Source organism: Coptis chinensis, chromosome 2 (genome assembly GCF_015680905.1).
Source record: "Coptis chinensis isolate HL-2020 chromosome 2, ASM1568090v1, whole genome shotgun sequence".
In the NCBI taxonomy this organism is placed as follows: domain Eukaryota; kingdom Viridiplantae; phylum Streptophyta; class Magnoliopsida; order Ranunculales; family Ranunculaceae; genus Coptis; species Coptis chinensis.
In genome coordinates this window covers 79,923,355-80,053,212 of record NC_141457.1, presented here as the reverse complement: position 1 = coordinate 80,053,212, position 129,858 = coordinate 79,923,355, and the positions used below count along the sequence as shown (strand labels likewise).

The following is a 129,858-nucleotide window of genomic DNA, read 5'->3' as shown; positions in this document are numbered from 1 at the left end:
TCGCATAACATTTCTTTCTAGTGTATGCCCCGTCGTTCCATTCATCGTCTGGTAAGAATACAATAATGGACAAGGTCTAATAACTGACTCACAAGAATACTAGACATTGTTGATACAATGGCCACAAACGAAGATGGAGGTATTTTGAATCTGAACAATGGTGAAGTTATCCCACCCGTGTAAGCAAATCAGAAGAAGAAGCTGAGCGATTTCTATTCGCCAATCATTGGAGACCCACCCAACAGTATTGTTTTTCCAAAAATAGAAGCTAACCAGTTTGAACTTAGAGCATCAATAATCTCTATGCTTCCCAAGTTCAATGGTTCAGACAATGTTCAGCCGTATGTTCACATGAACAAATTTCTATCAGTCTTAAGAACCTTCAAGAACCAGAATTTCAAATATGAGAGCATCAAAGTGATTCTTTTTCCACTCTCACTTGAAGGTAAGGCATCTGAATGGTTAACTGCACAGCTGATCGATTCAATTAACAACTGGGAGACGTTGAGAATGAAGTTTATGAACAAGTTCTACCCACCCTAGAAGATAAATGTCATGCGGCAAGCCATCAACAATTTCAAAGGGAAAGTGACTAAGGAATATCATCAGAGTTGGGAAAAGTTCAATAATCTGTTAGTCTCATGTCCACATCATGGTTATGATAAGAGCACACTGGCTTATTTTTTCTTTTGAGGACTTTCTACTATGAACAAGCAGATGATACAGTCAATGCATCAAGGCAAGTTTACATCACTAGATGGGGAAGAAGCCTACAACTTTCCCAAGAATTTAGCTGAAGAAATTCAACAATGGAGTACAAGCAACGAGGACGTAGCTAGAGTGGAGGGGGTGCCGAAGCTATTTTGTAACCAAGTTCATGAAGATCCAGATGAAACAATGCAATCAATTATGGCAATTTTATCAATAAGTCTTGAAACTCTGATCAAGTAGTTTCTTAAGTTCTCTATGAATCCTCCAAAAGTGAATACTTCCCAAGCTAAATCTTAGCCCCATGCCTTGTAATGCCATTTGTGAGCTATGTTCTGATGAAAGCCACACCACTGAAGAGTGTTCATACTATCTTGATACTAGTGCAGAGGCATGCAGTGTCAACTCTTTTGGAAGAAATAACCAGTTCAATAGGAGATAGAATTATCAGAAGCCACAGAACACAATTCAGAGGAACTTTCCTCCTAGTTTCTAGAATCAGTATAATCAATTCCAGAATAACCAGTATATGTTCCAAGACTGGCAACAACCTTAAAAAAATCAACAGTCTTACCAAAACCAGCAATACCTAGCCAACACAAACAAAGAGTTAGTATCAGATCTTATGAGTGGATACACTGCCCCTACGCCTCAGTCGAGCAAAGCAATTATCCCACATATTGAAGAAGCTATCACCACCATTGTCAATGAGCTGAAACAAACAAATCAAAGAACCTAGAAGCTGGAGAATAACTTTAGTGTCATTCAAAGCCAGATAGGGAAAATTGTTGCTGCCTTGATAGAGAAATCAAGGGAGCATGCATTACAAAGACAACCAAAGCCAAATCCGAAAGGAAGAGGTCCTCCTTGCAAGTTAACAACATGGAGATTACTCAGTCGAATGACCAAGTTAATGATGTCAAACAAGTCCCTCGTATGCCAAATTTGTGAAAGATCTAGTGAAGAAGAAGACCAACATTCCGAAAGAAGCTTTTATCACTCAAAGATGTTCATCGTACCTACATAATCTAGCGGTTGTGGAACTGAAAGATCCTAGAAGTCCCACTATTGCTTGTAGAATTAGAGATTCTTTAGAGGAGCAAACTTTATTAGATTTGGATGAAAATGTGAATCTTCTACCGTATTTCATATACGAGAAGTTGGGATTGAAGGATCTTAAACCGGCTGATGTTACTTTACAGTTGGTAGATCGATCAGTTAAGATACCTAGAGGAATCATTAAAGACATCATAGTCAATATCGAAGATTTCTATTACTCGGTTGATTTCATAGTAATCGACATAGAACCTACATCTGGTCACTGCCAATCATTCTAGGCAGACCATTCTTGGCCACTGCCAATGCACTCATCAACTGTCGAAATGGTAATATGACTTTATCCTTTGGTAATATGAGAGTCGAGACCAATGTTTTCCACATGTTACAGCAACCACAGGAGATTTGTGTTGTGAACGAGGTATACATGATTGAAGTGGTAGCATAGGATCACCTGACTCATTCGTATCCTCCTGATGAATTATTGAAAGCTCTGATAGACTCAGACTGTGAGGAGCTTAGTGTCTAGGCAATCAATGCGATTTTGGATTCATCACCTACCATTGATGAGAGTACATTCAAAGCAAAGTTTGAATCACTTATGCCAGATGGACCATCCTAAGCTAGAATTGAGTCCTTTACCGACTACACTCAAGTATGTTTTCTTGGGAGATTTGGGAACCTACCCAGTAGTCATTGCATCAGATTTGACTGAGAAGCAAGAATCCAGGTTAGTAGCACTTTTAAAGGAATATGGGAAAGCAATAGGTTGGACAATTGATTATATCAAGGGGGTTAGCCCTATCATAGTTCAACACCGAATTCATTTGGAAGAGGATTCCAAGATTTCTAAGCAACTGTAGGGAAGACTTAATCTAAAGATGAAGGAAGTAGTCTGAGAAAAGATTGTCAAGCTTCTTGACACCGGCATTATCTACTCTATTTTTGATAGTCCAGTTCAGGTTGTCTTGAAGAAATCAGGAACCACACTGATTGAAAACAAAGACAATGAGTTAATTCCAACCAGGATCTAGACTGGATGGAGAGTTTGCATCAATTATAGGAAGCTGAATAGTGCATTGAGGAAAAATCATTTTCCATTACCTTTTACCGATCAGATGTTAGAGAGATTAGCTAGACAAGCCTACTACTACTTTCTTGATGGTTACTTAGGATATTTTTAGATCCATATTCACCTTGAGGACTAAAAGAATACCATATTCACATGTTTTTTTGGAACATTCGCCTATCGTCGTATGCCTTTTAGTGTATGCAATGCACCGACCACTTTTCAGTGATGCATGATGAGTATTTTTAACGACATGCATGGTAGAGAAATACATGCAAGTTTTTATGGATGATTTTTCAATTTTTGGATCATCTTTTGAGGATTGCCTACACCATCTCTCCTTAGTCCTTAAATGTTGTTGCGATACCAACTTAGTTACAAATTGTCACTTCATGGTAAAGGAAGGGATAATGCTTGGTCATGAAGATTTGAAAGAAGGTATTCTAGTAGATCAAGCGAAGATTGATATTATAAAGGATCTACCCAAATCGTAAATTGTCAAAGATATCCGTGCCTTCCTAGGTCACGCGGGATTCTACCATCTATTTATCAAGGATTTCAGTCAGAATAGCAAGACCACTGTCACATCTGTTAGGGAAAGATGTTATTTTTTATTTTTATGAATCATGTGCCGAAGCTTTTATGAAGTTGAAGGAATCATTCATTTCAGCGCCAATCATTCGTGCACCAAATTGGAACCAACCGTTTGAAATTATGTGTGATGCATCTGACTATGCTATAGGAGTCGTTCTAGGACAAAAAGATAAGAAACTGCCGTATGCAATCTACTAAGCCAACAAGACTTTAAATGGAGCTGAGATTAATTATTCCACCACAGAGAAGGAGCTCTTGGCCATCGTATATTCTCTTGATAAATTCCATCAATATTTGATAGGTTCAAAGGTAATAGTCTATACTAACCATGCTGCCTTTCGTCATTTACTCTCTAAGCAGGATGCCAAGCCAAGACTGATCTGATGGATACTGCTTTTACAAGAATTTGATTTGGAAATACATGATAAAAAAGGAACAAAGAATGTTGTTGTTGATCATCCTTTAAGATTGCTAGTGGAGAGTGCGGAAGACAACTTACAAATTTGTGAGACTTTTCCTGATGAACAGTTGTTAATTTTATTTCATGTACCATGGTACGACCACATCGCATACTATCTTGTGATCGACAAGGTACCATTGCATTGGAATAAGCAAGAAAAAGAGGTATTCTTTTCAAAGGCCAGATAGTATTTTTGGGATGATCCATATTTATTCAAGAAGTTTTCAAATCAGATCATTTGAAGATGCATCCCACAATCAGAACAGGAATCCATTCTATCATTCTGTCACGATCGGCCTTGTGGAGGACACTTAATTTGGTCCCCAACTTGCTGCAGCAAGGTATTACAAGCTAAATTCTATTAGCCTACTCTTTTTAAAGATGCAATTGTTTATTGCAAAGCATGTCGGAGATGCCAATTTTTTGGTAAGACCTCGAAAAGGTTTGAATGTCCTCAACAATCGATCCTTATCGCAAAAATCTTTGATGTATGCGGAATAGATTTTATTTGACTATTTCCACCTTCTTTAAGTAGTTCCTATAAAGACTACCGATCATAAAGTTGTCGTGGAATTTTTGAAGAAATTTATTCTAACAAGGTTTGGAGCACCAAGGGCCATCATCAGTGATAACGGTTCTCACTTCTGTAATCGTATATTTGGGAATCGTATGGCAAAGTATGGGGCAATCAACAAGCTAGCTTTGCCATACCATCCTCAGTCAAATGGTCAAGAAGAAGTTTCGAATAAGGAAATCAAGAGTACTCTAGAGAAGATAGTCAATCCCTTAAGGAAAGACTGGTCTCTTAGACTCCAAGATACACTATGGGCGTACATAACAACATTCAAAACACCCATAGGAATGTCATCCTATCGTTCGGTATATGGAAAGGCGTGTCATCTACCTATTGAGTTAGAACATAAAGCTTATTGGGCCATCAAAGAGATGAATTTTAGCCTAGATCAAGCAGGAGAAAGAACAGCTGAAATCTTGATCAAAGTTTGGTGCTTGCTCACTCATACTCCTCGCAGAGACATTTTATCATTGAAATTTTCTCTCTTCTTTTAGCAAAGTTGAGGTTTCTTTCATTTATAAACTGTCCTTGTTAGGCAAGGAATGAGATTTCTATAAGTGAGTAATTGCACATCTTATCTTCTCTTATCTTCTCCATCCTTCTTTTTCTGTTCCTTTTCTGGTAAAATCCTCCACTGCTAACAGTGACGAGTTCAGAAAAGCAACAACCAAGCATGGATCTTTACGAATTCGAAAATCCTTCCAATGATAATAACCCCAATCAACCCCCCCCCCCCCCATAAGTTGTGCCTCTAGGGTTTGAAATGGACCGTCATCATGTCTGTAAAGGGGATTTCCCGTCAGTAACTAAATGACACATGGGTGGAAATGGCCTAGATTTATAGATACCCAGAATGAGACAAGAACCATCGGATTGGTTCTTGGAATAAATAATCTCATGTTTATCATGAGTGTTTCGTAAGCATGTGCTAGTCACGTGATGAACCGCCTCTGAACACAACAGTTCTCCAAGTCGTTAGGAATTGATATAGACAGTTCCTGAACAGAAGGAAACAGAAGAGGGCTGTCCTTGATGATAAGGAAGGAATTAGAATGACATATCTTTAAGAGTTACCTTTTGGACCTAATCTTCCCATATGCGATGGGTTATTATGACCTACAAGGAAACTTACCTCTGATAATATATGGTCTAGATTCAGACTTCCAAGAAAAGAGGATTCCTAATAGGAAGGCAGAGTCCAAAGATGGAAGGGAACTCATAAGCGGTGAGGCTAACCCTAACCCTAGGACTCCCAAGGCTCCTCCTATATAAGCAATAGGAATTCACTCTTAGGAACTACGTGAAATAGGGTTTGATTCTTCTAAACAGACAACAAGATACATAGGTAGCCGCAAAGTGGTTCAACCCTGAACATTAAATCATCTCATCCATTCTCCGTCCCCACCCGAAGAGTTCTACATCACAAGGCACAGAGGAGGATCAGAGGATACTCAGAAAATCTCCTACAATGTCAGTTTTTCAAATCGAAATGGAGCGGAGACATCCAGACAAGGAAACCTCAGAAACAGTTCTGCTATCCCTACAATTTCAGAGTCATATACAGACAAAGCTCGAGGTAGAAAGAAACAAACTGTAGATATCTTTTCTCTCCTGATACCTACATCGAAAGGTGATAAACCAGCTACCAAAATTCCACGATAATCAGTTGAAAAAGGCATAGAAGCTTGTAAATTTTGGTTGATTGCATGACTGGACCACAAAACTGTGAGTATGGATACAACCAGATCGGTAGTCAACAATGAGTGGGGTATAACTGGAACAACAAAGCTATCGCCTTTGGGGAAAAGATATATTCTTTTTCAGTTTGATAATAAGGTCGATTTCAATAAGATTTTCTATGAAGGACCTTGTCACATTCAAAACCAAATGGTGAGATTCACATGATAGACACCTAATTTCAACATTGAAACCCATAGACAAACTACTGGATTTGTTTGGGTTAAGTTCCCTGGGCTCCTTTTCGAATACAGGGAAGTCGATATCTTAATTAGCATGGGTAGAGGTTTGGGTTACCCAATTCTTGTTACTACGAATTCTCTGGAGCGAGATAAAGGTTATTAAGCTAGTTCTTTGGTTGAAATAGACTTATCTATGCCAATTCCTGATCAAATCTCTGTGGAAGTGCCAGAACTTGGAATTGAATTTTGGCAAAAAATTCTATTAGGAACAATACCAAAATTTTGCAATCATTGCAATATTATTGGTCACATTGTGTCGGAGTGTAGCCAAGTGACAAGAAACAGAGATAAGGAACCATCTACTTAACAGAGTTTAGAGGAAGCCAGTCGAGTTAATGACAAAGGGAAGGCCCCAATGACTCAAGATTCACAGGATATTCCAGCGGATATCATCAGACTTTCAAAGAGTCAAAATATGGGACTTAAAAGAAAAAACAAAGAAGCATAATAGAGGCCTAAACCATTTTAGTTAACAATGGATAACGATATTGGAATTAATGTTCAAAGCCAACAGACCACTGAACATCAGGAGGAATAGGAAGGGAGGACTACACAGATATGATTCAAGAAATCCTTGAAGAGAACATACAAGCTATAGTCATACATGACTCACTTGACCTTGCACATGCTCCCTTAACTCTATGATGATTAGGGAAAATGAAATGAATTTCAACATGGAACCAGGTAGATTCCATTTACTGACTGGCATAGATGAAGAAGGATAAGTAGCTGACACCGACACTGAGGTTTATGATATTGAGATGGAACACTTTCATGACTGTTGCAAGGAAGTAGAAATTGATGTTAATGTAGCAATACCTCATACTACAGAACCTAGGATAATGTTTGGGATTGTAACTCGATCTGGTAAGAGATGTGGAGAGAGAAGCAATTCCACTAGTAACAAGCATCAGGAACCTAGCAATAAGAATAAAAGCAGTGGTAAGAAGGGATGGGGTCGACCTAAAGGTTCCAAAAACAAATCCCATAGACGATAACATCCATGTGCTCCTGGAATGTCCGAGGGACAAATGAAGCAGAGAAAGCTAGATAAATTAACAAGGTGAGAGTGGATAAGAAACTGAGTGTATTTGGTCTTCTCGAAAACAAAGTCAGGCAGAACAAATATGATTACATCATAAATATTTGTTGCCCAACATGGGAACATATAAATAACTATGTCAAGGATCTTGCTGGTAGAATATAGATTTGATGGGACCCTTACAAGATAAAATTAAGCAAGATACAAGAATCAGACCAATTTATACACTGTAAGATCAGTTCAAGCCTACTAACGAGGAGATTCTTCTCACTGTAGTCTATGCTCGAAATGCTAAAGCACTTAGACTCAATCTATGGAGAGACATCCTAGCTATACATAGTTCAATCAATATGACTTGGGCATTAGTTGGGGATTTCAATAACATCACAAAAGCAAAAGAAAGAGTGGGTGGCAGTCCTATGCACCAAAGAGAAGCAGAAGAGTTTGCAGAATGTTTACAAAGGTCAGGATTATCTGATATGAGTTACAATAGTTTCTTCTACACATGGAATAACAAGGTGGAAGGTAAAGGTAGAATCATGTCCAAGATTGATCGGTGCGTTGTAAAAAGTCTTTGGAACGATGAACACCCAAATGCTAAGGTTGAATTCTTACCGCAAGGGGTATTTGAACATTAACCAGCTCACTTTCTCTTGAACAAACTTGCAAGTAAGGCTCGACCCTTTAGATTCAAGAACTATTAGGTAGAACATAAGGAATTCCAGAGTATACTAAAAGAAGTTTGGCAGGTTAAGATCTCTTCAAATCCCATGTATATTCTTATGCAGAAATTGAAGCTGCTGAAAGATAGATTAAAACCATGGGTCAGACACAATTTCTCGAACTTACATGCAAGAGTCGAACAAGCTAGAGAATAGCTATATGATGTTCAATGGCAATTTCAGGCAAATACTTGGGACCAATTTCTGGGACAAAAGGAGAAATAAGCGCTACAAAGATACAGTGAACTAGTAAGACTCAAAGCTCCTGAAATCCTTAGTAAGCAAGAAGGTGAATAGATGCGAGAAAGTGATAAATGTACGCTTTCTTCTTCAAATCACTAGAAGAAAAGAAAGCTAGGAGTGGAATTTGGGTGATACAAAATTTTCAAGGGGCTAATGTTTCTGGACAAGCAGAAGTTACCAAGACAATTGTTAGCTATTACTTTGACATTCTAGGCACCGCAGTAGCTGGCATATGTGGAGAAGATTTCTTTAATAACATACAAATCAAAGCCAGAATCTCTCATAATATGAAAAATGTTCTTGAAGCTGATGTCACGCCTGAAGAAGTAAAGCTTGCTCTATTTGGCATGAAGGAGAACTCAGCTCTAGGACCAGACGGTTTCACTCCCTTTTTCTTCACGAGTTGATGGTCCATAGTTGGTTATGACTTCACTACTTCCATTATAAATGCTTTTAAATTCTATAAATTCCCTAGAGGTGTCAATTCTACATTCATATGACTTATTCCTAAAGTCACCAACCCCTCAAAGGTTGTGGATTTTAGACCTATAACATTGTGTAACACCATTTAAAAATATATATCTTAAAGTCATCTCTAATAGAATTAAATTGGTCATCAATGACATAGTGCAAGCTAACCAATCAACTTTCATCCCTGGCAGATCGATTCAGGACAACATTCTCTTATCTCATGAACTTCTTCGAGGTTATGACAGAAAGCATGGAACTCCTAGATGCTCTATCAAGCTGGTTATTAGGAAGGCGTTCCATATGGTTTGTTGGGAGTTGATTAAAGCTATGATCAAGCTGTTCAATTTCCCAACCAACATGTGTAAATAGATTGAAGTGTGCATCTCAACACCAAACTACTCTATCTTAATCAACGAAGCTCCAGAAGGGTACTTTGAGGGAAGAAGAGTATTAAGACAAGGAGATCCTTTATCTCCTTACCTTTTTGTCTTAGTCATAGAAATCCTAGGTTGTGTCCTCACAAAGAGCATCAATAATAGGGTTATCTCTTATCACTCAAAATGTAGGAAGGTGAAATTATCTCATTTAGCTTTTGCTGACGATGTGCTTATGTTCTGTAAAAGAGAGAGAGATTCAGTACAAGCTATCAAGGAGTGCTTAGATGATTTTGGAAGTGCTACTAGGTTACAAATCAACAAGCATAAGACAACCCTACTAGATGGAGGCCTAATTGCTCAAGATGCTCAAGCTTTAACTGCAATCTTAGCTGTGAAATTGATCAAACAACCGGTAAGATATCTCAGACTTCCCCTCGTCTCTACACGATTGGGAATAAGGGAATGTCAACCATTAGTGAAGAAATTCACAAGAAATATAACCAACTGGAAATCGAGGCTTCTTTCTCATGTCGGAAGGTTACAAGTTATTATCTCAGTTCTTTTATCTCTTCACACTTATTGGGCAAGAACTTTCATTTTGCCCAAGACAGTGTTGGAATAAATTGAAAAGATATGTGCCCAATTTCTATAGACTGGAACCATCATGAAGAAAAGCATCACAAAGCCAGCTGGAGCACTGTGTGTTGACTTAAAGATGAAGGTGGACTAGGAGTTATGAATCCACAGCAATGGAATACTAGAACCTATTGCGTCCTGATTTTCAAACTCATTAATAGGGAAGATACAATATGGGTTGATTGTACATCAAAGCATCACATCAAAAATAATTTTTTTTGGTCGATGTCTATTCCCCATGACTGCTCGTGGACATGGCAAAGCATTTTGAGCCCTAGGAAAGAAGCAAAAAAAATCATTAGATACACCATTTCTAATGGGGAAGATACTTTATTATGGCATGATATATGTTGCTCTAGATCACCATTGATAGAAGATGTTGAAGCCAAGTTAGAATGGAACTTTCCACTGATCTCAAAAGTGAGTGTACTTATCAATCAAGGAGTATGGAATGCTGTAGTGACCAGATTACGTTCTCAATCTTTAAAGGAAGAAATCAACGCAGTGGAAATCAGCAAGCACCTTAACGAGGATAAGATAATCTGGACTCCCCACCAAAGCGGCCAATACACCTCTAATAGTGCTTACCTTGCACTGTCACAAACAAGGGCAACGAAAAAAAGGCATCGTGTGGTATGAGGAAGATGGGTTTTACCTCGGCATGCATTCACCACTAGGCAACTTTTTTCGAATAGAAATCTCCCAACATCTATTTTTTGAGTGCAGTTACTCAAAAGAAATCTTCTTAAGAGTTAAAATTCTGCTGGGAATAAACATCAACAACATCAATGCAAATAGAGAAAGGTCAACCATTATTCGACTATGTAACAGAGATGATCTGGGAGAGATTTACAAGGTTTTTGTTTGTGCATTAGTGGATTACATTTGGAAAGAACTAAATGCTCGTAAATTCCAGAAAACTTAAAGATCGGAATTGGTAGTCTTCAACAAGATGCTCAGAGACATAAGAATATATTTGCAAGTCTTAAAGTCTCAGGTAAAAGACACGGCCTCAATTAGAAGTTTGTTTCACAGATTGAATATTGAGGTTCAATACAAGCAACATCTCAATGTGGATTGTTGTTGGACACCACCACTAGGAGACAAAATTGAGGCCAACACTGACGGTGCATTAAGTAACAAGGACCCGGGTCATGGGGGCGTTATGAGAGATGGAAATGGTCGGGTACTTACTAGTTTCACTGGAAGTCGGGATTTACACTCGGTGATATACCAAGAGCTCAAGGTCATTAAAGTGTGTATATGCAGATGCATTGAGGAAGGCTACAAAGAAGTAGAAGTGGAATCGGACTCATTAAGAACTATCAATGCAATCAACAAACTCAGGAAACCTCCTTGGTACTGCCTAGATGTGCTTGCTACCATTGAGTTAAAAAAGCAAGAATTCAACTTCATATCCTTCTCACATGTTTTTAGAGAAGTGAATAGAGTAGCAGACTATCTTGCCGGCTTAGATCAGTCTATTAGCTTCAACACTTTACATTTTGGTCCACCTATAGATCATGTCCTTCAAAATATTATAAATGAAGATGCAAGGGGAAACATTTATGTAAGAAGAGGTTAAAAATCAATACAAGTGAGGGTCCGCCTAACCCTAGCTTATCTTAAAAAAAAAAACAGGAGAAAGAAGGAAGCTTTAGATCAGTAAATTAGAAGAATTGAGAAGTGATGCGTATGATAAGTCAAAGATTTACAAGGATAAGACTAAAGCATCACATTATAGAAGAATTCTGAAAAGAGAATTTAAACCTGGACAGATGGTTCTGGTCTACAACTTTTGTCTATAACTTTTTCCTGGAAAGCTGAGATCTAGATGGACGAGACCATTCATAGTGAGACATGTGACACATTTTTGAGCAATTGAAGTAGAAAATGTAAAGAAAAGGACTCATTTCAAAGTTAATGCTCATTGACTAAAGCATTTTCTGGAGTTTCCTATTTGAGATGTGGAAGTAATTTTTCTCAATGATTTGGTGTATCAAACCAATATTGAAGCGGAGAATTGGGGTAAGTTACCTACACATCTGAAAGATTACAATCTATGTCTTGCTAAACCTATTACTATGTCTAGTTTAAGTTTCTTGTATTAGGAAGCCAAGCGCCGTAAGTTTGACTCCTTAGGATCTCATTAGTATAATCACCACCGATAGCCGTGCTCTCAGATATAATTATAACTTTATCCTTTATTGAGAAGAGCTGCAAGCGCCAGAGTCAAAGTTTCATTACTCTAGTAGACTGAGTAGAAAATGTCTACAGGAAGTAATCGTGTTATTGAGAAAATAGTTTTAAGATGGAGACGTAAGTGTTCACCACCTGTTAGTTTGTGGGATTTACTCCCCGTTGAACTTCAAAGGAAGGTTATTTCTATTGCTCGTGTAGGGTTAAGTAAAAATTCATTTACATGTAAAAGGAAGTGCGTAAGTTAGGATGGTGTAAGAATTGTCATTCTGAAACTTACCCTGGATTACAGCCATTAAGAGACAATTGTTTGTATACGGTTTACTTTTGTCAATCACCTACTAAGAGAGATCAGAAGAATTGCTACAAAGTGAAACCTAGTTGATAGGAATAAATAGTCTTCGGGATCTGACTATAAAGGACTCAAAAGTCTCAAGGATTTGACTTTAAAATACTCATATTATATATGTCTTGGGGATCTAACGTAAAAAGACCTAACTCCTGATAATTATTTTGAAAAACTTTTGCTTTCGTAATTCCAGTCACTTTATTTTGTGTCTCATCTATTTCAAAAAAAAAAAAAAAAAATTGTCACCTCGTGTCAGAAATTTCGAAATAGCCCGAAATTTTGATTTGGAAGTCATGCTTTAGGGTCAGATACTTTTCAAAATGAATTTCAAAATTCTACTTTAGCCATTGGTTTTGGAATGATATGTTTAGTATTGAGTAAAAATTTCATCAAAACCGAGTGTTTTACAACAAGGTTATTTTTCTCTTTCCAAACTAAGGTTTGTGGTAAAAGTTGATTAGGAAATTTCCTTTTCCTTTATATTCTATTTTTATAGGTTTCTAAACTCTAAAAACTCTCTCTAAATCATCTAGATTCATTTTTGGGAGCACATTGCTATTTTGTTTGGTCAAAAATTCAAAGACAATCAAAATATGATGTATTTCTAAAATCAATTGGGAAGCTGCTAGAAAGTCGTGCATCCAGATGCATGAGCCGCTGCCTATATATGCATGGCGCTTCATTCTTCACAATTCAATCCATATTGTGTGAGAGGAAGAACCAAACTTAGCAAACATGTATCAAGTCCAAAATAACGGTTGTGAAACTTCTTTTCGCGCCATCTTTTCCAAACCATCATTCGCGAAGTTTTTCATGAAGGAATTTGAAAGAATGAGATGGGGCAAACTTCTATGTGTTGGAGTAGAATTTATTCCCACTTTCGTGAGTAAGTTCTATAGTTTTTTTAGGAAGCAAGACATCTATCTAAAGACAAAGACCATCTATGCGAGAACTATAAGAAAGTTGTTTAAACTTACTCCTAGTATGATTAGATCGATTCTTTCATTAAGAGATGCTGAAGATGGAAAAAAGAAGGAGAAAAAGGACTATGTTTGAATACATTACTTTACTTGGAAAGAATTTGAAGGTGGGATACAATAGAGGCATTTTAGTGAGGAGCATGCACAAGAATCAAGTTGCTATATAGTGGCCATGGCTAGCTAACAATGTCTTTTTTGTACCTATGCCTTTGACGATAGATGAGGACTTTTGCGAGATTCTTTTTAAACTTCAACTTGAAGTTGGGGGAAGAGGACACATATCATTTAACTTTATTAGTAAGTACGATAGCTAAGAAGTTGTTTATAGTGGATGGACATGTTGTGATACCCGTCAATGTAACACCACCTAATAGAGAGTACTTTGTTAATTGTGTGCAAACACAATGGGGGAAAAGGAAAAGGGGGGATTTAATGTATGAGTATTACTCCATCTTGACCAACAACGGAACGATTGAGCTTGTTAAGAAAAGATATATCAAAAAGGAATCAAGTGATATAGTTGAAGTTTCGGATTTGTCAACATATGATCCAGGTGAGTACAATGATGACGAGGAAGCATCTTCTAGCAAGAGAAGGAGGACGTACTTTGATCGAGAAAAGAGTTTTCCATGGCCATAAATTAGGATTATTTTCATTTTCATACAAGTGTCTAGTTTTAGGATTTCCTTTTCCGTTATGTGTCCACTTTTATTAGTATGTTATTTGTTTTGATTGTTTATAATGAAGTCCATGTGTTTAGAAATATTATTCTAAAAACACACACACAAACACACACACACAGATATATATACATATATGGCAATCTAATAAAAGTAGATGAGAAAATAGTAGTTCTAACATTCTAAAATCATTCTAATCAATCTATATTAATATACCATCTAAACATGTGTTGAAGAGGAGAGTAGTCATGTTCGAACCACTCTTGTTTGCACGTACTTGACCCAAATTTAGACTGAACAACTATTTTACTAATGAGAGAGTAATATATGATGTAAAAATAGTAAATAATAAGATTGCAAAAATAGTAGATTTAAAGATTGGAAGGAAGATATAAAGAGGGGTAATCCACCACGCGATTCGATTGGCTATTAGTATATATATATATATATATATATATATATATATATATATATATATATATATATGACAATCTAATAAAAGTAGATGTGAAAATAGTAGTTCTAACTTTCTAAAATCATTCTAATCAATCTATATTAATATACCCTCTAAACATGTGTTGAAGAGGAGAGTAGTCATGTTCGAACCACTCTTGTTTGCACGTACTTGACACGAATTTAGACTAAACAACTATTTCACTAAGGAGAGAGTAATAGGTGATGTAAAAACAGTAAATAAGATTGCAAAAATAGTAGATTTAAAGATTGGAATGAAGATATAGAGAGGGGTAATCCACCACGCGATTTGATTGGCAATTAGTTTAGTCATCGAATCGCTTTTCTTGATCCCTAGTTAACAACCTACATCTCTATAGTCATTGTTAAACTAGCATGACAGTTTAGCTCCCCCACAAATCTCTTTGATGGTGGCTCTAACCGCTAGTTCAACTCTTATGATTTTTTTCTCTAGACAATCATAAGAATCAAACTTGGAATGCTTAAACTAACGACTACTATACTAACTAATCAATCATCCTCACGTGGCTTCATTAACCCCCTCTAATGGAGGTTTTAGCCTTGTGTCATTGGATGTATTAAAATAAAACAATAAGAATAAGACATTAAAGTAAAAGACAAGAATTGAATTGAAGAACTAAAGCTTTTATTAAATAGGGTTTAATGGAGGCTACACTACAAACTAATGAATTAACCCTAAACTATTCTAAACTATACTAAACTAATAAGAGACTAAAGGGAGGAAAGAATAGGAAGAGAGCTTAAGTTTAGCCTTAACCCTCTTTATATAAGAGATGGTTAGGATTACATTTTCGTGCATGGGCTAAAAAGGGGGACTTTGGGCCTCTAATGTGAGCCCGAAGTCCATTAGATTAAGTCTAAAGAGGCAACAACTGCTAGAAATTACTTCTGTGCCTTAGTCATCCACTTTTATAGCTATGATTTGAATAAGGCTAGGTGCATTGGAAAGATTATTCTGTGATGGTCGTTCTGACATAAAGTATGACGAATTCTAAGGCCCGAGTCCAAAGATATGCCCTTTTGAAGTTCGGATGGCTTTTTGTCCTTTTTCTACCCGAATTGACTTTGACTGGGCTTGAAAAGGCTTTTTTGATTCTTGGGCTTTAAACATAGAACTCTTCTAGCAATAATCTTGACTCGTTTTCCATGCAAAATGGCATCTTTAAGCACATAAACAGTTTTAAGACTTGAAATACACAAAAACACAAAAACATTACTAACTATTATTTATTATAAACATAATTGGCCTAAATAGAATAAAATTAACAGGTTTAAACTACACTTTTGGGTGCTTATCAACTACCCCCAAATAGCATTTTGTTTGTCCTCAAACAAAGATGAGAAATAAAAATAAATAAGTGGCCAAAAATGTGGTCCTAACTAATCTCGTTTCGCAGCAAAGTGTGATTGCATTGACCATATGCAATAAGGCTTTAAACCACTAGGAATTCCTTAGTGGACGAGTTACAGCCTCATGAGAGTTTTCCAGAGAAGATACTCACAAACTTCATTTATACTACAATGGCTAAGAAATAAAAGTAATTGTCCCCTAATTTATGTCAGATATCTATACATCTCACTAGCATTTAAACAAGGATCATCAATCTAACTCCTAAATTAATACATGCATAATAATCAAATCATCTTAAGATAAACAACTATGCAATGAACTATGCTATGAAATGCAAAGGCAGGTCCGTTTCTGAAAATTTTGGGTAGCGTGCCTAAGTAGGTTCTCACAAGGAATGTGTTAAGGCATATAACACTCTGATTTTTCCACTCAAGTTTGCTAACTCTAGTGTGTAGTGGGCACACATTTCCTCACAATTTCAATGACAATCTAAGGAAGCCGAGGTCGATCAAACACATCTACCACTTACTATCACACCAACCTATTCTTAATTGAGCTGGAGGTCTTTATTAGGTGATACGGGGTATAGGTGTTGGTTAAAGAATGAAGGAAATTGATATTCAAAAAGACAAGTCTGTGATAATAGGGCCCTCAAAATATATAACTAGATAAAACCTTGATCTGACTTTACTTCTACACTTTGTTTCCATCCTTAGCTATTTTGTTTTGTCTTGTGACTCATTTTATTTTGTTTTTGGAGTTCTAACTTTTTATTTTATTTTTCTTTTCTTTGGATGGAAACTTTCTTTTCTTTTCTTTATTTTTCGTTTGAAGCAACTAACTAATTTTTGTTTACAATGTATTTTTCTCTTCTCTTTTCTTCACTCATCTTATTTCTCAAACTCATCCAGATAGATAGGCTGATTTTATACTTTATTTTATTTTATTGGGTAAAGGATTTGTGGTTTGTGAAAAGGCTAATGAAAGGCTCAGTGGGGCAACTAGCGGATAATTACATATAGGTGTGAATTTTTGGCTATATCGATCCAAAGAGAGGGCTTAAATTCTCGTTTTGGATATAGTATGGTGATCAAGCAAGTGGATGTATGATTTCTCTACTCGGAATTTACTTCTCCCTTGTATCATCACTCAGATATTTCACTCTTATGAGGCTTTTAGGCTAGGTGCTCACATGATATGTATTAAGTACTCTAACCTAGATCTCAGAAAAATATTGCCAAGTACAATCATAGATGCTCATGCAAGATGTTCATGAATAGATGCAATAATTATTACCTACATATTAATCTAAGTTTCAAAAATTAAATCCTAATTCAAGTACTATGTGAGATTTCTAGACTAATATCATCATGGAGAAGTGAACAATACCATTATCACTAAGTGCATAGTATAAACTATTTTTATGATTTTTATACTTTTCTAATTTTTATACGACAAATAATACGTAATATACAACCTAATATGTGCTTAAACATTTACAACATGTTTCTATACCACCCCCAAACAGAATCATGCTTTGTCCCCAAAGTATGGAATGAAAATAATGGATAGAGAGTACCATAGAAACGTGCTTGTAAATGGGAGCACCTTAAAAAGTAGGTTAATCTATACTAATAATATAAAGAAATAAAGACATAAGGGAATGTACAATGTGCTAAAATTAAATAATACCACCACCAAACAATTTGGGAGAAGGGGGTTCATGAAATAATTCAATAGCACAATTAAATTACGTAACTAACTAACCTAGACTCTATAGGAGTAAACATGACAAGCAAAGGGTGGCAAAAAGTTTTGAAATGAAAGACCAAAGTGCGCAACCCCCAAACAAAATTTGAAAACTTTTTTTAAGTTTGAAAATTTTTGTTTGGCCTATACTCCATTAAGGTGGTATTTCATAAAAACTTGGGTCTTTTAAAGTCAGATTCCCTAGACTTAATAATATAGATTTATGTTTTATTTTTTATTTTTTTTATAGGTTTTATTTTTGAAAAACAAAATTACAAGAAAGAAATAAAAATGGAACTCACTCCATAGAGAAACATTACTCAAACAAAGAGAAAAAGTGCAAGAGATGAATGCGTGAGTCTCATGAAATGTGGACTAAGGATTCGCACTAACAACCACTCACTCCAAAAGGAGGGTTTGGTCACCTAAATGGTGCACTCCCATAAAATAAGATTGGAATGGAGTACACCAAGGAGTACAATGAGTCTTTTATAGTCAGATACTCGAGTCTTTATCTAAAACATATATTAACATGCAGTTTACTATATATCAACAATATAAACAGTTGTGGGTCTTTCGATAAATAATTAACACGAAATGCACCCCCAAACAGAATCAAGCACCAAAACTTTCTATGATGTGGCTTAGCGGGATGAGAGTTGATAATCAGACCTTTAGGGTTTTGTTCTTTTGAGTCCAAAGTCCAAAATCCGTAAACATCTGATTAGTCAAGTTACCTTACTCACGTGGGTTGGTAGCATAGCTCGAGTAAGAGATCATCCATACCTTAGGACTAGGCAAGGTTCACAACTGGATTTACAGCTTTTAATGAGTAGGATTTTAGATTATTTTTCAAGGTTAAGTCAATTAAAATTTGGAATGCAAGTAACGTAAAATTACAACGATTGACTTCTACGTAAACTAAATAGAGAGAGATACAGGTAAAGGTTAATCATAATCATGCACGGTCAGTGATAAAAGATAAAATTGAATAGTCTACCTACGAAATGAACGATGAACTCAAAACGTAAGTAAACTAAAACTTATTTACGAGTCTATTTTTTATCAAAGATTCTACTCTCAATCCTATGAGATATAGTAGAGTAGAGTGATTCGTTCCACTCCTAGTCCTTCCGCATGTTGTGTTTTCAAGTCTAATTACTCTACTCTAAGTCTAATGAGAGATTTACGAAAAGGGCAACTAGACTACGATGCAACTACCCACAAGATGCAACTAGTCGATTATCAGAACAACTATGGGAATGCTACGTTGATTCAATGATAAGAAATTAGAAGGGGATTGATTCCACCGCAACTCGACTTAATCCTATTAACGACGAATCGTTCGAATCGTCGTAATCCGAATTGAACTGGTTCGTAGAACAATTGGTTCTTCCTAATCCCTAATTATACATGGCATTCCTACCAATTCATAACTAGCATGTGAACGATCAAACCCATTCTCATGGTGAACTAATCGTTTCTAGAGTGGAAGGGAAATTACGACGGCTCTACGATAATCGGAATCAAGCTTTCATCAAGGCTTCTCAACCCCCTCTAATGGAGGGTTAGCCGAGAATCATTACGCAATCATTTTCGATTAAATTAAAACTAAACATGATATAAAGAATTGAAATTTACTAATCTAAATTAAACAATAATTAAAATCGAATTAATAACTAAGAATTGAATACCAAGTAATAAATGAAATCAAATCTAACACAATGTAAATGACAAGAATTGAAATTGACAAAATAACTAATTTTATTTATCTAATCAATCAAGAACAATGATTCAAAGACTTAATCTAAAACAAGAATTGAAAATGGAACTAAAACTTAATTAATCTATTGAAAACTATATCTAGAATTATCTATATTGTTTTAGGTCTAACTAGCTACCATTAACAAAGAGCTAAGCTTTGGTTTTTATACTTTCAGATCCAAAAATCGTGCATGGGCTTGGAGCCATGTTTTGGGCCAGAGAATCAGGCCCAAAACCCAATTATTTCAGTCCAAAAAGGTCTCTTCAATTGCAGTTGGCTTCAATAGACTTTTCGTCCTCTTCTGCTCCTCTGATTGGGTCAAGGCTTGGACCATTGGAAAGCTCTTTCCGAGCCGGTCGTTTTGACATAAGGTAGGCCCCATTCCGAGGTCTGAGTCCAAAGATACGGCCTTCGGAAGTTTTGCTGACTTGTGTGATGTTTCTGCCCGTGTCGACTTTTCAGCTTTTAACCGGGCTTTAGGAAGGCTTTGTCTTCTTAAATCTTGGCCTTTAATCATGGAACTACTTAGTAACCGACCTTTGCTCCTTTATCTCGCTAAAGTGGCACATTTCTGCACATAATGGACTTTGAAACCTGAAATGCATAAAAACACGTAATCAGTGTTAACTCTTAATTATTACTCACATAATTGGTCTAAAAGTATGACTGTTACAGGGTTAAAACTACAGTTTTGGGCTCTTATCAAACCACCCCCAAACAGCATTTTTCTTGTCCTCAAGCAAAGATGAGAAATTAGAATAAGTGACCAAAAATGGAGTTTTATCTACTCTCGTTTCGCTGAGTGCGATTGCATTGACCATATGCAACAAGGCCTTAAACCACTAGGAATTCCCTAGTGGACGAGTTATAGCCTCGTGAGAGTTTTCCAGTGAAGGTACTCACAAACTTCATCTATACTACAACGACTAAGAAATAAAACTATTGTTTCCTTATTCATGCTCTAAATTAACTATTCCTCTCACTAGCAATGCATATAGAGTAATCAAGTCGAAACCTAAGCTAATATATGCATAATAATCAATCATCTACAATAAACATATATACAATGAGTAATACTATGAAATGCCTAGCAGGTTCGTTTTGAAAACTCGGAATAGCGTCCTTAAGTAGGTTATCACAATAATAGTCAAGATACAACACTCTGATTTTTCCACTCAAGTTCCGCTACTCCAGTGTGCAGTGGGCACACTTTACCTTACAATCTCAATGACGACAAGGAAGCTGAAGTCGATCAAACACATCTGCCACTTACTATCACACTAACCTATTCCTAATTGAGCTAGAGGTCTTTATTAGGTGTTGCGGGGATTAGGAGATGGTTTAAGAAGGAAAGAAATGGATATTCAAAAAGGACAAGTATGAGATAATAGAGTTTTCATATTATGTAACTTAGAGAAAACCTTGTTATTTTCTTTTGCTTTTATAGTTTGTTCCCATCCTTAGCCATATTTTCTTTTTCTTTTCTTTGGCTTTTGACTCCTTTTATTCTATTTTTTTGGAGTTTCTATTTTATTTCTATTTTTATTTTTCTTTTCTTTGGATGGAAACTTCTTTTCTTTATTTTCTGAAGCAATTAACTAACTTTTGTTTACACAGGTTTTTCTCTTCTTCTTTCTTCACTCATTCTATTCTCAGACTTATTCTAGATTGGGTAAGTTGAATTTTTTATTTTGTTTTGTTTTTGTAACAGGGTAAAGGAATTGTGGGTTATGAAAGGCTAAAGAAAGGCTCAGAGGGGCGACTAGCGGAAAATAATTCATAGGTTTGAATTTCTGGCTATATCGATCCAAAGAGGGCCTAAATTCTCGCTTAGGATATGGCATAGTGATCAAGCAAGTGGACGTGTGATTTCTCTATCCGGATTTACTTCTCCCTTGTGTCATTTCTCAAATGTTTCACTCATATAAGGCTTTAGGCTATATTCTCACAGGATTTGTAGAATAAGTACTCTAGCCTAGATTTCAGAAACTTACTGCTAACAATCATCGATACTCATGTAATATATTTATAGATAGATGCAAAGATTATTACCTATATATTAACCTAAGTTTCTAAAAATTATTCTAATGCAAAATCTATGTGAGACTTCTAGATTGTTAAGAGCATATAGAAAGAAAACAATACCACTATTCCTAAGTGTATAGCATAACTTATTTATTTATATTTTTGAATTTTTTGAAATTTTAACTAGAAAACAAATGCATATTATACATATCTATATCCTAACAGATGCCTTAATTACACGTGTTTCTATGCCCCCCCCCCCCAAACAAGAAGCATGCTTTGTTCTCAAAGTATTGTAAATAAAAAGGGTAGGAAAAATACCATTGAAATGTGTGAAATTCAGGAACATCTGCTAAACAAAGTTAGAACGTACTAATATAGGAAATAAAATTGACGCTTAACTCTATAATGAAGTTCTACCCATTATGGGGTTAACAAGAATGAAATTGCTTGGGACATAAGCAGACACTAATTAGAATGAAAACTTACCTTATCTCCCGCATTACTCATCATCTTCCTCATCCTCTTCTTCCAAAAAGAAGTGAGGTTCCTTTGCGTCCTGCCATGCCATGATAATTTTCCAGGCTTCCCACCATTTATCATCTATTATTGCTAACCTATTAAGAGCCACTTGGTCTGACGAGGTGTAGGGTGCAACCTGATGAGGTTGTATCCTCCACCCTTGCCAAGTCATTGCACGGAAGGATCGAATAATACTATTGGTGGGTCGTACAGTGTTGACCGTAATCCAATCCGTGAAACGTGTACAAAAAATAGGAAAGAAACATAGCATAATATGGGAAACAAGAACAGGCATAAGAAGGAACTTATGCCTCATGCTATGGGATCGAGCTAAACTAGACATCAAGGTTCGGGGAAGGTCATGACACATACGTCCCGTGGCTAAAGCAAGGAAAACGCTGCAAGTGGCATCATTCACAGAAGAAAAACGCCATTCCCCTAAAATGTTTAGCATGATCCAAAACATAACAGTTCCTATGTTCATGGATAGGCTACCAAAAGCGACGTTATAGTCCCCTTGGTCCTCGATACGGAAAATGCCCGCCCCATACGACTCATGCAAAAACTCATAAGTGTAGACATACATATTATCTACCCAATAACACCATGGGTCTTGTATTTCAGCGGGCATAGCAAGTCCAAGAATAAATGCTAGCAAGAACCTGGTAATTTCCATTGGTTCATTATCAATGTTGATGTAGAACACTTGTTCTCCATCCGGGTCTTTCAAAGAAAATGCAGTTATCGTAAAAATAAGATGCTAGTGTTGGAGAATAAAGTGCATCAGTCTTACCATAAGCGGCTCCCAACCAACGTATGTGATAAACACAAAACCAAGCACCATAAGTAGTGCTTTGGAACAAATCTTCGAAAGACTGTTCGGTATCAATGTTGGAGATGTCATCTCAAAATTACGCCTGGAATAGGTGCTAATGATCCGGAAACTACCCGCAGAAAACTAGAATTTTTCAGGTCCACGGAAGTCAGGGCGCGAGTGCGCTCTGCAGAATTGGAAATCCAGGGTTTGAGTGCGGGTCGCACTCACCTTGGGCGCGAGTGCGCTCTGACAAAAAAGCTGAAAAAAATTGCAGAGCGCGAGTGCGCTCGGAGTTGCTGAAACTCAGAAAATGAGAGGAAACGTGGGATTCGTGGGAGTGAACGATGAGTGATGGAGGTTAGGTGTATTGTGAGTTGTGAGTGTAGAATGTATAAAGTTTATATAGGTTTTAAGTTGCTAAAACGGATCGGGAAGTTGCCAAAAGGTTTTTACGGAAGTTTCCGGAAATACCAAAATTTCCAAACCCGAAAACGGAAACAACTCATTTTCTTGATTCTAAAACAAACCTAGTATCTTTTAGGTTGAATTTATGATAGAATCTACCTATTTAATCGATATTTCATCCTACCATGATACTTATTCATAGATATGCCTAAACAGCCATATTTTCACCTTGACTCCGCAATAAATTCTAAGACGAGGGTCATATAAAAATAATGCTGGAATAGATAAAACCACCCCCAAACAATTTGGGAAGGTGGGATCAATATTAAACAACCACGCATAATGAAAATAACCACATTATATTAAAATTTTCATTCTAAAGTACATTTCACTACAAAATTCAAATTACGGAAATAAAACTTACATGAAAATAAATGACAATAATGAAACTACAAATAAAAATAGAACATCAAACGATACTATCCCTAACCACTCTTGTACTGGTAGCGGAGGGCACACGGTCCGGAGATGGCTCCTGAGCTCCCGATGGGCCAGCACCATCCGTCCTTCGGCGACGACGCTCGAGCCTCAATGGTGTGTCCTCAAAAGGAGAATCCCCGTGAGGTGGGAATCGTGCAAGCATGTCGGTTCGGAACTGGCGCTGAGCTTCTAGCTCGGCCCTCATCTGTTCCCACCTCTCATCCTCTCTCTGGGTACGGATCTCGAGGTTATGATGGATAATTGCCTGTCGAGTCCGGAGGTCTTCGCAGATAGTGTTGAGCTTAACACATGCCACGATGAATCACAGCCATGCGTTTCAAGCGCGTCGACCAACACCTCTCCAAGGCATCCGCGATCAAAACAAGTCAAATCCTCCTCATCCTCCGAGGCATTCTCGTTTCCCCATCCTCCTCGGCATTCTCATCTCCACCATCCTCCTCATCTTCTTCTCTATCCCGGGCAGCCTCTAAACCCGTTGGACACACTCCTTATAGATGCGAGGGTTTCGTGTAGGGTGATGTAAGACCTATCGGCGCCGAAGCTGCTCTCAACTTCAAAGATGATCTTAGTTATTAACACGGGAGAGGTGCAACGGGACTTCCCTACTCCCCCCTAATCATGCTAAGTAAAAACTCCAAGATACTAACCGGTACTTACGCTCCTAGAGTATCCATAAGATGTGGAGGCTGATTCAGGCCGATGTCGTGACCTTCTCCTTCCCGGGGCGTTCCGACCAATCCATCGAAGCTGCAGCCACCTGGTTGGTCCTTAGGGAAACCTGGCGAACACAATGCGCTCTCGCATTGTAGTTCCTTTCTGTAACTGTCACGTTCATCAATGGCTCTACCCCATTATATTTGGACTCCTGCAATGTGACATCCAGATGGATTCTAGGCGGAATGCCTAGAATCTCAGCCAACAACCCAGTAGTCACTTCCTTCCTCCTCTTTGCCACCACAACAAAAATCCTAGTCCCTTTCAACTCCCTCGTATTGTAGAACCGTCTGACTAAGTCTTCGTGGTAATATGCTTCAGTCAAGTACCACAAGCTATTCCAGTCTCTACTGATCATTTTGTCACCGTAAAACAGCGCGAAGTGGTCGCCAGTAAAATCTTGCTCTAGTAAAATTCGGCGTTGTTGAGCCATTGGAAGTTTGAATACGGTTTGAGGTTTGTAGAAGGTAAGGGGAGGCAATGAGGGACACCTCACTAAAAGGAACGATGGTGGTGGTGGTGGTGTGGTGGTGGCGGCAGCACCAAAATTTTTATTTTATTTTGATTTCCGGTGGTTTTGTTGATGTAAATTGGTGGAGGTTGTGGGGGCGGTCTGCGGTTGGAGTCGATTTGGGTTGGGTCTTGATTGCGTGGGTTAATTAGGTTTTTTTTTATTTATTTTTTTTTTTAGGTTTTGTTTGAAGCTTTGTTAATGGCGGTTTGTAAAAAAAAAGATGATGAACTGATGGTGAAGGTAAGGCGGTGGTGCTTGTGCCGATGGGGTGGGTTGGGCCCAAGCCCAAATCGAAATTTGTGAATTTTTCGTTTTTTTCGCGAAACTTCAAATCAAAATTGCCGCTTCGTTACCGGTCCAATTTTTGCGAATGAGATATGGAAATGATCAGGAGAGAATTTCCAATCCAATGATCCATAAAACACTCTATTCCGACCATGGATGACATATAAGATAGTGGAAAATGCCTCGAAGTGCGTGCATGATGTACGTTATGCGAACGACTGAACTCTAAATTCATAGATTATGTCAACCCGAATCGGACTACAATTAAACGGCCTAAGCAATTCTAATGGGACATAAAACATTTTAGGACGGAAACACGAACACCCCATCCCCAAACAAATTTTTTACAACAAAGTTTCGAAAATTTGTTTTTTAACAGTGGGTCTTTTAAAGTCAGATTCCCAAGACTTCCTAGATTACTATGTTTATTCTTTAATATATATATATATATATATATATATATATACTTTTAAAAAAGAAAAACAATAAACAAGAAAGACATAATTCACCCCATAGAGAAACATGACTCAAAAATCCGAGAAAAACATGCAAGAGTGGAAAACGTGAATTATGTTAAACGTGGACTTAGGATCTGGTACTTACAGCCACACACTCTATAGAGAGGGCCCGGTTACCTTAATGGTGCACTCACCAATATATGGAAATGAAATAAAATGCACCAAACACAAAAGTTGAGTCGTTTATAGTCAGATATTCGAGACTTTATCTAAACATATGTATGAACATGCAGTTTATCATATATCAACAACCGAAATAGTTGTGGATCATTCTATAAATAAATATCACAGAAAACATATCCAAACACAATCAAGCACCAAGATTTCCTATGACGCAACCTAGTGAAATGAAAGCGAAGTCGGATCACCCTATTACGTAACCTAGCATGCACATTCTTTTTCATTTTTGAACGAGTGGGTGTTCTAGTAAATAAGTGTGGAAAAGTGAATGGTTGTGGAGAATATGGTGGATATGGATAAGTTGTAGAAGGATAGCATGTAAAAAATGAGGATGTGGGTTTAGCACAAAACTCATTCATGGTGTGTGTAGGGACTGTCTCAAGTCTGAAAATCAAGGTGTCAAACGCTTTTGTCTTCTGAAGTATTTGTTTACTAGGTGGATTTAAAAACTTATGAAGCACAGAAGAAACAAAAGGATCGAGTGCAAACTCGAGATTCCTTTGAAAGGGTGGAAGGAGGGAAGTCGAGGTGGATGTTGTGCAAAGTAGTTCTTGATAGGGTGAATCATCACCTGCTCTAAGAAACTCATCGAATTGCTCATCTAGATTGGTCATATCCTCGTTACTATGATAGTCCTCTACATCTTTGAGAAAGTCATCTATCTCATCCTCATCCGTAATATGTGTATCGACTAGAGTAGGGATGGAAATGTTGGAGTCTGAACTTCCAAAGAAAAGAAATTTGGGCATATGATTATCAGGGAACGTGTTGTTGAAATAATCTCGAGCAAGCTTTTCGATCATGCTAACCTCTCCATCCATAGGCAATTGGGTAACTGTGTCTTTGTTTTAAAAACATTGACTTCAACAGCAAGATGGCCAAAAGACATGGACATTGAACCATCGCGGCAATTAATGAGCGCATTGGCAGTTGCCAGGAAAGGATGCCCTAAGATGATTCGGGCAGAGTCGTTAACGACTTCTGTATCGAGGATGACAAAATCAGCCGGATAGTAAAAATCCTGAACTTTTACCAGAACATTTTCGACCACACTCTTAGGATACTTAATAGACCGATCAGCTAATTGCAACGTCATTTTAGTGGGTTGCATCTCGTCTAGACCTATTTGTCTATACAAATAAAATGGGAGTAAGTTAACACTAGCCCCCAAGTCTAATAACGCGGTCGTCGTATAAGAATCTCCTAAGGTGCATTATCTGAGAGGGGGCGACCGGGGGTCCTTGTACTTAACAATTCCATTATGTTCGGATAGAGTTGGGAATTGTTCGCATAAAAAGCGTCTTTTGGTATATTGGTCTTACGCCTAGTAGTACACAATTCCTTAAGAAACTTGGCATGGTGTGGTAGCTTTTTAATAGCTTCGAGGAAGGGAAGGTTTATAGTTAGATTCTTGAAAACATCCCTAATCTCCTCATAATTTGTATCCCTAGTTAACATGGCTAATTTTGTGGAAACGGTGGTTTTTGTCTATATTTAGCAATGGTATCACCTGGATGTTTAACCGTGGCTTTCTGTTTCTTAGGTTGTGTTGTAACTGGTACCTCTATAGTGGTAGGCTCTTAAGTTTCTATTTCATTATCTAGTAAAAAATAAGGTGTAGGGCTCTTGGTGGGGGTAACTATAGGCATAGTTACTTTGTTATCAACCACTATGCTTTAGCGAGATCGGTGATGGCCTTTAGCTCACCTACATTTTCATATTCATTACTAGTATTATCGGTTATCTCAAAGGCGGTATTTGTTGTTTTAGGATTAGGTATTTCGTGACTTGGAAACACACCTTTGGGTTGGGCTTTATCTTGAGCCAACAGTTGGGTTAAATTATTAACGGATTGTAGAAGCTGTTGGTTAGATTGAGCCATGGTTTGGAAAAGTTTTTGGCTCACTTGTATGAAGGTGTCAAGACGATCCGGTTGTGTGGGTGTAATAGTCACGGGTTGTGCAACTGAAACTATTTCGCGTGAATTATTTATGGGTGGATTTTGATAGTTATTATTTATCGGAACGATACCTCTATTAGCATTATAATTATTATAAATACCTTGACTTTGTGCTTGACCTTGTCGAGGTTGCATTTGGTTGTTATAATTATTAAAATTACCCTGACCCTGTCCTTGTCGTGGTGGAGCTTGGTTAAAACTTTGTGTTGGCCTAACATATTGATTATTGTACCCTGGAGGTGTGACGTGTTGGTTATTTCTCCAACCGAAGTTGGGATTTTGTCTCCAAGGGGCGTTAGGTTCACTATTAATGGAACAAGCCTGTTCATAGGTAATAGGACAGTGGGAGTCGGGATGCTCAGGGCTCCAACAGAAACTACGTGGATTTGAATTTACGTTCATGACGGGGATAGGCTTTTGTTGAATAGAAATGGCCTCTACCTTTTTAGTGAGTGATTCGATTAGAGTTTTAAGTTCGGGGTCGTGTTTAATTTCAAACATACCGGCGGCCTTAACTGTATTAGAAGAACTAGCGGAGCAGTGGATATCATCACTACCCCCCCAGTTGTTATTTCGCTTAGTTTGATCCTCTAAAAATTTATAAGCCTCCGAGGCTCCTTTGCTTAAGAAACTACCCCCATTCATTATGTCTAGGACTTCTTTATGGTGCTGTAGAAGTCCTTTGAAAAAGGCACGAACTAACGTGTCTTTCGCTAAGTTATGATGTGGACACTCTATAAGGACATCGGTGAAACTATTCCAAGCCTCTGAAAATATTTCATGAGGATTTTGTCAAAAGAAATGAATCTTGGAAAGCATCTCATCCGTCTTTAGGGGTGGGTAAAAATGTTCCATAAACAGCTGAACAAGTTTGGCCCACGAGTCCACAGAATTAGGCGTTTGGGCAGTTAACCGAGACGCCTTTATCGGCTAAGGTGAAAGGGAATACCCGAGTTTAATTTGTTCGCACCTACCGTAGGATGGTGGAATGTTGTTAGGACTTGTTCAATCCTACGATGTAGCCGATAAGGTTTTTCATGGTCTAATCCATGAAAAGCGGGTAACAAATTAAAATATTTGGGGGGATTCGGAAATCCCCAATCGGTCCGCTAGAACGATGCAAGATTTGGGGCTATCGCTAAAGGCTTTGTAGAAGTCAGAGAGAGGAGTCTCTTCTTCGTTGGGCATTGTGTCAGGTGATGTGTGTGAATTAGTAGCTAGAGGTGTAGTGGGTGGTATACTAGATAGACTTGTTTGTTGACATTGTTAGGTAATTACGTTCGGTGTTTTTGTTCGGCCAGACCTTAATCTCATACAAGGCTAAAACCAAACTTAGCTAAACACATCAACACTCCAAACAATTCTGATATACTAGTATAAACCTCTAACAGGAGATGCGAGGTGTGGAAGAAAGGAATACCTGATTGCGTCCTTGCTTCGCTTATGAATAGCATCTTGTTTACGCGTGTTTAGTGTATATAACAAGTTAGAACACTGAAAAACTTGAAAAATCAAAGTTCGAGTCAAAACTGTTGAATTTCGGAAAAATTAGCAAAGGGCACGGGTGCGCTATCATAGAGGCGTCATGGCTCCGGTGTAATTTTCAAATTACAGTGTTTTTTAGGCGGTCGCTCGTGTTCCCAGCTATAGTAGCAGAGTGCTCCTTATAAGCGTGATCGCCTTCGGTGTATTTTTGTCCGGAACTTTTCAACGCTGAATCGGAAAACCACAGTAGGAATCAAACAAGGGTGGGTGGGTGAAATGGGACTTAAAGAAAAGTACATACACTATGAAAACAATGCAAAAGTGAAACTAAGATGGCAGCGGTGCCATTTGATAAAAGATAAAATTGAATAGTCTACCTACGAAATGAACGATGAACTCAAAACGTAAGTAAACTAAAACTTATTTATGAGTCTATTTTTTATCAAAGATTCTACTCTCAATCCAATGAGATATAGTGGAGTAGAGTGATCCGTTCCACTCCTAGTCCTTCCGCATGTTGTGTTTTCAAGTCTAATTACTTTACTCTAAGTCTAATGAGAGATTTACGAAAAGGGCAACTAGACTACGATGCAACTACCCACAAGATGCAACTAGTCGATTATCATAACAACTATGGGAATGCTACGTTGATTCGATGATAAGGAGTTAGAAGGGGATTGATTCCACCGTAACTCGACTTAATCCTATTAACGAATTTAATCGTAATCCGAATTGAATCGCCCATGAGAACAATTTGGTTCTTCCTAATCCCTAATTACACATGGCATTCCTACCAATTCATAACTAGCATGTGAACGATCAAACCCATTCTCATGGTGAACTAATCGTTTCTAGAGTGGAAGGGAAATTACGACGACTCTACGATAATCGGAATCAAGCTTTCATCAAGGCTTCTCAACCCCCTCTAATGGAGGGTTAGCCGAGAATCATTACGCAATCATTTTCGATTAAATTAAAACTAAACATGATATTTACTAATCTAAATTAAACAATAATTAAAATCGAATTAATAACTAAGAATTGAATACCAATTAATAAATGAAATCAAATCTAACACAATGTAAATGACAAGAATAGAAATTGACAAAATAACTATTTTATTTATCTAATCAATCCAGAACAATGATTCAAAGACTTAATCTAAAACAAGAATTGAAAATGGAACTAAAACTTAATTAATCTACAGAAAACTAGATCTAGAATTATCTATATTGTTTTAGGTCTAACTAGCTGATAAGAGCCCAAAACTGTAGTTTTAACCCCTTAATAATCATACTTTTAGACCAATTATGTGAGTAATAATTAAGAGTTAACACTGATTACGTGTTTTTATGCATTTCAGGCTTCAAAGTCCATTATGTGCAGAAATGTGCCACTTTAGCGAGATAAAGGAGCAAAGGTCGGTTACTAAGGAGTTCCGTGATTAAAGGCCAAGATTCAAGAAGATAAAACCTTTCAAAAGCCCGGTCAAAAGCTGAAAAGTCGACGCGGGCGTAAAACAAGATACACAAGTGAGAACTTCCGAAGGCCGTATCTTTGGACTCAAACCTCGGAATGGGGCCTACCTTATGTCAAAACGACCGACTCGGAAAGAGCTTTCCAATGGTCCAAGTCTTGACCCAATCAAAGGAGCAGAAGTGGACGAAAAGTCTGTTGAAGCCAACTACAGCTGGAGAGGCCTTTTTGGACTGAAAGAATTGGGTTTTGGGCCTGATTCTCTGGCCCTAAACATGGCTCCAAGCCCATTCACGATTTTTGGATCTGAATGTATAAAAACCAAAGCTTCACTCTTTGTTAATGGTAGATAGTTAGACCTAGATTAAAGATTAGATTAGTAGCCTCCATTAATTAATTCTAGATCTAGTTTTCCTTAGATTTAATTAGTTTAATTCAATTAGTTTCATATCTTGTTTTTATTTAATTCCTTGAATGATTGTTCGTCATTTAATTAGATAAATAAAATAGTTATTATTATTCAATTTCGATTTTTGTCATTTGCATTTATAGATCTAGTTTAAATTCTTGTTCTTATTTCATTCTTAGTTAATTAATTAGATTTCAATTATTGTTTAATTTCGATTAGTAAAGTTAGAATTTTGATATGAAGTGTAGTTATAATTCAATGGGAAATGATGGGTTGATGATTCGAGGCTAAAACCTCCATTAGAGGGGTTGATGAAACTTTGATGAAAACTTAGTGGTATAGTGTAGAAGCATTGTAGAATCTATTCCACTCTAGAAGGTCGTGATTCGCCATGAGAATGGGTGGACGACCTCACATGCTAGTTAGTATTTGGTAGAAATGCCATGAACACTAGGGATTAGAACTCAAAATTCTTGCCGTAAGAACGTAAGAATCGAGATACAAGAACCTATGCTAGGTTATCAAGTTGGATTCGAGGTGGATTCAATTCCCCTCTAATCCTTTATCTAGATTCAAAAACAATCATATTTCCATAGCATTCGTAGTTTAAATTCAAATAATCAATTTCATATTGCATCGTAGTATAATTCCCCCTCGTAAAACTCTCATTAGACTTAATACCGACTAATTAGACTAGAAAACATCACATGCTAGAGAACTAGGAGTGGAGCAAACTTGTTACTCCACTCTATTTCGATAGATTTGAGAGTAGAAACTTTGATAAATATAGACACATAATCTAGTTTTAGTTTACTTACGTTTTGAGTTTCATCGTTCATTTCGTAGGTAAGCTATTCAATTTTATCTTTATCAAATGGCGCCGCTGCCATCTTAGTTCACTTTAGCATTGTTTTCATAGTAGAATTAGTCATTTTTAAGTCCCATTAAACCCACTCACCCTTGTTTGATTCATACGGTGGTTATCTGTTTTGTCGTCCGAAAAATTCGACACAAAATTACCTTTGAACAGCGACCGCGCTTATAAGTAGCGACAAGCCTCTATAGTCTGGAACACGAGAGCGACCCACCCTCAGACCGAAGCGACCAGCCCTAAGTTCTTGGACCACGGCGACCGACCATACCGAGCGCACTCCACGCTTAAGTCATTGGAACACGGAGCGCGACGGCGCTTCTATGCGCGGCTTAATTGCTCTAAGCAAAATTTTCCGGATTTCTACAGGTTTGTTTCGAACTTCAATTTTTAAGTTTTTCAGTGTTCTAACTTGTTATTTACACTGAACATCGTAAACTAGACGCTATTCATAAGCGAAGCAAGGACGCTATCAGGTATTCCTTTCTTCCATACCTCGTGATCTCGGTTAGAGGTTCATACTAATATATCAAGATTGTTTGGATTGTTGTCGTGTTTAGACTTAGACTTGCATGAGATTAAAGGTCCGGTGGGACAAAAACACCGAGCGTAATTAATCGTCAACGTCAACAAACAAATCTATCGAAAGTATACCAATCACTACACCTCTAACTACTATCCCACCAACCACACCGACACAATGGTGAAGAAAGAGAGACTCTCTCTCTCGACTTTTACAAAGCCTTGGCGATAGCCCTATATCTTGCATCGTTCTAGCAGTAATTGGGGGATTTCCGCATCCCCCAAATATATTTAATTTGTTACCCATTTTTCATGGTTTAGACCATGAAAAACCTTATCGGCATTACGCGTAGGATTGAACAAGTCCTTATAACATTCCACCATCCTACGGTTGGTGCGGAACAAATTAAATTGAGGGTATTCCCTTTCACCTTAGGCGATAAGGGCGTCTTGGTTAACGCCCAAAGCGCCTAATGCAATGGACTCGTGGGCCAAACTTGTTCAAATTTGTTTATGGAACATTTTTACCAACCCCTAAAGACGGATGAAATGCTTTCCAAGATTCACTTCTTTCGACAGAATCCTCATGAATCATTTTCAGAGGCTTGGAATCGTTTCACCGATCTCTTTATAGAGTGTCCACACCATCACCTAGCAAAAGACATGTTAGTTCGTGCCTTTTTCAAAGGACTTCTACACCACCATAAAGAAGTCCTAGACATAATGAATGGGGGTAGTTTCCTAAGTAAAGGAGCCTCAGAGGCATATAAATTTTTGGAAGATCAGACTAAGCGTAATAATGGGGGGTAGTGACGATTACTCCCGCTCTGCTAGTTCTTCTTCAACAGTTAAGGCTACCAGTATGTTTGAGGTTAAATCAGATCCTGAGCTTAAAACTCTAATTGAATCCCTCACAAAAAAGGTAGAGGCCATTTCTGTACAACAAAAGCCTATCCCCGTCATGAATGTAAATTCAAATCCAAGTAGTTTCTGTTGGAGTCCTGAGCATCCTGACTCCCACTGTCCTATAGCCTATGAACATTCTTGTTCCATTAATAGTGAACCTAACGCCCCTTGGAGACAAAATCCCAACTTCGGTTGGAGAAATAACCAACAAGTCACACCTATACAGGGTACAATAATTAATATGTTAGGCCAGCGCACAGTTATAACCAAGCTCCACCACAACAAGGACAGGATCAGGGTAATTATAATAATTATAACAACCAAGCGCAACCTCGACAAAGTCAAGCACAAGGTCAATGTAGTTATAATAATTATAATGCTAATAGAGGTATCGTTAGGTAAATAATAACTATCACAGTCGCCCATAAATAATCATCAACGAGATAGTTCGATCCCACACCACCCGTGACTACTACACCCACACAACCGGATCGTCTTGACACCTTCATACAAGTGAGCCAACAACTTTTCCAAACCATGGCTCAATCTAACCAACACATTCTACAATCCGTTAATAATTTAAACCAACAGTTAGCCCAAGAGAAAGCCCAACCAAAAGGCGTATTTCCGGGCCAAGCGATACTGACCTAGAGCGACAAAAGAACACGACCTTTGAGGTAAGCGGTAATACTAGTATAGGAACTACAACCGTAGGTGAGCTAAATGCCATCACCACTCTCTCGTTCTGGAAGAGTGGTTGATAACAAAGTAACTATGCCTATAGTTACCCCATCAGTACTCCCTACACGGATATTGAACTAGATAGCGAAATAGAAACTGGAAGAACCTACCACTGTAGAGGTACCAGTTAAACCACAACCTAAGAAACAGAAAGCCAAGGTTACACATCAAGTCGAGCCATACGCTAAATATAGAGCGAAACCACCGTTCCCTCAGAAATTAGCCATGCTAACCAGGGATACTAACTTTGAGGAGATTAGGAACGTTTTCAAAAATCTAACGATAAACCTTCCTTTTCTCGAAGCTATAAAAAAGCTACCTAACCACACTAAGTTTCTTAAGGAGTTGTGCACTACTAGGCGTAAGACCAACATACCTAAAGACGCCTTTCTAACTGAACAGTTCCCAACTTTATCCGAAAATAATGGAATTGTTAAGTACAAGGACCCTAGTCGTCCTACTTTACAATGCACCTTAGGAGATTCTCACACGACGACCGCGCTACTAGACCTGGGGGCTAGTGTTAACTTACTCCCATTTTATTTGTATAAACAAATAGGTCTAGAGGAGATGCAACCTACTAAAATGACATTGCAATTAGCTGATCGGTCTATTAAGTATCCTAAGGGTGTGGTTGAAAACGTGCTGGTTAAAGTCCAAAATTTTTACTACTCAGCCGACTTCGTTATCCTCGACACAGAAGTCACTAACGACTCTGTACCTATCATTTTAGGGCGTCCCTTCTTGGCTATTGCCAACGCGCTCATAAACTGCCGCGATGGTTCGATGTCCTTGTCTTTTGGCCATCTTTCTGTTAAGGTAAATGTTTTCAAAATGAGGATACAGTATCCTGATTCATCTACAAATGGCGAGGTTAGCATGATCGAGAGCTTAGCTCAAGATTACTTCAAAAACATGTTTCCGGAGAAACATATTAACAAATTCCTTTCCTTCGGAAATTCCGACTTTAACAATGACTCCCTAGTAGTAGAGGAAATCAAGAAGAATTCCGCAACTCTTTTGCACTTCTTTACCACAGCGAGTCCCCTTGCCAACAACCATTCATCCTTTGATGCTATGACGGAAGATGAATTTTTCAATCTCTATCCCAGTGATCCTTTTGACCCACCTATTGAGGAATGTCTTGCATATATCAAGATTTCTGATGATATGGACTTGAGAGCTCTAGCTGAGAATCATTCACCTTCCATCACCAATATTCCCCACCCTCCACCTTTTCAAAGGAACCTCGAGTTTGCACTCGATCCTTTAGTTTCTCCTCTGCTTCATGATTTTTTAAATCCACCTAGTAAACAAATACTTCCCAAGGATAAACCACTTGACACCTTCATTTTCAGACTTGAGACAGTCCCTAACTACACCATGAATGAGTTTTGTGCTAAGCCCACATCCTCATTTTTTCCATACTTTCCCTCTAAAACTTATCCCAATCCACCATATTTTCCACAACCATTCACTTTTCCACACTTATTCACTAGGACACCCTGTCGTTTAAAGATGAAACATAAGGTGCATGATCGGTTATGTTATAGGTCAATCCGACTTCGCTTTCATTCCACTAGGCTACGTCGTAGGAAATCTTGGTGCTTGATTGTGTTTGGATATGTTTTCTGTGATATTTATTTATGGAATGATCCACAACTATTTCGGTTGTTGATATATGATAAACTGCATATTCATACATATGTTTAGATAAGTCTAGGGAATCTGACCTTAAAAGACCCAAGTTTTTGTACAATACCAACTTTCTGGAGTATAGGCCAAACAAAAATTTCAAACTTAAAAAGAGTTTTCCAATTTTGTTTGGGGGAGGCGTATTTTGGTATTCATTTCAAATCTTGTTGCCACCCTAAGCCTGTCATGTTTACTCCAGTAGAGTTTGTGTTAGTTAGTACGTAACAGTTTAATTGTGCTTCATATTATCATATCATCTTTACAATATTTCTATTACAGGTACTGCCAATTTTTGCCACGTTTCTATGGTAAATTCTTTCCTTATCTCTTTACACTTTGAGGACAAAACGTTCGATTGTTTGGGGGTGGGATAGAAACATCTGCAAAAATTAGACACTTTTAGGATGTAAATTATGCACTTTTATTTATAAAATGTTAAAAATTATAAAAATTAGTTAGTTACATAATTTAATTGTGCTATTGAATTGTTTCATGAACCCCCTTCTCCCAAATTGTTTGGGGGTGGTATAGAAACACGATGTAAATGTTAAGCACATATTAGGTTGTTTATTACGTATTATTTGTCTTAAAAAAAATAAAAATAAAAATAAAAAGTTTATGCTATACACTTAGGAATATTGGTATTATTTCTTTCTCTATGCTCTTAATAATCTAGAAGTCTCACGTAGCTTTTGCATTAGAATAGTTTTTAGAAACTTAGGTTAATATATAGGTAATTATCTTTGCATCTATCTATAAATATATTACATGAGTATCTATGATTGTTTGGCAGTAAGTTTCTGAAATCTAGGCTAGAGTACTTATTTTACAAATCCTGTGAGAATATAGCCTAAAGCCTTATATGAGTGAAACATTTGAGAAATGACACAAGGGAGAAGTATATTCCGAATAGAGAAATCACACGTCCACTTGCTTGATCACTAAACCATATCCTAAGCGAGAATGTAGGCCCTCTTTGGATCGATATAGCCAGAAATTCAAACCTATGAAATATTTTCCGCTAGTCGCCCCTCTGAGCCTTTCTTTAGCCTTTCATAAACCACAAATCCTTTACCCTTTTACAAAATAAAACAAAATAAAAAAATTTAACCTTCCCAATTTAGATAAGTCTGAGAATAGAATAAGGAAGAAAGAAGAAGAGAAAAACCTGTGTAAACAAAAGTTAGTTAATTGCTTCAAAAAAATAAAGAAAAGAAGTTTCCATCCAAAGAAAAGAAAAATAGAAATAGAAATAAAATAAAAACTCCAAAAAAATAGAATAAAAGGAGTCAAAAGCCAAAGAAAAAGAAAAAAAAAATATGGCTAAGGATGGAAACAAAGTGTAGAAGCAAAAGTAAATAACAAGGTTTTCTCTAGTTACATAATATGAAGACTCTATTATCTTAGACTTGTCCCTTTTGAATATCTATTTCCTTCCTTCTTAAACCATCTCCTAATCCCCGCAACACCTAATAAAGACCTCTAGCTCAATTAGGAATAGGTTAGTGGGATAGTAAGTGGCAGATGTGTTTGATCAACTTTGGCTTCCTTGTGTGTCATTGAGATTGTAAGGTAAAGTATGCCCACTGCACACTACACACTGGAGTAGCAAAACTTGAGTGGAAAAATCAGAGTGATTTTTATCTTGACTTTTATGTGAGAACCTACTTAAGGACGCTATTCCAAAGTTTCAGAAACGGACCTGTTATTGCATTTCATAGCATTACTCATTGTATATATGTTTATTCGTAGATGATTGATTATTATGCATATATTAGCTTAGGTTTCGACTTGATTACTCTATATGCATTGCTAGTGAGAGGTATAGTTAATTTAGAGCATGAATAAGGAAACAATAGTTTTATTTCTTAGTCGTTGTAGTATAGATGAAGTTTGTGAGTACTTTCATCGAAAACTCTCACGCGAGACTATAACGATCCACTAGGAAATTCTTAGTGGTTTAAGGCCTTGTTGCATATGGTCAATGCAATTGCAATCAGCGAAACGAGAGTAGATAGAACTCCATTTTTGGTCACTTATTCTAATTTCTCATCTTTGCTTGAGGACAAGCAAAATGCTGTTTAGGGGTGGTTTGATAAGAGCCCAAAACTATAGTTTTAACCCCTTAATAATCATACTTTTAGACCAATTATGTGAGTAATAATTAAGAGTTAACACTGATTACGTGTTTTTATGCATTTCAGGCTTCAAAGTCCATTATGTTCAGAAATGTGCCACTTTAGCGAGATAAAGGAGAAAAGGTCGGTTACTAAGGAGTTCCGTGATTAAAGGCCAAGATTCAAGAAGATAAAGCCTTTGTAAAGCCCGGTCAAAAGCTGAAAAGTCGACGCGGGCAGAAACAACACACAAGTCAGCAGAACTTCCGAAGGCGTATCTTTGGACTCAGACCTCGAAATGGGGCCTACCTTATGTCAAAACGACTGGATCAGAAAGAGCTTTCCAATGGTCCAAGCCTTGATCCAATCAGAGGAGCATAAGTGGACGAAAACTCTATTGAAGCCAACTACAGCTGAAGAGGCCTTTTTGGACTGAAAGAATTGGGTTTTGGGCCTGATTCTCTGGCCCAAAACATGGCTCCAAGCCCATGCACGATTTTTGGATCTGAATGTATAAAAACCAAAGCTTCACTTTTTGTTAATGGTAGATAGTTAGACCTAGATTAAAAATTAGATTAGTAACCTCCATTAATTAATTCTAGATCTAGTTTTCCTTAGATTAAATTAGTTTAATTTAATTAGTTTCATATCTTGTTTTTATTTAATTCCTTGAATGATTGTTCGTCATTTAATTAGAGAAATAAAATAGTTATTATTATTCAATTTTGATTTTTGTCATTTGCATTTATAGATCTAGTTTAAATTCTTGTTCTTATTTCATTCTTAGTTAATTAATTAGATTTCAATTATTGTTTAATTTAGATTAGTAAAGTTAGAATTTTGATATGAAGTGTAGTTATAATTCAATAGGAAATGATGGGTTGATGATTCGAGGCTAAAACCTCCATTAGAGGGGTTGATGAAACTTTGATGAAAACTTAGTGGTATAGTGTAGAAGCATTGTAGAATCTATTCCACTCTTGAAGGTCATGATTCGCCATGAGAATGGGTGGACGACCTCACATGCTAGTTAGTATTTGGTAGAAATGCCATGAACACTAGGGATTAGAACTCGAAATTCTTGCCGTAAGAACTTAAGAATCGAGATACAAGAACCTATGCTAGGTTATCAAGTTGGATTCGAGGTGGATTCAATTCCCCTCTAATCCTTTATCTAGATTCAACAACAATTATATTTCCATAGTATTCATAGTTTAAATTCAAATAATCAATTTCATATTGCATCGTAGTATAATTCCCCCTCGTAAACCTCTCATTATACTTAAGACCGACTAATTAGACTAGAAAACATTCTATGCTAGAGCACTAGGAGTGGAATGAATTTGTTACTCCACTCTATCTCGATAGAATTGAGAGTAGAATCCTTGATAAATATATAGGCTCATAAGAAAGTTTTAGTTTACTTACGTTGTGAGTTCATCGTTCATTTCGTAGGTAAACTATATCATTTTTTCGTTTATCACTAGCTACCCTTAACAAAGAGCTAAGCTTTGGTTTTTATACTTTCAGATCCAAAAATCGTGCATGGGCTTGGAGCCATGTTTTGGGCCAGAGAATCAGGCCCAAAACCCAATTTTTTCAGTCCAAAAAGGCCTCTTCAGCTGCAGTTGGCTTCAACAGACTTTTCGTCCACTTCAGCTCCTCTTATTGGGTCAAGGCTTAGACCATTGGAAAGCTCTTTCCGAGTCGGTCCTTTTGACATAAGGTAGGCCCCATTCCGAGGTCTAAGTCCAAAGATACGGCCTTCGGAAGTTCTGCTGACTTGTGTGATGTTTCTGCCTATGTCGACTTTTCAGCTTTTGACCGGGCTTTAGGAAGGCTTTGTCTTCTTGAATCTTGGCCTTTAATCACGGAACTACTTAGTAACCAACCTTTGCTCCTTTATCTCGCTAAAGTGGCACATTTCTGCACATAATGGACTTTGAAACCTGAAATGCATAAAAACACGTAATCAGTGTTAACTCTTAATTATTACTCACATAATTGGTCTAAAAGTATGACTGTTACAGGGTTAAAACTACAGTTTTGGGCTCTTATCAATCAGTTTCAACAGTTAGAGTACCATATCACTACAGCTCTAATCAGTCTTGAGTTCATAGACAAACCCGAAACGACGTTGAGTATCGATCCCTAGTTAGATGCACTCATCTCTGAGTTCATCTCAATAACATAAGGATTTGAACTAACATTCCATCTCTAGTATATCATTTCAGCTTCTTGTTTGATTCTACATCAGCTGGACAAACCAGAGGGCTAACGGCCACAGTAAGGTCTCGCACGAGATTGGACCCAGTGTAAACTTGGTCACTCGCGAGATTGTTATGGAGTATAAGCATTCTAAACTTGGCCAGACTCAATCGTTTTGGGACTGGATGTATAATCTAAACCTAGTTTCTAAGTAGTGATTCTAGAACATTAAAATGTAACCTGATCCTCACATGAGCATCATTATCCTTCCCCTTGGGAGGATTTTAGCTCATGGTCCTTGGATGGATTGATTCTTCTTGATGCATGCAATGAGTAAGTAAAAAGAAGTGAATGAAGAACAGGAATTTAACTTGAAGAAAATAGATTTTATTTGAAGTGAAAACTTCCTGTAGCTAATACAAAAGCTTGAAAGGAAAGGAAACTACTACTGTATGAAAGTGTAAAACAACTAAAGGAAAAATGTAAGAATGAAAAGTAGTCTTCCCCCCTTCTTTCATCCCAAATATATATCCCTCCTTGGAATCTCATGTGAAGCATCCATATTTATTTGTTTTGTCCTTTTCCTTTTCTAAAAATCCAAACTTTTTATTAACAAAGTTTGTCGTTTCCTTTTCTAAAAATCCAAACTGTTATTAACCAAGTTTGTCCTTTCCTTTTTCACCAATCTAGTCATGTATTTATTGTTTTGTATTTTCTTTATTTGCAAGGTGTCCAACAAGTGTCCATCACTTGCCACTTGTCTATGTATTATGACTCATCATTTCTTATGGACTCGCAGAGTAGGTCCACGTGTTGTGTCCAGTGGCGGCTCAGATTTTTGCATTTTTACAACTTTCTGTCTTTGAGTAGAGCTCATCGCCCTGGTTGTTCTGGCAGTTCACTTGTCGAAATCGGCGTCCAGTTTTGAAAGATGTGAGCTTTGGAAGTTTGCTGCTTCTTTACACGTGGACCCGTTCTGAACTGGTTTTGTCCCTTTGGAATCTTTGGCTCTAGTCAGGCTCTATTGGGCTTCACTGGGGCTAAGTGGGAAGACTTTAAGTATGCACAGTATTCCCGTACTTTGATGCAAGTTTTATCATCATATCACGTTCATTGTGAAAATCTACAAAAGTACAAAAAATATCATTATTTCATGATTATTAAACACATAATTAACCAAAATGCTATGTCTCTACGGGGTTTAGTATTACAGTTTTAGGTGCTTATCACACCACCCCCAAACAGCACTTTGTTTGTGCTCAAGCAAAGAAGAGACATTAAAATGATAAGTGGCCAAAAATGTGTTGTCCTAAACTAAGTCTCATTTCGCAGAGTGCGGTTGCATTAACCTTATGCAAGAAGGCCTTAAACCACTAGGAATTCTCTAGTGGACGAGTTATAGCCTCATGAAAGTTTTCCAGAGAAGATACTCACAAACTTCATATATACTACAACGACTAAGCAACAAAGGTTTGTTCCCTTAATTAATCTAAGATATCTATACATCTCACTAGCGGGGGAAACTAGGATTAATTCTTTTCAAATTCAAGTTAATATACATACAATAATCAAAACATCTACATATGAACATGAATGCAGTGATCTTTACAATGAAATGTACGAGCAGGGCCGTTTCTGGATTTTTTGGATAACATCCTTAAGTAGGTTCTCACAGGTATGTGTCGAAACACAAATTCTCTTTATATTTTTCCACTCAAGTTTTGCTAACTCTAGTGTGTAGTGGGCACATGTTTCCTCACATACTCAATGACAATCAGATGAGCCGAGGTCGAGAATTGACATCTACTACTTATTATCACACCATCCTACTCCTAATTGAGCTAGAGGTCTTTATTAGGTGTGTAGTGACCCATAATAGAGCCGTGGACCAAGTCAAAAAGGAGGGGCGGGTGCAGTGGAATCAAACAACATGGGGGGACAACAGAACATGGACCTTGAGAACCCAGAAGAGAGGCGTGTCGGTAATGGGCTGAAGGGAAGCCGCTAGATGAAGGGACAGATGGAGGGCCCAGGGCGAGGTGAGAAAGTAGGGGCATGATGACGGCAATTGAGGTGATGGAACCCTAAGGTGAGGTGAGAGGAATGACATCAAGGAGAGGAACGAAGGAGAATAGAGGCAAGATAAGAAAGGTGGGAGAGGGAGCATAGGAAGAGGGGGACGTGAACCCTAAGGGGGGGGGTGGGGAAAATCGCGACCGAGGATGGGGGGGAGAGGATCGATGGACAGGGAGAGAGGGAGAGAGGATATAAAAAGAACAGTATATAGAGAAGGAAAAAGGAGGAGAAGGGAAAAGAGAAAAAGAGAGAGAGAAAAAAAGAGGCAGAGAGTGACATTTGGAGAGTTCATATTTTAGGTTAATACATTTGGCGCCGTATGTGGGGATGTGAGCAGATGGCCGAGTAAAGATGGCACCGAAGAAGCAACCCGGCAGGCCAAAGAGAGTACCAGTGCGAGAAAGGACACCGGAAGCGGGGATAGAGGGAGAAGAAGGTAGGGGAGCCGACTTAGAAACAGAAGAGATCGCGACTCATGAGGGAGGAGATCGGGAGGCTAAGGGAGGAGAACGATGGGTTGAGGAGAGAGAAAGAAAGACACGAGGAAGGACTGGATGAGGAAGCGAACGGTGACTCGGAGGAGGAAGAAGAGGAGCCCAATTTGGTGGAAAATCCGGTGGCAGGCTTGACAGTCGAACAAGTACAAGATCTGATAGATAGGGACAGAGAAGCAAACCAGCAGAAAGAGAAAAGCCGGGGAGGAGCCGGCCGGCAGTGGTGGTGGCGGGGTTAAATCGCGAACCCATTGATGAGCGGTATCCGGCTTCGAAGTCCCAAAGCGCTTTAACCAGCCCCGATTTGAGAGATACGATGGAACCGGAGACCCGGCGGATCATATCCAGCACTTCAGGCAACAGATGCCACTATGGCAAGAACCAAAGTATGATGGACTGCGGTGCATGATGTTCCAAGCAAGTTTGAAAGGAGGGGCGTCGGACTGGTACTACCGGCTGCCAGCGGAGAGTATAGGGAATTTCCAGGAGTTGGAGCAGGCTTTTGTAGGGCACTTCATACACCAGAAGAAGAGATCGGTTGACATCGCGGCCCTGTTTAATGTGAGGGAAAAATCAGCAGAGACAGTGAGAGAATATCTATGCCGATTCAAAGACGAAACCCTGAAGGTAGAGAACTTAGACGAAAGAACCGCGGTCATCGCCTTTGAACGCGGGCTGCGGCCGGGGACGGGAGTACATCAGTCCGTCGCCAAGAATGAGATTGCCACGTTGCACGAATTGTATCCACGGGTGGAAAAATACATCAGATATGAGGACACATTGCCAAGGGAGTCCAGGAGAGTGGGGAAAGCTGTTCTATCTTTGGACAGGGATAGGGAGCACCGCAAAGGGAGGAATGCAGAGAAGGGAAGCGAAGGGTACCGCGGGAACAACCCAAGGGTGGAAAAGGCACGGGACGGAATTCGGCGGGAGAACAAAGAGAAGAAGCCGTACCGAGAGATAGAAGTGACGCCGCTAAACAGACCATTGGGGGAGATATTGCCACTTATTAAAAACCTGCAGGGATATGAGGGACCGCGGAATACACCAATGGAGCTGCCAGATAAACCGTTCTGTGAATATCACCAGATGCGAAACCATGAGACGGATGACTGTTATGCTTTGAAGTGGATGGTGCAGAGATTGGTGGATAAGGGCAAGATGAAGGAATTTGAGAAAGAAGCACGAAATGATGATCGCATGCAGCGACAGGATCAGCTGCTGGGAACTATACATGTGATTTTTAGCGGGGAGATATTAAGTCATAATGCACATAGAGGTAGGGTGAGGAGAACCGCGAGCATCCAACAAATCAGTAGTAGGGCCTCAGTTCCGCGACCAAGATTGGGATCCGTCCGAAGAGCAAGATATGATTGTCTTCAGTAGGTCAGATTTGCAAGCGGTGGACTCCCCTCATGAGGACGCATTAGTAATCACGGTGGCGATGGGAAATTATCTAGTGAAGAGAGTGTTGGTAGATTGTGGAAGTGCGGTAGATTTGTTGTTTAAAGGAGCTCTGGAAGAGATGGGGATTGATCCCGGACAGTTGAGGCCTCCCCGCACCAAATTATATGGATTCAACGGAAGCATGACGGAGCCCGTAAGGGAACTCTTGTTCTTTGGTGGCGGCCCTACGTTACGGTGTTCGCGCGGTTCATGGTGGTGGATTCCGCCTCCCAATATAACGCAATCTTGGGTAGAAAGTGGATTCACGAGATAAAGGTTGTACCGTCTACTTATTATCAAGTGATACGATTTCCAACTCCTTCGGGTACATTCAAAGTCCGCAGAGATCAGGTGACAGCCAAAAACAGTCATAGGGGAACAGTGAAGCGGTTGGTGCATAAGACAGAGGATGAAGGCCCCCACTCGAGGAAGAGATGGGCATAGCAATTACAGATCGCCTCCGCGGAGGGGAAGGGGGAACCGACGGAGGGGTCAAAGACGTTAGACACAATTGAAGTGGTGAATATAGGAGAAGGAGAGGAAAAGAGACTCATCTCGGTAGGTTCTAGTCTAACGGAGGAATGGAAAGACAGGTTGATACGATTCTTGTCGAAAAACAGGGATGTGTTTGCATGGATGATTGAGGACGTCACAGGGTTAGACCCAAAATTTGCGTGCCATAGGTTGCACATGAATGAAGACGCCAAGCGGTCCAAAGGCGGATTGCGAGTATCGACCGGCACGCGGAGAGTATTCGCGAAGAGGTGTTAAGGCTGAAGGGAGCAGGCATCATACGAGAAACAGAATTCACCGAGTGGCTGTCCAATGTGGTCGCAGTGCCTAAAAAGAATGGCAAAGTGTGTATGTGTGTTGACTTCACGGATGTGAATAGGGAGTGCCCGAAAGACAGCTACCCCATGCCGCGGGTAGATGAGTTGGTAGACAGGACGGCGGGGTATAAAGTATTCTCGTTCATGGACGCATCAATGGGGTACAACCGCGTTTGTGGTAGAAGGTGGCACCTATTGCTATAACAGGATGCCGTTTGGTCTGAAGAATGCAGGGGCCACGTTCCAAAGACTGGGTGAGAAAATGTTCGAAAGCAAGATTCGGAAGGGGATTGAGCTGTACATAGATGATATGGTGGAAAAGAGCATGTCGGAGGAAGAGCATTTGGAGGGCTTGCGGGAGACTTTCGATATATTGCGGAAGTATAATTTGAAATTGAATCCAGAGAAATGCACATTCGGAGTAACTACTGGCAAGTTCTTGGGCTACATTGTGACTCACCGCGGCATAGAGGCTAATCCTGAACAGATAAGGGCTTTGATAGAAATGCCATCCCCGCGGAATGTAAAAGAGGTGCAACGGCTAGCAGGAAGGGTGGCGGCGTTGAACAGGTTCATATCCAAGTCATCCGACAAATGCAGACAGCCAGTATAGGCTATTCTATGAAGACGCCCGGACTTCGCGATGGACCGAGGAGCGAAGAGGCATTCCAAGTATTGAAGGGGTATTTGAGCAGAGTGCCCTTGTTATCGCGGCCGGAGAAAGGGGAGAAGTTGTACCTGTATCTAGGGGCCTCTGAGTATGCGGTGAGCTCGGTGCTGATCCATCTGGTAGATCGAGTGGAGAATCCGGTATATTTTCAGAGCAAAACACAGCTAGACGCAGAGACGAGATATAGTAGAATCGAGAGATATGCCCTGGCCCTGGTCTTTTTGACTCTGAAGTTGAAGCCCTACTTCAAGGCCCATTCAGTCGTAGTGGTTACTAACCTACCCCTTAAGCATGCGTTAAGGACAGAGAGTTCGGGGAGAATATTGAAATGGGCGGTGATGATGCTCGTCGCGTTGAGATCTGATACAAGACTGCACGACGAGGACCGCAGAGAAAGCTAGGAGCGATGGCGGAATTCCTAATGGAATTCCCGGCTGAGGATCCTAATTGGGGGGAAGAAATGATTATGGAACCAGAGAAGGACGGGGAACACGGTATGATGGACCCCTGGGATAAAAGGAATGGATGGAGGATATTCGCGGATGGGTCAGCCACAGATGAAAGTAGCGGCATAGGGGTGGTGCTTGTTACACCTGATAATAATAGGATAGAGTTGACGACAAAATTGGGATTTGCGGCATCAAGCAATGAAGCAGAGTATGAGGCAGTGATAGCAGGTTTGGGGATGGCTGAGAAGGTGGGAGTCCGAGAGCTGATAGTATATTTGGATTCGAATCTCGTGGTGTGCCAGGTTAACGGAGGCTTTGTGGCTCCATGTCCGAGGATGGCAAAGTATCTGGAAGTGGTGCGGGAAAAGGCCAAAAGGTTCGCAAAGATCCAGTTTGTACATTTGGGTCGCGGGGAGAACAGACACGCCGATGCACTGGCATATGTGGTGGCGGCAATGCCGGGGTCAGAAGAAAGGACGGTAAGGGTGGGGAGATTGGACCGACCTAGCATGGAAAAAGGTGCGGAGGCGTGCCAGGTAACCGAGGAAAAGAATGCTGGACAGATCCCATCAGGGATTTTTTGCGGGGGAGGGTGGTGGCAGACAAGAAAGAAAGGAGAAGGTTGGAGCAGACAGCTTGAAGATACGTCTTGGTAGAAGGAGAGGTGTATCGAAAAAACTTTAGTGGGCCCTTGTTGAAATGTTTGGGGTCTCGAGTAGCTAAGAAGGTATTAGCGGAATTGCACGAAGGCGACTGTGGGAGCCATTCTGCGGGAAGAACTACTGCACACCGGCTGTTGACACAGGGATATTTTTGGCCTCATATGAAAAAGGATGCAGTGGACTTCGCACAGAGATGCCTCAAATGCCAGAGATTCTCACAGCGGATATTCGCACCTGCCGAACCCCTGCACAACGTGTCAAGCCCATGGCCGTTTTCCATGTGGGCAATGGATATAGTAGGACCGCTGCCCGTGGCCAGCGGCGGGAGAAGATACATGCTGGCAGCAACAGACTACTTTACAAAGTGGATTGAGGCCGTTCCGTTACAGCAGATCAAAGAGGCGCAAGTGATTAAGTTCCTATGGGAGAATATCATATGTAGGTTTGGGGTACCATATGCTATAATCGCCGACAACGGGACTCAGTTCACGGGAGCAAAGGTGGCAGCATTTTTACAGACATATCGGGTGAGGCAGGGTTTCTCGGCTCCTTACAACCCCGAGGGCAATGGACAGGCAGAGTCATCCAACAAAACGATTATGAACAACTTGAAAAGGAAGTTGGAGGATAAAAAGGGCGCCTGGGCCGATGAGCTAAATCATATGCTGTGGGCATATAGAACCACCCCGAGGACGAGTACCAAGGAGACGCCATTCGCCATGGCGTACGGAGTTGAAGCTGTAATCCCTTCAGAAATGATCGCGGCCACGGGTCGAACCAGGGCTGTGGAAGATATGTCTAATTGGCGTATATTGGCTGGAGACTTGAACTTGTTGGAGGAGAAAAGAGACGCCGCGACGATTTGGCTAGAGGAATATCACCGGAGGCTGCAGAGAGAGCAAGATACAACCGGCGGTCGCCACCGACACTTCAAAGGTTGGTGAGTGGTGTGCGGGCGGTGACGCCGAAAGTACAAAAGAGGAGAAGGATGATAAGTTGGGTCCCAACGGGAGGGGCCGTATACCGTGGTGGAGGCTGGAGGGGCAGGAACCTACAAGTTGCAGACCATGGAGGGGAAGCAGATAGAGAGACCGTGGAACGTGAGATTGTTGAAAAAATTTTATAATTGAATGTAAGCACGTCTTGGGCAATGTAAAGGGGGCCGGAGTGGAGGACCCCCGCTGAATGTAAAAATATAAAACCACAGCACTTTTGTGAATGTAGTAAAGTTTGTTGTCCGTGATATCGCAGAAAGTAATGTAAGCCATATAGGAATAGAGAAAATGCCTCATGTATTTCAGGATAAATAATTGTATAGAGACTATAGGTATTTTGAGAGAGCCCCATCAGGTGGAAGTCCCGGATCGATGAGAAGTCCGGGGAGAAAAGCCCCATCGGGGGGTCCGAAGAGCCCTCCTCGGGTTAGAGAAGCTAGAGATACATGGGGCAACGAGGGAGCCCCATTAGCGATAGAAAGTGGAAAAGTCCGTAAGGTCTAAAATGTGGATGCGAAAGCCGAAAGTGCCCTGGTGGGGTCGAGGAGATGCTAAAGAGATACACGAGGGAGGGCAATGAGATAGCCCCATCAGGTGAAAGAGATACATGGGGCAACGAGAGAGCCCAGGGAAGTCCGAGGGTGAGTGGGGTGAGCCCTCCCGGGATGAAGAGATGCATGGGAGCAATGGATGGAGCCCCATTAGACGAAAAGTCTGAAAGGAGCCCCGGAGAGGGGGGTGAGCCCCCCGGATCGAAGATGCTAGAGATACTTGGGGCAAAAGAGAGCCCCGTTCAGGGAAGTATGAGAGAGGCCCGGGTGTGGTGAGCCCTCCCAGGATCGGGAGAAAGGAGAAGATGCATGGGGCAACTAAAGAGCCCCATTAGAGGGAAAAGTCAGAGTCCGCCGGGGAATGGGGTGAGCCCTCCCGGATCGGGGATTTAAAGAAACATGGGGCAACAAGAAAGCCCCATGGGGAAGTGAGGGAGCCCGGGAGTGGGGGTGAGCCTCCGAGTCGGAGGAGCCAGAGATGCATGGGGCAATGAGATAGCCCCATCAGGCGAAAGTCTGAGAGAGCCCGGGGAGTGGGGTGAGCCCTCCTCGGGTCAGAGAAGCTAGAAATACATGGGGCAACGAGGGAGCCCCATTAGACGAAAGTCTAAAAGTGTCCTCGGAGTGGGGTGAGCCCTCCCCAAATCAGTGATGTTAGAGAAACATGGGGCAACAAGAAAGCCCCATCAGGCGGAAGTCTGAGAGAGCCTGGGGAGTAGGGTGAGCCCTCCTCGGGTCAGAGGAGCCAAAGATGCATGGGGAAACGAAAGAGCCCCACTAGACGAAAGTCCGGGTGGTCCACGGAGTGGGGTGAGCCCTCCCTGGATTAGTGATGCTAGAGATACTGGGGGCAACGAGATAGACCCATCAGGTGAAAGCCTGAGAGAGTCCGCGGAGTGGGGTGAACCCTCCTCGAGTCAGCCCGAGGAGTTGGATGAACTCGCCTCGGATCGGAGATGCACGGGTTGCAGCGAGTAGCCCCGACCAGTACCCAGTGCAGGAAGAGAGGGCAGCTATTGGGAGAACCCATCGGTGGTTTAGGAGAAGGATAGGACAAAGAAAAGAAACAGAGTAATAGGGAAAGAAAAAGATGGAGAGTTGAACTAGGAAGTAGCATCAATTGATAGACAATAAAATAACAGACAGAGTCCAAGGTAATATTACAATAACATAAAGAGTGGAAAAGAGTAAATACATCCAAGGGTAAAGACAGGTAAGCAAAAAGGGCATGTTACAACACAAAAAATTCTAAAGCATCTGGGGGACGGTAACTACAACTTCAGGAGTCTCAGTGGGGAGGGTAGCGGCATTCCCCATGGAGTGGCAATCCGCAGTCTCGGTCGGGGCTGGAGGGGTATCGACGGCCAGGGGGGGATCTGCTAGAGCCGCAGTATAGCTAGGAGCGGGAATGTCAAGCTTTTCTGGGAGAAGACGGCCTTCTTGAGTGAGACGGTCCATGGCTTCTTGTAGTTTCTTGGCCACCCTCTTGTCGGCCAGAAGCTTGAAACGGTCGAGGAGAATGTTCATGTCGACGTGAGGTTCTTTGGGGGACTCGCGGCTAGTGGTCTCTTGGTGTTGTTATTTGAGGGCTTCCAGTTCATCCCGATCTTTCTTTGGGACGAGAGGCCAGGTTTTGCTGGTGATGATTTAGGAGGGATTCCCTTTGCTGACTCAGACGGTCGTTAACTTGATCCATATACTATTGGTGAGAATCTTCTACAGTCCGGAGTTCATCTTGGGCGCGGAGTTTGGCTAGGGAGGCAGCCGCCAAATCCGATTGAAGAGCGGCGTTGGTCGCCCTCAAGCCTAGGGGACCATCCAACTCCCTCTCCAAGGCAGCCAGTTTGTTTCTAGCACTGAGAAGGCCGTGGATCATGTAAGAGATGTCCAGGTTGATCTAAGACGCAAGGGAGAGGTAAAAAAAAAGAAAAGAGATTGAGAGACTCACCCTTTCCAAATTAGTGTACAACGAGGTGCGGTGCGAGTAAAAGGTACCTCCATCTGCATAGGCAATGTCTCGGGGCAAATGGGAGTTGTAGAATAATGAGGATGCCACCGCTGCATTGTCCAGAGCAGAATCATCAAGATTTACCCGACGGTTCGCAAGACCTTGAATGGGGCGAACTCTTCGGCGGCAAAGAAGAGGGGTGCCGGGCATCGGAGGAAGCGGGCGACCACGGGCTCTTTACCGCCGGACGAGTGGGGAGAGGAGGGAGGGGAGAATGGTGGATGGAGGGATGGAGGTTGCTTCCCGGATGCGAGGTCGAAAGCGTGGATGGGATGCACACACGGAGCAGGATGTCCGCGACCTCTTTGAAGGTGGTCGCTCGGTGGGCACCTACACCTCGTGGAGGGATCTCTACGACCTCCTCATCCTCAGAGTCGCTGTCGAAGAGCTTCTGTTTGTGAACGTCTATGTTCTCAGCCGGGGAGTTGGGTGAGGTGAACTGGTCGTCCCACTGGGAGATAGCTCGGTAGGAGGGACGGGGGGCCGAGGAAGGAGAGGAAGACCGAGTAAAGGATAGGATTGTTGAGGGTCCCATGGACGAAATCTCTTCTTTGAAGGGGAAGCGGGGCTTTCGTTCCTTGGGAGGTGGAGGGCGAAAAAAAGGACCTGACAAACCGTTGAAGGTGTTGAGAGCAGGAATGGGCAACAAGCGGAGTCCGCGGTAGTGGGATGGATGCCTAGCGGTGTGGCTTCGAGCGGATCCTAGGCCGTGGATATGTTCAAAGATCGGGCAGAGACGCCGGTTGTAAATGCGGGGACTTGGATCCGGGCCGCCAACCCAGAGAGGCAAAAACAGAGGCAAGTTAGTAAACGGGAGAGAAAACACTTGAGAATAATGGAGAAGAGACCGGTACTCACCACGAAGGCGGAAGGCGAGATGGTTAAGAGTCAGGGAAGAGGGAATGTCCGCGGACAAGAAGTTGCCAGAAACATAGAGCGGATAGTGGTGCCAGACTTTGTCGGAAGTGGTAAGCTTCAGAAGGAAAGACTGTTTTTTAGGGCGAACGCAGAAGGACTGATATCCTATGATGACGTCTTTGGTGCTAGTTTTGAGATAATAATGGGAATAGATGTCTCGGCTGGAAATCTTGGGATCGTGGGATTTGTTGTAGGAATTCACGGCATGCATTATTCGCCAGAAATTACCTATACCTTGGCAGGGGGGAATATTGAAGTGGTTGCAGACTTCCACGTCCAACAGAGTAAGCGGAAGCCGTAGACCGGCAACTATTTGACCTACAGTAATGACGAGGGAACCCATCCGGCGGGGAACCAGGTGGGGATAGTGGGTGATAGAAGGCACGTGTTCCAGTACAATGTCGGATGGGATACCATAAGCCGCTCTAAGGGATCTTAAATTAGGTCTACGGGATCTAGGGGGAGGCGGCAGTAAGGTAGTAGGACGACCGGAGGTGGAGGGCATGGTAGAAGCAGAAGGGGGAGTGGGTGAGGGCGTGCCCGTCGAGCGGGAAGAGGTGGAGGCGCCGGATTCACGTCCCGACATCGAAAGAAGATGAGCAGACGCAAAGGATCAATGGTGTTCACAAGAAAAAACGGAGGACTGTTCAACAAAAGGAGGAAAAGAGGAGAAAGCGTACCTATCAGCGAGAGAGGAAGTCAGGAAAAGCGTCGGAGACAACCGGGTAGAAAGGATGATGCAGGGAAGACCACCACTGGGGGAGCTTGTGCGCCGGAGAATATTTGAAGGAGTGAGAAGATGGAGAATAAGAAGAGAAGAGCAAGACCAGATGAAAGAAAGTGAGTGAAGAAAAAGGGGAATGGGGTTTAAATAGGTCGGGGGTAAAAGAGTAACTTCAGCCGGGCTAAGAAAACGGGCGTCCGGGAAAGGGGTGCCAAACCAAATAGCGACACGTAGATGCACAGGAACCTGTGGGGCCGTAAGAAAAAAGGCGTGATGAGTGCCTCTCACATCACACGCTGACCAAGAAAGACAGGGAACAATAAAAGAGAAGAGAGAAGGGGAAGAGTTCTCGACCTCGTGCCCAATGTATGGACGCGAAGTCAAGAAGGGGCATTTGTAGTAACCCATAATAGAGCCGTGGACCAAGTCAAAAAGTAGGGGCGGGTGCAGTGGAATCAAACAACATGGGGGGACAGCAGAACATAGACGCGGAACCCTAGAAGCAGACGTGTCCGAGGTACGGCTGAATGGAAGCCGCTAGATGAAGGGACAGATGGAGGGCCCAGGGCGAGGTGAGAAAGTAGGGGCACGATGACGGCAATTGAGGCGATGGAACCCTAAGGTGAGGTCAGAGGAATGACGTCAAGGAGATTAACGAAGGAGAATAGAGGCAAGATAAGAAAGGTGGGAGAGAGAGCATAGGAAGGGGGGACGTGAACCCTAAGGTGACAGGTGGGAAGATCGCGACCAGAGGATAGGGGAGAGGATTGACGGACAGGGAGAGAGGGAGAGAGGATATAAAAAGAACAGTAGATAGAGAAAGAGAGAGGAGAAAAGAAAAAGAAAAAAGGGGGGAGAGAGAAGGGAGGACAGAGAGAAAAAAAAGAGGCATATAGTGATACTAGTTGAGAGTTCAGATTTCAGGTTAATACAGTCACCAACTTGGATTGTGAACCCGTCTAAGTAGAAACCATGCGCATGGTTGAAAGTTGGTGTGTCTTCCATATTAGCATAAAAGTATGCAGCTAAACTCGGAGAATAAGTTTGGTCAGGTTGAAGAATTAGGGAAGACCATCCGATGTTTGTAATGTAGTCACGGAAGAGATGGCCATAGGTATTGGAATCCATCATAGACTGAAAGGATTGCTCAGGAATGAGTTTGGGAGGTACCACGTTTGATGAAGATGCAATTGATGAAGATGTCATAGTAGATGAAGTATAGAAATAGGTAACGACAAAGGCAAACTGGATGGAAAAATGAGTATGTAAGAGAATAGACCCTCCTGTAAGCACATGTTAAATTATATTAGTCACAACGCAAATGATGACAATCCTATTAAGCATTTCATACAAAAGAAGACACAAAAGTAAGACAAAATTCATAATACGACGAAAAAAATGTAATAACATATATGAGTATTTATTTATGGACTTAGTAATAGTAGAAAATTATGGATTGTTATGTTGATCTTGGAGACGCATAACGTGCACCAGACTATTTAGTTCTTCCATTTGTTGGTCGAGTTGCATCTGAATGTCCCCTTGGCTGGCAGAGAGTACAGTTTGATTTTCCATTAGGAGAGCGTGATTTTGCAAGGACTGAGAATGATTTTCCAAGATCTCCTCCTCGTTCAACATCATGCGTTGCTTGACGATCTTGGAAATCCTGAAGAGTTGTGATGATGATATTCTGACGAGCGTGTAGTTCCCTCAAACCCTGATGAAGAAGTTTAATGCCTTCCATGGGATTAATAATGTTCAACATAGCATTTTCATCAAATAAATGGTCAGAATTTGAGTTTGGGTCATTCTGGTCCTCTATCAGAGTATCAGGAGTCCAAAAACCAACGGAGTAATCTGTTTGGAGTACTTTTATTTGTGCTCTTTGAAGGGGTGTCTCTGGAGAAATTACTGGATAACCCCAACGCATCATAATCTGCATTACTAAAGTGGGTAGGGGTGCTGACCTTCTTGTTTTCTTGGTGATTACGTTCCAGAGGTGTTGGATTAAACAAAAATCATCTCTTTGAGTCTGCAAAATCCAAAGTAGGTGAAGTTGAGGCTTTGTGACTTCTGATTGGTGTGATGTACCTACCACATTGTGTCCCAACCAGTGGAGCACAACACGTTGATTCTGTTTCAAAGAGCGTTGAATAACAATGTGATGTGTATTTCCGACTTCGTCATGAGATACGGTAGCTCGTAGTAAAGTTTTGGCGGAATCAAATGATGACTCTTGAAAAAGGGACCCCCGGTATTCATTTGGGATTTGAAGTATGTCGGAGATCATTTCCTTAGTCAATTCCGAACGTTGTTCATAGGCGTTGAAGTAGAATTTTCCATTTTCAGATCCGCTAAATTGGTAGAACATCAAAACCAATTCTCGGGAATAACTAGCTGCTGAATGATATAGAAGAGGCGTCCATCCGCGACGTATGATTTCGGTGTCAAAATAAGGAGAAAACCGGCCATCTTCGAAAGTTTTCAGGTAGTCTTTCTCTGCCGTTATTTTTCTTGGTTGATCCATTGGTAGTATTACTGAGGGAAGGATAGGGGAAATTATTTGAATAAGAATGGCTGAAAAAGAAGAGATTTATAGCCAATCTATGAGTCTGTACCAATCTGGAGTCCAAGTGTAGTTAATGACCCATGTGATTATGAAAAAGATCATAGGGGATCCACAAGAAGTCTTTGTCATGTCGGATATCCAAATACAATTAATGAGATGGTTTAATGTTAGAAAATCTGAAGGAAAGTTTCACGGGGTAGTTAGGGACTTACGTAATTTCAGAAATGATGATCATAACTCAGTAATAGAATATGGATAGAATAATCGAGCTGCATGTGTGACAAGTGTTATGTGTACCTTGTAGCGTGTGCGATTTTCTCTGAACACCATGTGTATCCATTAATTATTTTGGTGAGTTTTGGATGGCCTTTCTTTGTTATGGTTTGTTTATTTATTTACTTATTTTTATTTTTTTTTATTTTTTATTTTTTATTTTTTATTTTTTTTTTTTAGATAGGAAAAGACAACTAATATACACAAATATTTAATACAGAACTTCTCCATTTAAGACGTAACCCGTACAAATGTGTGAGAATTAGTTAACACACCATACTAATATACAAAATGAAAATCAGAAAAAGAGACGGTTACATAGATCTAGATGTTCTGGATCATGTTATGCATGAGTGACAAGAGAATAATGATAAACACCTGTTATCACGAATCTTTGTGATAGCCCATTCGTTGCTCCTTTTCCCATCGCTCTATTTGATTCATTATGTTCAAGAAATTGAGAATTTGTGAAAAAGAATTTGTGAAGAGGGAGAGAAGGGAATGAGTGAAAGTGGAAAAGGAGAGTTGTATTTATAACTTGATTTCTGACCGTTGGGCATCTGACCGTTGGAATCAGTCCGTTTGGTTCTGACCGTTGGGCTTTGAGAGTAGGCCCAATGCATCAAGGGACAACTAATATAGTAGGAATCCATTATTTTGGGTTAGGTCCAATATTTTTGCCCAAGCCCAAATGATTTCCAGAAATTCCCCTTATGTCCCGAATTGTTCCGAAATTTCAAACTTGGAATTTCGATTCGTTTTAACTCCAAATTGAACCAATGAGATATCAAAACGATCGGCATTAAAAATTCCATCCACTGGAATATGACATAATCACATTCAAACTCATTTTTTTTTTATTTATTTATTTACACTTTTATATACAAATGTACAAGATGAAAGGAACGTGTCAACAACACCGGAAATCCAAATAAAACAACACATCACAACAGCTTAACTCAGGCAACTTTCATGTCGGCTCCGGGGCTTAACCCAATCCTGCCGGACCGTGGCTTAACCTTTATGTTAGGGGCCTAGGGTTCGGATTCGGTACCATCCCCGACCAATGTGCAATGGTCTAGTAATAATATTATCCTCAGTACATATGGTATAGCCTCAAACCGCCCCTTGATACAGTCACATAGAAAACCGATCGGGGTTGGCCTGGTGGAATCCATTGCCCGCACGAACTAGGAAATGTCCGATGTTGCATATCACGACTTTCTTTGGGCACCATGCTTGATGCTAAGGGAAAAACGAGTATATACATGTTGAGTCTTTTAATGTCAGATCCTCAAGACGAATGTGAGTCTTTTAACGTCAGATCCTCAAGACTAATATGAGTCTTTTAATGTCAGATCCTCAAGATGAATAGGAGTCTTTTAACGTCAGATCCTCAAGACGAATCTCAACCTGTGGGAACAACGGGACGATGACGAAGTTTATCCTGCTGAGCTGGTGTTAGACAATAATATACCTTATACCGGCTCATCTCGGATAGAAGATCATGACCTGGACAGAAAGGAGTTTGACAGTTCATACACCACCCCATCCTTTTCGCCCGATGCTTTCGAGCAAAAGTACTACGACCATTACCTATTCGAGATGGGTGAGATTTGGACCAAATGATGAGTTGGAGTTCGCGAGGAAGAGAATAATAGAAAAGGGGAGGAGAAAGAAGGAGTTGAAATTTTGGTACCCATTGTTTTCCAGGAGGCACGTTTGCTCGATTATCAGAAGACATTTATACTCAGTTCTGAAGTAGAGTTTTTGTGGACTATGGTTCCGGCGCTTGCAACCACACACTCTAGGGATTTAAAGAAAAGAAAATATAAGAGGGTCCTACCCAAATGGCGACTTTCTCTGTTTTAAACACATGGAAAGAAGTACACCATCGAATCTATTAGTCTATGTAGATGGGTCATTGAGAAGAGTCTCTTCGACATCCGGAGAGCGCAACTCATGATAATGTTTAAAAGGCGTTGGCCATTTACTTGAAATTTGTCATCATTTACGTTTTCAAAGAAATAGCCCCAAAAGGGGTGACAGCAGAGATCGTGAAAAAGGACCGCACCATCGAAGTCTTTAATTTTCCGAAAAATGTGTAATCTTGATTTGTACAACAAAACTTTTGACCCACTTTGAATTCTTTTCTCAATATGTGCTTGTCATGCACTCTTTTCATGTTGGCTTTATAGGATTTCGAGAGATCATAGGCATCACTCCGAATTTCCTCAAGCTCATTTAACTGCAATTTTCTCTTCATGCCTGCCGCGTTAGTATTATAATTGAGGCTTTTGATGGCCCATAGAGCACGGTGCTCAAGTTCAACTGGGAGATGACAAGGTTTTCCAAAAACGAGGCGATAAGGAGACATCCCTATAGGTGTCTTAAAAGTCGTTTCAGATGCCCACAAGGCATCAGATAATCGTAAAGACCAGTCTTTTCTAGATGGATTGACAGTTTTTTCCAAAATGGATTTGATCTATCTATTAGAGACTTCTACTTGACCACTGGTTTGAGGATGATACGGAGTTGCCACTTTGTGCGTGACTCCATATTTCTTTACTAATGATTCAAAAAATTTATTGCAGAAATGTTTTCCCCCATCACTAATTATAGCTTTTGGAACACCAAATCGAGAGAAAATATTTTTTTTTACGAACAAAACGACCGTTTTATGATCGTTAGCACGACATGCCAATGCCTCAATCTATTTTGACACGTAGTCAACTGCTACTAGTATGTATAGGAAGCCATGTGAATTTGGAAATGGACCCATGAAGTCGATGCCCCATACATCAAAGATTTCCACAATTAAAATGGGATTTAAGGGCATCATATTGCATTGAGTAATGCGTCCTAGCTGCTGGCAGCGATTGCATGCTTTGCAATGTTCATGTGCATCTTTAAACAGTGTTGGCTAATAGAATCCACATTGTAGGACCTTGGCCGCAGTTTTCTTACCACTAAAATGACCACCACAAGATTGTTCATGACAGAAGGATAACACATCATTGTGTTCCCAATCGGGGATGCAACGGCGGATTAGTTGGTCTGAACAATACTTGAAGAGGTAGGGATCATCCCAGAAATAAATTTTCACAGTGGATAAGAACTTTTTTCGGTCATTACGAGACCAAGATGAAGGAACTTCTTCGGTAACTAAGTAATTTACTATGTCAGCGTACCAAGGAGACGAAAAAATAGAGCACAAGTGTTCATCTGGAAAAGAATCACAGATAGGTTCTGTATCAGTATCAACATCACTGACAAGTCGTGATAAATGGTCCGCAACCACATTTTCGCAACCTTTTTTATCTCTAATTTCTAGAGTAAACTCTTGCAAAAAGAGAATCCATCGGATCAACCTTTGTTTTGCATCTTTTTTCGCTAATAGATAACGGCGCCGCATGGGTGTAGACAATAGTTGGAGAACCCACTAGGTAAGGACGAAACTTATCCAAAGCATATACAACGGCGAGAAACTCTTTCTCAGTGGTGATATAGTTACGTTGAGCTTCATTAAGGGTTTTACTCGCATAGTAAATGACAAGTGGCTTATCTTCTTGGCGTTGCCCTAGTACAGCTCTAATAGCATAGTCGCTCGCGTCACACATTAATTCAAAAGGTTTAGACCAATCAGGTGGTTGAATTATGGGAGCGGTAGTTAATGCATTTTTTAAAATTTCAAAGGCTTGTTTGCAATTGAAACTGAAATCAAAAACGGCATCTTTAAGCAGGAGATTGGTTAAAGGTCGGGCAACCTTTGAGAAATCTTGAATAAATCTCCTATAGAAACATCGTGTCCTAAAAAAATCTTGTGAATGTCTCGAACTGATTTTGGTATAGGAAGTGAAGCAATTTTTTTCTATCTTAGCTTTGTCGACTTCGATTAGTCCTTTGAAACGATATGTCCCAAAACTATTCCTTTTGTCACCATGAAATGACATTTTTCTCAATTAAGAACAAGGTTTTCTCTTCCTGGCGTGTAAAGACTTTTCAAGATTTGATAGACAACTATCGAAAGAATCTCCATATATGGAGAATTCGGTCCATGAACACTTCCATAAAACGTTCAACCATATCGAAAATGTGAAGCATGCGGCGTTGGAAAGTACCAGGTGCATTACAAAGGCCGAAAGGCATTCGTTTATATGCAAATGTACCAAATGGACAGGTGAACATGGTCTTGTCTTGATCAGCAGGGTCTATGACTATCTGAAAATAACCTGAATAACCATCAAGAAAAAAAGTAATATGCATTACCCTAAACGCGTTCGAGCATCGATCGATGAATGGGAGTGGAAAGTGATCCTTACAAGTGACGGCATTAAGTTTGCGATAATCAATGCATATTCGCCATTTTACTGGGATACGAGCGGAAATGCATTCATCTTTATCATTTCTCACAACTGTAATGCCAGATTTCTTGAGAACAACGTGTATTGGACTTACCCAAACACTATCAGAGATAGGGTAAATAATACCCGCATCGAGTAATTTTAAAACTTCCTCTCATACCACATCTTTCATGGTAGGGTTTAGTCGACGCTGCGGTTCACGCGACTTCTTAGCATTTTCTTCAAGGTGTATGCGATGGGTGCACACAATAGGTGCAATGCCTTTAATGTCATCGAGGGACCATCCAATAGCAGAACGATGTTGTTGAATGACATTAATTAAACGAGCTTCCTGATCGTCAGTTAATTGTGAAGAAATGATAACTGGTGACGACCATTTGGATCAAGCTGTACGTATTTTAATTCCGAAGGAAGAGGTTTTAAATCAAGGGTGGGCGGAGTGGGTATTAAAGATTCTTGAGGAAAGTCATCATCCATGCAGTAAACAGATTGATGTTCATCCAAGTTACTGGACATTACAGTCGTAGGGTCAAATAATGGTATTGACTCTAATAACTCATTTACTTCTTGTGTATAATCATCGGCCCTCAAACTCGGATTCGCTAAATAAAAGAAATCGGTACACTTCATCTTCTGGAAACGAGTTTGTTAAATACTCTTGCGGAATGCTGTCAACCCTATTCACCTCACCATCAATGTCAGGCTCTGGAATTTGTTTCATCAATTTGAACACATTTACCTCTACCGATAGATTTCCGAAGGACATGGTCATTGAACCATCCCTACAGTTAATAAGAGCATTAGCAGTTGCTAGGAACGGACGTCCTAAGATGATAGGAATGGAATCACATGCAACTTCTGTATCCAAAATAACAAAGTCTACAGGATAGAAGAAGTCTTGGACTTTTACGAGGACGTTTTCCACAATTCCTTTTGGATACTTTATGGAACGATCGGCTAACTGTAGAGTCATGGTGGTAGGTTTGAGCTCATGAAGACCTAGTTGTTTAAATAAGTAATATGGAAGTAAGTTCACACTAGCTCCTAGGTCTAGTAGCGCAGTAGCCGTATATTTGTCACCTAAGGTGCATGGAACCGTTGGTCTACCAGGGTCTTTGTATTTGACTATACCATTGTGTTCTGTGATGGATGGAAATTGTTCGGTGAGGAACGCTTGTTGAGGAACATTAGTTCTCCTTTTTGTGGTGCACATATCTTTCAGAAATTTTGCATGTTTTGGTAATAGTTTTAAGGCATCAAGAAAAGGCAAGTTGATCGTCAAATTTTTAAAAGTCTCTCGAATTTTAGCAAAATTCTCATCAGGTTTATTCTTTGCCAAGCGTGTAGGAAAGCGGTGTGCCTTAGGGACGGAATTTGGAAAAAGGGTCTTCTTGCTTATTTCCTAAATTCGAGATGTTGACTTTGTTTGATCCGGTGAATCGTCCGTAGGTTCATTATTAGAAATAGGTTCATTGGAACCTTCGAGTTCCTTTGGTTGATCATCGGCATCACGTATTTGATTGTCTACCTTTTTTTCCGGATCGTAGAGTAGTGATTGCATGCACCTCACCTTGATTGGAGGTGCTTGTACCCGTGCATTAGTAAGTTCAAAGGCCGTGGTTTCTTCGGTTTAGGGTTTGGAACCGCTTGTCCAGAAACACGCCTTTTCGACTCTTTTCTTGCCAATTGTTGAAGTGATTGTTGGATAGACGTTAAAATTTGAGACCTGTTGGTTCATGTAGGCTAAGAAAGTCTCGTTTGACCTATCCGAAACGGGTTCTTGCGCAGGTCAGGCAAAGGTAGTAGTTCACGATTATTCTTTGAGAAGTTGTTGATTATAGTTGGGATCTAGATTATTTGGAACAAGGCTGCGATTGGTTTGATAGTTAGCATTGGAATTATTTTGAAATTGACCTTGTTGGTATTGTTGATTATTTCCTTGGCGGTATGGAATAAAATTGTTGGTAGGTCGAATAGGTGGAATAGCAAAACACGGAGGAGCCCCCATTTGTTGGTTATTTTGGCCTTGGTTTAAATTCGGATGTTGTCTCCACGGTGCATTGGGAATGTTGAATGCACATGCCTCCTCCGATTGTTTAGTAGGGGAAGCATATAACAAGGGACAATATACATCAGGATGGTCGGGACTAAGACAAAGGACACATGGGGCGGTGTCAACATTCATGACTGGTTTTGGTAGTTGATCGTTTACTTGAACTGCAAGGGCATCTACTTTTTAGTTAGGGATTCTATCAAATTTTTTATTTCGGGATCGGGTTTTACCTCAAAAATAGATGTGGCCTTTGTAACATTGTCCTTTGATGACCGGAGACGACTTCGGTGTTACCCGGTGTGTACTTTTTTCGCTTGTTTTTCAAGAAAAGTATAAGCGGTAGCTCCTTTGTCCATGAAGCAACCGCCGTTCATTATATCAAGAGTTTCTTTTTGATGATCGAAAAGACCATTAAAGAAGGAACGAACAAGGACACTTTGTCCGGTTGGTGATGAGGACATTCTAACGTAAGATCAAGAAAACGACTCCATGCTTCGTAAAAGGATTCATGAGGATTTTGACAAAAGAATTGAATTTTTCTCAAGTATTTCGGTTGTTTTTTTCTCGAGTGTAAAACTGAAGCATGAAAGCTTGAACTAGTCTATTCCATGTATCTATGGATCGTGGTACGTTGTCCCGCTAGCCGATTGACGCTTTTTCCGCTTAAAGTGAATGGAAAGCGGTCGAAGCAAGAGTTGTTCCTTAGAGACTGGCTGGATGGTGAAATGTTGTTGCCACTTGTTGGAAGCCTCACGAAGATGATTGTAAGGTTTTTCGTGCTCCAAACCATGATATATAGGTAACAAACTGAAAACGTTTGGTGGGATCTGAAAATCACCGACAATGTCCTCAAGTTTGATGCGGGAAGAAGGTCCTTCCTGTAATGCACGATATAGAAGTCCGAGAGGGGCTTCTCTGGCAGTGGAGGATCGTCGGCCATAATGATGAAGTTGATGGCAACGAAGGATCGTGATGAAGGTAATTAGCGAGGAAGAATAACAATTTTTAGGTGAGAACTTACGCAATTGCTTATCGATATTTTTTCGACGATAGGTATGTTCAATTTTTTAGTGGAACCGGACCTTAATCTCATGCAAGCATAAAATTAGATCTAACTTACGAAGGAATTTAGTAGGACTCGAATTTTATTATTATCTTAAGCATTACAGTTGAACAACATATGCCTAAGCCTGCCGCTAACGTGCTTGATGAAGCTATGAATACGTGTGCATAAACCAACAAAAAGTCACAAGAGAGATATGAGGGAGGCTTTCCGTGCAAGCACGGTTCTAATTAAGTAACCTCAATCTTTCAAGTTTCCTAGACACCATTGGAATATGATTAAGATTTATGGAATTAAAATTTATGCAAAGGCGGTATTAATTTTATTTTTTATTTTTTAATTTTTTTATTTTTTTTTTTTTTAATTTTTTAATTTTTTTTTTTTACGAAACATTTGACCTTCGTATGATTTTTTTTTTTTTTTTTAAGTGGAAATTTTATTAATAATGATAACGAGTTTTACAAATAATTAGGACAAGCGTGCAACAAGCTGCGCCGCAAGTCCTTTCTGAATGGCAAAACCTATCCTCCTAAAAGCAAACTCGTTAGAACCAACTGTCATTACGTTGCAGTCCATAACTTTCTGCAATCTCTTAAGGAGCTCAACAGACTGTTGTGCCAAGAAACCAAAGGTGTCAAAACTGAAAGGAATGAAACAATGCTGGTTAGCTCTACAAGCCTCCTCGTGTTTCTCAATTTTCCCTACCGCTGCTCTATTAGCTGCTTCTCCCACCTTAAAGACTCCATTCCCAATCCCTACTAATGGAAAGGCTCCAGTTACATCAACACATGCATGCCTCCCCTCAGATCAACTGTAGATCAATACATCCGCAGGCCGAAGTGTCGATCTCCCCTCATTCGGATCAGTGAGAAAATTCACGGGAGCCTCCTTCTTCATTGCTGTACCCCCGCCCTCCAAAATGCATCACATAAAATATCTCTCGACATGATCATGTCGGTATTTGAAGCCTGGGAAATATCTACAATGTCTTTGCATGGTCCCCAAAAGTATCTAGTGCGCTCTTTTTGCACGGGGGCATAGACCACCATCCGAAAGTACAAAGGAATCATGAGAGCGATGTAGGAGAATAGAACGATACTCTACCGGCGACATCGCGCGGTCCAAGTCCCTCCATCGGAATAGCAAGTAGGAAATCCTTTGCATGTTACATTTGTAAGCATCCAATGACCGCTTTCGAAAGCAGATAACACAAACTCCCTCTCAAGACCGGCAAGAATAATCTTTATAGAACGCTTCCGCCAAAACTTTTGTGGTTTTAAGGGGGGCGGTAGCACTCACGACCATAGAGGCGAGGTCAAAATTGGGTAGACAGAGACTCAATGCACTGCTAGCAACATCAAGAATCTCATCCAAAGGTACTAGGCCACAACTCCTAAGAATGTGGTTCTGAAGCTCAGAAGTCTGAAAGCGGGAGGCCACAAAGGCAAATGTAGATACATCAGTGGCACAATAAATACCTAAACCGCCTAGACGTAATGGGAGTGTTGATAAACGCCACTGTAAATCACCGAAGCCAGGACCATCAGAAACCACAATACCCTGGAGAACACTGCGGAGGTGCCGATCAAAAGTCTGAGCTGCCTCTCTGAAAAAGGATGGTGGACAAGTATGAATCGCGAAGACCAACTTAGAGAGCCCAACACAAGCTCGTAAGAGCGCTAACTCACACTGTGGATCTTCTAATACAGCCAAACAGTCCATCAGAGTCATAGCCTTGTCAATACGCTTGCGAACAAAACCCATGACAAAAGATGCATCAGTGCTAACTGCACCTCCAAGCAACCTGACCCCCTGCAGAGGATGGGACAAATCTGAAGGAAAGAGACCAGGAGTAGAGCGACGTGGATCTAGTGATGGCCAAAATATCTCAGTTTTAGCCACATTAAGAACCAACCCATAAGAAGGTCCTTCTTCCTGAATCATACCCAAAGCTGTCGCCACCTGTTCTGTATCCCCGACCAGAGTCCCATCATCTAAGTACCACCTGAAGCAATAACCCGATAACCGGATGGATCCGTAGAATAAGAGGATGCAACACCAGTGCAAATAGAAGGGGACCTAGAGGGTTGCCTTGTTGGACCCCAGTAGCAGACCATATGTAGCCATCCCCCACGTATAACCTCGCAGGCTGACAATACAAGTACTCGACCTAAGGGGCAATAGCTGGGCATCGGATACGAACCTCTTTCAACATGATGGTCCAATCAACCATGTTAAAAGCATTCTGAAAATCTACCAGCAGCATAGAAAGAGAGCTATTGTCGTTGTTAGCATACACCATACGGTTGACACAGCGTGCAAAATCGCCTCTGCTCCACCAGAAACACCCACCCCATACTGGAAATCCCAACCACATCTCTGGAAACTCCTCTCATTGCAATCTTAGAGACCAAACAACGCCAAACCATGCCCACAGCTATAGGACGAATACTGTTATCTGGCTTAAGAAGTGGAGTAAGCGGAGCACTCGCTATGAATTCCTTTAACGGTACTGTGGACATCGCCCCTCAGAACCAAAGATTCACCACAGGGTCAATGCATCTAGCAAATCGACGATATAGTCTGTTGCGGCACCACTCATAGCATCCAACAAATGCCGCTTCGGAGACCATCCCGACTACAAGAAGTGCCTTTCGAAAGCGACCTAATGCATGACAAAAGGGTATTTTCTCTACAAATAAAGGAGGCTCGGCAAAAGGAACAGTTGGTCTCATTGTGGTGGTTGTCATGACCGGGTGTTTCTCCTCTAATGCTTGGATAGTCTCCGCCGAGTTAAGGGCGACCCCTGATGATGACAACACTTTTACCACTGCCGTAAAATGTCCATCAGCAACCTTCTGTAAGCATCGACGCACATTCTGAGTAGAAACAGATCGCTGGGGTGGCTAGATTGAAGGAGGCTCTACTGCAGACTCTAAGAGGCGAAATAGTCCACCAGGCTCGTTCCATATCGTCAACGCATGGAGTATTTGTTTCTGCTGAAGGTTTTTCCTCATACCAGATCGACGTTCCTGACGATTCTGTGGTTGGAAAACCTGTAGAGTGCAGCACGGGAGAAGGAGAAGACAAACCCATAACAAAACTGAACTAGGATCAACCGTAATATCCCAGATAGCAGACTTCAATGCACCATAAAACGCCAAACGACATGCACGTGGTATACTTTTCACAGTGCGAAAGGGTATACGGAATGCCCTATCAAGTAACGTCTCATCAAGAGAGGGAACAACACCCAGAGGCCTCGGGATAGCACTAGCGTCTCCTTGTGATGCAGATTGCATAGTCATAGGGATAGGAGGTGGTTCTGGTATACCGACAATAAGGCATCCCAACTCTCCATTATCAGTCATTTCCGGTGGTTTTGTGATGCCTCCTGAATGACGACATGGTATGGTTAATGCATGCATGCTGAGACAGTGGCCACATATCCATTTGTTCACCGTTTTCAAAAAATTAAGAAAGGATAAATATAAACTTATGTCCTTCTTAATCTTATCCCGCAGGCTATCTATATCTCCCTGACCGCCCAAGTGTTGTTTCTTAATGTGAGTTTCGATATACAAAACCGCAAAGCCGCCACCACCATTGGCCCCATCTTTGCACTTGTCAAACTCACGAAAGGGACAATGCACATGCTTCTTCTGAGAGAGCATGATGACGACACCCTATGCTCGAACAAACCCAAAAACAGACGACACCAATACGAAACCACAACAAACAAAAGCACTACCATAGATCAACCCCAACCAACAAACATATCATGGAAGCAAACCCAACTCCAACAAAACCAACCGACAAACCTAGCATCGAAGCAAACCCAATGCCATCAAAACCAACAACCAACCAAACCTAGCTAATCTTAAACAACCAACAATTTAATACAATTTATTTTATTTTAAATTAAATTATTTATTTATTTTTTTTTAAATTAAATTAATTATTTTTTTTTTTTAATTTATTTTTTTATTTTTTTTTTTAAGATTTATGCAAGGGTTAAAATACAAACATGCAAATATGATCTACTCATACAATACTATGTGCAGTAGCATGTGAAGAAACTCTACTCATACATATACGAATAGGCAAGCTTGTGTCATCGATAAATACTTCCATACGTACAGGCAAATATACATCAGTAATACGTATATGTACGCTAATTTGTAAATCGATATTACGTAAACGTATATCAACAGTAACAGGCAAATTTGAATCACTCATACGTATCTAAATACATTAGCATGCGAATATAGTATACATACGCAGAATAATACGACAAAACTAAACATACAAAGTATTATACATAAACTAAAATACGACTCTTGTATTGCATAATAATTCGATTTCAACAATACTCATTGAGATTGTGAGTGTCATATAGAGAGCAGCTTTACCCCTTAAGGTTTAGAAACAACTTACCCAACTCAGATTTTAACCCTCGTTGGAATGTTCTCCTCTTTCTTGACAAAATCGATTTATTAAACAACACCATTTTCGAAAATGATGATTTTGGAAACAACGTGAGCGCCATCGAGATCTTTCCGAATTGAGCTCACACGCGTGATTCAGAGAACCGTAGCCAAAGTTATGGCCAAAATACAAAAACACATCCTAATTACTATGTATAACTCCTAAGTTATAGATGCTAACATGCAAATAATCACTCGTTTGGTAATATATATGCTAAACATGTGACTTAGATATATATATATAGATAGATAACCATGCAAAACAGTTCCATTTGTATGTATATATACATTAATATGTAATTCATGACCAGTTAACCGCATATATATATTCACAAGCGTATTCACATAATTCATGCATATTACTAACCTAATACACAAAATATAGTCCATTAACTACAACATAATAAATACATACATGTGAAGCATGCAAAAATATTTAAAATTTGGAACCTGCAAGCTTCCCGCAAGTCCACCAAATAAAAGAAACGTGCACAACAGACCAAATGTTTCACAGTAAGCTTAGTGATTGTTGTAGTCTAGTTTCCAGGTCCTAACATTTGGAACCTGTCAGTTCAACCAAAACCAGAATGTTTATCAAGAGAAAAATCGCGGAAATTTAAAAAAACGAAGAAAACATAAGAAAAAGAAATATATGAAAGGATGGCGTGGGGGTTTCCCTGGAGCAATTCCAGTTTGCAAAAACCATGTGTCCTTGGGTCTTTAGAATGGCGGCGCCATTTTGATATTACACTTTTTTTACTACGTTAGAGATTTGACTCTCTAATTTGATGCGAAAGCAAACTCAAAGTTCCTTACTCACGATCTTCATTTTGTAAAGTTGGAATAAGGATTCGAACCAACCTAAAGTCTAGGACAACTACAAATTGGTTGTTACTCTTAGGGAACTAGTGAGTAAGTTTACTACTAATGCTGGGTTTCTTTCCTATACAAACATTAAAGAAAAAAAAAACATTAAGATTTGAAATCATGCAATTAATACAAAATACAATTTACTAAAGAAAAGGTGGAGAGCTAATCCTCCTCATGTGAAAATAACATTTAGTTGTTGATTTGAAAAGGTTCATTTGATTCTTCCTAGACTCATAGACAAGCCCTAATGGAAGAAAACTTTATCCCTAGCATGTATGGCTCATTAAACAGTTCATACATGCTAGCAAGTGGAACCAAGCAATGACTTATCTCTAAGCTCATTACTTTGATTCCTAACTAGACACTACACCAACTATCATTTTGGGATAGGATGCAGGTCTAGTTGTTCTTCCTAACAACCTGCCAAGCCAACCACAAATATTCTCCCTCACATGAGATGGATTAACTCCCCAAAAGAGAAGTTAGCTCATGATCCTTGGGATGATGAATTACAAGCTAGAAGAACAAAAGAGAGAGAAAGAAGAAGAAGAAAAACCAATTAAACTCACTTGCTTTTTATTTTCTAGAAGAAAACTAAGGTTTCCTCCATTAAAAACTATTACAAGCTTTCTTACAAAAACTAAAACTAAAAACTAAAAATAGCTAAGGAACTAAAATAATACAAGGTAAGGAAAATAAGTCAAGGGAGTAAATGGAGTGTCCCCCCCTTGTTTTGTTTTCTTCTCCATTTGAGAGACATCTCATTTCCTCCCATGTGAAACATCAAACCACATTTACTTCATTTTTATCCACCACATTAAAACAAAGTGACACCTTGCATTTTTTTTCACTATTAACACCTAATCTAATTAATTACATGCAAGGTGTCAATTTTGCACCAATAATTTGTCATTTTTGTCTTGACATGCTCCATGATTAATGACTCAACCAATCTTGTGGGCCCGCATAGTGGAACCTATGTGTAGTCCAGTGGCGGTCCGGTCTTTGGGCAATTTTACAACTTTCCGCCTATGCATAAAGTTCATCGCCCTGATTGTCTGAGCAGCTCACTTGTCGTATTCGGAGTCCTGGTTCAAGAGGTAGGAGCTTCGGAAGTTTGATGCTTCTGTGCGGATTTGGAAGAATTCATATATATGTCGTTCCTCGTGCTTTATTGCAGGTTTAAACCATATTTCCATGTTTACTGCGAATACCTGCAAAAGTATGAAAACATATTTATTTCATGATTATTAAACACATAGTTAACCAAATTTATATGTCTCAACGGGGTTTCATAATACACTTTTGGGTGCTTATCAGGTACAATCCATATCTGTCATTAGAACAATTACTACAGTCTAAGTTTGCTTTATTTTGTGTAACATAATACAACAATACAACATCTTTATACTATTTTTTTTTTTCAATTTCAGGTCAACTATGATGCACCAATTAATTATGTTGCATCTCAGAATACAAAAATAACTCATCGGATTTCACATTGTTCAAAAGTGCATTTAGATGGAAGTGTCACAACCATCACTGAAGATTCAAATGAAGGAGAAGACGACCAACCACCAAACAAGAAAGTTTGCAAAACATGTGAAGACAAACAAGATTAATAATTTACTAGCAAAATTATATTTTTAATTTATACTTGTCAATGCAACATACATGGATATTATTAGCATACATTAGTCCGTTATTGCAATAGAATGTTTCTACCTTTTTATTTTTTACTAAAGTTATTCTTCTGTATATATTATTGTTATTTCAATCAGATGCATAAGTGGAAAGCATGCAATGATAGATTAAGTATAGTTAAAGCAAGCAAAAGTTATAACAAAGATCAAAGTAGCCAATTTGGACTTAGTACAGTATTAATTTGGTCTTGATATACTGATGCCGGAATCAATGTGGCCTACGCTAGCTCCAGGGGTGAACCCCAAGAAGTGGAAGTGGCTGACCAAGGGCCCTGTCTGCAAAGCGTGATACTTGCTTCGATAGTGAAGGTGATGGTGATCTTGATTCCGCTCGTGATAGCGATCCCTTTTCTGAAAATATATCGTTGTTACGTCTTCGAGAACCTCCTGATCTAACGTTACCTTTTTCTTCAGTTGGAGTCTTGAATTTTCAGTGCAATGTATCAATAAAACTTTCCTTGCTAATTTTCTTCTTTACATCCTTTGATGAAGACTTCCCCCAAATTAGTGAGACTTCAATATAGGCCTCGAGTTGGGTAATATTCAAGTAACCAATTATTTTTCACATGTATAATTGAGATGATAGAGGATGTTCAATGCTTGACGGCCAACAATAATACTGTCAATGAAGAAGGGATCTCCCAACTGGCTGTACCCACCAGCTCTGGAACATCATAGAAGAACGTAAGAACCAGTCCAGAGTAGGAAATAGTGCACATAAAAGAGTTTATTTAATCAGCTTAACCAATTATAATCCAGTGTGCAAGAAACAACAAAACGTAAGAAAAAAGTGCTGGAAACCAGTTACATGGTTTATTACACAAATAAAAGTGTAACATTGAGAAAAACACAGATTCATGGAATCAGGTTTCCATTGAAAAAAAGAAAAACTGAGATATTATATAACCATCAGAGCACACAAATGACGGTAGTAAGTTCCCTCCCATTCTTCAACATTGATGATTTTTCCCATTCGGTAAGTAAGGAGCCAACGCAGGCAGTATGAAATACACTTGAACTTTTCAGCACAATGAATCTTCAATAATGAATTTCATACTATACCAAAAAGCTCCTCGATCCTACAAACAAAACTCCACCCATCGAGAAACCCCGAGCATCATTCTCTCGGCGGGGCCATCCGTCCTATAGTGAACTTGCTTAGGAGGCAAAAAAAATCATCAAAACACCTAAGAAATGCACTGCTCTCTTAGAATCTTTGCTGGGTTTTGATGAGGGAATGAATACGTTGACAGCTGAAGAAGGTAGAGTACTTGCAGTGGTCGAAGTACTCGGAAACGGGTCTCTGCATAGTCGAGAGCATGCAGTTGGTGCCCTTCTGACGATGTGTGAGAGCGATAGGTCTAGGTATAGAGAACCCATTCTAAAGGAAGTAATACACTAGCAAGTAGTACCAATACACATATTAGAAAGGCATGTCTGTTGTGTCCGATCCGACTTCATTTTTTAGGAATTATAAGAGTCAAACTTAGATTAGATACATACTAAAAATAAAATTACTACCGAACATAAATCCAAGCCAATTTAGAAATAGATTACAAATCAAATTAGAAAACCTTATCTAGATAACAAACACAATCGCCCCCTATATAAAAGGGATTAAGGAGAAATATTATCTTATAACTTTTGTGGCCTCTGACTTATTCATCTCCAATATCTAGCAGCCATATTCTTATCTATTATTGATTGTCTGCTAAAAGCCATATTCTTATCTATTATTGATTGTCTGCTAAAAGGTACGTTTTCTCTCTACTATTCTCTAACCTACTATGATGCTGATTAAAAAAATCATAAAAAAAGTCAAGGAGATACAAGTTTTTCTATTCTTAAACTTACTAATAAACTCATCTTTCCTACAGCACAATTAGACTATACATTGCATCCACAATCATCTTATATATCATTGTTAGTTGTTCCATATGTGAGACTTTACAATAGACAATATGAGTCATGCGTCCCATCATAATCAACCATCCCATCAGAATAACAACTATTTTGATGTAAACTATTTCTTTTAACATGATTGTTTAGACATAATTAAACTTGCGCAATACATAATTTTTATGGATATAGATAGAAAATTCAAAACACAATACGTGATCTACTTTACTTTCCAATTTTAGATATATACGAAGTTAGAATCATACACGAACTGAACTTCTAATCACATAGGGAAGTCTAATAAATTGACATAAATAAACCTATATATGTAAAAATTTACAATCATTCTGCCTTTTTAACTAAAGTGCATTGGATCGAGAGCATACACATAGTAAACAAACGATTAAGGTAAACAATTCTTCTTATCTTCCTCAATATTGTTTACCTATATAGCAGAGAATTCAATTTAATCCAAATATCTATTCTTATGAGTTTCATATATTTAATTATTTTTTCCTATATACAAAATTATATTGTAGGGTCATGGAATACAAAAATTACAAATTATGTAAAAATAAGTTGCTAAAGGAAATTCTAGAAGCATAACTTGATATTCAACTAGATCCGGTGTATAACACAAAAATAGCCAACGGACAATTCATCAGCAGTGTAACAGTACAGGTACCAAAAGACATATTCTTTAATAATGAAAACATCATAGTTAAAGAATTCTCTAGAAGCCCTGCATATTCTATAGAAAAAGCACAAGATTCGGCTGCTTTTAATGCAATAAAATTTATAAAAGATGAATGTAAAATAGAAATTGAAGACTTCAATTTCAAAGAACTCTTGAAGAAAAGAAAAAAAGTTGAAGAAAAACAAATTCAGCTTGACACCATCAAAAACGTTATGCTAGATTGTATGATTGAAGAAAAAGAAAACAAAGACAAGATCTTTGAGCTCAAGGAAATAATTAAAGAGATGAAGGAAAATGAGAAAATTAGTTTGAAAGATATTAGCAGCAAAGACAAGAAGAAGGATTTGAGAATAAAGAAAATGAAAGCATCACAATGAATACCGAGGTTCAATGCTTCTCATTTATGAAAGTTTGCCACTATTGAATCCGTCTTTAAGTTTTTATTTAAATTTCATATATGATTAACAACTATGTTTGATAATATTTTCAAGTTTATATGCATTAATTTTAAGTTTATATGGAAGTGCACTATTTACGATGGAAAGTTTGTAGGAAATAGTGAGTTCTGACTTCTGAGGAAGCAGCAGACATCAATACCTTCCTCAATCAAGATAAAATTGTCTAGACTCTAGACACCTCATCGGAGTGGCCTATTCACTTCAAGTAGTGATCACTCAGCTCTACTCGAGTACGTTTGGAACTAAACTCATAACTGTATAGAAGTACATAAGGTCTGGAGCAGTGGACGCAATATGGAAAGAGAGATGCCCGTAAGTTTCAGATGATTTCCAAACCCTCACAATGGCGTACAATAAGTTGTTCAGGGATCTAAGAATTTTTATGCAAGTGTTAAATCCCAAGGTCCAAGATTCCACAGTAGCAAAAAAGACAATTTGATTCTCTATGTATCACAGTACAATTCAAGTCTAGCTTCAAGATCCCTGTCAGCACTTAGTATTCATAGCTACGCCCACAAGACAATAGAGTAAGGCTCAACACTGACAAAACTCTTAATAGTAAGGGCATAGTGGAAGAGAGCTTAAAAACCATTGAAATTGCTCTTCGAAGGTGTGTAGATGAAGAAGGAAGTAGAAAAGATGATTGATTCATTGAGGGCAATTGAAGCCATAAACAAACTTGAGAAACCACCTTGGTACTATTTAGACTTGGTCACTGCCATACAAAGGATGAGTGTGCATTTTCTTTACAGTTCTTTTTCTAATACTTTTAAGAGACCAATACATTTTAAGAAACTATGAAAATGATTGTTTGGAAAAACAACCGGAGAATTAAAGAATATTGTGGATAACGGAAAATGTGGCCAATAAAGAGCCCCTAACTTATAGAACTGATCTCAATCAAAACATATGAAAAGAATGTTAACATTATTGGTGGGCGCTGATTGTATTGTCAAGACGTAACTCTTTCTACAACCAATTCCACATCACTTACCTAACAACAGCTTACATCTAATAATCACTAGAAATAATTTAAGTTACCAAAACTTTGTACTAAAGAAAAAAGAAAGTTGTACAAACTACGCAGTACAGGAGGTACTTACAATCCACTGCACAAAATAAGTATGCCCCCAGGAACCTCACATTTGGTGATCCAAGTGGGGTTTTACATAAAAAAAAAAACAAAAAAAAACAAAAAAAACAAAAAAACTACTTCACTGCCTTGAAGATTGACTGCATGAATGCTTTTCCACCTGATCCGCAATGAAATTGGCCTCCTTCCATGTTGGAGTTAAGCTGTAGTTCTTTAGTCTTTCTGTTCATCTATGCCATCTTTGCTTTGTTCACCTTGGCACATTTAAACCACAAAATGCATGAATTGCTGCAGTAAAATCCGATCCCACCCATAACTTCTTCCAATTTCTATGCAGAGTATACTCCACACTTTCTAATATAGCTAGACATTCAACTATGAAGTTAGTCCCATGACCTACATGTCTGCACACAATAGCTCGGAACTCATAGTTCTTATTTCGGAAACAAGCTTAAACAAGCACCATAACCCGGGGGCCAGGGTTTCCTTGCGCTGCACCATCCACATTTTAAAAAAATTACTAATTCTATGCTTAATTTCCTTCGTAAATAGAAACATTGAAAATCTCAACTTCAGTACTTTACCGAGATAAACCATATATGTAGATATATATAATCTAATAGATTAGTTGACTGGCTAATAGAACAATGTATTTCAGTCCTTTTATTAGCATAATATAGTATGGTCTAGCTAACCCTCCTTAGCACTCACATGACCATAAGCAGATTAGATACATATAGGTCAAAATTAAACTCTCTAAGTAAATTCTACTTACATGCTAACAGTCCAAATATCACAGGTACAGGTACGTAAACAGTTCTCATTCTTCAGTTTTGGTCGGCAATCGCAAAAAACATCATTGAAACCCAGGTAAGTGCATAGAACAGCCATCAAGTCTTTACAACTGTTTTAATGATGACAAAATTACAAAAACAGCTAACTACTCATGAGTCATGATCATAAGTAGAATCGTAAATTAACAAAAAGGAGACAAACCATATGTACGAACCACACCATATCTACCAAACCATGTCGATCTGTCAGAAGCACTAAGTACCAAGTGTGACTCTAAAGAGTACTAGCTGTCCCAGCTAATCCCTATATATAGTGGAACAGAGACATTCTCTATATTATTTGTGTTATACATTACTCTGAAGTTTGACCTGAGTATCTGCAGCTAACGTTCACATTTGTCAAACATGTTCGCATTGATGTGTAGTAAGTTTTATGAGTATTGCTCACAACCAAAGCAATCAGGACTGTAGTAAGCTTTTAGAATATTGCTCGGTCAAAACCAATGCTAATTTTTAAAGTATATTTCAGCATATATAATATTGGATCGAGGCCGAGCGTATGCCCGGGTCCAAAAACTAGTCTATATACTAAAGCAGAGTCTTCCAATGGAGGATTTTCTCTTTCCTATGTGGCACTCTAATATGAGAGTTAGCATTTTCTCTCTTATATATGGCACTCTAATATAAAAGATATTTTTTTCTAATAGTCTACAATCCCACGTACATGCAACCTTTTTGGAGAGTTTGAGTGTATTTATAATTCTTATATTTGGAGAGTGAGTGTATTTCAAATTCTTATATATTTGATCAAATAAAAAAAAATGCTAAAAAATAGGTGATTTGTAAAAGGTAATTTTCTATTACGAATCAAACACTTTTAGTGTTCCAATTCTTATATATTTCATCAAATAAAAAAAAATACTAAAAAATAAGTGATTTGTAGAGTACTGACTTATTTCAAATATATCCTTAACGCGGCCTCAAAAACATTGTAGTTAATAACTTATTATAGGGTGTAAAATCAGCTTCCGACGGTTCCCCACATTCTCTAAGGATTATGTGAGATATACCGAATTAGAACACTCAAAATGTTATTCGCATAACCCTTTCATATACCTGAAATTTGCATTTGTTGTTGGTTATTAATTTATTAAGAAGTAGACCAATATACTTCCCAATTAAGTGCCTGAATACCCATCACGCACTCTCACATTTTTAACATATACATTTTTCTTCCTTTTCGTTTTTCTTTTTTGGATCTCATTCTGATTTTCAAACACATGCAAGCTACAATATGATAATACATATTGAAATTCTAAACCTGTAAAAAGAACACCAGCTTATTATGAAGGGGTGTTTTTATTTGCACATTTGATTTATGGTTCTTTGTATGACATTGTTTCTTTAGACAATCTAATTATATATCTAATAATCATCCAAACACGCACAACCTCTCACATACATACACTCAAACACTCGATTCATAAAATACCAAAGTTAACACAAGATCAAATGCCATTGTGCAAATAACTCTCCCTAGTTCTTTTTCATTAATGTAGAGAACTGTGCTTCTATTGGTTTAAGAACATTATGAAAGGATCGGACAATCACCGATAGTCATATTTGGAAGACAGGTAGATATAATGCATGGTTATGCATGTGATGTTGTTTTTCTATTCAATGTATATAGAGAAATAGAGTACGTTTACATGTGAATCCATATATTTTTTTCCATTACAATAAGAGCTGACTATAACAATCTAGATTTTGTATTTGGATATCATCAGGAAACACAAATTAACTCAAAAACAAAACTGTATTTGGCATTTGGGACAGTTTCCTTTAGAGCCCAAATGGTAAGCAAAATTTTAAATATATGTACTTAACTAATTTCATTTATAAACAATACATTAGCTTTCTTTGAACTGAATATATACAACTTTCTTACATTTCATTTAAGCTCCTGGAACATAAATTGGAATTGACTCTTATAACAAATACAAGATACGGTGAATGAAACCACTTCATTCAGGAGCGATGATTAAATTAACTGATCGAGGCAGCTGTCATTGGTTTCCTAAGTTTTGTTCTTTTTTTTTCTGAGTACAGGAAGATAGGATAGTGCTAAAAATAAATTTTCAAAATTTGTGCTCATTCCGAGTGCACGAAAATATGATAGTGCTAAAAGATATGGGCCAGGATGCTTATAAATGGTCATATCATGGAATAGGATCCTGCCAAGTATATTTCACCTCTCTAACTTCATAAATAAGTATAGATGTTTATAAAATGTCCATATCATCATGGAGTAGGATCTTGCCAAATTGTATAATAATATGATGTCCTATACGAGCTACTCTTGGCATTGCATAAGAAAGCTATTATTGAAGTTGCATTGTGATGAGCATTTCAAAGCGATGGAACTACAATTGAACTTGCAATAGCTCAACAACCTTTATTTGATACGCAACAAACTTTGTTTGCAAAGAGAGTCACCTAAACATTTTTTGGTTGTAAGAATTTTAATAATTTTAGAGTAAAATATATCGAAGCTTAAAAATTCTTACGAGTGGTCTACTGATAATGGATGGATGATAATTCTTTAATTGATCTAAAAGAGTGGAGAGTGTTTGTGTGAATTATTGTTATGCTTATTCTTGTGGCACTTTATTGATATCATCAAACTTAACCCTTTCAACATTAATGCAATATTGGAAGAACTTTGTTGTATTATTTCTTCATCCGAACTTTGTTTTGCAATGTGCTTGCAAAAACATTGTGAATAGATAAATCTACTATAAGAAATAAGAAAAAATGTTAAATAAGATGAAATATTTGAGCATTTCATTATAAGTTCAATTAAAGTGTGTGTTAGAAGTTTCAAGTTTGGAAAGAGAATGTTATTTGAAAGGCACACTCTTCTTCCATTCATTTGATTATTAGATTGTTCAAATTTGAAAATTAATGGTCATTACTCATTTTACCCACCCAATCTTACGTTAACACTTTGACATGTTCACATTGACGAAAGACATAGAACAACATGATCTTCTCTGTTATTCATGTTGGAATTGAATAAGTATATTTTGTATGTATACAAACAATCACATAGAAAAAGAGAAAATACTTGTAGCAGTATTCTAAGTAGGTGAACGTATTTTCTTGAAAGAGAATTTTTTTTGTATTCATCAATTCATCGTAGAACACATTCATGTGATAAATCTTTTCAAGTGGGAGTAAGTATTCTTTGAGGATATTGAAACAATCAATCTGTTTTAGTGATTTGATAGATATTTTAGTGATTTGTACACATTAGTACGTAAGCCAAGCGGTGATGATTTACCGCTAAATCACCATAAATCTAAGAAAATTATTATATAAGCTAGATCGAGTTTAAGATAATTTCATTTGAAAATTACAGATTAATATTCTAAACCACAAAGTGATATCTCAATTTTATCATTTATTTTTCAAATACTTATGCACCATAATCGCTGCTCATTAACGTATTTCGGTTTATTTTCAATAAAAATATATTCTGATTCGAAAATTTGTATGAAATATTTTGTAAAGCCTTTTCAGCACACAAAATATTTAATAGATCATCGGCGTATGCCCGGGTCCAAAATATAGTATAGACTATAGAGACGCATTACAAATTGATCCCAAAAAACAATTTTCCAAATACATACTATACTAATTAATTGTTAAGTACAAACTCAGAAGCGGGGGATGTAGCTCAAATGGTAGAGCGCTCGCTTTGCATGCGAGAGGTACAGGGTTCGATCCCCTGCATCTCCATCTTAATTTGATTTTGGTTTTACTATTTTCAGAAGAAGAGTATTTATTGATTTTTTTTCACCACAAGGGCCGAGGCACAAACAGAGCATTGCCTTCATATTGTAACTCTGTTCAGCCTGTTTAAAGACCGGATTATAAACTCAATAAGTCAGTACAACAAACACTACTTTTCCACTGACGACCGCCATCTAGAGTCTAGACTTCTTTCTCTTGGTAAGGAGCTAATTAAGGTCTTAGCTACTCGATCAGTAAAATCTCTAGCAATTTTAACAACATCATCATACAAATTCTAAACACACATTTACCATTTAAGAAATTGAGGTTCCCACGAGATCACCTCATAAGCCTACAAAAGCTATTAATTGAAACATAGGGTGGTTTAGATAGATATTTTCATAAAAGTGCATAATATAGGTACTGAATATGTCTCCCTAAACTGAGTTCTTTAGTTTCGTTTATCGAAAAAAAAAAAAGAGTTCTTTAGTTTCAGTAATCACCTCATTGACATAATGACATGCTAGACGTTTTTTTTTTTTTGCTCGAAAGAACTTACTAGTGGTTAGGCAGAGTGCAGACCCTAGCCTGCATTGGTAACTCAGACTAAGCCACTAAGGCACAGGTTTGTCTGGATCCTAAAATGACCAATAAGCTCATCGGGCCAAAACATATCTGGCTACAAAACATATAGGTTTTAGTGGATCAGATTCAATCAAGCTCCATGCTTAGCCCAGCCCATTGACAGTCCTAACAAAAGTCATGTCTTCGTCAGATTATTCAGTACGGTAGTGGTGGGCTTGCAATTCGGAAAATGGAATTCACACATTGTCGGGGGCGGGGCGTCTCTATAGTAGTAGTGGTGTTAAAGCGAGTTGCCGACACAGGTGACATTCGTTGAACTACAACAGGTCGTGGTGACTGATGTCTGTATTGATGAGCATAAGCCATGTCGTCTTGTGATTGGTTTGGGGTTTGGACTATCTTACAGCGATATAGATGATCATTCATCCTCCCACTTGATTTTCGTATTAGTTGTATGAAAGTGACCACCAATGAGGCAATGACTCGTTAATTAACATTAACTAGTATGTTTATTCACTTATTCGGGTCAGAGTTACATCGAATACCATCATATACCTTCATAGGTCGTACATTATCAAACATCATGCATAGTTTTAATCTATCGGTACCCTTAATCTACTTTCTTAATTGGTTACCTAACGGATAATTGGACATCCGCTGTTCCGCCATTTTACAAGTGCATTACTTTTTGTTGAACACATCTCGTGTCTTGGGTACCAATTCCAAAGGCACATTCTTCCGCAATGTGATTCCCAACCTTTCCTCCATGTCTATATTTTCTGGAGTGATAGGTTCGTCGAGCTCCCATTCAAAGCAATGGAGCAATGAACCAAGAGCAAGGTGAAGCACTGTGTGACCCATGGTAAAACCTGCACATCTACGTCTCCCTGCCCCAAATGGAATTAACTCAAAATGTTGTCCTCCGTAGTCAATATCAGAGCCTAAGAACCTTTCTGGTTTGAAGGACAAGGGATCATCCCAAGAATCCGGATCTCTTCCGATTGCCCATGCATTAACAAACACTTGTGTGTCCATTGGTATGAAATATCCCATGAAGTTGTTGTCTTCTACCGCCCTGCGAGGAATGAGGAAAGGTATCGGTGGGTGCAATCGTAGAGTCTCTTTGACTACAGCATGCAAATAAGGAAGCTTTTCAATATCACTCTCATTAATCCTTCTGTTCTCCCCCACGACTTGTGCTAGCTCCGTCCGTACCTTGCTCATTGTTTTAGAATCACGGAGCAGCTCTGTCATTGCCCATTCTATTGTACTGCTAGTTGTTTCAGTGGCACCCATAAATAGTTCCTGCATCAATTAAGAATTTGTATTGTGAAACCAAAATCATTAAAGACTTAAGGGTTAGTTATACTGACACCTCCATTAACAGTTGCAATTTTACTTACTCCCATTTTGTTAACCAAATCAATAAAGACTCGAGGGTTATACTTAACTGACACCCGTTAACAGTTTCAATTTGACTTGCCCCCATTTTATTTAAAATTAGACCACCACACCACACACACACACACCCACCCTTCCCCCAAAAAAAAAAAAAAAAAACTTTGAGTATTACCAGTATCAGACTAATCATGTCTCTTTCTAATAGTTTATCAGGTTCGTCTTCTCTTGTATCTTCTTGTTCTAGCAATACATCCAGCAAGTCCTTTCTTTCCTTACGTTCGCCAGACTGAGGTTTTGCAATGCGCTCCTTTACGAAGCCAGAAACAATCTGCATAGCATGTCCCATGTCCTTTTCCATCTTCTTTCGTATACCTTGTGGATCAAGCCATTTCAGAATAGGAAAGAAATCCGCAACATTTGGTTTTCCACCCCCTATCATTAATCCTTCCATGGCATTTAGGAATTCAGCGCCCTCCTTGCATTGTGGGTCTAACAGATCACGGGAGAGCACAAGGTTTCCAACTAAGTTGCAGTTTGCAAGGAAGACGAAGTTTGCTAAACAAACTCTACCTTTTGCTTGTGCTTCCTCATCTATCCATTGGATCATCTTGTCCACGCTCCTTTTCCTCATGGATGCCGTTTCATTGAACTGTTTGCTCCCTGACAGTTCTGTAACGACAATTCGTTTAATTTTACGCCAATATGGCCCGTATTGGGCGATTGCCATGGACCCTTGATCGAAGCTACCAGCTTTCATTACCTCAGTTATTGTGCGTCCCGAGTAAGTAAGGTCATGGTTCTTGAACAACTCCCTGGATGCTTTGGTTGACTGTATGACGACAGTATTCACAGCACCTAACTGTAACCATATGACAGGGCCGTACTTTTGCACCAGCCCAGCAAGGGTCCGGTGCGGCGCTTTCCCTAGATCGAACAAATTGCCAACTATTGGCCATCTAGGTGGTCCTGGAGGCAGTTGTCTGGAAGAGTTTCTAGCCTTCACCTGGAGGAGTTGAAGAACCAAAACAACTGACAAGCAAATGCCTGCTGACCATACGAAGAAGCTCCAAGCTAACTCCATATGTTTATTTGGTATGTATAATTTGAGGTCCTCTTCTTTCTTCACTTCTGGCAAATATATAAAAACTTCCACTATTTCATTCCATAAGAAATCTTCAACTCCAGTTGTCTTGATCGTCTTATATAATGTTTTATATGCTTTGAATATGAAAAAGATGCTTTCACAGTCAGTAGCTTAAGTATAATCATAGATGGCACGCCAAGAACAATAATTTTGTTTATTACCACTGCCTTTCTTATGAAAGTATACATTGTCTGATAGTACAAACGAAAAACGACGAAAAAGGGTATCGAAATTTACAGTTTTGATAACATGGGGACTAAATTTTTTTTTTGTTAATTTGGAGACCAAACTTTTTAATTTTTGAAACGTGGGGACTAGTTACACATGTAGTCTAAATTTTTCACACGGTGCTTCATAATTCACAAATTACATATATTGTTATACACCGTGCTAACGTTCTACAATCTCATGATCATGCTACAACCTCATGACCATAGAAATTAATTCGAATTGTGAAACACCGTGTGAGAAATTTAGATATCATGTTACACATGTCCCTACATTGCAAAAATTAAGAAGTTTGATCCTCAAATTTGGCCGAAAAAAAAATTTTAGTCTCCATATTGTCAAAACTTGTAAAGTTCAATACTTTTTTTAATCGTTTTTCGTAGTACAAAATATCGTAATATATCACGATAGCTATTGAGAAATCTGCAAACGATATAAAATATCACGATATGTTATTTGGTATATTCCACTATAAAAATTGGTGATATTTATTGACGATATTGGGGATATTTGGCGATATATCGCTGATATCAATCAGTTTTGGTTGAGGATAATAATTTTATTTACTATTTACCATTATATTTAAAATAAATATAAATAACATATAGTGATATTTCAAAAAATATTATTATTTAAGATGATATTTGTTGATATATCGATATATCTACAATATTTACATACTCCCTAATGTAAAATATTAAATATCACCAAAGAGAGTGATATATCTACAATACGTGTCGAGAAATCAGGAATCAATATATCCCCTATTGCGATATATTGTACTATGCATGACCTCATCTTTAGCTTGATTTTTCCTTTGTTGAGGTACTAAACTCTTTTATTTTTGCTTTTGCAAAATAAGTTAAAAATATATTTTAAAAAAAGTATAAACTGGTCGGATACAACGTTTATGAGCTGCTAAGTTAATATTGTGCGAGGAATCAATTACCCGCATTCCAATTAAATATAGTCTTTTTTATTTCTTGCTAATGTCAGCAATGCTAAGTTAGTATTGGTGCAACCTATGTTGCATAGACACGGATGCGGACGCGGACACAGACGCGGTGACTCGATTTTATCTAAAAAAAGTAGGATACGGACGCAGCAAATGACACGGAAATTAATTAATATTTACAATTTTATTTTATATAAATTGAATATTAAAAATTAAATTAAATATATCAACATTCATAAATTCAAAACTATTAAAGATAAATAGCCATAAAATTAAGTTTAATATTTCATAATCAAACTTTAAAAACATGTCATAAGTCTTAACAAAATAAAAAATGAAAAAAATGAGTTTTTTAATATTATTTTAATTTATTTTTTATTTTTTAAAATAAAAATCCGCGTCTATATCATGTTGACCTAGTATTGACCTGCGTTAGATTTAGTTGACCACATCTTAACCGTATTGACCACGTCCGACGTGTGTCTGACACGGACACAGCCCATTAATAAGTACGTCCTTCAGAGTGTGCAAAGAATCAATTACCAGCGTTCCAATAAAAATATAGTATTTTTTTTTATTGTACTGATATGTCAGAGGATGTAACCTCTACCAATACAGCAAAATTGGTGGATGCACGAGGTACCCGCCTAGCAGGGATGTCATGTGTTACAATGATGCAGATATCCTTCATTCCTTCCTCCTAATGCCCTAACGCTATAGGTTATTTTTTTAACAATTTTTTTTATTTTAACAATTTTTTTTTTTATGTTTTAAATGAGATCAGTAAGTTATTGATGCCAGCGGATTCGATCTCCATACCTTTGGTATCATTACCAAAAAAAATTACTAACTATACTAGTTGGCTCATTTTATTTTTTCATTCAAGACACATAGAGTTGCAATTTTGGTTACCATATGAATATATGAAGCATTCCTAATCTATATTTCTTTATTATTCTTACTAATACATTCTGCCTTGCCTAGCAAAAAAAAAAATCCTAATCTATATTTACACATAGTTTATATATGACTATTCACAAGAGAAACATGCATAATCTACAATTACACATAGCTTATATATGCAAGAATAAAATCATATCTCAACATTTTATTTGGTATACTGTAATTTTGAGACAGACAATAAAAGGTCACACTACTCTTTTAAAGAGTACTTCAGCGATGTGATGGTCCAAAGTTTTCTGTGGGCAATACACGATGTAAAAGTTACTTTTTGCAACTGTGAGGAATGCTTGCTTGATCTCAGAACTGATGCCATCAGAATTTCGGAGTACAACTTGTACGAGTTCTTGCATGTCAGAATCAATTGCAAGTGTGGCTGTTCCAACCTATAAAGCCAAATAATTAAATTTATTAAATTATTCACAAAGTCGATAACAAACTATTCATGTCACCTCACGTAACATTATCTTAATTAGTGAGGTCTGCGGGCTTCCTTCCATGTGTTATAGATTAGAGGCCACTAGTGTTTAAGTTTGAATAACATTTTGGGTACCGGTACTAAATTTGTTTCATATCATATGTACGAAAAATATTCACAAAAAGGACACTATTGGTTTCATTTAAATGCTCTCAGGTGCGAGATTGTTCCAACGGTACTGGTGTATCTACGTTTGCTAGGATCCTGGAAGGGGTGGAATCCGAGCTAATTGAGCCGAGCATAGTAATATATTGCTCAGCTCAGCTTGTTCATTTAAACAAGTTTTAATATATGCTCAAACTTGGCTCATATGTTATATGAACAAGCCTAAACTGAGCTTAAACGAGCCGAGCTCGAGTAGTTCGATTATTTTACACTATGAATTTCATCCTGCTCGTTTATTAAGCGAGCTATAATATAGGTTCAAGTTTGGCTCATTTAGTTAAATGAACGAGTTTGAGCCAAGCTGAAACGAGCCGAGCCCGAACTACTCGGCTCAAATTCCACCCCTAGATCCTGGTCATGTAATTGGCTTTCCGTTTTTTGACAGCTCGAGCTTTTGAGGTGTATTGGCTGGTTACTTGACAGTAGTTACTGTTATTTAAAACAGTAGTCTTCATCAATGACAAAATCTGGAAACGTCCAACTGAGAATGTGTTGCAAATAGGGGTGCAATACGGGGTGGGCCGGGTCAACCGTGGGTCAAATAGTGATGGGGCGGGGCGGGGTGGGTCTAGGGGATACAAATCGATGGTCTCGGGCAGGCGGTATGGGCGGGTTGAAGTGTCATGTCTTAGTACCATCACCCGGCCTGTTGGGTCAGCTTACGGGGCGGGTTTTAGGCGGGTCATCCGGGCGGGTGGAAATTATCATTTGAACCCAATTTCACCCAAAAAAAACTTTCTAATTCTGCAAGTAATATATTTTCAATTCACAACATAGAGAAAAAAAATGGAATCAATCAATAAAAAATAAACAAATATAAAAAAACTTGAACTTGAACCCAAAACCATATCTGCAAATTTGAAACTTCTTTCTCGTGATTTACCATTTGTAAATTGATTATTTTCCATAGCATGATAAAATAAAGATAGGAGCGAAGATTTATAGTACAAAACAATAAAATATAAACTAAAAGAATTCGAAATTAATACAAGGATGAATGATTTATCTTCTCCGAAATTCGAAAGTTGAATTTGAACTTTTGATATTTGCCAAATGTTCAAACTTAAATATTTGAAATTGATGTTGAACTCATAAGTTTGTGTTCATATCTCCCAAATTCTTACAAAAGTTAAAACAAAATACAAAAATATTAGAATTAGAGTCTTGAAATTGTGCGGGTCAATGGATTGGGTCAACGGCTTTTGACACGGCGCGGGTTGGGCGGTTTGACGGGTCGGATTTGAGCATAGAACCTACACCCATAGCCCGACCGCGTAAAAACGGTGGCGGGGCGGAGCGGGTCTGTTTTCGGGTCAGTGCGGATTTGGGTGGCTGGTGAAGACCGGATACCCTACTGGATGATGGGTCAACGGTTTTTTTTTACACTCCTAGTTGCAAAGTAGATGTTTACTTAAAATTTGGCATACCTTTGGTTTTTTCTTAGTAGCACCAAGTTGGTAGCAGACTCTGTTCGTTAAGTAGACGAGATGTTTGTATTGAGGATGAGACAAAAGCTCTTCTGAAAGGGAGTGGCCACCACAAGAGAGTATTATGCTCACCAACACCTCTGCTATCACTTGGTATGCCTTGCTATTCTCCTCTCGCCATGTCACCAACCATGTCTCGAACTGCCACATAATGTCAAACAACACTGAATTTGGATGTTTTGATTATTGATGGAGGCGCACATGAAAAACACAAATACGTACAAGAGCATCTTTCTAATTTCATGTACACAGGATAAAATTTTTTACTTATACTATAGGGCGCGGTATTTACACCCGACTTTATGGGATTGGAACCCCTTTGGAAAAAGTGTAAAAGAATAACAGTTATTCCCTATATGTCTTTTCACACCCTACATGCCCGATATTTCCATGACAGTGAGTTGCCGCGAGTTCTCACCGCGAAGGAATTTTTTTTTTTTTTTTTTTTTCACTTCAAATTTTGAACACCCACGGCATACGAATACCGTGATATCCCAAAACCCACAGCAAATGGACGCCATGATGTCTCCAAAATCACGGTAACTCGATGCCGCGAGTATATAAAGATCGCAGAAGTTTGTTGCTGTGAGAATGGAGGGGTGTACGTCAACTTATACGATTAACTGAAGGGTGCCAATACCTGAGAATTTGTCAAAGGGGTGTCAATCCCATTAGTTGGGTGTAAATACTGTTGCCCCATATTATAAAAACAATCTACGGGAAAAGCATATTGTAGTCAGAGGATGAAACTCACAGATTTTCGTAGGGCAGTGCGCACATCTTTTCCATTAGATTCAAGTGCGTCCATAAAAATAGTATTGAGTGTTCCAAGTAGAATCTGAACAAGTACCTTTGACGTATTGTTTAAACTCCAGTTCAACTTCCTACAAACAAATATCAAACTTCTATATAATGATCTTACCCTACTATTAACAATAAATTGGTCAGCAATTATGGTTGTTACAGGGGCTCTAAGATCATTTCCTTCTCATTCTACCCCAATTGTTTTGTTTTGTGAGGTGTTATTTTGCCCTTATATATTATAAATCCAACTTACTTATTGCAGTGATTTCACTGTATTCTTTTACTTAGCATTCTTCAGATCTCTCATCTTCAGCAAATTTATCTGCCGCAGGTGTATTCTTACACTTGATATTAATAGCCTACACATTCTTCTTTCAATCTTGTTGCTAACACTTTTCACTTTCTATCTCAACAACAACAACAACAGGTTTATCGAAAAATAATAATAATAATAATAATGCATAACTACAATAAATTATGAAAATTTATTAGCATTCTTTCTAAAGAATGTTGTCCAAGGACAAGCCAAAAGCCCAAAAGTAATTTTACGAATACAATTTCTTCTAAGAATAGTCTTTCAGCAAATATTAAATAAAATAAATAGCATTATGCAATGATAAATCAAATAAGTTGTATGTTATACCTTGAATTATGACCATTATCATCTATATCAGTAACTCTATTGTTGATGAATTCATTGATAAAGGCAATTCTTTGCATCTTCGAACTAGCTTTTAAATAAAAGGATATTGCTTGTATAAGCAGTGCGGCTTTGGTCCATGCCAACCTCTCGGTTGATCTCTCCGGCTCAAATATGCTCGCTGCTGAAACAAAATATGTCTCGAGGACTGTTGTAACAGTTAGGCCAAACTCTCCTAAATTACAGTTATTGTACCACCTGCAAATGTAATCTTAAGTCATGATTTCTTTTTACCAAAACAATGAATGACTTTCAACTAGTTAATGTTGAAAACATATGATGTTTAGTTACTTAATATTGACATTATGATTCAAACCAAGTAATCACTTACTTTCGGATTTTATCCCATTCAATTTGATGGACGGCTTGGCAATTGTTGAAGTCCAACTTTGCCAATTCAAGATAGGTGTCATTGTTGACATACGGCATCCTACGTAAAGAAAACATGGAACTCACAAGTCAACTTGTACGAAAGTAGAGTAGTCAAAGATTCAAAGATTAACATGATATGATACCTCGAAACATTAATACGCTATAATTGACACTTGCATTTAAATAACAAATTTTACCAGTCCCAACTTGGGCTAATGTATAGTGCTAAACTAATCATTTCGTTAAATTATAATGGTATACATTTTAGAAATTTCCTACTGGTTTGTAGATGTCCCACTAACTACATATATTAAAAAATTGCTAAAAAGTAAATGCGTTAATGATTTCAGATAGGTTCTTATTAATAATAATTTCGACATATGGCAGGTGCCCATTAACAAAAGTCGGTAAAATCTTTGGGTGATAATATCAGAGGTCTGGAGGCCGAATCCCGCCAGCATCAAAGAGTTACTGATCTCATTTAAAACAGACTTGCCAATCAAAAAATAATAATAATAATTTGGACATATGATACATATTTTTATTAAATATGAATTTAGTTTGCTTGTATTTTCAATCAAATAAATGTTCAGATATAAGTCTAATTAAGGAAGAAGTTGCTATGTGGTGTTTTCATACTGCAACAACAAATCTAAACATCAGATAATGAAATACTACAGCCATATACTGAAGATTCTTCGAAAGTTACATTCACCAACCAAGAAGATATCGAAAAATTCAATGAAATAAACGAATTTGCAAAGTGAAAAACAATAAGAACCTGTAAAGAGTTTTTCCAATCCAAACATCGTCTTTCCCACCATAATGTTTCAAATAGAACCGCGTTTCTATTCGAGGGAGGCTAGCATACCAAGGAATATCAAGGGCATATCCCACCTAAATAGTACTCACAATCTTTAGTTTTCTATACCAAGTGGAAAGTTAAATGCTCACTAAAACCAAACATCAAATTATGTATTAATCATGTATCTTGACCATACCTCTCCTGGCAAATCCTTTGTTATTATCCACTTATCTAGAAGTTGATTAGATGCTTGCTTTCCGCAGAGAAATTTATATGCAAACTTCTTAGCTTCTTCGAGAATAGTCTCTCCAGGGAACAACACTTGAGCAGCCCTATAGAGATTAAACAGTCCAGTAACAGCCTGATTCGACTGCCCGGTGAAGCAAAAGAATTCACCACCTTTCTCAAAATGTTGAAATACATCTGTGCAACAAATGTTTTTAGCATTAAGAATAGATATCTCGCTACATCAAAATCCATTAACAAGAATTTCATTATTTTTCTTATAATTTACCAGGCGAAACATTGTGGCCGTGTAGTCTTAACAGCCTAAACCCCATGGCCGTGTCATCGATGTCACAAACATTTGAATGTCTAGCCCAAGCAATTCCATGTTCGGTCCAATATCTGGCATTACATCCAAAGGTCATTTTTATATGAAATTGTACTCATGAATATCCGGTCGTTACGTAGAAAGAAGATTGCCATTATATTACTCTATCTGCAATAAAATAACATTACCTAAGTAAGTAATTGATCATTTCTTTAATTTCTGCCTGAAAGTATCTAGACACTCCAAGACGTTCCAAGCGATCAACAGCCCAAATATGTTCGAATAAATCGATTGGGTAGGTACCTGGGACTGAAAAAAATCAAATCATTCATTAATTAAGCCAAATAGGTGTGAAGTATATAAGAAATATGAATTTCGTGACATATTCCCGGCCCACACACTAGAATGAGTAAAAGAGTGTTTACCTCCACCATTGAATCTTCCAACAGTTTTCTTCAGATATTCCAAACAGTTTTCATCTTTAGTGTTCATAAACGCAAATGCCGTTGATGCTGGTGAAAACAGGAATGATCCACCTACACCCTGCAATTTTATAAGCTTTTCCCAATCCAAGCCTTCCATTCCTTCCAGACTATGGAGCAGTGTGGTGGGCACTATATGCACAACATCCATTGGAATCCTAGGTAAAATATACAAATAATTATATCAACATCCGGCATTATATAATTTGGAGTATAGATGAGATAGGTGTTAGGCAATTACTTTGTGAGTTTTAGTTCTCTTTGGGCATAGATATTTTGCATGGCTTGCGAATCCTTCGGAATTACCAAGTCTAGTTTCCGAGCAATTTCAACAAGAGAAGGAAATGCAACTTCGAAGCCTATAGGCATGTGTTCGGCGTTCTCATGTTCGAGTTTGTTCATGTTTTCATGGAGAAAAGACAATCCTATAATGGGGAAAAAAATGCATGTAAAACTTTTGCATACTGAGAAACCAGGAGATATAACTTTTTATGTAGCTAAGAGTGGTGACGTATATAGACCTCTTTCACATCTTTCAGGATGAAGGTTCCATGTCTTCAACGCTACTAGACAACCCAGTGTGTTGAGGATACGATCATGAGCTGTGAAGATACACTTGTCACCCCAAGAACCATCAGTGAGTTGATTGTCAATGATCCATTGAACGCTTGAAGGAAATTGAGGGCTACCTTTGCCATGTATATCTTCAACTAGAGCAACCCATGCTGTATCATAGGCCGAGATGCTTATTTCACCATCTTCCATAGAAGTTAACATAGTTTTTATTGTTTCAATCCACTCGCTTATATTGTTCGTCTCTGCAACCTTGGACGCATAATATGTAAACATCAAACTCAGTCTTACTTATGGAATATATATTTATGCCAACAAACCGAAAGTAAAAGTGAAACCAACCTTAAGAGCTGCCCCTTCTTCCCTATATTGTTTAGTAAATTCTTGCCGTTTGCTTAATGTTGTACTTTGTACTAAAATCTCCTTGGATACTGCAGGGAAACGGTGATTAGCAGAAGTTTGTATGCTTGTATCATTTATCCCACTGACTTTATTAGTTACGTCAATTACCTTCAGCACCTTGTTCAGATGTTGCGCTACATCTTGAACAAAGAAGACAGATGTTAGCTTGTTTACCCTTAGCACCAATCGACCAAATACCTATCCCAAAATTCACCATAAAAATAAAAACGTTTAATTGGTAATGTGAACAAATTGATGCTCAACAAAAACAACAAGTACAAGAACAAGATGGTTTCTTTGGCTTTAAACAATATAATAACCTCAATAAAGAGGACTTAATATACTCCCACTCATTAAGAATTTACGTCTACCATCATATTTCTACATTGAAGCACAAAAGTAGAAACTAAATCTGACAAAACCAAAAGTTTATCAGTGAAGGTTTACTTCAATATATCTGGTTACTCATGTTCAAACAATGACGAACATATTAGAGTCAAAAGTGTTGGGCTGTTGGAACCGTCGAGCTTTGCTCCGGTGTCCGTATGCCACTCTCGACTTCTGAACCTGATGAAGAGGGCTGATCAAGGCTTCGTCCATAGGCGCTCTCAGCTCATGTTCGATGAAGAGGGATTTCACCACCTATGAAGCTTCAGCTCACCTATGGTGGCCTTCATGCTCATGCTCGTAATTGCGCCCAAGCCCATTTTTTCCTCTCCTTTGTCTATGTACACCTATATAAAGGTAATAGATTAGGGTTTTGAGGTGTAACTTTTGAGAGATTCATTTCTAGGGTATTGTGGGAGCTCTATTGAGCTAGGGTTCGAGTGAGGCCTCTTCTTATTGATTCTTGATCTCTTGTAAACTCTCCAATCTTTGTTATAAAGGAAACTCGGCTCTTATGTGTGGATGTAGGTAACATTTACCGAACCACCTAAATCTTTGTGTCTCTTTGCATATTTACTTCCATTATTATTGTTGCTATGAATTGTGATGATACAGTAGTGGTTTTGCTTTGCTGAGGTTGTTGTGATAACTACCAAAGTCTTGGGTGGGTGATTTCCTTGGTGTGATCTCCAAGTTGAAATCATTTGGGATAGAAAGTAGCTAGATTGAGGTGTGACCTTCTAGTGAAATCTCACAACAAGTGGTATCAGAGCATCAGGACTGTGTCAGAGCTACAGGGTGTTTGAGGAAATTCCTCTGAGAGGTACTCCACCGTAGGTTTTTTGATTCAGTAAAGTCATGATGACCGACAAAGAAAGCTACAAGATAGAGAAGTTTGACGGAACAAACTTCGGCTATTGGAAGATGCAAATTGAGGATGTTCTCTATCAAAAGGATTTGATGGAAACGTTGATAAGTGAGAAGCCTGAGGAGATTCCGCAAGATAAATGGGATTTGCAAGATAGAAAGGCCTTAGCCACAATCCGATTGAAGTCTTTCAAGTCAAGTAGCCTTCAATATTAAGACCGGAGAAGGCGCGAAGTCTCTCATGGAGGCACTTACTACGATGTATGAACAACCCTCGCCTTGAACAAAGTCTATTTGATCACCAAGCTATTTAGTATGAAAATGTTGGAGGGACCTCCTTCAGGATCACCTAAATGAATTCAACCAAACTAAGGACCAATTGGAGTCGGTTGAGATTACATTTAGTGATGAGGTGCTAGCTTTGGCGATACTTGGACAATTGCCTCCAAGTTGGAAGGCGACTATGGTGGCTATTAGTGCTCTCTGGGAATGACCAAGTTGAAGTTTGAGCACGTTGTTAGTATGGTACTAAGCGAGGAAACCGGAGACAGGATTGTCCGTCATCTTCGGGATCAACTTCGTGGTCGGCATTGAGTTAATCGAAAGTAGGGGAGAAATTCAAACAGAATCGTGGTAAGAAGAAGTGGTGGGGAGATCGAAATCTCAAGCCCCCAATTGCAAAGCGTTGAACACAAACCTCGAGACATAAGTGAAGTGGTGTGCTATAATTGTGGTAGGCCTGGCCACTATAGCCCCAATTGTCCGGCACCAAGAAACAACAACAACATTAATAAGAACAAGAAAAAGAATCAAGAAGCTAATGTTGTTGAGATGGTAGATGACGCTTTGATATGTTCGATGGAGCACAAGAAGGAGTCTTGGGTACTTGATTCCCAAGATCTTTCCATGCTACCTCACATCGAGAGTTCCTTGAGAACTACACCGAAGGTGACCTTGGAACGGTCTTTTCGGTGATGACCAACCTTGTGACATTGTCGGCAAAGGGTGGCGTGCATATCAAGATGAATGGCTCGTCATGGTTATTGAGGGACGCATTAACGCCCGATTGAGGAAGAATTTGATTTACGTGGGGCAATTGGCAAGTGAAGGATTTGTTCTGATCTTCACCGGTGATACTTGGAAGGTCTCGAAGGGTTCATTGATTGTTGCAAATGGTAAGAAAGATGGTACTCTACATGACTGCACATGGCTGTGAGTCGATTGCCGTGGCACATGGCAAAAGAGGATCCGAATGTTTGGCACCATGAGACTTGGTCACATGAGTGAGAAAGGAATGAAAATCCTTCACTCTTACGGTAAACTCCCAAAGTTCTGATCATTGAAATTGACTTCTGTGAGAACTGTGTATTTGGAAAGCAGAAGCGGGTGAGTTTTCAGAGAATGGGTCAGACTCCGAAAGCAAGAAGACTTGAGTTGATTCATACAGATGTCTGGGGGCCAACTAATGTCTCTTCACTTGGCGGAAAGTCATATTTTGTGACTTTCATTGATGACCATACTAGGAAGGTGTGGGTCTATTTCTTGAGACACAAGTCAGAAGTATTTGAAGTGTTCAAGACTTGGAAGGCCATGGTTGAGAATGAGACAAGCTTGAAAGTAAAGAAGCTGAGATCCGACAACGGTGGAGAGTATGAGGATTCAAGTTTTAAAATCTTGTCTTGACAATGGCATCAAGATGGAAAAGACTTTGCGAGGGGACACCTCGTGAGAATGGGGTTGCAGAGCGGATGAATAGAACACTGATAGAGAGAGCTAGGTGTATGCGTACACTAGCAGGCTTGCCCAAGCAGTTCTGGGCAGAAAGTGTTAGCACAGCAGCTTACCTGATTAATAGAGGACCATCAGTACCTTTGGATTTTAAGATTCCAGAGGAAGTGTGGAGCGGGAAGGATGTGAACCTTTCCCATTTGAAGGTGTTTGGTTGTGTGTCCTATGTCCACATTAGTGACCAAGCTAGAAGCAAGCTTGATGCTAAGTCACTAAAGTGCACCTTCATTGGCTATGGCGGTGATGATTTTGGGTATCGCTTTTGGGATGATCAAAATCGGAAAATCATTCGTAGTAGAGATGTTGTGTTTAATGAGAAGGTGATGTACAAGGACAGAGATGAAGCACAAACCAAGGAATCGGGTACAGAGAGCGGCACAGAGTATGTTGAGTTGGAAGACTTCGATGTAAGTCGTGGTATAGTGGGAGCCCCACAGTCAGAGGATGACAGTAGTAGTGACTCAGAGAATAATGAGGATACTACACCACCGAGTCCATCTCCACCTCGTGCCCCAAGGAAGACATCCAGGCCACATGTACCGAAGTTCGAGATATCCGCCTCCACCTATGTGAATTACTTGCTACTTTCATCGATGGTGGCGAGCCTCAATGCTATGATGAAGCATTGGAGGTGAGTGATGCAAGCAAGTGGGAGCTTGTTATGCAAGATGAGATGAAGTCCCTCATCTCTTGTGGCACGTGGGAGTTAGCCAAACTACCCATGGGCAAGAAGGCTCTGAGAACAAATGGGTGTTTAGAGTCAAAGAGGAACATGATGGTTCGAGATACAAAGCGAGGCTAGTAGTCAAGGGTTTTCAGCAGAAAAGCAAAGCGTTGACTTCACAGAGATATTCTCCCGGTGGTGAAACCGAATACTATTCGGTCAGTGTTGAGTATTGTTGCAGCGGAAGATTTGTATCTTGAGTAGTTGGATGTTAAAACTGCCTTCCTCCATGGTGACCTAGTTGAGGAAATTTATATGCAGCAACCGGAGGGTTTCATCAAGAAGGGTAAAGAGAATATGGTATGCTGGGGCTCGAGAAAGAGCTTGTATGGTTTGAAACAAGCCCCTAGGCAGTGGTACAGGAAGTTTGATAACTTCATGCAAGGAAATAGCTACTATAAGTGCAACGCTGACCATTGTTGCTACTTCAAGAAGTTCGACTCCAGCTACGTCATCCTGTTGCTATATGTTGATGATATGTTAGTAGCGAGTTCTGATATGTCAGAAATTGGGAGATTGAAAGAGAAGTTAGCAAGTGAGTTCTCTATGAAGGACTTGGGTGCGTGAAAACAGATTCTAGGGATGAGGATCGAAGAGATAGGCGTAAAGGTATTCGGAGTTGTCTCGGTGAGTATATTGAGAAGGTATTGAAGAGGTTCGGCATGGGTAGTGCGAAACCGGTTTGCACACCTTTGGCGATCCACTTCAAGTTGTCCAAGGAACACTCTCCCAAAGACTGTTGAGGAAAAGAAACTTCATGGCTAAGGTACCATACCCTCTGCCATTGGAAGTCTTATGTATGCCATGGTTTGCACACGTCCGGATATAGCCCAAGCAATGGGGATTTTGTCGATGGATTTATGTCTAATCTGGCAAGCAACATTGGGAAGCCGTGAAGTGGATATTGAGATATCGAGAGGTACTTGAGAGAAATGCCTATGTTATGGAAGGGGTGTTGTGAACCCGCAAGGGTATGTGGATGCCGATTTTTGCAGAGAAGTAGATCATGAAGAAGCACTCTTGGTTATGTCTTTCTGAGTAGGTGCTACCGCATGAAGTTGGATTTTCGATTCTGAAGATTGTTGCTTTGTCTACCCGTAAGGCGAGTATGTGGCCGCTTCTGAGGAGGCAAGCAAAGAGATGATCCAGTTCTGAGGGATTGATGGAAGAGCTTGGGATGAAGCAAGAGAGAAGTGTGTTACATGGCGGTCGAGTGCTATACATCTTGCCAAGAATTCCGCCTTTCATTCTAGGACCAAGCACATTGGTCTCCGGTATCATTTTATCCGATCTCTGTTGGAGGATGAGGTTTTGGCACTTGAGAAGATCCAAGGGAGTGAGAATCCGGCGGATATGTTGACCAAGACCGTGCCTACTGAGAAGTTGAAGTTGTGTTCAACTTCGGTGGGTCTTCTTGCTTGAAGACCATGATGGATGAACCGAGTGTTTCTTTAGTATATTGGATTTGGATTGAGTTGTTACAATTGAGATGTGATGTGCATGAAGAATCTCGAAGGTTCCAAGTGGGAGATTGTTGGTACATTTGGAACCGCCGAGCTTTGCTCGGTGTCCGTATGCCACTCTCGACTTCGAACTCGATGAAGAGAGGCGATCAGGCTCGTCCATAGGCTTAAGCTCAGCTCATGTTCTCGATGAAGGGGCCGCCACCTATGGGCCTTTCAGCCATGCTCATGCTCAACTGCGCCCAAGCCCATTTTTTCCTCTCCTTTGTCTATGTACACCTATATAAAGGTAATAGATTAGGGTTTTGAGGTGTAACTTTTGAGAGATTCATTTCTAGGGTATTGTGGGAGCTCTATTGAGCTAGGGTTTGAGTGAGGCCTCTTCTTATTGATTCTTGATCTCTTGTAAACTCTCCAATCTTTGTTATAAAGGAAACTCGGCTCTTGTGTGTGAATGTAGGTAACATTTACCGAACCACCTAAATCTTTGTGTCTCTTTGCATATTTACTTCCATTATTATTGTTGCTATGAATTGTGATGATACAGTAGTGGTTTTGCTTTGCTGAGGTTGTTGTGATAACTACCAAAGTCTTGGGTGGGTGATTTCCTTGGTGTGATCTCCAAGTTGAAATCATTTGGGATAGAAAGTAGCTAGATTGAAGTGTGACCTTCTAGTGAAATCTCACAACAAAAAGCACAAAAAAAAATATTCTACCATCTCGTTCATAAACAACATAAGCATAAAGAACATAAGAACTTACCAAAGTTGAACTGGATTCAATCAGAAAACATGCTGAAAAACTTACCAGATGAATATAGTGGTAGAGCAGGTGCTGGAAAAGAAGTAAAAGAAGGTGGCAGTAATAGGCGAGGAAGTGCTGTATAGAGGCAGGGATGAGTGGTTAGAGAAGACATCATTTTAATCATTACCCTTTTTCGTGGTTAATGTCGTGTTAGTACCTACTGTCTTGCTGTTGGACAAGAGGGAGTTCAATGGAAACACGACCTTAAAACATGGTTTAGGCTTAGGATGCTTTACTGTTTAATTAGTTTAAAAGACACGTCAAAAAGTATCCTTTTAAGAAATATATAATATACAGGAAGACATCTGTCGTTTCCAATCTATTTGTACGTCTGCGCCACTATTTGATTCTCCGCTAAATGTTAGTATGCCGTCCGTTTAGCATTGAAATATATATATTGGTTACAACCATTTAGCATGAGCTTGTGATATTCAATGATCGTCAGTATTTGTTTCCTTTTTAACTGTTTTTTTTTTTTTTTTTTTTTTGCTAAAGGGTAATTGTATTAGATAGCAAAGAAAAAACGGTATACATTTGTGAGGGCCCTGGGTAGACCACTCCAACATACATTTCCTAAATTTTTAAGAAATAAATCTGAAATAGGTAGAGTGTTGGTTCTCTAACCTATAAACAAAATTAGGTCTATGCTCCCAGCCTCCCACCATTGCTTCTGGCCTTTTGCTAGAGTCGCTCCTTTCTTGGCACACAAGTCTGCTCCGAAATTTGCCTCCCTCCATGTGCTTGTTAGAACTATATTTGCCATCCCTTTAGTCCTTTCCCAATCTGCTCTAACTTTCCAGTGCACTGAGTTGGTTTGGAATGCTTTGATTGCTGCTGTGGAGTCCGACTCCACCCATAGTTTCGTGAACCCCAACCCATGGCTTAGATAATCAATAATATGAATAATGTACAGGGCAAAGCTATAGATCTGGTATCGAAGTCTTCAAACAATATAAAGCAGGAATAAACTGAGCCATTATTTGTTTCAGTTCAGTAACAATGCTGTACTAATGGTAACCGTGATTTGATAAGTAATGATGTAGAAGCAATGGAACATGTGTATCTATACTAATGTTAACAGTGATGACAAAATATAAAACAAGATTAGAGAATAAAATATCAAGACGGACTCGTAGTTCCTTTTTTATCATAACCAAAGAGTTAGTTGAAATGGCAGCATTAACACTTTTTGTTGTTTATATATAGGTGATGATGAAGTGTTTCGTACTACCAACAAAAGTTTAACGAATATCTTAAATGTTAAACTATAAACAATAATAAACGATTATATCAGAAACAAGCCCAAACTCATTCCACAAGAATCAACTTTCGCATCTTTCTCCTACTAGGTAAAATTTGTACCACACTCTTCTACTTCAACTTCAACTCTACATACTAAGATATTGTAACTGTCCCACTACTTGTTCATGTTACAAGTTTCTTTTCAAAACAAAGCAACAAAAAGAAATACAAGAAGAGTCAATTCGACTTACTAAAACGAGTGTAGGGGAGTAATATCCTCATTAAGGATTATCACGCACGCGTGAAGCATAAGCGAACTCAGGACATCGACCTCCAAGACCGACCTGTGAGCAGCTCCCTTGTGAAGACATCATGCATAGCAAGCATAGGTGAACCAAAACATCGACCTCCAAGACCGATCTGTGGAGGCTCCTTTCATGTAGGTGGTATGAACTAAGATGTCTCAAGATTTAACACATGGCGATTTAAGCGATTTAAATAAGGTCACCACCAGGGGTAATCATTACCAAAATCTTACTTGTATTTCCCACCACCGGGAAATAGGGACTACCGCGCCAACTCCCAATCAGAACACGACTTATACTAAAACCAGCCCAACACTCATTCACAATCTCCACCTTACACGTGTGCAGGTAGCACACGTGCTTCTAGGATTGAAACTTCGCAAGCCTATAAATACCACCTATTTGAACTACGTGAGGCCTGATTCCTCTCTCCACTAAAAAATCAAGAGAGGATACGTAGACAGCTTGCTCATCAGCGAACTCGGTCTCTCCAAAAAATCTCAACCCATTCCCTTCTTTTCACGATTTGTAAAGCAAAACCAAAACACACATTTACATTGGCGTCGTCTGTGGTTTCGATTACTTGAGAAATCGCATTAACCCAACTCAAACAACTGCAATTCTCAAGCCCACGAAGCATGGTCAGCCTCGAAGCTCAAGTTCAAAACCTTGCAGAACAACTGGGTTTCACAAACGAGAGCATTTCCTTGCTCAGGCAAGAAAATACTGCTTTACGGGCCCAAGTAGATGCCTACCAACAGCAACCAGTCGGTAACGTTGCTGAAAACGATATCAATGAGGTTAATCAACAGATTAATGAATTATCACACAGGATAGGCCAGAGTGCAGTCAGAAAGAATGCGACCCAAATTGTTCAAAAGATGCTCAAGACATACCGCGCGTCCCCGTTTAGTGCTGAAGTTCTCAGTAAACCCTCTCCTCAAGATTTTATCCAACCACGCTTCCCCATGTATGATGGTAGCACATGCCCCGGCCAGCATGTGGCTTGATACATTCAAAGTCTGGCCCTCTACAGTTCTCCTGAGTTTGATCATCTTCACTGCCGACTATTTCAGGCCATTCTTAAGGATGGCGCACTTGATTAGTTCTTCTCTCTTGAACCTGATTCTATTAAAACTTTTGAGCAGCTTACTGATCTGTTTGCTAGCCAATACATGCACAACAGATGAAAGAAGGCAGATCTTGATTCATTTGTTCGGTTGTCATTCAGGGGAAGATGAAACCATTCGCGATTCTTAGGGCCGGTTCAAGGTTGAACTGGCGTGTATGGAAAACGGATGAAAGAGTCTTTTGCCACACCGGCATTTTCTAACGCCTTGTCGAGTCGCGTATCTTGACCTCTCCGGATCATTGATGAAAGAACGCCAGAAGCGTTATCCGAAACATGCGCCCGGTCGACAAGTATATCAAGTTGCAAGAAAGTTTGAAGTCCAGTGGTTTAGCCGAGGTACAGGAGGTGGCAGCGATTTCTGATCATACCCCGCGTGCCAAAAGCGATCAAGTCTTTTTGATGCAGAAGGCGGTACTTTCGGCAAGATAATAAGAGAGTTATTTGTCTTGACCGCGCCCCTAGCTACATCTTGGACAAGATCCGATTGAGCCCCATACTTCGCCCGAGGTGAGGTGAGCCGATGGAGATCGACCGACAAGCCGCATCTTTGTGCATTCCACACAGCAAAATGCCATGAAACCAATACGTGTTGGGGGCTTAAGCACTATCTCCAAGACCTTGTCGAAGCTGGTCATATTAAACAGTACACCAACATTTCTGACGGTGATTTGCGCCATAAGCTCATGGCTCGCCGAGTGCGCAGTCGATCTCCACCTCGCCATCACCATCAAGAGTTTCAAGCTCGCCCCCACAGTAGAGGACGTCCCAGAGACCGTTCTCGTCATGAGCGCAGACAACACTCCTCAGATCGTGACAATGCTAGAACGATTCACATGATTACTTTCCCTGATGATTCCGTCACCTCATCCAGAGAGAAAAGACGTCGAGTCGGTGCTCTTTAGGAAGTGTATCATTTTACTTCCCAGGCAGCACACGCTCCGCGCAGCTCAGGTCGCCATTCAGGAGATATCATTTTCACAGAGGCCGACCTCAACAAGGTCTGCCTTCCTCACAATGACGCACTGGTCGTCCACGTCAAAATTAGCGACTGGACAGTAAAGCGCGTCTTGATTGACCCGGGGAGTTCGTGCGACATTTTATTCTATCACACCGTCCAAGAAATAAGTTTACCCAAGTCAGTTCTTATAGATCCGATTGCTCCCCTTTATGGGTTTAATGGCTCCAGAGTCGACCCTGTCGGTGATATCATCCTTCCAGTATCAGTAGGCTCTAAAGAGGACAAAGTCAGCTGCAATGCACGTTTCAGCGTTCTGGACATCAAGTCGTCCTATAACGCCATACTAGGACGACGATGGATCCACCAAATGCAAGCTGTACCATCAATATTGCATCAAGTTCTCCGTTTTCCAGGCCCCAGAGGAATGATGGAGCTGAGAAGCAATCAACTGGAAGCATATCATTGTAACCAGATCTTGACAGCAGGTAGGGTTGACAGTGGACCAATCTACACAAGCAACGAGCCCACCAGTTATACCATGGTTAAAGATCTGATTGTCGAGGTCAGAACCAACAAATCCAAAAAAGAGCGGGGGGGCTCCAGTAAGAAGATGCAGTCCTCCGTGCCCACTCCAGAAGTCAACTCCGCCATTGTTGCTCCATCAGCACGGATCCCAGAAGTCGCGTCAGTTGGTGTCAATACAGCAGTCATGCCCCCAGAGGACCCCTCCACTATTGTTACCTCACCAGTTCGCATTCCAATAGCCTCACCGCCATGCGTCGCACAATAGATCTCCATTCCAACAGTCACTCCTGCCCCTGCTATCATGACCACAGACGCCATTCTAGTCCCTGTTCTCGTCACCACAGATACCGATCCAGTTCGGGTGACTAAGTTCACCCTCCACCAGTCGTTGAAGTATCACACCGAAGAAGCGCCGCCACCAAGCCAAAGACTTCAACAGTCAACAAAGAGCGAAAGTGAATTTAGGGTAATCGATAATGATCCCAAGTTTGTATATGTAGGGGCTAACCTTGACCCTACAATCAAGGCCCAACTTGTAAACTTTTTGGCTATGAATAAAGACGTTTTCGCCTGGTCATATATCGATGTGCCCGGTATAGACCCTAATGTAGCATGTCATCGATTAAATGTAAATCCTAATGCTCGACCCGGTTAAGCCAAATGACCTCGCCGGTTGTCCCTGCGGTTTCAGAAAGCCATTAATGACGAGGTCGACAAACTCAAGCAAGTCGATTTCATCAGAAAGGTGGACTATCCCGATTGGATCGCCAACATCGTTGCGGTCCCCAAAAAGAATGGAATAGTTTGCCTGTGTGTCGATTTCACGAATGTCAATCAAGAAACACCGAAAGATAGTTTTCCCCTACCTCGCATTGACCGACTTGTCGACCAGACCTGTGGGCATGAACTTCTTTCCTTTATGGATGCGTACAGCGGATACAACCAAATCCCACTCGCCGAAGAAGATCAAGAGAAGACCTCGTTCATTACCGAGCAAGGAATTTATTGTTACAACATCCTCCCGTTCGGCCTTAAGAACGCCGGAGCGACATATCAGCGTCTGGTAACTGACATGTTAGGAGAGACCATGGAGGTTTACATCGACGACATGGTCGTCAAAAGCAAGAAAGCAGGCGACCATAATACTCACCTTGAGCAAGCGTTCTCCATATTGCGCCGCACTCGAATGAAGTTGAACCCAGATAAATGCCTCTTTGGAGCGTCCTCTGGTAAGTTTCTCGGATATCAGGTGTCACAGCACGGGATCGAAGCAAATCCAGACCAAATCCGAGCGTTCTTAGACATGCTTGATCCACAGACAAAGAAACAGATACAGAAGTTGTCAGGCATGGTCGCTGCAATTAATCGATTCATATCCAGGGCGTCAGACAAATGTCGCCCGTTCCTAAAACTCCTCAAAAAAGGCGAGCCGTTCTCATGGAACGATCAATGCCACCAAGCATTCGCTACTCTCAAAGAATACCTTATCACACCTCCCGTCTTAGCCACACCAATACATGGAGAGACACTGGGGCTATACCTGGCAATATCAGACTTCGCCATCAGCTCAGTTCTCTTCAAAAAGGAGAACAACTAAGAAAAGTCGATCTACTTTACAAGTAAGACGCTCACGCCAACGGAGAGGAATTATTCTTTCCTTGAAAGAGCCGTCCTTGCTTTATTGTATTCGGCAAGAAAATTCCGGCCGTACTTTCAAGCACATCCGATCAAAGTACTGACCGACCTCCCCTTAAAGAAGATCCTACATAAAGAAAACAAGACTACTCGTATGGCAGTATGGGCCAAAGAGCTCTGTGAACACCACATGGAGTTTGTACCTCGCACCTCTCAGAAAGGTCAAGTCGTCGCCGATTTCCTAGCAGATTTCCCTGTTAAAGACCCACACTGGGAACCAGAGATGGAGCTCGTAGATGCCAAGGAACGTGCCAAATCAATATGGTCTCTCTTTGTCGATGGCTCTAGCAACCCTGGAGGCAGTGGCATCGGAGTCGTCTTAGTGTCTCCCGAAGGGATTATGGTTGAAAAATCAGTTCGACTCGACTTCGCATCTTCCAACAACGAGGCCGAGTACGAAGCATTGATCATGGGCCTTCGTATGGCGCTACAACTCGGTGTGCAAGAACTTCAAGTCTTTAGTGACTCGCAACTGGTCGTTCGCCAGATTGCTAAAGAATACACGACTTATGAAGGTAACCTTACGAAATATCTTCAAGTCGTTCATCATTTATTGCCTTCTTTTAAGAAGTCTACCATACATCATTTTTTGCATGAGGAGAATCGTCACGCAGACAGTCTAGCTTACTTAGCCACTCAAACACCGAGTTGCGTTCCCCGACAACTCCTTATTGAGGTAGTCGACCGACCTGCATACCAGGTCGAGCATGCCCTAGTTATAACCGATCTATTCCCTCTCTCCAAAGATCAGCTGAGCCAGACCTGGATGCAGCCCATCATGGACTACATCCAACATGGCGCGCTCCCTGCAGAACGTGCCAAAGCCAGACAAATCCCATATCAAGCCCGTCGTTATTGCATATTGCACAATAAGTTGTTCAGAAAATCTGCTGGTGGACCGCACTTGCATTGCATTACTCCAGAACAGGGCCACTTGATATTTGCCGAAATCCATGAAGGAGAATGTGGAAATTATGCTAGAGGTCGCTCTTTAGCCCACAAGGCAATTTCCCAAGGTTACTTTTGGCCCCGTATGTAGATCGATGCCAAAGCATACGTCCTCAGGTGCTTAAAATGTCAAACGTTTGGCCACAACATCATTCAGCTCGCTCGAGAGCTGATCAGTATAGCAAGCCCATGCCCATTTCACATGTGGGGAATGGACATTATGGGACCATTCATCCCACAGAAAAGTACCGGTTTTCGGTTCGTCTTAGCTGCAACAGACTATTTCACCAAGTGGGTCGAGGCCATTCCTTTAGCACATGTCAAAGAATCACATGTCGAAACCGTGCGGACTCACATCATCACCGATTTAGTTTGCCACATCGTTAGTGATGGACAATGGACCCCAATTCAAAGGCAGAACAGTTAAAGAATTTCTAGCCAAATGAAAGATAGTTCATGCGTTCTCTACTCCACAATATGCTCAGAGTAATGGTCAAGCAGAAGCCAGCAACAAGGCCATCTTAGAGAATTTGAAGAAAAAGATTGAAAGAAACAAGAGCCAATGGCCAAATCAGTTGGAGAACATTTTGTGGGCTCATCGCACCACAGCGCGGTCCAGTACAGGCGAATCTCCATTCTCCTTATGTTATGGTACAGAAGCTGTAATTCCTACCGAGCTGACAGTCACTACGACTCTATCTGAGCTCGTCGAAACGGGAAACAATGATTCTGTTTTAGCACGAGAAGTCGATTTGCTAGAAGAACGGTGTGACTTAGCTGCCATCAGAGTCGCATCTTATCAGCAAACCTTGAAGAACTCCTACAATAAACGGGTGCATCCTCGATCTTTCCAGCCTGGTGATCTAGTGTTAAAAAAGACACAAGACAATTCCAAGTTAGCCCCTACATGGGAAGGCACATACATCGTAGAACGCGTTGTAGGCAATAGAGCGTACTGGATAAAAACTCAAGAAGGCAAATTGTTACCTCGCCCATGGAATACTTATCTGTTGAAAAGATTTTATCAATAAAGCCATTGTTGTTGTATAGACTGTTTTTCAAAGTACTGTAAGTTTAAGGTTAAATGTTTATGTTACCTAGTATAAGGTATTCCATTTACTTGCATCAAACAGCCCTACAGCTCGCATCAGATGCATGACCAGTATACTTCCCTGATCCAACACGCTTAGCGCGCCATACGCTCTCATAAACGAGAACGCTCTCCGCGAGCAGACAGCTCTCTGGAGCTTACAGGCTCCATAGCCTCTCCAATTCTTGTCACGTCGAGGACCTATATTTCTAGGATCGACTAAACAAGAACGCTCTCCGCGAGCAGACAGCTCTCTGGAGCTTACAGGCTCCATAGCCTCTCCAATTCTTGTCACGACGAGGACCTATATTTCTAGGATCGACTAAACGAGAACGCTCTCCGCGAGCAGACAGCTCTCTGGAGCTTATAGGCTCCATAGCCTCTCCAATTCTTGTCACGACGAGGACCTATATCTCTAGGATCGACTAAACGAGAACGCTCTCCGCGAGCAGACAGCTCTCTGGAGCTTACAGGCTCTATAGCCTCTCCAATTCTTGTCACGTCGAGGACCTATATTTCTAGGATCGACTAAACGAGAACGCTCTCCGCGAGCAGACAGCTCTCTGGAGCTTACAGGCTCCATAGCCTCTCCAATTCTTGTCACGTCGAGGACCTATATTTCTAGGATCGACTAAACGAGAACGCTCTCCTGGCGAAGCGACTCTCACGGAGCTTACAGGCTCCATAGCCTATCCAATTCTTGTCACGTCGACGACCTATATTTCTAGGATCGACTAAACAAGAACGCTCTCCGCGAGCAGACAGCTCTCTGGAGCTCGCAGACTCCACAAACCCCTCCCAGAGCATCGTTCGACGACGATCCTATACCCCTAGAATCGACTATACGAAAGCGTTCTCCATGTGCTTCACGCTTATACAGGCCCACACGTTCGGTCTGACTAGAGCATTCTTTTGAGTCTTACTTCTAAAACTCAGCGCAATGCACTTAAGGAAGAACTCTCAGTCCTAGACTCAGGGCATCTAGCATACTCCTAACATCTCTGCTCTTATAACATGATAAACAAGAAAGACAACGCTAAGTACAAGCAGATCATCTTTCTAAACTTAATTTCAAGCTCCTCAGTTATTGTAAGCCACATGCATAATAAGCAAGACGCTAGATACACACAACTAAGCAAAGAACATGCATTCGAGACATAACGGTAACAATATGTGACCAATCGCCAAAACAACTACATTCACCGATCTGCTGGGATTACCTAGAAAATCTAGATCGGTGTCTATTACAAAAATAACACAGTATCAAACTGCCACTTCCGTAAAAACCAGTTCTCTGTACTAAAAGGGCGAACTGCTCAGGCAAGCCTGAAGACACAGCTCTATTGTTGACTCTCATATAAGAGAGGAGAATGTAAACAACACTTACAAATTTTTGCTGACTAAGACAAAGGTCGAGCACATCATCAAATATCAGTTACGACATGCTTATCTTCTGGTGCCGCGCTAGTAGAAGCAGTGTGCCGGGCAGATCTCAGCATCACACGCATCCCCCTTTCGTTCGCCGCTTCACGATTCGCTTTCTTGAGCGTCATACTTCGTCCCGGCGGCGGCATATGCATACGGGCTTTGTATATCGCTTTTTTGTGCTTTTTGGCGCCACCTTTTGGCATTTTTTAGGATAAGCAATCACTACAGCTAATTCCCTTTCTAGCTCCGTCACGTCAGTCACTAATACAGCATTCTCAGCAGCAACGTTCTAGTACTTGGTCGTCATCACTTCCAGCTTTCTCTTGTTAACCCCCCACGCAGCTCGCATACACCCTAGCTCGACGTGAGGGTTATCATCAGTCTCCGTGTTTTGCACAACATCTTTCAACTTATCGTATCCTGCAAGAAACTGCATGAACGAAGTTAAAGCATCAGATCGCCTTGGAAACCAACATAACAACCTAGTGCGTCATGAACTCGCCAAACAAGCGGCCATGTCCATCGTCCCCAGCAGCGTCTCCATGTCCTCATCTTTCACCTCTGCCTTGTCACCATCCAGCACGATCCCCTTCAGAACGCTAGTCGCTATGGGCGCCAAATGGAAGCTACAATCTGAGTGTTTCACCATACGCTTCTTCCCCGTCTTCCCCAGGTAGTAGAATTCGCTCCCCACATCCCTACATCGCGGGGATGAACTCTCACCAGCGACTGGGCGACCTTGCCTCAGGTCGCTACACTCAGCAGCATGACGATCAGTGTCGCCTACCCACTGCGGCGATCTAAACACAATGCCGCCAGCCGGACGACCAGCCCTCATAGGTCGTTTATGACCTTTTGCCTCTACAGCAGCAGCTTTCCTCTTACCACGATCACCATGCACGTGAGGATCAAACTCCATCTCATCCATGATCAGAGGCGACATTTCCCTCATACTCCCTTCTCCTCCAACGTATGGGCGACATCTAGCCATGATCAAACCTTGGAACAAAGATACTGTGGCATGAGCTAAAGCTTTACTCCAAGTCCTTCTCAATGGAATAACATTCACAGATAAGAATGAAGCATGCACGAAGAAGTAAAAAGGAAGTGCAAAGCGATAAAAGGCAGAGCGAGAAGGCAGAGACAAGCAACGACAAGACGATGAGCAAATACCTTTTTTTTTTGGTATTCTATGGACAATTTTATTTAATATAAAACGTCTTTTCCCTAAGCGCCTCATAAATACCTTGAGATGCCAAACGCTATCTGCCCGCCATCATTATGTCCTTTGAACCGCTCGTCTTCTTACACGTGTTGCGCACATGTGGGAATATTACCGCCTGCGACACTGAACACAACGCATTTCGTCCTGAACGAGAGCCCAGCGATCTCATCACATCATCCCGAACGCCGCCGAACACCTGCAAACAAGTTAACAACAGGACGATCATCCAAGCTTCCCAGTTATTAGCAACGCAGTTATCACCGCAGCACAACAACCATGCATAGCTATAGCAGTATAATCATTCGTAAACACAATTAAGCAAGCGGTACACACGCACGGTGAAGAAACAAACAATGAACATGGCATATAAGCATACAACGACCTGTCCTAACAGACCTGAACTATCATTCGTTCTTTAGCCGAGTTGCTGAGACTACTCAGGAAATCCAACCCGGCTAAACAATGTTCGTCATCACATGGTTACCTCAAACCAGAACGAGGTACCAGATCACTCACAGTAATGACACATACAAATAAAAAGACGAACTGCCCAGGTTACCCCAGGAAACCAGCTCTATTGTATCACAGCTTATAAGCTGACAACATAACAAATCAAAATTACAGCTCGTCCTCTCTAGGCACGACGGTTAATTCTCCAGGCACGAGCAATTCATCAATTTCAGCATCCCTCCCATCCACCACAACCGTCACTCCATCAAAGTTCAAACTCATTAGCACATCAGACGCAGCAGCTTCAACTCGCGGTACCACAACTTCTGGAATGATCACTGAAGAAGCAAGCACACTGCTGGCATCTCCCTGCACCTGTTCTACCACGGTCCGAGATGTACAGCGTGCATGGTCTTCCTTCAAAGCGTTATAGTCCGCTTCCAGTTCAACAAAGTCCGCATCCAGAACGTCATAGGCCTTGGTAGTGACCTGAGCAACCTTCCTGCAGTGTATGGTATAGTCGTTCAGCCTACCAATTTCCATAGTCGCTGCCAGAACATTCTCTTCCGCTCCCTGTAGCTTTTGCCTCAGTTCTTACGCCCGGTATCTTCAAAGATCTTGGCGGACTTCGAGCTTGATGTGCTTTCTTCAGATCTTCCAGTTCCTCGCGTTCCATCTTCGCGGCCTCCTGAACATTTTTCAGCTCGTCAGACAGCTTCACTACAGATTCTCTATCTGCCTCTGCGAACTGAGCAATCTCCTTCAATTTCTGAAATCCACTTACCAGCTGCAATTACACACATATTGTTAATAACCACAATGTAACAACATGTATAGGTGAGCCGTTATATCAAAACAAGACAAACTCGCATACCAAACATTGCGCAATTTCCATTCACTTCAGGTTATCAGCTAGCCCTTTCTCATCCAGCTCCTTACGGTTGCCGTCCAGAGCTATCTGTTCCAACAGACAGGCTGATACCTTACTCGACCTGAAGCTACAATCACTTCGCTTCATAGTACGTTGCGCCCCATGCTCATCCAGATACACAAACTGTCCCTCTAGGTCGTCACCGATCACAACAGCTTTTCCACTCGCTTTGCGTGGTGCCTTTGTTTTCGCCAGGGGACTCGGTTCACGCCCCCGAGACGGACTAGGCCCTGCCCCAAAAGTGGCCAAGTCCATCACCTGCTCGGGTCGTGCCCGACTCCGGTGAGAAGCCGTAGCCCCAGCCGGGCCACCATCAGAACCGCCCCCTGCGCCGGAGCTTTCCCCAAGAGCGTGTCGCGCTGCTTTCGCAACTCGCACAGCCTCGTGATCAGAGGCGTCACGCTGTCTCTTTTCCGACCTGCTCCTCGCACGTGGGTTGAAAACAACTGTTTCCAACTCTACCGGAGCATTGATCGAACCCCCTTCAGGTCGGGAGCTCGACCCCCCAGCTCCTGAGGCACCACCCCTAACAGGTCGCCTCGTGCCGCCATGCGCCCGATTCCTATCTTCCCGTGTTACCAACTCACTCGTTTGCGTCTCCATCATCTCTCGCCTTGACTGACCTCGAGCTCGGTCTTTTTGAACTTTTCTTTTTTCCCAGATCGCAGGCCTACCCTTTTCCACAAAGAAATGAGCAACCTCAGACAGCTTCGCTTTCTTTTCTTCTCGAGTCAGCCGTGCGAACCTCTCTATCTCCCCACGATCAGTCCGCCTCTTCACAGAGAAATCTACAGACAAAGCAAAACATGGGCCTGTTAGAATAACCATCACTCGTTATGTAAAGCAACAAAAGAAAAATATTCCTACCCACCGGATATGTTACAAACACTACACCATAACAGCAATTTTGTGACCTATGGGTTTTTTCCATTTGTGACGCCAGTTTGGCATCAGTAAGTTTGTGACGGCAAGGTAGCGTCACTATTTGGTAAAAGCCGTGACTAAAACTCATACAATTACTCGAAATAAATGGCTGAATTTAATCAAATTAAAGTGACGGCAAGACCTCGTCAGAAACGTGAGAATAAACTTATGAAGAAAAAAGAAAGCCATCACTCAAAATCAATTCCCACAATCTCATCTCTCATTTACTCTCGAGCTCCCCCTTTTGAATTCAGTTCTCTATCACCGAAACCCTAACTCCCTCCTCATCTCAATCTTATCGAACCAACAAGAATGGGTAACTAGGTACCCATGCCTGATTTTCGTGTTTTCACTCTTCTCTTTCAAGTCTTTGCAGCTTCAATGGTGAAACCACCAATATATCTTCTCAAATCAGTAATCAAGATGAAAATTGGTTCAGAAGTTCCTGTATTCCAATTAAAATTGAAAGGTAAGTTAAAAATTTTAGGGTTTGCTTTTTCAATCGTTGATTGTTTAATCAACAAAAATTTATAGGGTTTACTTTCTCAATTTCTCTGAAATTTTTTGCTGTTGTTGATGTTGATGTTGAAAGTGGTTACGATTGATACCTTATTGAACGCAAAGATGATGCTATGCACGTTTACAAGGCTGCTCAGGTATATGATTTTTTAGTGTTTGACTCTAATTTTTAGGATCAAAATGCATCACAATTTAGTGTTTTTCTTTGAAAATGCATTGTGGCTTCTTCAATAACCATTAAAACTCATTTAAAAGCATCAAAACCCTCTTTTTTTTGGAAGGAATGGTGTCAAGCATTTCTTCATTTTGTTAAGTACCAAGGTGTTGGTACTGCACTTTACACTGGAGCACTATTTCACCAATAGTAGGCTGAGAATTGTATCTAGTTTTATTTATTTCCAATGTTTGCGTTATCCTTTGCTTGCCTTTATTTTCAATTCATGTGCATTTGTACGGATTCAAGACTATGGTAGGTAATCATGGTTCCTTTGTTTGCATAGTTGAACTACGACTCTAGATTTGTAGTCTCGTAGAGTCCAATTCTCAATATTCAATAGTTGTTTGTTGCCTGATTTGCAACTTGAGTACTTGCTAATCCTTTATTATGTAGTGTTCTGTTTGGTATCCATTTATTATAATGTATATATCATTAAGTTGATCCCACTGTAATTAACTAGTAACTGGACTAGATTGCATGAAATCATGTGAATTTTTGGCTACTTGACTACTTGAAGCACTCCTATACAACTTTTTTTGTCTATGTAATTTCTAAATTCTCACTATTTGCCTTTATTAATGACACCGCACAATTCGTAGGAACAATGTGTAAGTTTAGTGGCACAAGTATGTTCTTTTAATTAGAATTGAAGGACTTATTAATTGGTTGAGCATATGATTAATTTATATAGAGTTTGTAAGATATAGGATAGGGGTATATCTAAAAACTTATTTAATTATGACTGTTGAACAAATTATGTGTTTCTCTACACTACTACAAAAAGACACATATACCACGGTAGGTATAAATTTATATACCACTATTTTTGTAATAACAGTGGCTAATATTTGTATACTACGGTAGAAACTCATCTGAATTTTTGGATCATAGTTTATACCACTAATTTACATAAACCGTGGCATCTTGTTAGTTTATACCATGGCACATTCATTTTCTACTTTTCTGTTATGGAGTATCCCACGGTTTCTGGCAAACAGTGGTATATATTTCGGTAAATTATAATACTGTGGGGATAGATAGATATATCAAAGAATATCAAAACAGTAAAAGAAAAAGAAAAAACAAAAGTTCCTCTCGCTAAAAATCGTTGGTGCTCAAGCTTTCAATTTTCTTGCAACTTCCATTAACTCTATGGCCAATTTAAGTGTTTTACAACAACTCACACTATAATGGATTGTGGTTAGAGATAGTCTTCACCCTCTGGTTAGTATTATGTTCCAAATTTTGATACCCATTTCCCTCTACATTCCAATGGAGCTTCTCCACCCCTAGGCATGCCTACTTTAGATCGATCTATATGATGAAGAATCGAATTCGAGGTTCTAGTGCAAGGCATTGAATATAAATGAGGATCTTGGACAGATAAAATATATTTTCTCAGACAAAATTGGGGCATTGACTGACAACAAGATGGAATTTCAGTGTGCAAGCATACATGGAGTAGACTTCAGTGGTGCAAAAGCTCATTCTGACACAAAGCAGAAAGGATACTGTACTCAAGGTATTATAATTTATAAGTACTATTGTTTGATTACTCCTAGCCTATATCTTTTCTCCTTTGTCGCACTCAGTTTGGCTAATCTCTAAATTCTTCTGCACTTGTTTTTATATTGCTTGTTTTTTGTTTCTTATTGTTATAATTTTTTATTTTTTTATTTTGGATTAGTCGATGGATGTGTCCTGAGTCCAAAAACGCAGGTAAAGACTGACCTAGAGCTCCAATAACCGCTGAGAACTGGAAGGGACACAAAGGAAGGAAAACACGCCGATAACTTTTTCCTTGCTCTGGCCATTTGCAATACTGTGGTGCCTTCGGTGGTAGAAACAACAAACCCGGTCTCTTCTAAGGTTGGTAGATTATCAAGGTGAATCTCCTGATGAGCAGGCACATACGGTTACATGCCTGTAGAACGAACCTCTGGACACATCATTGTTGATATTCAAGGAGAAAGACAAAGGTAATAAGAAGTTGCTCATTTTCTAGTTTTATATAGTGGATTCTAAAGTGGTACTTTGTCGAAAGGATGTTTCCTTGCAAAAAGGGCTTTAGCAGCCCTGAATTTCTCATAAATTTGAGTTCTTTGTTCTTTTTGTGATTACTACTATCAGAAATTTTAATTCCAGCCCAATCAAAAAAAAAAAATTTAATTCCATAATAATTATATACTAGAGTTGGTATTGTTAAAGTACTCGCCTAGTCGACATGAGTTCATTGCTTATAATCACCCAAAATTTAGACTACATTAATTCATTTAGCAGCATTTCATGTCATTCGGTTTACAAGAAAAATAGATTAGATGGCACAAACCATACTATGCTATGGACCATAGTCCTTAGGCAACTAGATGCCGACATGGTGAGTAGCAGTTTAGAGATTTTGGTTCATATTTCATTACTCATCAGTTACAAGTGGTGTATTAATAGCACAGAGGAGTATTAGATGCTAATTAGTAGGATAAGTATTAGAAAAGGTGTTACAAAATGACAAGAGAAAGGAATATTGGCTTATTCCTTTAGTCCTCAAATCTATCTCAACGTTAGCAAACTTTCTTTTTCTTGCTTCCATTAAATTTCCTTGTATATCGCCCTGTTAAATAGAAGAAAGAACAATTAAAGTAAAGCTTTGAAAGGGGATCTCATTGATGGGTGTTTATACTTTGTTAAGGCAGGTAATTAATTTTTACTTGAACATTGAAATTCAATTGCTCATTCAATTTATTCTCTAACTTCAATCCATGGAGTTAGTCATGGGTTTTGAAATCAGGAAATTATTAGCAAGTTATTGATATATTGATGTTTGAATTTCAGAGAATTGAGGATAGAAACATTTATCGGAGGATGAGCATGCTGAACCAAGAGTGGGTTTATAGTTAAATCTGTTATCACTTTGTTTTGGTGAGTGATTGCTCTTTCTTGAGTATGTTTTTCTCAGTTTCTACTAATTATGTAAACACCAAATTAGCAAAATGACTGACCATTTCATTAATTTTTGTTGTTATAGAATAATTAAGATACACCTTATTGTTGTTTGACGAGTTAATCCGCGAAACCGTAGTAACTCAGAAAAATGAAATTTGACGTTATCTATACTGTGAAGGAATAGTTGCTATTGTTGCCTATTATCATTAGACGCGTTAAGCGTGCTTAATTACAGGTTGCATAGTTTCATATTGTGAGTTTTCCGTGCTGAATTTTAGTGTCTTGGTGATGGCCATGGCCTGTAGCTGCCTATCAATGTCTTGTAGCGAACTGGCAGTGTCCTGTAGCAGCGTGGCAGTGTCCTATAGCGGCCTACAATATGACTTTTAGAAAAATACACCCAAAGTCATTCCTTGTAAGCTAGACACGTGTTTTAGTGATAAAACACGAGTTCTTATCAAGTTATATAGACTCAAGTTAGAAGAACTTGTTAGTTCATTAATTTTCTATGAATTATGATAATGAGCTTATGCATATATATGTGGTATCTATAAGAGTCGACGTTGGTTATAGTTCTTTGGGAACGCATGACTATAAGGAAGCGTGTGAAGGTAGGAACTTACACTCCAGTCTATAGCTTACTTATTTCATGCATGTTTTATTTATTTGAATGGTTAAAAGTTAGTTTGACTATTAAGTTCCATGCATGATTTCAATATATGTGTCTTTAAACCATGAGCAAGGCTATCCACTATTAGTTTGATATAGGTGAACAATATGGTACTTACATACATATATACTTTATGGTAATTATATCTAGTTTAATATTTCGTTGGTCTAATAATGGTCTCATGTACATCACCTTGTGGATCTGTCGTTACACTAGTTTTCATATAGCTAGTAGTGATTGTTAGTTGCTAGTGTGTTTTGGATGGGCTATAACTTTGGTTCATTGGGTGGTCAATTAGGTGGTAGTCAAAGGTCCATGGTTGTACTCTAGTTTATATGGGTGTTTGGTTCATAGTTATCTTTTCATTCGAATATTATGGCTACGTTGTTGAGATATAATAATGTAGTCTAGTGGTGCATGCCAAAATTCAGTTGCCACAGTTAGGATAATGTTTAGAAAGGGCAAGGATGGACAATGTGAGTCTATAAGGTGTTTGACTCTCCAAATCTGCCCGAGTCAAAAGCTATATCCTCATACCTGCATTATTCATCCTAAAATTCATATGCTCATCATCATGTGTGTGTGACTTGATTTCTAAAATAGAAACTTGAGAAGTTGCAATGTGAAATGAAGTCAAAGAATTTGATACAATTAGAGTTTAGTTCTTGACTTAATTTTATTCATATTATTTGAGTATTTGAAGGCTTATATTAAATGTTGCTTTGTTGAAATTGGAATTAGGCAGTTTGTTATATATCGTAAGGGAGTTCTCTTGTTCAGTTGAATTATATATTTTAGCTTATGAATTGGTGTTTGGTGCTGAAATAATGATAGTACTATTTAAGTTCTCTGTTGATACGTTTTCCTTTGTCGATACATGTATATAGTATTGGTTTGATGAAATTATCATTTTTTTTTTCAAATAAGCTAGGGTTAGGCAGACCCCCACCTGTATTAAATTAACTTTTCCTTACATATATATTACCACTCGCATCCTCATTTACAAATTCCTGCACAGGAAAATCTAATGGATGTGCAAAGTGAACCGTAGAAAATTCACCACTTCCATGGAAACTAGCAAAATAATCCGCTACCCTATTCACTTCACGAAAAACATGAGTAAAGGATATTAATCTGAATCCTTCTTTCTTCCTTTCAATAGATGCCATCACATCTCAACAGTACCAAGGTGCTATGTATAATATAGTTTCATGTGCCTGGTAGGACTGCGCCAAGGCTTTGGGTATGATACTGAAATGTCAAGTCTAGATATATGAACCGAAATGTGGCTTGGCTTCAAGTGTTTCTCCCTTATGCTTGGGAAATGGATTCTCAAGGACAGGTAAGTGGTTACTTTTTTACAATTTATTCAATAGCATAAAAGGTTAGATTTTTAATGTTACTATCAGTGCAATGAATTATGTTTATTGTTATTAAGAAATGGACCATTCCATAAGGAGTTGACCTTGATTTTCTTAAATTCTACTTGAAACTAGTTGTTTGACTTGAAATTCTTAGGTTCGAGCCGCCATGGTGTCGTAGCATGGTTTGGACCGCTTCAGATTAAGGTTTGGGGATTTATCTGACCATTTGCATGTTGAACGTTCGATCACAAGGTATTATAAGGCTTCACACGAAGAATCTAGGTGTTGTCAAAGTCTATTGATGTATAGATGAAACAAGTATATTACTCTTTTGATGCTTTAGATGGAACAAGTAGATTTGGATGGTTCTTTATTTATTATTTATTGAATCAAAATAGTAATTAACAATGCATTGTCGCTTGTTGGATATGTCTATTTTTTTTTTGTTAGTTGCAATATGTTTTTTAAATTCAATGTGGAATATTGTATGACAGCTATTAGGGATGGACATGTTGGTTAATATGCTGAAAAATGAATTAATTGGGGATTTTTTTTTTCTAGAAAAAACTTATTAACCACGGTTACAGAAAAATAGAGGTATAAAGAGACAATGTAAACCACATTTGTTTCTAAACCGTGGTAATTGTAAGCACTATTTCCCACGGTATGCACTGAATATAGCATTTCGTAAAAGTATTAGCCACGGTTTTAGATATACTAATGTCACGGTTTTAACAAAAACCGTGGTAAATACTAGGACTTTAATACCACGGTTTTGTTAGGATTATTAGTCACGGTAGTTGTTACCACGGTTCTTAAACAGTGGTTAAAAGCTTTTTACCACTATATATAACAGTGGTATATGAGCTTTTATGTAGTAGTGTTAGGCCTATTATATTCTTGACCCCTTTAATCTATTTTGCTCTCTTTTGAGAGTGCGTGCTCCACTTTGCATAAACTCCAAATGTAGAACCCCGTATATTTGGATTAGGAAGTAAACATCTTATGGGCTTTGAGGGGCCTTAAGTTGGTTTTAGTTTAAAGACCCCCATTAGCATAGAATGTTGAGTGATGGACAGCCCAACTAATTGGGATTAACTTGATCTTTCGAACCCAATCCGGAGTACAAAACGGATAAGGTAAAAAACCCCTAGACCCATCTCATTATCTATCTTCTTCTTCTAGAAGATAGACCCATTTCAGTTCATTTAGGGGGTGAAACCCATGTGATAACCCCATCAGTATTAAGACAGGACCAATATTAGGACAGGACGAGTTTTGGAGTTTTTGGATGCTATAATATACCTTTTCTTGCTGTAAATCTCCGGCAAATCTCCTCTACTCGTTAGTCCCATTCTTCCTTGTCTTGTAGATTTGTAGTAGTAATTATTTCGTTCATTTTTATGCGTTCTTGAGATACTTTGTTGAATTAGATTTCCTTGGTTTAAGTAACATTTTTATTGGTTGAATTATTAACTATCTTAGGTTGTTGTATACTGAATTATGAATTCATCATACTATCTTAGGTCCTATTTCTAGGTATGGCAAGATCTACTAGAAAGCAGCCAAGAGCAGTTTGGAGAAAGGTTCGACTATGCCAAGAAAGAGATGGAGCGCATTTAGCTTAATCTTGAAAAGGTGACATTCCAAATCTTTGTGTTTTTAAAACTTTCAAGAAATGTTCAACCTCCCGAACAACCCCTAGACTTTAACCTTTTTTTTCTTTTATTGGTGTTGTCAATCAACTCCGCCAACGCAGATGAGTTCACTCAACACTATGCGGTCAAGCTTTATGTGTATTAACAATACCAAAAGCTTGGGAATTATATGTACAAATATGTTATCTATCTCTTTTCTTGAGTCGACACATTATGGTATAATGCTGCATACAATAATAAGGAGGTGGTAGATTATGTCATAGCAATGGTTCTTTTAGTTTGTATCTAAGTTATTATGAATAGCCTACAAGGAACTCTTTCAGGTTAGATACAAGTCCTAGAGTTTAGTGCTTGACCATCTTTATTTTTTTCAAAAAAGTTTTGAATTGACAGGGACTGTGTAATGTGCAGGTATTGCTAGAGGAACTGGCTAGTAGCATCTGAGTGCCTATGTCAACCTCCGAGCATTTTTTTTCTATTGTTGTGCACAAGAATATCAGCCACAATTCCTTGATTGAGCCAATTGGCTCTATATGTTCACTAGTTTGCAGAATACAAAACAAATGTATGATGAATTTTTTTGTATTACTTTTTGCTCATAGATGAACTTGAATACTTAATATGTGATCTTGAGTTGTAGTCCAGTGATTACATTAATTGAAATGGTATGTTGGTAGATTTTTTGATATATATTTTGTGTTAATCATTTTGTGATATACGCTTTGTCAAATTTTGGTGTTTGGGGTTTTTGTGGTTGTATTTATGCAGGTGATTTAAGGGGGAGAAAAAAAAAACAGGAAGGCAACCAAAAATGAAAGTTATTTTTTTTCAATTAAATGATATTTTGTGACGCCTGTCAGGCGTCACTAATTGCAAAGGGCTGTCATAAATAACTGACACCAGAATGCCGTATCAAATATTTGTGACACCACAGTGCTGTCACAAATTACTGACTCCAAAATGGCGTCACAAATATTTGTGACGCTACAGTGCTGTCACAAAAAAAAGTGACACAAATTGAGACGCCAAATTTTTGACGCCAAAATGGCGTCACAAAAAATAATTGTGACGCCAAATAGCCGTCACAAATTTGCTGTTTTGGTGTAGTGAAATCCTAGTTTGCAACCTACATCCCTGAGCACAGTAGTTGCCAACTAGCAGCAACGGCCTCTTTGTCCAGGCCTTGTTGCTTACACCGTCGATCACAGCAGAACGCGTCGTCATCGTTTGCAAGCTAAAGTTCAAATTACCAGATCGCCTCACAACATAATGCTCAACTATGTCGAACACCCCTATGTCGTATTCCCCACTCGCATTCAACAGGTCAAATACCTTAAACAATCGCCAGGTGTTACCAACGAACTGACAAGGCGACTTCCAACAATGGGCCAAGAAGTCACATACCAGTTTCGAGAACGGTATTTGCATATGCGCTCTCAGCTGGCCCTCACAGATGATTATTCCACCATTCGGCGGGTTGTACTCCTCACTACGTATATTTTCACTCAACCGTGGCTCGTATATCTCCAGGTCGGGGATATTGATCCCATACGCTGCCCTCAATTCGGGGAACGAGTTTGCAGCACGACGGTTTACCGTTCTAAGGGGCAACTCACTTGATGACGACATCTCCCCTCGACCTGACGTACTGGCCACGCCACCTTCTGACCTAGATCGGGTATTACCCTCATCTACCCTAACTCCCTCATCCAACTCAGCCTCAATGCCAACACTCACCGATTCTTCATCCTCATACTCTCCACAACTTAATGATATCTCCCGAACCTCTTCCGATCGAGTATCATCAGAATCAGACATTATAACGTTTCCTTTTTATCAATTACTCACGCTTAAACCCTACAGCCTTACATTGACCTACCTACTTAACAAATCGCACTTGAAAGAGAGGATAGCAAATTGAAAATGGAAAGCTAACAGCAGCAGAAGCACTCACCTGAGGAACCCTAGCTTGCGCTTTTGCAGAAGAAGAAAATAGGAAATACCTTTTTTGGTTGTCCCAAATTTGATTTTGTATAAACCGCCCGTTCAGTTACCAAGAAGTTATGATTACAGCCTATGCTCTAGCCCGCACGCGTCCCAAGGGACCCGTCTTTTCAGCAGTTCGAATAACGCGGCGACACGTTTCTTCGCCAACTGCTACGATTCAGTCACGTGCCAATTATGGAACAACTTTCCTTTCCCGCCAAATCATTATGCCACAGGATTCAAAATTTGCGCCATCTCAGTCAGATCGTCCACCGCAGCTCGCTCATGCTCCACACGTTCTTCCATTTTTCTCTCAACAGATCGTTTCCCGCAACATAAACAATCTACTGAGAGGGGGCTGTGTAGGGGAGTAATATCCTCATTAAGGATTATCACGACGCGATGAAGCATGTTTAACTCGGGACATCGACCTCCAAGACCGACTGTGGCGGCTCCCTTGTGAAGACATACGCGACATAGGATAGGTGAACCCAAAACATCGACTTCCAAGACCGATCCGTGAGGAGCTCCTTTCATGTAGGTGGTATGAACTAAGATGTCTCAAGATTTAACACATGGGCCGAGACGTAAGCGACTCAAATAAGGTCACCACCAGGGGTAATCATTACCAAAATCTTACTTGTATTTCCCACCACCGGGAAATAGGGACTACCGCGCCAACTCCCAATCAGAACACGACTTATACTAAAACCAGCCCAAGACTCATTCACAATCTCCACCTTACACGTGTGCAGGTAGCACACGTGCCTCTAGGATTGAAATTTCGCAAGCCTATAAATACCACCTATTTGAACTACGTGAGGTTTGATTCCTCTCTCCACTAAAAAATCAAGAGAGAATACGTAGGCAGCTCGCTCATCAGCGAACTCGGTCTCTCCAAAAAATCTCAACCCATTCCCTTCTTTTCACGATCTGTAAAGCAAAACCAAAACACACATTTACAACGAGCAAATACCAAATTCTCCCAGTCATTCCAAGGAGAAGTAAGATTTCCATATTCATTTCTTCAAACACTTTCTCCAGAGTTCATACTCTAACCACCGTCCATTTATTAGATTTTCCTCGTCCCATAGATTTTTGAAATATAATGACTGAAGAGTGTGAATTCAAAAGGAGATGGTTTTTATATACAGAGAAACGTACGGGCCAACTTTTATAGAGGACTAAGCCCACGTCCATGCTATAGCCCAATTTATTTTTGGGCTTCGGACCTGTTGAGAGATCTGTACGGATTTCTACATGGGCTAGGTCCAATGATAGTCTGGTTCCACACCAGATTGTTGATAGAGTTTCCACTTTCCACGCCTTTTGACAACACTGCGCTGAGCTACTCCAAGTCTCCAATATGATAAACAGGTACACCAATATGCGTATTTAGTCCAAATCCTACCCGTACACTTCCGGCGTAAAGCAGGTTTATGGTTTAAAACATGAGGCAAGAATTGGAGAACGGGGACATGATAGAACACGAGCAGGTTTCTCTAGTCCAAATCTACTCGTACAGTTAACCCCATGACCCCATCCCGTAAACTAACGTATGGCACATTTTCTTTTACAGTTTACGATATCAACAACAAGAAAATTCCAGATATGTTGTTGCCTGAATAAGTGAAATCCGCCACTGCTATTGTACTGTTTGGACAATGAATTAGACATCCATATATACATCATGATCGATTATTTGGCCAAGCTTCATTAGGCACAAAGACACAGTACACGATACAGAGAGGTTTCCGGCCAGTTTCTTTGATGGTTCTGTATCACTGTATCCAACCCAATTTATCTGCTTGCAAAATTTAAAGCATCTTCCACGAATTAGAAAGCCAGCAAAGGAAGTCCTTGAAGGGGTTTAGCAGATTATTTGCTTACTTCAAGATCTGCAAAACTGAAGGGTGCGCAAATCTGTAAATGATCTAATCTATTTTAACCTATTTGAAAAGTACACAACCATCCCTATTCACCCCCTATTGTCCATGTACCACTACTACCAGTAGCCAGTGTACCACTTGGTTCCTCCCAAGAAAACAAAGAAGAGTTTAGGACTATTTGAACTCGGGTTGACAAGTACTAGAATCCAAAATTATGCACAATGCGTCAATGCCACACCATGCCCTTTGTCCCTTTCACTAGTTCTTCCCATACCAAACAAAACCATATTTGGGAGAAGTGATTCAAGTGAAGAACGGTAGATTCCAAATGGAATGAGTCCAAATTGTTCTTAGAAACATAACCTTGATCACTTGATGCCACATGGAATCAGACAAAGTCACCGCAATCGTGTGTGCAGTTCCAATTTCCAACACCCCCTTCTTCTCTTAGTGAACTAATACTTAAAAGATGACATTCACTATTCAACCATTTGACTTCTCAAACAATAAAACACGACACATATTCCTACCGACTCTTCCCTCGTTGCAACCAATATGATTAACAAATAAGTATTCACACCAGATCTTAGTCATAATCTTCACATCTTGCCTGCCTTTCTTGAAGAAATTAAACAAAGTAAAGCAACACCAAGTAAAGAAGCAGAGAACATATCCCAATAACCGAAGGTTTTCAAACTTTTATTATTAACAAAATAACAATATCTCCTCACTGTCTCTCATTAAAACATGTCACAGATTCCTTCGCCAAAATCTAATTCTTCACAAAATTTAATTTGACCAAACATAGAATGGGCTTGTTCTTCGTACCGACCACGGCACCATGCAATTACATTCCCATAACCTCAAAATGAGACACCCCACATAGAACGTTGTCTCTTGTTTTTCTTTACTATTTTGAGCTAAATTGACTCATGGGGTTTGCTACACAACATTAATATCATTGACATTTGGAACTAATTAATAATAAGAAACATAAACAACATTAAAAACTATGTTATAAGTGGGATATAATATGTGTTCATATGTACTTGATGATATCAAAACCTTTGCGATTGCGACGCGTGGTAACGACGTTTGAGCTGGGACGAGACAATGGAGATTAGACCACCAAGTGGCGGTTTCATCTTTGATCTGTAGTACATTTCATCAAACGGCATGCGGTAAAATCTCAAGAAGGGTAAGAAAGATTCTCGAGTTTTATCTGTTTTGCTGACTTGGTTATCTCTTTTGAAGAACAAAGCAGGTGATTGGAGGAAAGATGGTCTAGGTGTTCTAGGATGATGCTTAATCTTACAACCATCACTAATGTTGCTAACTTTTTGTGGCAAAGGTGTTAATGGGCAAAAGCTTGACTTCTTAGTGGGCCCAACACGATAGTTGATACTGCCACGTGGTGTTCTAGCAGCTGGTGATGCAAATGAATAGGAACGGGCATTGATAGGGGAAATTAAAGCAGAGCCCATTAGAGAAGGTGAAGGGTCTACGTTTGGGCCAACTTTGGATGCTGAGTTATCTGTTAAGCTGAGGTACCATGGTTTCAGTGAGTCAAAATTGTGTGAAACAGTGAATGAGAATCGAGAAGATGAAGATGGGCCAATTTTAGCCGACGATGGGATTGAGGATGGATCAAAACGGAGCGATGCTGATCGTGGGAACGATGAGAAGTCATCGTACTCTAATGATTCTTCATAATCTAGAGATGAAACGATCATCGTGACCGGGGATAACTCCAAAAATGGACGAACTCCCTGCAAACCCAAGTTCAATAATTGGTTAATGGAATTTTGGCATTTATTCATTTTAACAGAAATTAATCTAGAGACTCAAAATACAATATGCTGTTATGTAGACTGTAGTTTTTCACTAAGAACCTAAGACAAGCATTGTTTATTGGACATGACTCGGTGTCTCTCAAAACAAAAGAATAATAATGTTACCATCAAAACATACATTGGAAAACTCTAACCATGCATATATCAAATTCGGTTGGAATTTTAGTCACTGCTATTTTTCATATGTGACTCTTTAGTCTTTACAATAACAATAAAGCGACATTTTTAAAATGAAAATCGCACAAAGGTCAAAAACGTACAAATATTTCACATGCTCTACAGAAGAAACTATAGTTTGTTTAGTTGTGTTTGTAGCCTGGTAGGGAGTTTTAGGTTACAAGATTTCCTGCTTTGGAAAGAAGTGGTATCATGATATCTCTCAAAATAAACGGCTATTGTTGCCATAAAGTGTAGTGTGGGTCCAAAAGGTGCACATTGCATTCATTGGAATTTGGAAGTATGAGATCATTAAAATTCAATCAATGATCATGATAACAACACACCGCATTGACTATAAGAACACAGGCCGTATGTACTAAAGTTTCTAGGAGTAGTAGATCTATGATGTTAAAACAAGGGGACCATGTAAGCATTACATCTAAAGAACTACCAAATCAGTGCAAGTCTTGAATTATTTTTACCTTCCAAAGATAAGAGAAAAGTGATGGAGGATCGATAATGAAGGCCTTGTGAAGTCTTCCAGGGTAATATTCCGATACTATTTTCAGACTTGCCAGCAATAAATTCATAAACGCAGAAGCTGATCTGAAAAAGCCTGCATTTGCACGCGCTTTTAATTAATAATTCAACTCACAAACATTGAATAAAATAACAACTTCCAAAAACTTAAAGGATCCCTCCTAAACATAATTAAATTCACAAAAGATGATTACGGTCGAGCTACTGCTGCAAAAGATAGATCATTTTGGTACTTGTTCAAATCCAAAAAGGTGACATTTGTTGTAAACTTTAGACCCCATTTTACCCTCCATTGTCCCAGATCAAGTACAAATCATGAGAAGGACACTTCAGGGCAATTTGGTCTGCTAGACATTCCGAACGTGCTGTTTCCAGACAAATGTGAAAGGGTACTGTACCAATCTCATTGATTAACAAGTTTGACTAACTGCACCATGTAAAACTGGTTTCACTGTTGGGTTTGCTTGGTTCAAAGAATTAATTGGTCATTACTTTAGGATTAAGGCGTGACTGATTACTAATACTTAATTTATTAAAAGCTAGTTTTAAGTTTTTAATGAGAAACAAAGTTTTCGGAGAAGCATGTTGAGAATTTCAGACATGATCACAGAATAAGTCATTAATGAATGATCAGATCAAATAAAATAAAATAAAGCTGCAAAAAAATTTGGATACGTTTACAAGGGTAGAATAGTAAACTTACTTGCATCAAAGAGAATAACAAATTGTTCTACGTTTCTAGGCATTGCAGCTATTGCTACTTCAAGTGTGAAAACCAGTAACCGAATATACCTAAAACAATTCAAAACTCATTAAAAATTATAAAGAAATATGAGAATATAAGTTTTCTAAATTTATCTTTGTACTCACAGTTTCTGTGAATGAAACTTCTGGTAATCTTGCTTAATCCGGAAAACCTGGAAAAAATTAAAAGAAAATGTGAGTTTTGAATTGAAACGTGAACAGTGGAAAAGTATAAAAAAGGGAGAGAGGAAGTGTGAAAATTACCAAAACAGGTCTGGAATCATCGTCAAAACCAGAAACATAAGCAACACCTTCGGAAATTTCAGCTGAAAACTCATCTGCAATCAAATGCTCTGTTTTCGAGAAAACAAAACCAAAAAAGATACAGAGGTTTTTTTTTTTAGCTTTTGAAAGAAGTTACTGTGCGATGATTGCCTAGTTTGAATAAGCACCACACTTTTACTTTAACAACTTCATCAAGATACGTTTTCTTCTTTTGTAAATTTGAACTAAAGTAAGTGAGATTCTTCTATGACGAGATAGTGAAAGAGAAAATGAAGAAGAAGTAGTGAAGTACCAGTGCCAATGCTTTCTCTCCAAGAAAGACAAGCTCTTAACTGTTTACTTGCTTTCTTCACATTATCTCCTTTTGCTTTCAAAAACCGTTCTACACAAGCTGTGTTACAGAACTTCTCCTACAATAACATTCAAAAGTAGACAAATACAAATTAGTTATCAGTGTTTGACTTATAAATTACACCAAAAGGGAAATTCAAATATAATTAACGGATCTACAGAAGAAGAAGAAGTTACCTGTTTAACACTAAGTGGGGCTTGTTTACTGAGAAGTTGAAGAACAGATTCAACTTTTTCTTTATCCTTGTTTTCTTTCTGAATATTATTACCATCTTTCTTTCCCATTTCAACAAACTCAGAGTAACGTAGTAGCTGTAATAAAATGATCTTGGCGTGTTGTTTACTCAACCATTTAAAGTGATGTTCTTCCCTCCAAACATGAGTTTGAGTATAGGAGAGAGTGAGAATAATGTGAGTTGGAATGAGAAACTGTAGTACTACTAATGAACTGGTTTTGGCTTTTGGGGTTTGAAGAAGTCAGAGGGAGTAAGTGAAAGTGTTTGGTTTGAGAGAATTACAAGGGAGAGAGAATTAGAGAGTATTGCTGGTATTTATAGCAAATGACGGCACGGTGAAGGTGTGAAGTGAAGTATGCCCGTTACAAATTAAAGCATCATGATAATGAACAGTTAAAGACTTCAAATCCCAGCTGGAGAGTTCAATTAATGACGGCACATTGTGAGCAAAGGGTATTAGTATGCTAGAACTCTAGAAGATTAAAGTAGTAGCTGTGAATTGCTTGCATACAACCTCATTTAAAAATAAAATTATCTTGACGACTATGTGTTCTGCCTATATTGAAACAATTTTTTGTCTTATCTCTTAACCAAACAAAGTACATCAAACCTTTTAGTTATTGTGGTTAATTCCTAGTTATTTTCAGGAATCATTTTATTTTATTATTATTTTTGGCTAACCAGGTGTCCGGGCCAATTTATAAAGGGAATTGAACTAATAACCATTGGAGAGCAAACCCAAGACCGGACCAGTTATGCTCTCCTCAAGATTAGGAATCACTCCAAGTTAGTTTGTTTTTCCCATATTTATTAAGTGGTTCCTAAAATTTTTACCATCTAAAAGTTCGATTGGAACAAAATTTTCTCATATACAAAATCAATTTGACACTTGCTTGACGCAATTAAAATGTTTTGAGAATTAAGTGTTGTTTGTATTGTGAGTTAGGAGGTTCTTTGTACAAAGTTATTTCCCAATATTCAACCATGCATGATTCAGTCTAGTTTCTTGCTAAATCAATAAATTTCAGTTGATTAGGGGTTCACAGTGGCGGTAGAAAGGGCATTAGGGAGCGTGATTTTGAGCGAAACTTTGGAATTTTGTCTGATATTTTGGTTTTTCAAAAAATCAGAATTCCAAATATAGAGTCAAAAATATTTGAAATTCTGAAATCATCTGAAATTCCGAATGTAATAATAATCGAAATTTAATAAATTTTGGTTTTTGAATTTATCGTAATTCCAAAAATTCTGAAATTCCAAACTATGTTAGGGAGTAGCTTCTGAACTATGAACTATGGGACAATTCCAGCACCAAACGTTCTTGCCCACGAAATGATTTGAGCTAAACAAGCTCATTTATGTTAGCACCGATGATCATAATTTTGGTAATAAGTGTAATACTTTTGACATGAAATAGACAAGAGATAGCTACATCGCAGAAAAACAAACTACAGTGGATAATCTCATCCAGCAACTTAGTGTACAGGATCTCCACTTGTAACGGAATATGTCGGCTGCCCATACCAACCCATCTGTATCTCATGATTGATTTCCCAAAATTACCCTTCCTTTTACTACGAGAACGAAACCGAATTCTTTTGGGGAAAATATCCATGTTGATCCTCCCCTCGTTAATGCACCTTGATGATTGTTGCCCATTTATGATGAAATTCCGTAAGTCAAACAGCAACAGTGGCATTTCTGCGAATTTATCAAAAAGAAATTGTACCATCTTACAGAGTTCACATGTACAATAGTAAAAATTAAAAAAACAAACATTAATCGGGACAATGAGAGCTTTTCTGTCTTCTTTTGGTTAACCAAATTTTTGTGGTTTTCCAGTTTTTGTTGTTATAAATCTTTGAAGGGATCTTTGAACTGATTAGATCAAGTTTAGACAAAAAAAATTACGCCCAATTAGATTTAGATATATAGTGGACTTAAATGATTTCGCATTCGATGCCCAAGGGGCGGATATGTGATGGTCGAAGCCTTGTTAGCAATTCAATAATTCGAGCAATTCAATAATTCGAGAATTATTGAGTGATTTAAAAAAATGGTACGATCAAATATTCGGTCTAAAATTTATAATACGGTAATTATGTAGTATTTAATTAGTACGCATTTTAAACATTTAGTTGCAAAAATTCGTGATATTATGTTAGTAAATATTAATAATAGTTGTTATTCTCTACAACATAACAAACATATCAAAACAATTTAGTTACAAAAACATTGAAACCAATTGAACAGTTCACATATGTATCTTCATTTATTTACTCTTAGATTGATATTACAGTTCAAATTTCAAAATACACATAGCGTGGCATGACCATTTAAATATTGCCTAAAGAGTGAAAAATCAAAGTTTTTAGGTTAATTTATTATTAGATGTAAGAGTGAGACTTAAAGTAAGAGTGAAGACATAAAAAATAACAAAAATGCAACAGATTTTTTTTTTATATATATATTTTTTTTTATTTTTTGTATTTTGTTTTGTGTGTATTTTATGCTAACAACCAACAAATTTTTTAACTGAATTTTTGAAAAATTCGTCAAAAACCATATTATACTTTTTAATGCAAAAAATCGTGAATTATTCCGAATCTTTCAAACATTTAGAAATATTAAACGTATAGTCCTTCAAAAACTCGATTCACGAATAATTCGGCGAATTGCTAACAAGTGGTCGAAGAGAAATTCCATATATACGCGCAACCCTAAAATTTATGTTTTGATTGCAGTTGTGGGTTTTAATTAACTATCATGAATTTCAATTAGCTTTGGATAATTACAATCAAAGTTAGTGGGTGCAAAATACCGTATTTCTAAAATGTCATGTTTTCCATATTTTAGTTAAAATATCTCTAACAGACCTTCTCTCAATCCCAATCTTGAATGGGTACTCTTTTGAATATTGAGAACCATTTTCTTGTATGTCCAGTTAAGTTATCCACTAATCTACGTTTTTCTGAAAATTTCCATTTTTTTTTTCCAATTAGGAAAAAAGAATGAATATTATTAGGTTTGTGTGTCAACATGGTAAACAATGTTACTTTTGGTGTTTAGAGATGCTGAGTTCACCAAAGAATTCAGATACTAGTTTTGTCCATGTCTTTGTGATGATGGGAACCCAAAATACACGAACGCGTGAACGAGTGTTACGGATTGAGATACCAGGTTAAGTCCTGGGTACTAGGGGTGGGAATTTGGCCCTAACGACCCTAATCCGGCCCTGACCGACCCGACCCTAAGCCCTATAAAGCCCTCACAACTAAAGCCCTCACAGGAGTTTAGGCGGGCCGCCCCGCCCTAATGCCCTTCTAGGCGGGGCTAGGCTAAGATTCTAAAACATAGGCCGACCCTAACCAAGCCCCTAACCGCCCCGTTTCATACTTTCACTATAAATACACATACCATAATTGTCCAACTCTTTCATTAAATATTTTCAATTAAAATAACATTGTCCTTTGTAATTTATCACTTACACCCAAGGGTACTTCCAATAACTTGTTTTATATAAAAACTTGTCAACTTAGTAGCCTATGAAAAACAATGAGCACTCAAGCTTTAATAAAAAATAAGACTTTATTCCTTTGATCATCAAGTCAAAGTCCATAACTTATTATTCTCAATTTCTTTTCTCACTTATTTCTTATAAATTATATTTTTATTCACATCCAAGCCAAGTCTAAAACTAAAGGTTTCCTTCCACACCATTAAAGCAAAATCTGAGCGGACATTTGTAACATAGAAACCAAAAACACCCTTTGAGGAAAAATGACATTTGTAATCTCAAACCTTTCTCCATCACTTGTTCAAAAGCCAATATTTTCATTTCCATATACAAAGCTTGAATTACTTTTAAATTAGAAGAAAGGTAATATTATATTTGTTTGAATCTATTATAGAAATAATTTATGATATTACAAATAGTTTAACAACTTCCATGACCCCTTAACCAAAACTATTATGTTTCTTCTTTATATCTATTACTTCTTCCTTTAAAATGATAATATAATTATTTGTCTCATGTATTTCAATGTTAAATGTAATTTTAGTGAGGTTTGAGTACAAGGAAGAACAAATTCCGAACTCTCGATGTACTTGATTCATTAGATTGTGGATGTGCATTTTAAATTTTTGGACTTATACAGGATTATTACTTAGATTGGTTGGATTTTGAGTTTGTAGATTATTATACATTTTTGTAATATAAATGAGTTTTAAAACCGATGTAGTAAAAAAAAAAATATATAGGCCCGACCTAAAGCCCGACCATCCTAAAGCCCTTAAAGAGGCTAGTGGTCGTGGTCGTGGTCGAGCTTGAGATTTAGACTTGTGACCCGCCCAACCGATCTTATGTCGACTTTAGGGCGGGCCGACCCCGACCCTAATATTTGAAGGGCTTTAAATGTTTAGGGCCGGGCTAGCCCGACCCGGCCCATTGCCCACCCCTACTGGGTACTGAGTACCAGGTGTATTTTTTTGTTTTTCTTCTCTATTCCTTTTCAGTTTGATCTGCGAAAAATAGTCTCACTTGAAAGGGATCTTGTCAGGTCACTATCACACTTTTGTAGTGCACTTGGTGTGGTGTTTCCTTTTGGAAGTGTCACTCTGATGATTGAGACTTTCGAGTCTTCAATTTTGACCTTGTGGTCTTGGTTACTGACTTTTGGGTATTTTTGGAAGATGCAGGTTGGCGATAGGTACTTTGAAAGTTTTGAAGTGGTGGTGGCTTGGTGGATACAAATTGAACACTCCATGGTTGCTGGTCGCAGACAAGAGGAGATGCTGTTGGGGTTTGTCTACACGAGTTTATTGTTACTTAGTTATGCTTTGACTCATGTATTTTCTTTTGGCTTGATAACTATTTGTAATCTTTGGATCAATTCATGAATACAATGGATTTGTAATATTTGGATCAATTCATGAATACAATGGTGGTTTATCGGGGGTAAAAAAACTCACAAAAAAACAAACAAAAAAAACAAAACAAAACAAACAAACAACAACAACAACAACAACAACAACAACTACTTGAAAGGGCTCTTGAAATTTGACCCAGGGTACAAATGGGAATTCAAAAAAATCTTACTCAGGGTACATATGGGTATCAATTATTATCAAATAAAATCTCAGTATTCTAAATTTTA

General features: G+C 39.3%; 4 protein-coding genes, 1 long non-coding RNA gene, 1 other non-coding gene and 1 pseudogene across 13 annotated transcripts; 4 read left to right on the top strand and 3 right to left on the bottom strand.

Annotated features, from left to right (window-relative positions):
* Positions 1–28,655: 28,655 nt before the first annotated feature.
* On the top strand, positions 28,656–28,749 carry LOC147518137 (small nucleolar RNA R71; annotated as a pseudogene).
* A 14,554-nt stretch (positions 28,750–43,303) lies between these two features.
* Positions 43,304–44,326, top strand: LOC147518136 (uncharacterized). Its single transcript, XM_086593837.1, has one exon. The coding sequence runs from the start codon at positions 43,304–43,306 to the stop codon at positions 44,324–44,326; it is 1,023 nt and encodes a 340-aa protein (XP_086449963.1).
* Positions 44,327–78,244: 33,918 nt separating this feature from the next.
* Positions 78,245–78,317, top strand: TRNAA-UGC (transfer RNA alanine (anticodon UGC)). Its single transcript has one exon. It is a non-coding gene; the product is annotated as a tRNA-Ala (tRNA).
* A 1,069-nt stretch (positions 78,318–79,386) lies between these two features.
* LOC147518134 (cytochrome P450 76A1-like) lies at positions 79,387–81,520 on the bottom strand. Its single transcript, XM_086590086.1, has 2 exons — positions 80,470–81,520; positions 79,387–80,201 (listed from the first exon to the last, which is right to left on the bottom strand). Exons 1-2 carry the CDS (start codon positions 81,376–81,378, stop codon positions 79,578–79,580), a joined length of 1,533 nt encoding a protein of 510 aa, XP_086446212.1. The 5' UTR covers positions 81,379–81,520; the 3' UTR covers positions 79,387–79,577.
* Positions 81,521–83,643: 2,123 nt separating this feature from the next.
* Positions 83,644–96,665, bottom strand: LOC147518133 ((-)-kolavenyl diphosphate synthase TPS28, chloroplastic-like). Of its 8 annotated transcripts, none has more exons than XM_086590080.1 (16): positions 96,442–96,662; positions 90,514–90,603; positions 90,346–90,434; positions 90,120–90,255; positions 89,952–90,032; positions 89,672–89,855; positions 89,374–89,588; positions 89,137–89,257; positions 88,910–89,022; positions 88,592–88,818; positions 88,372–88,487; positions 87,550–87,648; positions 87,162–87,416; positions 86,469–86,598; positions 85,655–85,855; positions 83,644–83,970 (listed from the first exon to the last, which is right to left on the bottom strand). In XM_086590080.1, the coding sequence occupies exons 1-16, from the start codon at positions 96,560–96,562 to the stop codon at positions 83,773–83,775; spliced, it is 2,376 nt and encodes a 791-aa protein (XP_086446206.1). In that variant the 5' UTR covers positions 96,563–96,662; the 3' UTR covers positions 83,644–83,772. The 8 variants fall into 8 exon arrangements, 6 of the variants coding, with proteins under 6 accessions (XP_086446206.1, XP_086446211.1, XP_086446205.1 ...); XM_086590085.1 differs by having other exon boundaries at positions 89,952–90,045; positions 90,514–90,545; positions 96,442–96,661; XR_015211715.1 differs by having other exon boundaries at positions 86,469–86,552; positions 89,952–90,255; positions 96,442–96,664.
* Positions 96,666–112,573: 15,908 nt separating this feature from the next.
* LOC147518132 (uncharacterized) lies at positions 112,574–114,961 on the top strand. Its single transcript, XR_015214005.1, has 3 exons — positions 112,574–112,717; positions 112,857–112,943; positions 114,800–114,961. It is a non-coding gene; the product is annotated as an uncharacterized LOC147518132 (long non-coding RNA).
* A 6,251-nt stretch (positions 114,962–121,212) lies between these two features.
* On the bottom strand, positions 121,213–124,991 carry LOC147518131 (Sec14p-like phosphatidylinositol transfer family protein). Its single transcript, XM_086590078.1, has 7 exons — positions 124,644–124,991; positions 124,408–124,525; positions 124,095–124,183; positions 123,957–124,003; positions 123,790–123,878; positions 123,029–123,162; positions 121,213–122,303 (listed from the first exon to the last, which is right to left on the bottom strand). The coding sequence occupies exons 1-7, from the start codon at positions 124,749–124,751 to the stop codon at positions 121,593–121,595; spliced, it is 1,296 nt and encodes a 431-aa protein (XP_086446204.1). The 5' UTR covers positions 124,752–124,991; the 3' UTR covers positions 121,213–121,592.
* Between the last annotated feature and the right edge of the window lie 4,867 nt (positions 124,992–129,858).

What these genes read in the sequence shown, in the direction of transcription:
- LOC147518136 (XM_086593837.1), top strand. Translation starts at nt 43,304, where the DNA reads ATGCCACTATGGCAAGAACCAAAGTATGATGGACTGCGGTGCATGATG.
- LOC147518134 (XM_086590086.1), bottom strand. Translation starts at nt 81,378, where the DNA reads ATGGAGTTAGCTTGGAGCTTCTTCGTATGGTCAGCAGGCATTTGCTTG. An exon ending in ACATGATTAGTCTGATACTG is followed by an intron (nt 80,202 to 80,469) that starts GTAATACTCAAA and finishes TAATTGATGCAG; the next exon opens with GAACTATTTATGGGTGCCAC.
- LOC147518133 (XM_086590079.1), bottom strand. Translation starts at nt 96,562, where the DNA reads ATGATTAAAATGATGTCTTCTCTAACCACTCATCCCTGCCTCTATACA. An exon ending in AAGAAGGGGCAGCTCTTAAG is followed by an intron (nt 90,256 to 90,345) that starts GTTGGTTTCACT and finishes TATGCGTCCAAG; the next exon opens with GTTGCAGAGACGAACAATAT. An exon ending in TCCTGAAAGATGTGAAAGAG is followed by an intron (nt 89,856 to 89,951) that starts GTCTATATACGT and finishes TCCCCATTATAG; the next exon opens with GATTGTCTTTTCTCCATGAA.
- LOC147518131 (XM_086590078.1), bottom strand. Translation starts at nt 124,751, where the DNA reads ATGGGAAAGAAAGATGGTAATAATATTCAGAAAGAAAACAAGGATAAA. An exon ending in ATGATTCCAGACCTGTTTTG is followed by an intron (nt 124,004 to 124,094) that starts GTAATTTTCACA and finishes AATTTTTTCCAG; the next exon opens with GTTTTCCGGATTAAGCAAGA. An exon ending in TTTTCTCTTATCTTTGGAAG is followed by an intron (nt 122,304 to 123,028) that starts GTAAAAATAATT and finishes TTGGGTTTGCAG; the next exon opens with GGAGTTCGTCCATTTTTGGA.